The 144,179-nt window shown below is 35.3% G+C and overlaps 5 protein-coding genes and 1 long non-coding RNA gene across 7 annotated transcripts; 4 read left to right on the forward strand and 2 right to left on the reverse strand.

Moving 5' to 3' along the window:
• Positions 1–11,060: 11,060 nt before the first annotated feature.
• LOC117329984 (ribosome-binding protein 1-like) lies at positions 11,061–20,072 on the forward strand. The gene is made up of 5 exons (XM_033888216.1): positions 11,061–11,073; positions 11,598–11,894; positions 12,906–13,202; positions 13,542–13,571; positions 17,084–20,072. Exons 1-5 carry the CDS (start codon positions 11,061–11,063, stop codon positions 18,736–18,738), a joined length of 2,292 nt encoding a protein of 763 aa, XP_033744107.1. The 3' UTR covers positions 18,739–20,072.
• A 3,432-nt stretch (positions 20,073–23,504) lies between these two features.
• Positions 23,505–59,357, reverse strand: LOC117328869 (tumor suppressor candidate 3-like). Of its 2 annotated transcripts, none has more exons than XM_033886459.1 (11): positions 59,230–59,357; positions 46,674–46,846; positions 46,206–46,323; positions 42,471–42,553; positions 41,190–41,247; positions 40,052–40,192; positions 39,419–39,508; positions 33,610–33,667; positions 32,133–32,207; positions 30,963–31,053; positions 23,505–25,582 (listed from the first exon to the last, which is right to left on the reverse strand). In XM_033886459.1, exons 1-11 carry the CDS (start codon positions 59,314–59,316, stop codon positions 25,567–25,569), a joined length of 990 nt encoding a protein of 329 aa, XP_033742350.1. In that variant the 5' UTR covers positions 59,317–59,357; the 3' UTR covers positions 23,505–25,566. The 2 variants fall into 2 exon arrangements, with proteins under 2 accessions (XP_033742350.1, XP_033742349.1); XM_033886458.1 differs by lacking the exon at positions 33,610–33,667 and adding an exon at positions 36,686–36,749.
• A 121-nt stretch (positions 59,358–59,478) lies between these two features.
• On the forward strand, positions 59,479–89,739 carry LOC117329985 (zeta-sarcoglycan-like). The gene is made up of 9 exons (XM_033888218.1): positions 59,479–59,584; positions 60,109–60,295; positions 64,772–64,876; positions 65,669–65,724; positions 66,205–66,266; positions 66,412–66,531; positions 68,167–68,239; positions 71,786–71,909; positions 76,557–89,739. Exons 2-9 carry the CDS (start codon positions 60,116–60,118, stop codon positions 76,725–76,727), a joined length of 891 nt encoding a protein of 296 aa, XP_033744109.1. The 5' UTR covers positions 59,479–59,584; positions 60,109–60,115; the 3' UTR covers positions 76,728–89,739.
• LOC117328870 lies at positions 73,795–75,345 on the forward strand. Its single transcript, XR_004533072.1, has 2 exons — positions 73,795–74,525; positions 74,886–75,345. It is a non-coding gene; the product is annotated as an uncharacterized LOC117328870 (long non-coding RNA).
• A 10,198-nt stretch (positions 89,740–99,937) lies between the features above and the next one.
• On the forward strand, positions 99,938–122,383 carry LOC117328872 (brain tumor protein-like). Its single transcript, XM_033886460.1, has 12 exons — positions 99,938–100,051; positions 102,104–102,590; positions 103,240–103,350; positions 103,780–104,040; positions 104,486–104,797; positions 105,092–105,503; positions 105,838–106,080; positions 106,718–106,826; positions 107,098–107,258; positions 108,479–108,667; positions 112,345–112,496; positions 114,226–122,383. The coding sequence occupies exons 2-12, from the start codon at positions 102,132–102,134 to the stop codon at positions 114,532–114,534; spliced, it is 2,718 nt and encodes a 905-aa protein (XP_033742351.1). The 5' UTR covers positions 99,938–100,051; positions 102,104–102,131; the 3' UTR covers positions 114,535–122,383.
• A 2,815-nt stretch (positions 122,384–125,198) lies between these two features.
• LOC117328873 lies at positions 125,199–128,478 on the reverse strand. Its single transcript, XM_033886461.1, has 3 exons — positions 128,187–128,478; positions 127,822–127,968; positions 125,199–127,034 (listed from the first exon to the last, which is right to left on the reverse strand). Exons 1-3 carry the CDS (start codon positions 128,328–128,330, stop codon positions 126,906–126,908), a joined length of 420 nt encoding a protein of 139 aa, XP_033742352.1. The 5' UTR covers positions 128,331–128,478; the 3' UTR covers positions 125,199–126,905.
• Positions 128,479–144,179: the final 15,701 nt, after the last annotated feature.

The raw sequence follows: 144,179 nt of genomic DNA on the forward strand, positions 1-144,179 counted from the left end.
CAGTGTGTTGTGTAGTTATATGTTACAATGTGTTGTGTAGTTATATGTTACAATGTGTTGTGTAGTTATATGTTACAATGTGTTGTGTAGTTATATGTTACAATGTGTTGTGTGGTTATATGTTACAATGTGTTGTGTAGTTATATGTTACAATGTGTTGTGTAGTTATATGTTACAATGTGTTGTGTAGTTATATGTTACGGTGTGTTGTGTAGTTATATGTTACAATGTGTTGTGTGGTTATATGTTACAGTGTGTTGTGTAGTTATATGTTACAGTGTGTTGTGTAGTTATATGTTACAATGTGTTGTGTGGTTATATGTTACAGTTTGTTGTGTAGTTATATGTTACAGTTTGTTGTGTAGTTATATGTTACAATGTGTTGTGTAGTTATATGTTACAATGTGTTGTGTAGTTATATGTTACAGTTTGTTGTGTAGTTATATGTTACAGTTTGTTGTGTAGTTATATGTTACAGTTTGTTGTGTTGTTATATGTTACAATGTGTTGTGTGGTTATATGTTACAATGTGTTGTGTAGTTATATGTTACAATGTGTTGTGTGGTTATATGTTACAATGTGTTGTGTAGTTATATGTTACAGTGTGTTGTGTGGTTATAGGTTACAATGTGTTGTGTGGTTATATGTTACGGTGTGTTGTGTAGTTATATGTTACAATGTGTTGTGTAGTTATGTGTTACAGTTTGTTGTGTAGTTATATGTTACAGTTTGTTGTGTAGTTATATGTTACAATGTGTTGTGTAGTTATATGTTACAATGTGTTGTGTGGTTATAGGTTACAATGTGTTGTGTAGTTATATGTTACAATGTGTTGTGTAGTTATATGTTACAATGTGTTGTGTAGTTATATGTTACAATGTGTTGTGTTGTTATATGTTACAATGTGTTGTGTAGTTATATGTTACAATGTGTTGTGTAGTTACATGTTACAATGTATTGTGTAGTTATATGTTACAATGTGTTGTGTGGTTATATGTTACAATGTGTTGTGTAGTTATATGTTACAGTTTGTTGTGTAGTTATATGTTACAATGTGTTGTGTAGTTATATGTTACAGTTTGTTGTGTAGTTATATGTTACAGTTTGTTGTGTAGTTATATGTTACAATGTATTGTGTGGTTATATGTTACAGTGTGTTGTGTAGTTATATGTTACAGTGTGTTGTGTAGTTATATGTTACAATGTGTTGTGTAGTTATATGTTACAGTTTGTTGTGTAGTTATATGTTACAATGTGTTGTGTGGTTATATGTTACAATGTGTTGTGTAGTTATATGTTACAGTTTGTTGTGTAGTTATATGTTACAATGTGTTGTGTAGTTATATGTTACAATGTGTTGTGTAGTTATATGTTACAATGTGTTGTGTAGTTATATGTTACAATGTGTTGTGTAGTTATATGTTACAATGTGTTGTGTAGTTATATGTTACAATGTGTTGTGTAGTTATATGTTACAGTTTGTTGTGTAGTTATATGTTACAATGTGTTGTGTAGTTATATGTTACAATATCTTGTGTAGTTATATGTTACAATGTGTTGTGTAGTTATATGTTACAATGTGTTGTGTAGTTATATGTTACAATGTGTTGTGTAGTTATATGTTACAGTGTGTTGTGTAGTTATATGTTACAATGTGTTGTGTGGTTATATGTTACAATGTGTTGTGTAGTTATATGTTACAGTGTGTTGTGTAGTTATATGTTACAATGTGTTGTGTAGTTATATGTTACAGTTTGTTGTGTGATTATATGTTACAGTGTGTTGTGTGGTTATATGTTACAATGTGTTGTGTGGTTATATGTTACAATGTGTTGTGTGGTTATATGTTACAATGTGTTGTGTGGTTATATGTTACAATTTGTTGTGTGGTTATATGTTACAATGTGTTGTGTGGTTATATGTTACAGTTTGTTGTGTGGTTATATGTTACAATGTGTTGTGTGGTTATATGTTACAATGTGTTGTGTGGTTATATGTTACAATGTGTTGTGTGGTTATATGTTACAATGTGTTGTGTGGTTATATGTTACAATGTGTTGTGTGGTTATATGTTACAGTGTGTTGTGTGGTTATATGTTACAGTGTGTTGTGTAGTTATATGTTACAATTTGTTGTGTGGTTATATGTTACAATGTGTTGTGTGGTTATATGTTACAGTTTGTTGTGTGGTTATATGTTACAATGTGTTGTGTGGTTATATGTTACAATGTGTTGTGTAGTTATATGTTACAGTTTGTTGTGTAGTTATATGTTACAGTGTGTTGTGTAGTTATATGTTACAATTTGTTGTGTGGTTATATGTTACAATGTGTTGTGTGGTTATATGTTACAGTTTGTTGTGTAGTTATATGTTACAGTTTGTTGTGTAGTTATATGTTACAATGTGTTGTGTAGTTATATATTACAATGTGTTGTGTAGTTATATGTTACAATGTGTTGTGTAGTTATATGTTACAGTTTGTTGTGTAGTTATATGTTACAATGTGTTGTGTGGTTATATGTTACAGTTTGTTGTGTAGTTATATGTTACAATGTGTTGTATTGTTCAATGTTACAATGTGTTGTGTAGTTATATGTTACAGTTTGTTGTGTAGTTATATGTTACAGTGTGTTGTGTGGTTATATGTTACAATGTGTTGTGTAGTTATATGTTACAATGTGTTGTGTAGTTATATGTTACAGTGTGTTGTGTAGTTATATGTTACAATGTGTTGTGTAGTTATATGTTACAATGTGTTGTGTAGTTATATGTTACAGTTTGTTGTGTAGTTATATGTTACAGTGTGTTGTGTAGTTATATGTTACAATTTGTTGTGTGGTTATATGTTACAATGTGTTGTGTGGTTATATGTTACAGTTTGTTGTGTGGTTATATGTTACAATGTGTTGTGTAGTTATATGTTACAATGTGTTGTGTAGTCATATGTTACAATTTGTTGTGTGGTTATATGTTACAATGTGTTGTGTGGTTATATGTTACAGTTTGTTGTGTAGTTATATGTTACAATGTGTTGTGTGGTTATATGTTACAATGTGTTGTGTGGTTATATGTTACAGTTTGTTGTGTAGTTATATGTTACAATGTGTTGTATTGTTCAATGTTACAATGTGTTGTGTAGTTATATGTTACAGTTTGTTGTGTAGTTATATGTTACAGTGTGTTGTGTGGTTATATGTTACAATGTGTTGTGTAGTTATATGTTACAATGTGTTGTGTAGTTATATGTTACAATGTGTTGTGTAGTTATATGTTACAGTTTGTTGTGTAGTTATATGTTACAATGTGTTGTGTAGTTATATGTTACAGTTTGTTGTGTAGTTATATGTTACAGTTTGTTGTGTAGTTATATGTTACAGTGTGTTGTGTAGTTATATGTTACAGTGTGTTGTGTAGTTATATGTTACAATGTGTTGTGTAGTTATATGTTACAATGTGTTGTGTAGTTATATGTTACAGTGTGTTGTGTAGTTATATGTTACAATGTGTTGTGTAGTTATATGTTACAGTTTGTTGTGTAGTTACATGTTACAATGTGTTGTGTAGTTATATGTTACAGTTTGTTGTGTAGTTATATGTTACAATGTGTTGTGTAGTTATATGTTACAATGTGTTGTGTAGTTATATGTTACAGTGTGTTGTGTAGTTATATGTTACAATGTGTTGTGTAGTTATATGTTACAATGTGTTGTGTGGTTATATGTTACAATGTGTTGTGTAGTTATATGTTACAATGTGTTGTGTAGTTATATGTTACAATGTGTTGTGTAGTTATATGTTACAATGTGTTGTGTAGTTATATGTTACAGTTTGTTGTGTAGTTATATGTTACAATGTGTTGTGTAGTTATATGTTACAATGTGTTGTGTAGTTATATGTTACAATGTATTGTGTAGTTATATGTTACAATGTGTTGTGTAGTTATATGTTACAATGTGTTGTGTGGTTATATGTTACAGTTTGTTGTGTAGTTATATGTTACAATGTGTTGTGTGGTTATATGTTACAATGTGTTGTGTAGTTATATGTTACAATGTGTTGTGTAGTTATATGTTACAGTTTGTTGTGTAGTTATATATTACAATGTGTTGTGTGGTTATATGTTACAATGTGTTGTGTAGTTATATGTTACAATGTGTTGTGTAGTTATATGTTACAATGTGTTGTGTAGTTATATGTTACAATGTGTTGTGTAGTTATATGTTACAATGTGTTGTGTAGTTATAGGTTACAATGTGTTGTGTAGTTATATGTTACAATGTGTTGTGTAGTTATATGTTACAATGTGTTGTGTAGTTATATGTTACAATGTGTTGTGTAGTTATATGTTACAATGTGTTGTGTAGTTATATGTTACAATGTGTTGTGTAGTTATATGTTACGGTGTGTTGTGTAGTTATATGTTACAGTTTGTTGTGTAGTTATATGTTACAATGTGTTGTGTGGTTATATGTTACAATGTGTTGTGTAGTTATATGTTACAATGTGTTGTGTAGTTATATGTTACAATGTGTTGTGTAGTTATATGTTACAATGTGTTGTGTAGTTATATGTTACAATGTGTTGTGTAGTTATATGTTACAATGTGTTGTGTAGTTATATGTTACAGTTTGTTGTGTAGTTATATGTTATAATGTGTTGTGTAGTTATATGTTACAATGTGTTGTGTAGTTATATGTTACAATGTGTTGTGTGGTTATATGTTACAATGTGTTGTGTAGTTATATGTTACAGTTTGTTGTGTAGTTATATGTTACAATGTGTTGTGTAGTTATATGTTACAATATGTTGTGTAGTTATATGTTACGGTGTGTTGTGTAGTTATATATTATAATGTGTTGTGTAGTTATATGTTACAATCTGTAGTGTGGTTATATGTTACAGTGTGTTGTGTAGTTATATGTTACAGTTTGTTGTGTAGTTATATGTTACAATGTGTTGTGTAGTTATATGTTACAATATCTTGTGTAGTTATATGTTACAATGTGTTGTGTAGTTATATGTTACAATGTGTTGTGTAGTTATATGTTACAATGTGTTGTGTAGTTATATGTTACAATGTGTTGTGTAGTTATAGGTTACAATGTGTTGTGTAGTTATATGTTACAATGTGTTGTGTAGTTATATGTTACAATGTGTTGTGTAGTTATATGTTACAATGTGTTGTGTAGTTATATGTTACAATGTGTTGTGTAGTTATATGTTACAATGTGTTGTGTAGTTATATGTTACAATGTGTTGTGTGGTTATATGTTACAATGTGTTGTGTAGTTATATGTTACAATGTGTTGTGTAGTTATATGTTATAATGTGTTGTGTAGTTATATGTTACAGTGTGTTGTGTAGTTATATGTTACAATGTGTTGTGTGGTTATATGTTACAGTTTGTTGTATGGTTATATGTTACAATGTGTTGTGTAGTTATATGTTACAATGTGTTGTGTGGTTATATGTTACAATGTGTTGTGTAGTTATATGTTACAATGTGTTGTATGGTTATATGTTACAATGTGTTGTGTAGTTATATGTTACAATGTGTTGTGTGGTTATATGTTACAATGTGTTGTGTAGTTATATGTTACAATGTGTTGTGTAGTTATATGTTACAATGTGTTGTGTGGTTATATGTTACAATGTGTTGTGTAGTTATATGTTACAATGTGTTGTGTGGTTATATGTTACAATGTGTTGTGTAGTTATATGTTACAGTTTGTTGTGTGGTTATATGTTGCAATGTGTTGTGTGGTTATACGTTACAATGTGTTGTGTAGTTATATGTTTAAATGTGTTGTGTAGTTATATGTTACAATATGTTGTGTGGTTATATGTTACAATGTGTTGTGTAGTTATATGTTACAATGTGTTGTGTAGTTATATGTTACAATGTGTTGTGTAGTTATATGTTACAGTGTGTTGTGTAGTTATATGTTACAATGTGTTGTGTGGTTATAGGTTACAATGTGTTGTGTGGTTATATGTTACAATGTGTTGTGTAGTTATATGTTACAATGTGTTGTGTAGTTATATGTTACAATGTGTTGTGTAGTTATATGTTACAATGTGTTGTGTAGTTATAGGTTACAATGTGTTGTGTAGTTATATGTTACAATGTGTTGTGTAGTTATATGTTACAATGTGTTGTGTAGTTATATGTTACAATGTGTTGTGTAGTTATATGTTACAATGTGTTGTGTAGCTATATGTTACAATGTGTTGTGTAGTTATATGTTACGGTGTGTTGTGTAGTTATATGTTACAGTTTGTTGTGTAGTTATATGTTACAATGTGTTGTGTGGTTATATGTTACAATGTGTTGTGTAGTTATATGTTACAATGTGTTGTGTAGTTATATGTTACAATGTGTTGTGTAGTTATATGTTACAATGTGTTGTGTAGTTATATGTTACAATGTGTTGTGTAGTTATATGTTACAATGTGTTGTGTAGTTATATGTTACAGTTTGTTGTGTAGTTATATGTTATAATGTGTTGTGTAGTTATATGTTACAATGTGTTGTGTAGTTATATGTTACAATGTGTTGTGTGGTTATATGTTACAATGTGTTGTGTAGTTATATGTTACAGTTTGTTGTGTAGTTATATGTTACAATGTGTTGTGTAGTTATATGTTACAATATGTTGTGTAGTTATATGTTACGGTGTGTTGTGTAGTTATATATTATAATGTGTTGTGTAGTTATATGTTACAATCTGTAGTGTGGTTATATGTTACAGTGTGTTGTGTAGTTATATGTTACAGTTTGTTGTGTAGTTATATGTTACAATGTGTTGTGTAGTTATATGTTACAATATCTTGTGTAGTTATATGTTACAATGTGTTGTGTAGTTATATGTTACAATGTGTTGTGTAGTTATATGTTACAATGTGTTGTGTAGTTATATGTTACAATGTGTTGTGTAGTTATAGGTTACAATGTGTTGTGTAGTTATATGTTACAATGTGTTGTGTAGTTATATGTTACAATGTGTTGTGTAGTTATATGTTACAATGTGTTGTGTAGTTATATGTTACAATGTGTTGTGTAGTTATATGTTACAATGTGTTGTGTAGTTATATGTTACAATGTGTTGTGTGGTTATATGTTACAATGTGTTGTGTAGTTATATGTTACAATGTGTTGTGTAGTTATATGTTATAATGTGTTGTGTAGTTATATGTTACAGTGTGTTGTGTAGTTATATGTTACAATGTGTTGTGTGGTTATATGTTACAGTTTGTTGTATGGTTATATGTTACAATGTGTTGTGTAGTTATATGTTACAATGTGTTGTGTGGTTATATGTTACAATGTGTTGTGTAGTTATATGTTACAATGTGTTGTATGGTTATATGTTACAATGTGTTGTGTAGTTATATGTTACAATGTGTTGTGTGGTTATATGTTACAATGTGTTGTGTAGTTATATATGTTACAATGTGTTGTGTAGTTATAAGTTACAATGTGTTGTGTGGTTATATGTTACAATGTGTTGTGTAGTTATATGTTACAATGTGTTGTGTGGTTATATGTTACAATGTGTTGTGTAGTTATATGTTACAGTTTGTTGTGTGGTTATATGTTGCAATGTGTTGTGTGGTTATACGTTACAATGTGTTGTGTAGTTATATGTTTAAATGTGTTGTGTAGTTATATGTTACAATATGTTGTGTGGTTATATGTTACAATGTGTTGTGTAGTTATATGTTACAATGTGTTGTGTAGTTATATGTTACAATGTGTTGTGTAGTTATATGTTACAGTGTGTTGTGTAGTTATATGTTACAATGTGTTGTGTGGTTATAGGTTACAATGTGTTGTGTGGTTATATGTTACAATGTGTTGTGTAGTTATATGTTACAATGTGTTGTGTGGTTATATGTTACAATGTGTTGTGTAGTTATACGTTACAATGTGTTGTGTAGTTATACGTTACAATGTGTTGTGTGGTTATATGTTACAATGTGTTGTGTAGTTATATGTTACAATGTGTTGTGTAGTTATATGTTATAATGTGTTGTGTAGTTATATGTTACAATGTGTTGTGTGGTTATATGTTACAATGTGTTGTATTGTTACGTATTGCAAGGTGTTGTATCTTTATACGTTACAATGTGTTTAATTATTATTTTTCAAATGTTATATTTGTTAGATATAAATGTGTTTTATTGTTTATGTTGTTATATATTGACGTAAAAATCATTTACTTTGATATTACCTATATTTTAGTAACCATAAACATGTTTTGACGTATAAGTCTTAATTAAAGGTACTAGCCATACTTCATATCTGTGTTGTTTTCACTGGCTACTCTAAGTTTGGTTAACAATGTTTTCCCATCCTCATTCTGGGAACGTATTACTACTTAAATGTTACAAAGCTTACCCTTTAGATCTTTTTCTCTTCGCAGTTTTTCAATTATTTCAATGTAACTTTTTCATACTTATTATTAATATTTCCAAAGTTTTTTCTTATGAAACTAAGATCGCTGACAACACTGGGTTATCCTGGTTGTATCTTAGGGGCAATGCACTTTACCACCAGTTGCCCTGGACAATGACAAGGTTATGATATGTTGTTCATTAATGTAGCCACCAGTTACTACCAGAAAGTCCTAATCAAAATGACCCTGGCTGAACGCTGGACCATAGACACAGCAAACAAACTGTAAATTGAAAATGGTAGGTATTACAATATGTCTGAATAAACATATAGTTGTATTTTATATTCAGGTGTTCGGCTATCTAATTCCATTTCCTTACTTGAGGGTAACTTACAAGTCCATTGTAAAGACGCCTGGTACACAGTATGCAAAACGAACTTGGATCACCCTAGAACATATCCACAAGAAAAAAGTTTGTCAACGCTACTACAACTTTCTCTACGCACACTTTGAGTAAGTAATATACCCACGCCATACATTTTCTGTGGGTTAGCCTTTTGTTGGTGTGACGTCACAGAGGGTGTTGTCATGTTATCATTTCCGAAGATGATATTTCAGTATGATGACACAATAAAATTGCCCTTGTGTGGTATATAATCCAATACAGACAGTTTTATTGAGATATGATACAGAAATCTTTGAAAACAAAACATGTGACGACATACTGATATACATTTGCGTTGCAATCTGCATATCTTCTGTTTCAGAAATAATGTCTACAATATTTCCCAAGTAAGGGAAGTTAATGTTTACGTGACCGTAAGATATGGTTGGAAGTGCTGGACTGAACCAACAACTTGTACACCAGTGAATGTAGAATGTCCAGGTAACATTATCTACCCAGATATCGAATACTGTCCGTCGGTGTAGCAATAATAATCTTCTAATATAGCAAAGACTACCGGTTAAGATAAAAAATATTACATGTTCATGTAACAAATATTATATGTTCATGTAACAAATACATGTTCATGTAACAAATATCATATGTTCATGTAACAAATATTATATGTTCATGTAACAAATATTATATGTTCATGTAACAAATATTACATGTTCGTAACAAATATTACATGTTCATGTAACAAATATTACATGTTCATGTAACAAATATTATATGTTCATGTAACAAATATTATATGTTCATGTAACAAATATTACATGTTCATGTAACAAATATTATATGTTCATGTACCAAATATTACATGTTCGTAACAAATATTACATGTTCATGTAACAAATATTATATGTTCATGTACCAAATATTACATGTTCGTAACAAATATTATATGTTCATGTAACAAATATTACATGTTCATGTAACAAATATTATATGTTCATGTAACACGATTGATCATGTCTATAGTCGATTAGATCATAGTCCGTATCCAATCAAAGCACGCGTTGCAAACGAATCGTCTCGGTTTTGGTTTATATAAGAATTTCTTAGGATCACACACATGATAAGAGTAAGAATATGGTATATCTACCAATACAATACAGACATGCCATTAGAACACATTTCTTTTAGAAAAATAAAGCAGATTATGTTAGTGGTCTTTAAGACTCGGATATTTGAGACATGGGACTTATTCAATACACAAGAAATATCTTAGTATTATGACGGATTTTTAAAATAGTGTATTTGGAATCGCTTGAAAAAAGTCCTACAAAAACTGACGGAAATTAGTGTTTATACGGTTTATGAATTATAAAGTATTTTTTATCGTTGCAAAGGTGAACAATCAAGTACTCCAACCATTATCTTTGGCCAGTTCGGCGACACTTCATCCATTGCTACAGAACTATTTGAAGGAGACATCTTATATATGACATGCACGGTAACTGGCGGAATACCGGAGCCCACGATAACCTTGAGTACAAACATACCAACAGAAATAGGTAACACAAACATACCAACAGAAATAGGTGACACTGAAGGCTCCAAGCAAAGAACAACTGAAGACAAATGGGATGTTATATTCTACCAAACTATCACAGTTCACGTACCAAGTGACCGTAACGGGGCAAATTTCACGTGCATTGTACACCAGAATAACGTCACTAAGAAGGTACATCAGCACCTGGTAATTAAATGTAAGTATTTTTCATTGAATAACAGAAATGACCACGTGTCCTTAATGACAGTAGTAACGCCGATGAGACAGCCTGATAAAGTGCGTAGTTTTAACAGAAACCAATCATAATTACTGACAACTGGCATTAGCCTGAAATCCAGTAAACTCGCAGCAAAACAAAAAGAACAAGAAATAACATAAAAACTGAGCTCCTGTTCCACGTTTACCATGACGACTGTAATATAGTTACGGTTCCGATTATTTTGGTTTGGTAATAAACACAACTAACGGCGCTGTATATGTGCCTTTATGATAAAAATATATTTAACTTATCAGTTTATACGAACAGAATAATTAACCAGTTGGCCGTTATTTAGATATCTGTTTAAAATTCATGTTGGAGTAACAACACAGAATATCTTTATTCTGAAAAAAAACATGATTCAAACTCAAAATATCAAAATGAAAGCAATCGAAAATACCAAGAAAAAAACAACACATTTGCACGGAGTTCCCTTGAAAATGTTCCTGGAGGGTAAGCAGCCTCTATGCAAATCGAGTTCAAATCTGGATTAAGTCACATTTATATTTATACGGATAATGTGAGAACTAGGGTTAGCCAACATAATTACAAGCATATCAACAACCATGTCATTGATTTTCTATCGAAAAAAGAATATACGATTCTCAATTTCCAATGGTCTACATCAAACGTATCTCGAAATATTGTTAGCTTTTCCGATTTGCTGTCTGCATCTGTCTCAGAAATAGAGACAATGGGTAAAGTAAGAATATGTTACTATCTAGAAATGAAAAATTAAATTGTAAGTCGTCCGTTCAGGTTATGTTGAAAGTAAATATCCCGGTAAGTGGTTAATGGTATCAATTCTGAAGTGGGCAAGTAATACTGCTAATTGAATATCATTTTGTCATAGGTCACTGTTTGAAATTATGTTCCAACATCCTTCAGGACATTTCTATGGCATGCCAATACGTCGAGAAATAAGAAATGCTGAAGATCTATCTTAACATGAATGAATGTACTTCTATTGTTCCTAGTTGCACCAGAAATCAGCGTCCTTGTTAGTCAAACAGTTCCAGAATTTTCCTCCGTCACTATCCAATGTACCGTCCGATCCAACCCGGAGTCGCACACTAAACTACAGAAACCCACCGGTGAAGAGATGGAGCTCCGAGTCCAAGAGACAGATGACACAGACCGCTATAAGATCACTTATACGTTTGATATTGACGAAGTGACTGTCTCTGACTGGGGTAACTATACATGTCGTGCAGAGAACGGTCTGGGAGATGATGTTAGAGAACGAAAAAAAGTTACTACATTGTTTGTTGAATGTAAGTACAATGTATATTTATATGTGTTATAGGTAGATATTTATATACCATTTTGGTTAACTATCAATGATAATTCAGAGCCTGAAATGGGATCTTTACTATTTTGTTAAAGATTAAAATGATAGCGGGACTCCCAAGGCAACTATCTAAAATTTTGATTTGATAACGCTGTTTCTTCTTAACGCCCGAGTGGATCACAACCATATATTTATATGCTCCGCATTTCCCCATTAACACAATGCTAAGATGCAGTTGCCACCATACGCCCAAAACACCCAGTGGGTCATGTGACATTAAAAAAGGCGGGATTTTTTGTGTTGGTTTAGTTTTTTTCAAAGTTGACAAAAATGATAAGACCATGTAAATATAAGTATTGAACAGTGGATTGTATGTTGTTATAGTCGATATGGCAGCAAGATGTGTGGTGGGCAAATGGATATGTCATATCTATATTAACATTAAAACCACTGTTCATTGCTTAAATATCGTCTAAAAATATTAATTCATATAAATGAAGCTGATTCGACTAATTGTGACAGAAAGACAGGGTCCTAAAATGGTAACTAAGCTGAAATTTTGCTTTAAATGATTTTGATGAGAAGACTAACAAGTAGTTATCCAGTGCTGATCCAGAATACCATAACGGATATCAAATTCTTAGTGTAATTTTACTGAGAGCTTTGCTAAGATCGGTTAACCTCTCCAAGCTGTATGTCTGAAGTTTTAGTCAAATAACTGATAAGGCCCGGGGTCTTAATTTTTAATAAAAGGATTTCTTTCGATAACTCATCGAGAGTCAATGTCCATTTCCTTCCTAACAGAACGGAGGATGTTGTTATACTTCTCGAACATCTCTCTTGTCTTTCACAGAAAAAGGGAGACTTGTTAAAATAAGCATTTCTCTCGTTTGCCCTACAGAACGAAGGGTGCTGGTTATATTTGTCAAATTCATCATTTCTCTACTCTTTCCCTACAGAACTAATCAAAATAATTATTTTCTACTGCTCAAAGTTGCACCAGAAATCAGCGACCTTGTTAGTCAAACAGTCCCAGAATCGTCCTCGGTCACTATCCAATGTACCGTCCGATCCAACCCGGAGTCGGACACTAAACTACTGAAACCAACCGGTGAAGAGATGGAGCTCCGAGTCCAAGAGACAGATGATACAGACCGCTATAAGATCACGTATACGTTTGGTATTGACGAAGTGACTGTCTCTGACTGGGGTAACTATACATGTCGTGCAGAGAACGGTCTGGGAGATGATGTTAGAGAACTAGAAAAAGTTACTACGTTGTTTGTTGAGTGTAAGTATATTGAAAGATATTATATTGTAGATATTTATATAACATTTTGATTAACTATCAGTGATTATGTGGGTTTGAATTTTTAGCCCATAGCCACTACAATGAGTTGGTGATATAATCGTTCAATGCTATCACTAAAATCGCCCAAAGTTGACGTTTGCACATATTTGAGGATAATAATTGTTATAACAAAAGTTTGTAACAGGATCACGGGATTTGCAGTTTATTTAGCAAATATTAATTTTGATTACTTGTTTCCATACTGTTTGTAAATAAATATTTGTAATAATTCTGAAACTTCATTGCATCTTTCTTATATTATTTTATTTTACAATTCAGCTAGCCCGAGGGTATGCACAGCAATAGCCCGTGAGTGTTTTTTATTTCCTTCCACACTAGCAACACATTGTATATCTTTACAACGTTTTTTTTCATAATTATTTCCTATCTTCCGTTTAACTTACTAGACTTCTAAATTTATTGGATACTGAAGCTATTTTGCCTCTCTGTACATAATATAATGAGTATAAATCAGGAGTGAGTATAGATCAAAAGTGAGTATAGATCAGGATTGAGTATAGATCAGGAGCGAGTATAGATCAGGAGTGAGTATAGATAAGGAGTGAGTATAGATCAGGAGTGAGTATAGATCAGGGGTGAGTATAGATCAGGAGTGAGTATAGATCAGGGGTGAGTATAGATCAGGGGTGAGTATAGATCAGGAGTGAGTATAGATCAGGAGTGAGTATAGATCAGGAGTGAGTATAAATCAGGAGTGAGTATAGATCAGGAGTGAGTATAAATCAGGAGCGAGTATCAATCAGGAGTGAGTATCAATCAGGAGCGAGTATAAATCAGGAGTGAGTATAGATCATGAGTGAGTATAGATCAGGGGTGAGTATAAATCAGGGGTGAGTATAGATCAGGAGTGAGTATAGATCAGGAGCGAGTATAGATCAGGAGTGAGTATAGATCAGGAGCGAGTATAGATCAGGGGTGAGTATAGATCAGGAGTGAGTTTAGATCAGGGGTGAGTATAAATCAGGAGTGAGTATAAATCAGGAGTGAGTATAGATCAGGAGCGAGTATAGATCAGGAGTGAGTATAAATCAGGAGTGAGTATAGATCAGGAGCGAGTATAAATCAGGAGTAAGTATAGATCAGGAGCGAGTATAAATCAGGAGTAAGTATAGATCAGGAGAGAGTATCAATCAGGAGTGAGTATAGATCAGGAGTGAGTATAGATCAGGAGTGAGTATCGATCAGGAGTGAGTATAAATCAGGAGTGAGTATAGATCAGGAGTGAGTATAGATCAGGAGTGAGTATAGATCAGGAGCGAGTATAGATCAGGAGTGAGTATAGATCAGGAGTGAGTATAAATCAGGAGTGAGTATAGATCAGGAGCGAGTATAGATCAGGAGTGAGTATAGATCAGGAGTGAGTATAGATCAGGAGCGAGTATCAATCAGGAGTGAGTATCAATCAGGAGTGAGTATAGATCAGGAGTGAGTATAGATCAGGAGTGAGTATAGATCAGGAGTGAGTATAAATCAGGAGTGAGTATAAATCAGGAGTGAGTATAGAATCAGGAGTAAGCATATATCAGGAGTGAGTATAGATCAGGAGTCAGTATAGATCAGGGGTGAGTATAGATCAGGAGTGAGTATAAATCAGGAGTGAGTATAGATCAGGAGTGAGTATAGATCAGGAGTGAGTATAAATCAGGGGTGAGTATAGATCAGGGGTGAGTATAGATCAGGAGCGAGTATAGATCAGGAGCGAGTATCAATCAGGAGTGAGTATAGATCAGGAGTGAGTATACATCAGGGGTGAGTATAGATCAGGAGCGAGTATAGATCAGGAGTGAGTATAGATCAGGGGTGAGTATAGATCAGGAGCGAGTATAGATCAGGAGCGAGTATAGATCAGGGGTGAGTATAGATCAGGAGTGAGTATAGATCAGGAGTGAGTATAAATCAGGAGTGAGTATAGATCATGAGTTAGTATCAATCAGGAGTGAGTATAGATCAGGAGTGAGTATCAATCAGGAGTGAGTATAGATCAGGAGTGAGTATAGATCAGGAGAGAGTATCAATCAGGAGTGAGTATAGATCAGGAGTGAGTATAGATCAGGAGTGAGTATAGATCAGGAGTGAGTATAGATCAGGAGTGAGTATAAATCAGGAGTGAGTATAGATCAGGAGTGAGTATAAATCAGGAATGAGTATAGATCAGGAGTGAGTATAGATCAGTAGTGAGTATAGATCAGGAGTGAGTATAGATCAGGAGCGAGTATAGATCATGAGTGAGTATAGATCAGTAGTGAGTATAGATCAGGAGTGAGTATAGATCAGGAGCGAGTATAAATCAGGGGTGAGTATAGATCAGGAGTGAGTATCAATCAGGAGTGAGTATAAATCAGGAGTGAGTATAGATCAGGAGTGAGTATAGATCAGAAGTGAGTATAGATCAGGGGTGAGTATAAATCAGGAGTGAGTATAAATCAGGGGTGAGTATAGATCAGGAGTGAGTATAGATCAGGAGTGCGTATCAATCAGGAGTGAGTATAGATCAGGAGTGAGTATAGATCAGGAGCGAGTATAGATCAGGAGTGAGTATAGATCAGGAGCGAGTATCAATCAGGAGTGAGTATAAATCAGGAGCGAGTATCAATCAGGAGTAGGTATAAATTAGAAGTGTCAGATTTGTTTTACATTTGACGAGGCAGCTTGAATCCTTGTATTTGTACTTACTTATAGGTATATCCAATACACTAAAGAGGACCCTAGATTTGCTATTTATTTATTTATTACTTTGATATTTGATATAAACGAAAAACTTTGTCATGTTATCTGATATCCACAAATCAATATACTGGGGTGAACCTTAACCCTGTGGAGGCTGGTGGTCCGTCAGTCCCCGAGGTGAACCTCAACCCTGTGGACTATCAGTGACCGAGGCTGGTGGTCTGTCAGTCCCCGAGGTGAACCTTAACCCCGTGGACTATCAGTGACCGAGGCTGGTGGTCTGTCAGTCCCCGAGGTGAACCTTAACCCCGTGGACTATCAGTGACCGAGGCTGGTGGTCTGTCAGTTCCCGAGGTGAACCTTAACCCCGTGGACTATCAGTGCCCGAGGCTGGTGGTCTGTCAGTTCCCGAGGTGAACCTTAACCCCGTGGACTATCAGTGACCGAGGCTGGTGGTCTGTCTGTCCCCGAGATGAACCTTAACCCCGTGGACTATCAGTGACCGAGGCTGGTGGTCTGTCTGTCCCCGAGGTGAACCTTAACCCCGTGGACTATCAGTGACCGAGGCTGGTGGTCTGGCATTCCCCGAGGTGAACCTTAACCCTGTGGACTATCAGTGCCCGAGGCTGGTGGTCTGTCAGTCCCCGAGGTGAACCTTAACCCCGTGGACTATCAGTGCCCGAGGCTGGTGGTCTGTCAGTCCCCGAGGTGAACCTTAACCCCGTAGACTATCAGTGCCCGAGGCTGGTGGTCTGTTAGTCCCCGAGGTTAACCTTAACCTTGTGGACTATCAGTACCCGAAGCTGTCTGTCAGTCCCCGAGGTGAACCTCAACCCCGTGGACTATCAGTGTTTCAGGCAGGGACTCTCTCAATCCCAAAGATAAACCGGAGCCTTGTGGACTATCAGTGCCCGAGGCTGGTGGTTGGTCAGTCCCGGGGATAAATATTTACCTTGTGGACTATCAGTGTCCAAGGCTGGTTATCTGTCAGTCTCCGAAGTTAATCTCAACCGAATTAGCATTAACTTTGTACCATATCTGCTCAAGATTTAATAATAAAGAATCATCGTATTTTTGAAAATCATCAAAATGTAAACCGTTTTCAATGATAGTATGGATTTTGTCCTTGATAGGTGGGAACCCGCGATGCAGATGCAATAAAAGAAGGACCCATATCAAAACCAAACAGAACATCACAGCCGAAGTTTTGAAGGAGAAGATGGAAGAAACAAAGAAACAGTTGACCCGGGACAGGGCAGCACTATCTAGCTATATCTCTACCAAGATTTCTGCCACCGATAACCGTCCGTCCTGCATCAGTTTGGGTTTCTTGGGCATTGTCATAATTATTATTGCTGTGGCGTTCGTTGTATCAGGAGATGTCATTGCCCTTGTCATCAAATTCAAACTGACATATTTTCAAGATAAGACTGCTGAAATGGAAAGTGGGCATGCAGGTGTTGACGTTTTAGGCACTGGCGATAGTGATAAAACGGTTATTGATGATGAGAAACCTTCAACGTCCAATAATTACACCAATGAGTTCAAACCTGATAAAACATCTAAAACTGACGGCCACAGTGGTATCCCAGTGCAATACTATTCTGACACAAATCAAAATAAAGAGAATACTTCAACTAACACAAAAACCATAAACCCGTCCAAATCATATGAAACGAAATCATGCGGTAAAAGAAAGGCGAAAAAAAACGTAGAAAATACGAGAATGTCAGTTGGCACAGAAAATGTCAAACAAACCGAGGAAACAAGAAAATCAACAGACACAAAAATAAATCCAAACAAAGAAACAGCATTAAGATTAAACGACAAAAGTAAAATATCCGATCAACCACTACCCAGAAGCCATATCATAGATCAAATGAACGTGGTGCAAATATCACACTTTAATAACGAGACGGAGAACACAGATGCTTCTTTCGCAAATGACTCAAATAAGGAAAAGACAAAACGTTTACCAGTAGCTGCTGGCTCTTCTCCTGCACTGCCCATGGAGGTAAAGCAAGCAGCTACTGCCTCAAGCGTTAAAAAAGCAACGGGAAAGTCTGGAGTCCAAAAGAGTAAAGCTATGGCTAAAAGGAAACGCGACGGTAAACCTTTTATATCGACAAGTATGGCTATAAGGAAAAGTGACATTAAACCTTCAACATCAACAGGTATGGCTAAAACGAAAAGTGCCGGTATACCTTCATCAATTACAGATATGGCTAAAAGCAAACATGAGGGTAAACCTGCGACATCAAGTATGGCTAAAAAGAAAAGTGAAGGTAAACCTCTGACATCAACAGATATGGCTAAAAAGAAAGGTGAAGGTAAACCTTCGACATCAACAGATATGGCTAAAAAGAAAGGTGAAGGTATACCTTCGACATCAACAGATATGGCTAAAAAGAAAGGTGAAGGTAAACCTCCGACATCAACAGATATGGCTAAAAAGAAAGGTGAAGGTAAACCTTCGACATCAACAGATATGGCTAAAAAGAAAAGTGAAGGTAAACCTTCGACATCAACAGATATGGTTAAAAAGAAAAGTGAAGGTAAACCTCCGACATCAACAGATATGGCTAAAAAGAAAAGTGAAGGTACACCTTCGACATCAACAGATATGGCTAAAAAGAAAAATGAAGGTAAACCTTCGACATCAACAGATATGGCTAAAAGCAAACATGAGGGTAAACCTTCGACATCAGGTATGGCTAGAAAGAAAAATGACGGTATATCTTCAACATCAACAGGTACTGCTACAAGGAAAAGTGATGGTAAACCTTAGACATCATAGGTATATGGCGAGAAGAAACGAGAAGAAACATGGAAATAGGAAGGCAAACCTTCAACACTAATAGAATCAGTTTAGTAATGACAATGTATCTTTTAATAAAAATAAAAAGTAAGGAAACTCCTGGTTTCAGCTCTATTGGCTAAGAATATCAAAGAGAAGCCGGTATCGACACTATCAACTCTCTGAGGTCGGATTGTCCTCGTAAATAGTAGGAAGTGCGATCAGCCAAATGTGTCCAACAAATAGTACGGTCCTAGACCTATTGACATTGATACTGGAACAATTAACATTCAGCGAAACAATCAGTTTGCAACAGACAATATGTTCCCGTTAAACAAGTGTAAAACGGAATGAGTCAGTGTGGCTCGTACATATTAAATACGGTCTCGGTCCCTCAACTGATGGAGCGGGTCGGCAATGGCTGTACATAATGTTAAATACAGTCTTTGTCACACAACTGATGGAGTGTGCCAATGTGGCTTGTACATAATGTTAAATACGGTATTTGTCACTCAACTGATGGAGTGTGTCAATGTGGCTTGTACATAGTGTCGAATACGGTCTTTGTCACTCAACTGATGGAGTGTGTCAATGTGGCTTGTACATAATGTTAGATACGGTCTCTGTCACTCAACTGATGGAGTGTGTCAATGTGGCTTGTACATAGTGTCGAATACGGTCTTTGTCACTCAACTGATGGAGTGTGTCAATGTGGCTTGTACATAGTGTTAAATACAGTCTTTGTCACTCAACTGATGGAGTGTGTCAATGTTGCTTGTACATAGTGTCGAATACGGTCGTTATCACTCAGCTGACGGAGCATGCTTCTTTGGCTCTGTAACAGGGAGGAATGTAGCGGCCAGACCAGGGTTCGAACCCGGGACCTCCGAACACTAGCCGGATGTTCTATCAAGTGAGCTACCTGGTCACCTATGATCGACCCAGTCCAGTCCCGCTACAGGTTCAATTGGTAGAGCCGAAGATTATCACGCCGGGTTTCTGTAGGGATACTCGGTATGAAAATGTTTTCCAACGTTGGTGGTATTGAGAGTCCTTTTGAATTATGGGTCATTTCAAGAAAAAAACCAGGGGAGTAGTGTAAAAGGATCAGCGATTACAAAACAGTGCATTCAAAATGCATTTTTGTCGTCCAATGAAAACAGCAAAGTGTTGTGTAATCATTTAGCGGATCACAAAATAAACATGGGAAAAAAGTTATAAAAACAGAAAATCTCTCAACAGACTCAACAAACCTCTCATATTGATCCATGAGAAATATTTTGTAGTTTGGAAATCATATTTTGGATTAAAACTTAGAGATTTGTGATTATCTTTCGATTTTGAATTCACGACCTGTCAATGTTCCGATGTTTTGGCAGGATTCATGACCTGACAATGTTCCATTTCTGTGACAATAATTCATGACCTGACAATGTTCCATTTCTGTGACAATAATTCATGACCTGACAATGTTCCATTTCTGTGACAATAATCCATGACCAGTAAATGTTCCATTTCTGTGACAATAATTCACGACCCGTCAATGTTCCGTTTCTATGACATAATCCATGACCAGTAAATGTTCCATTTCTTTGACAATAGTTCACGACCCGTCAATGTTCCATTTCTCTGTCATAATCCATGACCAGTTAATGTTCCATTTCTTTGACAATAATTCACGACCCGTCAATGTTCCGTTTCTATGACATAATTCATGACCAGTAAATGTTCCATTTCTTTGACAATAATTCACGACCCGTCAATGTTCCGTTTCTATGACATAATCCATGACCAGTAAATGTTCCATTTCTGTGACAATAATTCACGACCCGTCAATGTTCCGTTTCTATGACATAATCCATGACCAGTAAATGTTCCATTTCTGTGACAATAATTCACGACCCGTCAATGTTCCATTTCTGTGTCATAATCCATGACCAGTAAATGTTCCATTTCTTTGACAATAATTCACGACCCGTCAATGTTCCGTTTCTATGACAATAATTCACAACTACACTGTATTTACATATTTTGTTTTATAAATTACTTCATTAAGGTACAGACGATCTGATTTTTTTGATATTCCATAATAAAAAAACTTTTTATTTTTGTATCCATTTGTCAGTTCTTAGCATCGGTTCAATAAAACACGATATCCCAAGTACTAAAATAGGTTCAAATTAATGGAAAGGTGTATTTTCAAACACGTTTACAATTTTTTTAGAGATACAAATTTTTTTACAAATTGTCAATCAGGCTTCACACCTGGGGATTCTGCAACAAATCAATTGCTAGACATTACAAACGATATTGGGAGGGCTTTAGACGCGGGTAAAGAAATTATTGCTGTATTTTGTGATATAAGTAAAGCCTTTGATCGTGTTTGGCACAGGGGTCTTATCCTTAAATTGAAAGAATCAGGCATATCTGGGAAATTACTAGCTTGGTGTGAAAATTATTTATCTGGCAGAAGTCAAAGGGTTGTAATAAATGGTATTTCTTCGGAAACTCAAAATATCAAAGCAGATGTACCTCAAGGTTCAATCTTAGGGCCTCTTTTCTTCCTCGTATACATAAATGATATTGTGAATGACATCAATTGTAAAATAAAATTATTTGCTGATGATACAGCCTTGTATAGCTATAATAGTTGAAAATCGCACTCTCGCTATCAATACTATCAATAATGATCTTTCGAAAATACATATATGGGCAAATAAGTGGTTAGTAAAATTCAATCCCGATAAGACAGAATCGTTATTAATTAGCAGGAAAACTATACCAGGGATATATGATCCTATTACTATGAACAATATAAATGTAACTAGTGTAAAATCTCATAAACACTTAGGAGTATTGATAACTGACGATGGTACATGGCATAAACATGTTGACTAAATATTGAAAAAAGTATCACCAAGACTAGCAGTATTAAGAAATTTAAAAAAAACACCCTTGATAGGAATTCTCTCCAAACAATATACATTGTATTTTGCTTTTATTAGACCTATTTTGGAATATTCTGATATTGTCTGGGATAATTTACAAAATTACTTGTATCAAAATTTAGAAAACATTCAAATAGAAGCAGCAAGAATAGTTACAGGTGCTACAAAATTGTCTAGTGTAAATCTATTGTATAAAGATGTGGGCTTGGAAAAATTATCTAAAATACGGGAAAATCAAAAAATTGTACAGTTTCATAAAATGTATCACAAGAAAAGATAGTCATAGGCATAATACACGAAATTTAAATAATTTACTCTCAATTAATTGCAGAACTCAGTTTTACAAACCTCATTCTTAAATGCCTCAATACAGTTATGGAATGCATTACCAGTTGATATTCGAGAAAATCCGTCTGTCAGTATAATCAAAGGCTTTTTACAAAAGGACAAACCAATAATCCCCAGTTATTTTAACATTGGAAATAGAAATCTTCAAATCTTACATACAAGATTAAGGCTCAAATGTAGAAATCTTAAACAACATTTATACATAAGAAATTTAGAGGAAAGTCCATTATGTTCTTGTGGATTAGCAGAAAGTACTTACCATTTTTTACTATCGTGTGACAAGTATAACATTATCAGACAAAATACCTTATTTCAGTTAGATATAATGTTAACTGAAAAAAAACTTTGCAATGGGGAAATGATACTTATTCAATACAGGAAAATAATCAAATATTCTTGACAGTACAAAATTATATTAAGCTAAGTAAACGTTTTAGCTGATATTTTTGAACCCATTACTAGTATGTCATCTATCGAATGTATAATGACATACATTTATACGTAGCTATATAAGGTAATTTTATTTACAGGTGTCAGTTGTTTATTTCTACTATTAATTCTAGTCACCACATGTATATATGTCTATTGGTTTTACTTGTAACCAATAAATATCATTATTTCATTTCATATTGATGTAAGGCGTTCCAGTTCGAAGATTTATATTTGCCTTTGTATGTAAATGGGAAAGGAATTAATATAAGCTCTAAGCTCGTTTTCCCATTCCATAAAAAATATTTGTATATGTATTGATTATTTTGATTAATGAATAAAATATTGTTTAAACTAAATAGGTTCAATTACAGTTTGTATATAAGTCACATGACTATGAAAGGTTTTAGCAAAGTTCATTGAAATTAGTTTAGGAATTTTTGAGGAAAAAAAATGAAAAAGTAAATTGCTTCAGACGCACGACGACGGACAAAAGACGATTAGAATAGGTCACATGAGACTTTGTGTCCGGTAAAAATCCTTCTTCTGTAGGAATGAAATAATTTTGTCCATATTTCGTCTGACACATCCTTCGGTTAAGAGAAAATCAATATTGAGGGGTGAGGTCCAATAGGGGAAATATAGCAAATTCTTTAAAGCCCTTCTTCTGTAGGAATAAAAGGATTTCGTGTGTATTTCTTCTGAAGCATCCATGTATGAAGGGGAAGTAATATTGTATTAATGGAGGGTGGTCCACAATATTTTGAAGTAGGGTCAGTTATAGTTTGTAAGATTCTAGAACATTATTTGTTCATGGGTGACCTAATTTTTCAATGTAGATTAAAGTTCTAAAATAAACAAAAGAACAATAATTTTTCAATATTGTCAAATCGAAATGCTGCTCAGAAAAACACTACTTTATAACATGCTACCAAGTTTCAAAGGGATGGTCGAAAACTGACAGAGGAGACCTCTGGACAAACAAAGAAACAACAAACCTGACTGAGTGACAAATGAACAAAAAGACAAATATGTCAAATGATTAATTTATTTTCAATTTCAATACCTATCAGGAAATACATATCAAAAGATTTACATTATATCTACTAAAATCAACAAAATATAAAATAATATACTTTTAATTAACACATTCAACATCAACACAAAACGTTACTAACAAACATCCAGTTAAACACTGTCCTGATAGTTTCGATTTTAGTTCTAACACTGCCATATCTATCAGGGCTCATGAAGATGTAAACTGTTATATATATACCATTAATCTTACCAAATAGTTATGAAGGATACCTGCTACTTGATATATTTCAACTCTAAAAGAGTTCTACTTTTTGTAAAAATAAGATAGCTTTGATGTTTTAATAGAAATTGTATTGAGAACTCACAGTAAAAGAAATAGCAATCTTCTTATCACATCGTTTTCTCCTTACAACTTTTAATGTTTTATGATTTCATCATTCATTTTGTAAAAGCGAAACCCAGGAAGTATGCAATATGATAAATATCAAAAATTTGTTTCTGTGGATGTAGTGAAAACATTATGAAGACATACAAAAATACATAACAATAACACCATCAATATAAACACTGTCACTTTTGACAATCTGTATATGATGTTAATTACTGAGAAATATAATCAACGATAAAGATCTGTTGGTAGACAGTGATTAACCAATTAACAACAAGAACTTTACTGATTTATCATTCTGTAGTTATTCTGAAGTTAGGAAATCTGAGCCAACTGTATAAAGAATAAAACAGAGCTCGGAGTGCTCTAGTTAGAAGGCAGTGTTTTAGCCTACATACATTGCACAAATGACCTATGTAGTCATTCCGAACCTTTGCCATTAAGATTTTATAAACTTTTAATATTATCTCCTTTGCTGAAACTCTTCACTCCTGGATATTTATATAAATAGTTTTTATGTAACACAAACATTACATTGTATGTACACAATGTGTGTTAATTAACTCTGTGTGTCCTGTTCTCACATCTGTTGTAAACCTTACAGGTCTATAAATTATTAACATCATGTTTCCATCCAAGTGATATCAGCATTCATCAATGCTACAAAGGCACAATGAAACACTTTAAAGTCTTGATAATCCTTAAGGTTCTGCATGTTTATACTGAGGAGATGAAACCCTTACCTCATGTGATATACCCAAAAAGCCACAAAATAATCCATAACAAAATAATCCATTCACAAAACAATATGCTCAATGTGATCCCACTATTTTCATATTTAATGCAAAAATCCTGTTAAAAAGATATATACGAAAAGCAGTCATTCCTTCTATGTCAATTTAACTCGGTACAAATACTCTCAACATCCAACTTCCTTGTATAGAGATGACCAACACCTCATGTGTACACAATATAAATCACACACTCTCGACTACCATTAAAAAACTTGCTCACAGTATCAGGATACATTTTCATAAATATTCTCTCCAACAAATTCTGAATCAATTAATTGCTAATCTCTTCAAAAAAAATTTTGTAACAATTTTTAGTGCCATCAAAATATTTTCAAATAGACTTATTTAGGTTATTGTAATCTATCGGGAATTCTAAACATTTTCCATGTTTCACATTCAATTTGAAACAATACAATAAATTGTTTGTTTCTGTTCATATTTTAGCATATAACAAAAACACTTACTGTATACCAGGGGAAATGTATGTGTTTACAGTAACAAGTAGTGAAACTATTGCTACTTTGTTAAATTTGCCTTCATTTTATTGGATGAAAATGGTGAAATTTACATAGCGATGACCATTGACCATTATACATTATTATACAAAGATTTTATTTTTTATTATCTGGACAATGTTTTTGGGGCAAACTTTATAGTGTAACAAAACAGTTGATGACATGAATTTCCAATAACAGACATTTTTTTGAATCCCAAGTCCAAAGTGTCGCCTAATAGCACAGGCTGGGGGCAGCAATTTAGCTAAGGTTCAGAAAACATCTGTTGACCTCACCCCTAGTCAGTAACAGTATATTCTCGCTGCTCCATACTTTCACACCACAGTTTGATTTTCTCCTTTTACACAAAAGCACTCTTCTTACTTGAACAGGAAGCTGGAAAAAAAATATATCTCAATTATAAAAGAGTCCTTAGATAAAAATTCAATCACATGTATAGCATAAAATCCTTACCATATTTAAAATCTCAGCAATATCATACCTGTCATACATTATAATACACAAATCAAATATAAAACAATCAAATTTAATTTCTTGTAACAATGTATACTGATAGCTATTTTTTTTCTTTTTCACTTGTTCTAAACAGAAGAACATGTCAATTTTTTCCAGTAGCATTTGAATCAACATAAAAGGACAAAGAACACCTTACCAGTAGGGGTATCCCTGGTACTTAGATCTAAACACAGATCGCAGTAAACATAGAACACTTTACCTGTAGGGGTATCCCTGGTACTTAGATCTAAACACAGACAGCAGTAAACATAGAACACCTTACCTGTATGGGTATCCCTGGTACTTAGGTCTAAACACAGACAGCAGTAAACATAGAACACTTTACCTGTATGGGTATCCCTGGTACTTAGATCTAAACACAGACCGCAGTAAACATAGAACACTTTACCTGTATGGGTATCCCTGGTACTTAGATCTAAACACAGACCGCAGTAAACATAGAACACTTTACCTGTATGGGTAACCCTGGTACTTAGATCTAAACACAGACCGCAGTAAACATAGAACACTTTACCTGTATGGGTATCCCTGGTACTTACATCTAAACACAGACCGCAGTAAACATAGAACACTTTACCTGTATGGGTATCCCTGGTACTTACATCTAAACACAGACCGCAGTAAACAAAGAACACTTTACCTGTATGGGTATACCTGGTACTTAGATCTAAACACAGACCGCAGTAAACATAGAACACCTTACCTGTAGGGGTATCCCTGGTACTTAGATCTAAACACAGACCGCAGTAAACATAGAACACTTTACCTGTATGGGTAACCCTGGTACTTAGATCTAAACACAGACCGCAGTAAACATAGAACACTTTACCTGTAGGGGTATCCCTGGTACTTAGATCTAAACACAGACAACAGTAAACATAGAACACTTTACCTGTATGGGTATCCCTGGTACTTAGATCTAAACACAGACAGCAGTAAACATAGAACACTTTACCTGTATGGGTATCCCTGGTACTTAGATCTAAACACAGACCGCAGTAAACATAGAACACCTTACCTGTAGGGGTATCCCTGGTACTTAGATCTAAACACAGACCGCAGTAAACATAGAACACTTTACCTGTATGGGTATCCCTGGTACTTAGATCTAAACACAGACCGCAGTAAACATAGAACACTTTACCTGTATGGGTATCCCTGGTACTTAGATCTAAACACAGACAGCAGTAAACATAGAACACTTTACCTGTATGGGTAACCCTGGTACTTAGATCTAAACACAGACCGCAGTAAACATAGAACACTTTACCTGTATGGGTATCCCTGGTACTTAGATCTAAACACAGACAGCAGTAAACATAGAACACTTTACCTGTATGGGTATCCCTGGTACTTAGATCTAAACACAGACAGCAGTAAACATAGAACACTTTACCTGTATGGGTATCCCTGGTACTTACATCTAAACACAGACCGCAGTAAACAAAGAACACTTTACCTGTATGGGTATACCTGGTACTTAGATCTAAACACAGACCGCAGTAAACATAGAACACCTTACCTGTAGGGGTATCCCTGGTACTTAGATCTAAACACAGACCGCAGTAAACATAGAACACTTTACCTGTATGGGTAACCCTGGTACTTAGATCTAAACACAGACCGCAGTAAACATAGAACACTTTACCTGTAGGGGTATCCCTGGTACTTAGATCTAAACACAGACAACAGTAAACATAGAACACTTTACCTGTATGGGTATCCCTGGTACTTAGATCTAAACACAGACAGCAGTAAACATAGAACACTTTACCTGTATGGGTATCCCTGGTACTTAGATCTAAACACAGACCGCAGTAAACATAGAACACCTTACCTGTAGGGGTATCCCTGGTACTTAGATCTAAACACAGACCGCAGTAAACATAGAACACTTTACCTGTATGGGTATCCCTGGTACTTAGATCTAAACACAGACCGCAGTAAACATAGAACACTTTACCTGTATGGGTATCCCTGGTACTTAGATCTAAACACAGACAGCAGTAAACATAGAACACTTTACCTGTATGGGTAACCCTGGTACTTAGATCTAAACACAGACCGCAGTAAACATAGAACACTTTACCTGTATGGGTATCCCTGGTACTTAGATCTAAACACAGACAGCAGTAAACATAGAACACTTTACCTGTATGGGTATCCCTGGTACTTAGATCTAAACACAGACAGCAGTAAACATAGAACACTTTACCTGTATGGGTATCCCTGGTACTTAGATCTAAACACAGACAGCAGTAAACAAAGAACACCTTACCTGTAGGGGTATCCCTGGTACTTAGATCTAAACACAGACAGCAGTAAACATAGAACACTTTACCTGTATGGGTATCCCTGGTACTTAGATCTAAACACAGACAGCAGTAAACATAGAACACTTTACCTGTATGGGTATCCCTGGTACTTAGATCTAAACACAGACAGCAGTAAACATGGAACACTTTACCTGTATGGGTATCCCTGGTACTTAGATCTAAACACAGACAGCAGTAAACATGGAACACTTTACCTGTATGGGTATCCCTGGTACTTAGATCTAAACACAGACAGCAGTAAACATAGAACACTTTACCTGTATGGGTATCCCTGGTACTTAGATCTAAACACAGACCGCAGTAAACATAGAACACTTTACCTGTATGGGTATCCCTGGTACTTAGATCTAAACACAGACAGCAGTAAACATAGAACACTTTACCTGTATGGGTATCCCTGGTACTTAGATCTAAACACAGACAGCAGTAAACATAGAACACTTTACCTGTATGGGTATCCCTGGTACTTAGATCTAAACACAGACCGCAGTAAACATAGAACACTTTACCTGTATGGGTATCCCTGGTACTTAGATCTAAACACAGACCGCAGTAAACATAGAACACTTTACCTGTAGGGGTATCCCTGGTACTTAGATCTAAACACAGACAGCAGTAAACATAGAACACTTTACCTGTATGGGTATCCCTGGTACTTAGATCTAAACACAGACCGCAGTAAACATAGAACACTTTACCTGTATGGGTATCCCTGGTACTTAGATCTAAACACAGACAGCAGTAAACATAGAACACTTTACCTGTATGGGTATCCCTGGTACTTAGATCTAAACACAGACCGCAGTAAACATAGAACACTTTACCTGTATGGGTATCCCTGGTACTTAGATCTAAACACAGACCGCAGTAAACATAGAACACTTTACCTGTATGGGTATCCCTGGTACTTAGATCTAAACACAGACCGCAGTAAACATAGAACACTTTACCTGTAGGGGTATCCCTGGTACTTAGATCTAAACACAGACAACAGTAAACATAGAACACTTTACCTGTATGGGTATCCCTGGTACTTAGATCTAAACACAGACAGCAGTAAACATAGAACACTTTACCTGTATGGGTATCCCTGGTACTTAGATCTAAACACAGACCGCAGTAAACATAGAACACCTTACCTGTAGGGGTATCCCTGGTACTTAGATCTAAACACAGACCGCAGTAAACATAGAACACTTTACCTGTATGGGTATCCCTGGTACTTAGATCTAAACACAGACCGCAGTAAACATAGAACACTTTACCTGTATGGGTATCCCTGGTACTTAGATCTAAACACAGACAGCAGTAAACATAGAACACTTTACCTGTATGGGTAACCCTGGTACTTAGATCTAAACACAGACCGCAGTAAACATAGAACACTTTACCTGTATGGGTATCCCTGGTACTTAGATCTAAACACAGACAGCAGTAAACATAGAACACTTTACCTGTATGGGTATCCCTGGTACTTAGATCTAAACACAGACAGCAGTAAACATAGAACACTTTACCTGTATGGGTATCCCTGGTACTTAGATCTAAACACAGACAGCAGTAAACAAAGAACACCTTACCTGTAGGGGTATCCCTGGTACTTAGATCTAAACACAGACAGCAGTAAACATAGAACACTTTACCTGTATGGGTATCCCTGGTACTTAGATCTAAACACAGACAGCAGTAAACATAGAACACTTTACCTGTATGGGTATCCCTGGTACTTAGATCTAAACACAGACAGCAGTAAACATAGAACACTTTACCTGTATGGGTATCCCTGGTACTTAGATCTAAACACAGACAGCAGTAAACATGGAACACTTTACCTGTATGGGTATCCCTGGTACTTAGATCTAAACACAGACAGCAGTAAACATAGAACACTTTACCTGTATGGGTATCCCTGGTACTTAGATCTAAACACAGACCGCAGTAAACATAGAACACTTTACCTGTATGGGTATCCCTGGTACTTAGATCTAAACACAGACAGCAGTAAACATAGAACACTTTACCTGTATGGGTATCCCTGGTACTTAGATCTAAACACAGACAGCAGTAAACATAGAACACTTTACCTGTATGGGTATCCCTGGTACTTAGATCTAAACACAGACCGCAGTAAACATAGAACACTTTACCTGTATGGGTATCCCTGGTACTTAGATCTAAACACAGACCGCAGTAAACATAGAACAGTTTACCTGTAGGGGTATCCCTGGTACTTAGATCTAAACACAGACAGCAGTAAACATAGAACACTTTACCTGTATGGGTATCCCTGGTACTTAGATCTAAACACAGACCGCAGTAAACATAGAACACTTTACCTGTATGGGTATCCCTGGTACTTAGATCTAAACACAGACAGCAGTAAACATAGAACACTTTACCTGTATGGGTATCCCTGGTACTTAGATCTAAACACAGACCGCAGTAAACATAGAACACTTTACCTGTATGGGTATCCCTGGTACTTAGATCTAAACACAGACCGCAGTAAACATAGAACACCTTACCTGTATGGGTATCCCTGGTACTTAGATCTAAACACAGACCGCAGTAAACATAGAACACTTTACCTGTATGGGTATCCCTGGTACTTAGATCTAAACACAGACCGCAGTAAACATAGAACACTTTACCTGTATGGGTATCCCTGGTACTTAGATCTAAACACAGACCGCAGTAAACATAGAACACTTTACCTGTATGGGTATCCCTGGTACTTAGATCTAAACACAGACCGCAGTAAACATAGAACACTTTACCTGTATGGGTATCCCTGGTACTTAGATCTAAACACAGACAGCAGTAAACATAGAACACTTTACCTGTATGGGTATCCCTGGTACTTAGATCTAAACACAGACCGCAGTAAACATAGAACACTTTACCTGTAGGGGTATCCCTGGTACTTAGATCTAAACACAGACAGCAGTAAACTGAAGAAGAATACTACACAGCCTAGTCCCACCACAGCCAGAACTGAAACAACAGGACAAACATGTGAAAACTTCATTTTATTATCGATCAACCTGGTAAAATATCATTATGTTATATTTGTATCAAGTTCAGATTATTTTAACTAGTTATTATGTAGATTTACTTAATAATGTTAGAGGCACCAGGGGGGGCAGGAGTCCTGGTACTTAACAGAGGTACAGGTATCAGGGAGGGAGAGTGGAGGGAGTCCTGGTCACTCAATAGTGGTACAGGTATCAGGGGTGGAGAGTGGAGGGAGTCCTGGTAACTCAATAGTGGTACAGGTATCAGGGAGGGAGAGTGGAGGGAGTCCTGGTAACTCAATAGTGGTACAGGTATCGGGGAGGGAGAGTGGAAGGAGTCCTGGTTACTCAATAGTGGTACAGGTATCAGGGTGGGAGAGTGGAGGGAGTCCTGGTAACTCAATAGTGGTACAGGTATCGGGGAGAGAGAGTGGAGGAAGTCCTGGTAACTCAATAGTGGTACAGGTATCAGGGATGGAGAGTGGAGGGAGTCCTGGTCACTCAATAGTGGTACAGGTATCGGGGAGGGAGAGTGGAGGGAGTCCTGGTAACTCAATAGTGGTACAGGTATCAGGGAGGGAGAGTGGAGGGAGTCCTGGTCATTCAATAGTAGTACAGGTATCGGGGAGGGATAGTGGAGGGAGTCCTGGTAACTCAATAGTGGTACAGGTATCAGGGAGGGAGAGTGGAGGGAGTCCTGGTAACTCAATAGTGGTACAGGTATCAGGGAGGGAGAGTGGAGGGAGTCCTGGTAACTCAATAGTGGTCAGGTATCAGGGATGGAGAGTGGAGGGAGTCCTGGTAACTCAATAGTGGTACAGGTATCAGGGAGGGAGAGTGGAGGGAGTCCTGGTAACTCAATAGTGGTACAGGTATCAGGGAGGGAGAGTGGAGGGAGTCCTGGTCACTCAATAGTGGTACAGGTATCAGGGAGGGAGAGTGGAGGGAGTCCTGGTCACTCAATAGTGGTACAGGTATCAGGGATGGAGAGTGGAGGGAGTCCTGGTAACTAAGCAGTAGTACAGGTATCAATATTTGGCTGTATATCAGTTTACTCACTTCGTTTCTTTCCTGAGTCGCCCTTGACCATGTTAGCCTCGTTTAGCATCACAAAACCTCCAACCACAGCTGCATCTGATTTTATGAGTTAAGGCCACCCCTAGGTCTCACCAAGGTCATGCCAAGGTCACACCAGAGGATGTATATCTTTCAGACATATTCATTTTTTGATAATCGTAGTCTCATGCACATGCAATTTCTTTCACCAAAAAGAAAGATTTTTTGATAAATGACATCTGGGCCCATTTGTTCCAAGGGTGGTTAGGCTAATCGCAGTTTAACAACAATTATTTTAAAATCCTGGTATAATCAGTCTGGTAAAACTAACTTGAAAAATTTTCATGAAACTATGACACTATTTTACCTATTTTAAGCAATGTACACTCAGAGGATTTGAATCAAAGGAGAAATAAGAATTACACTAACCAAGTGATTAAGCTTATCACCACTTGAACAACTGGGCCCTGTTTGGATTCAATATGTAAAATGGTCTAGTTCTTTAGTTTTTAAAAAGGAAATACAGATGTATTACAAAGTAAATTAACTCTCTGAAATGTACACAACTATAAATATTAATGTAGCAATTATTGGTATTCATTTGTTCATCCTTCGTTCACTATTCGTATCAATTTCCCATTAAAATGCAAATATATAGTCTGACATAAATATTTTAACTGACAATCAATCCCACAGGATAAATGACACTGCACTCAAAACAAAACTGTTATCATATAATGCACCAGATAATGTCAAGTTCTGATTCATGTGGTAAACATGTAAACCAATAGTGTATCACTCCATACATCATACATGAAATATTTAATACTTCACAAATTAACAAATCCAAAAGCCTGACTCATATAAACATGCTTTCCAATTTAGATGTCACATAAATTCCAGGGAAACTCAACCTGAAACCAATAAGAATTAATAAGTATTCAGCTATTGCTGTCACTGGGTGGAAAATATTAAATTGTTAGTATAGCATTGAATGTGGAGAGGCTGACACCAAAGTTATTAACACGCTGTAGTGTGATGATCAGGGGAAGTTGGATCACCATACAGGAATTGTTAGGTTACACAAGCGCTGAATGTGGATCTAGACTAACACCAGAGTAATTAATAGGCTGTAGTGTGAAGACAGTGGTAACTATCTTGTCACTTCAGTCAAAGGAAAATCTTTTAAAAACAGGAAGTAGCAAACATTATGTTGGATCTCTCAAAGGAAAATAGAAGTTTCAGAAAAACATTCACTGACCTGCTGAAAAATTACTTTTGAATATTTTGAGATTTTGTATGACATATCCTGCTATTAATATGAAGTGACAAGGTGACCCTGGCTGTTAATAGGACGTTAAACAAACCAAATGAAAAGTTTCCTATATCATTATTACAAAGTACAAGAGTATAAAAAAAGAAATAAAAGAACAAAAAAAAAAAAAGTGAAATAAAATAAAATGAGTAATATCAAAGATACTAATTCCTAAGAGTATAAGGGACTCCAGTATTGTTTGTTTTAATAGGTCAGGATGGAACTGAAATGGATAAGCAGATTAGGGTGAAATGAAGCAACACAAACATATAACGAATAATATAAACAAATTAGCAACATAAATAGAGGCCCTTACAGGTAAAGGAGTTTTCATTTCATGAGATTTTATGAGACAATTTATGTCTAAGTTTTTATTTTTGTGAGTCTTAGAGAGCAATTCATATTAAAACTTATAGACGAGTTTCATAAAATTTCATATGCAATAAAAACTTTTTATCACATTTTATCACATAACTCAGAAAGCATACACTTTGACAGGTTTTACATCAAAATGTGAATGATAAGATCAAACAGAGGCAGCCATTTTGCTGCGTCATTTTCAATTCATGATGTCATGTTATTTTCCAAATTATGACATCACAATCATTTCTGATTGGCACAGCCAATGAAAAACACTCCAGGTTTAATACACTAGTAACAAAAAATGATAAAATATTGCAGAGGAAATTCATTTAATAACAGGCTGATTATGTGGTAAAACTGTGTATCAACATTAAAGAAAATGCTGTGAAACAAAGCAACATAAAACAACATATCAAAGAAATGCTGTGAAACAAAGCAACATAAAACAGCATATCAAAGAAATGCTGTGAAACAAAGCAACATAAAACAGCATATCAAAGAAATGCTGTGAAACAAAGCAACATAAAACAACATATCAAAGAAATGCTGTGAAACAAAGCAACATAAAACAGTGTTAGAAGCCAATGTAAGAAGCCAGTGTGCCCAGAACTGTATGATCTTAATTCGTTCAGTGTTTATGTTAGTTTGATATTTTATGTACTTTTGTAACATATAATGGAAAGCAATTGAATCTAAAGTGAGTTTCCAAGATGGCGGCCGTCTCTATAAAGTATAATTCAAACATAAAAAGTCATCATCTGATGGTGGGCAAAAAAAAGGCAAAATAATGAAAGACGTAAAGAAAGGAAGCATGCAATATAAGATACATATGAAGATATTCAGATTTATACAAATGAAATCTCTTTGGCATTGTAAAATATTGTATATGTATGTCATTAAGAGACATATATTCCCTCTAAGAGTTATCAATATCCAGGTATAAACAGATTACAAAAAATTTGGTTATCTCCCTTAGACTACAAAAATCAAGTGTATTGGTAGGCCTAGCACTGTCCTATAAAGCGTTAGAAGTACCTCAGGTTTTGATACGAAAATCTTTCTGACAATTAAAGATATTCTTGTACAAAATGTCCTCGACATGCATATGTCAGTATTTGATGTTTATGAATCATGCAAACTGTCACAGGATGAACTAGGCAATACAAATTTTAATTCATAATTCATACAATGATGCATTATCAGATGTTCATGTCAATCAATATATGTTCTATTATCTTTGATATGTGTGACATGTCTAAATAGTTTTAAATCCTGTAGCATGGTCCTTATTTACATAGATATTCCTTTAACAGTGAAAATGTAAAACAAAAATTAGGATCTACTCAAAATGCAGTAATTTTGCTGTACTATCCTGGAAAAAAGATACAATTGCAGATATGAGCAGAAAAGATAACAGATAATCTAGTTAGGTTTACTCAGTGTTCTATACAATGATTGTATTAATTGACTGTAAGGTTACACACTCTACACTAACACTACATTGGCTGTAAGGTTACACACTCTACACTAACACTACATCGGCTGTAAGGTTACACACTCTACACTAACACTACATCGGCTGTAAGGTTACACACTCTACACTAACACTACATCGGCTGTAAGGTTACACACTCTACACTAACACTACATTGGCTGTAAGGTTACACACTCTACACTAACACTACATCAGCTGTAAGGTTACACACTCTACACTAACACTACATCGGCTGTAAGGTTACATACTCTACACAAACACTACATCGGCTGTAAGGTTACACACTCTACACTAACACTACATTGGCTGTAAGGTTACACACTCTACACTAACACTACATTGGCTGTAAGGTTACACACTCTACACTAACACTACATCAGCTGTAAGGTTACACACTCTACACTAACACTACATCGGCTGTAAGGTTACATACTCTACACAAACACTACATCGGCTGTAAGGTTACACACTCTACACAAACACTACATCGGCTGTAAGGTTACACACTCTACACTAACACTACATTGGCTGTAAGGTTACACACTCTACACTAACACTACATTGGCTGTAAGGTTACACACTCTACACTAACACTACATTGGCTGTAAGGTTACACACTCTACACTAACACTACATTGACTGTAAGGTTACACACTCTACACTAACACTACATTGGCTGTAAGGTTACACACTCTACACTAACACTACATTGACTGTAAGGTTACACACTCTACACTAACACTACATCGGCTGTAAGGTTACACACTCTACACTAACACTACATTGGCTGTAAGGTTACACACTCTACACTAACACTACATTGGCTGTAAGGTTACATACTCTACACAAACACTACATCGGCTGTAAGGTTACACACTCTACACTAACACTACATTGGCTGTAAGGTTACACACTCTACACTAACACTACATTGGCTGTAAGGTTACACACTCTACACTAACACTACATTGGCTGTAAGGTTACACACTCTACACTAACACTACATTGGCTGTAAGGTTACACACTCTACACAAACACTACATCGGCTGTAAGGTTACACACTCTACACAAACACTACATCGGCTGTAAGGTTACACACTCTACACTAACACTACATTGGCTGTAAGGTTACACACTCTACACAAACACTACATTGGCTGTAAGGTTACACACTCTACACTAACACTACATTGGCTGTAAGGTTACACACTCTACACTAACACTACATTGGCTGTAAGGTTACACACAGTAACACTCTACACTAACACTACATTGGCTGTAAGGTTACATACTCTACACTAACACTACATTGGCTGTAAGGTTACATACTCTACATATACAACTACACCTTCACTACACCTGTGTATTTGGCTGTAAGGATACTTAATAAAAATATGATGTAGGTCTCGGCAACAAACTGTCCTTGGCTACTGCCATGAATGTAGTTCTGAAAATAATAACAGACAAAGCATACACAATCACCACCAAATCACCAGTTTATCAATCACCTCTTTGTTAGTTCATTTTTTTGTTTTCTATTAAGAAAAAACAAATGACTATTCAAGAAATTTACCAGATTTATATGTAATAACATTGAGAAAATTTGGGGGGAAATTTCTCACAAGGTCAATCAAGCATAAAAATCTGAGTCGGATACAGTTATATTTTGTGTTAAACATCCTAAGAATCATCAGTCATGTATATTTGGTTGTAGCACTTTTCAATTCAAAACTAACCATAACAAGAGATCCCAGAGGGATCTTGGCGCCCACCATTGAATGATCTTTATAGGTTCCATGTCAGATTGATCTTTTCTCTACTTTTCCCTTCCTCTAAGTCTTACTAATCTGTGTAAATTCAGAAACAGCCCTCTAGTACTTTTCAAACAAGGGGAACCTATATATAAAATTTAAGATTTAGCGAAAATGGCTGTCTGTTGTTTTTGGATTGGTCCCAAAATACATATGAAATTTGAGAAAGATCCCTTCAGTACCTTCTGTAAAATAGCGATAACAAACTTCAATTGTCAAAATACAAGATGGCTGCCTGTCGGGCAGGTTGTTTTCTGACTGGTCTCAAAATCCAATATGCATAACTAGGCACAGAGGGCAACCTACAAATGAAATTTCAGAAAGATCCCTTCAGCAATTTCTGATAAATAGCGATAACAAACTTCAATTATCAAAATCCAAGATGGCTGCCTGTCGGCCATGTTGTTTTCCTATTGGTCCCAAGATGCAATATGCAGAACTACAGACCAAGGGGAACTTACAAAAACGTTTGAGAATGATCCCTTCAGTACTTTCTCAGAAATAGCGATAACAAACTTCAATTGTCAAAATCCAAGATGGCTGCCTGTCGGCCATGTTCTTTTCCGATTGGTCTCAAAATGCAATATACAGAACTAGGCACCGAGGGGAACCTACATATGAAATTTGAGAAAGATCCCTTCAGCATTTTCTTAGAAATAGCGATAACAAGTTTCAATTGTCAAAATCTAAGATAGCTGCCTGTCAGTCATGTTGTTTTACGATTAGTCTCAAAATGCAATATGCATAACTAGGCACCGAGGGGAACCTACATATGAAAATTTGAGAAAGATCCCTTCATTACTTTCTGAGAAATAGCGATAACAAACTTCAATTATCAAAATCCAAGATGGCTGCCTGTCGGCCATGTTGTTTTCCGATTGGTCTCAAAATGCAATATGCATAACTAGGCACCAAGGGGAACCTACATATGAAATTTGAGAAAGATCCCTTCAGTACTTTCTGAGGATTAGCGATAACAAGAATTGTTTACGGACAGACGGACGGAGGGACGGACGGACGGACCACGGACGCAGGGCGATTTGAATAGTCCACCATCTGATGATGGTGGGCTAAAAATTCTTAACCACAGTCTCTGGAAGTGGCAAGGTGTTAACCATCTCAGATGTACCACTTGTATTATCTGATCATTGTTGCCATGGCAACAGAATACACTCCCACCCCATACTCCTCTACTTTGTTAAGGTAAGTTAAACTTTAACTGAAAGATTTCTACTTAATCATACATAATGACACTCATATCTTTAATTCCTCCAAAAGACAAATGTTTTGGGACCGTTCAAGTTCCACAGAGATAATACATGTCGTTATTGAAAAGGGACACAACTCATAAGTATCAAAATCAAACATGCTATATATCAAGTACACACGGTACTGACATTCTGTACCAAATAAAATAATTCAAGATGAAACTTATTAAAGAAGGTAAGCAGCACTGCATAAGATAAACTTCCATTCCCAGAACCACCCTCTTAGCCTCCCTGTTTGGGGTAAGAACTCTGACATGATAGAAATATTACTTTTTTTTGCAAAAGAATTAAATTCAGGTATTATCTAACAAACTGTGTTTTCATCTTAAAATATTAAATATATCTTAAGTACGGGTGCATTGTATATTTTGCTAACAACATTGTACATATATACATTACTTTATTTCTTATCACATCATAAAACTATAATAATATCTAAATACACTTCAAGTAAAAAAGTTAAACTCTTGTTCATCCTCAACCATTCGATTAGTTTCCAACACCATAAAAATATTGTAACTGGTGACCCTTGCTGTTCTTACAATCTTTTTTTTGCTTTTGTTGACCGCTACTTATTGACACAGAGCAAGACAACTCCTAAAGCTGACTAAATGAGTGTATTTTAAGTTTACTGAAGACCTTGAATTGCTGTCCCATTATAAAATTACCACCCTGCTGTAGTTTGTAATGAAACTGATCACTGGCAATTTGATTTATCACGAAAAATCTTGTGGTAAAGGACTCTAAATACGATCAATTGATATTGAGTGTTATGTAACTGTTATAATAAATAAAAGCACTTTATCCAATTGTAAATCAGAAATAAAAAGCTACCAATTATTGTTTATGTACTACAGATCAAAGAAATTAAGTAACTATCTCCTAAAATGCCTACATTTAATGTATATGTAGCATACAATTCCGGCTCCTATTACAATCAAATCCTGTATTGGTAAAGATATACTACAGCAACATCAAGAATGACCAGTATGAATGAATCAACTGAAGAAAGAAGAGATAATTAAACTGGTACATACGATTTGTCCTGTATGTGGATTTTTGTGCATGACAGGTGGACCCCTGATGTGGTTCCACATCTGTCCGGACGTCATCGCAAAGATGATACACTGGAGTGGAAAAGGTCTTTGTTTTAATACACATACATTGTACCTTCAAGGTCATATCAAATTGTATAAATATCTTTGTTTTAACACACATACATTGTACCTTCAAGGTCATATCAAATTGTATAAATAAATTTGTTTTAATACACATACATTGTACCTTCAAGGTCATATCAAATTGTATAAATATCTTTGTTTTAACACACATACATTGTACCTTCAAGGTCATATCAAATTGTATAGATATTCAAAATTCATACAAATATGATATAGATTAAAACTAGGTACTATTGATCAAGGAAACAAATTCTAGTGAATTATCTCCCTTGGATTGCCACTGCAAATCACCAAATATCCAGATCCACAATGTAACATTTTATTTCCTTTCAGCTGATTTATCTTCATATTTATAACAAACAGAACTTACTTTACAATTCCTTTATACTGTTAATTAAAGATATTTTTCTAATCATAAGAACAGAAGTATTACTCTATGTAGAAAACTATTTTTAGGAATTCATATTTCACCTGACATTCAATACTTACTAGGGCCCCAATCCCCCAAAAGGTTCTGTTGTATAGGAACTCCAGGTTGTTTCTTTTAAGGTACAGGAGACCACCAATCAGAGACAGCAGCAAGGCCAAGGCGAGGGTGCCTGAATAGTTGGGGGGACGGAACACTCGGATCTGTCAGTTAAGATCATAAATAATATAAACGGCAACAATTTACAACATCACAGTTTGATTAAACAAACTGTGGAAGGAGACAATGTTTCACAATTAGATTATCAAAAAAAACTGCACCTTAAGATCACATTATAATAAGTTACATACATGAAACAACAATCCAATAATTAACATCAATCCTATATAAGAGTATGTTAGAGATGTGAGATAATTAGTCTGATTTTAATTCGATTGAAAACAAGTACTTTTATCAGTGGACAGTATTGATAGTATTTTGGTACATATCAAGTTACATACAGGAATAAGGCCGCATGATTTTATAGAGAAATGTTAGTAATGTACCAGGTATGTATTCATTAAATATTAACATACATTACCATGACATATCTACCTCTCACACCTTTCTCTTCGTCATCTTCCTCCACATTCATTCCACTTTCATGCATCATAAGTTTATATTCCTTATATCATTGATATTGTTATTATTATAATACAATGGTATTGTTATTATTATAACACAACGGTATTCATTTCAATGTTCTATACTCTCATCCGTTTTCTTTCAATCTTTCACACTCTTAGTTATACATAATATTTGTACAAAATGTCAATCGTTAATCGTTAAACATGAATAGACAGATAATACAGTAAATAAATAATAAATAAATAAATTTAAATAATAAGTTAGACAAATGAATATCAATATAAATAAATAGTTAACAGTATTTCAATACATAAATAGTTAACAGTATTTCAATACATAAATAGGTAGGAGTAGTTGTAAAATGTTTTAACAAACAGGGAATGCTGTATTATGCTGATTTGGGTTCTAAAGAAACAAGAGAAAAGTACTTTTTTATGTCAAGATGAGTAAAACAGTCTAATCACACCTTCAATTTGAAAACCCCTAAAGCAGAACGGTCTTATCCTGTACTATGAAATGTATTGGTAATATCAACTTCTTTGTCATACTGTTAAGATGAGGAGTCTACCGTACCTGGATGTCTGTTCTTTCTCCAACCCACTTCGCTATCTGCTCAGCGGCAAATCCAACCCTGGAAGAGAAGAATATACAAACATAAATAATGAATATTGATTACAGACCACATAGCCTGCGACACTGTTGTACATATCATAAGGGCATGGCTGATAACTGGAATTTGTTCTTTATTTAGTAAAAACTTTCAATACTTGTGGAATACAAACAATCACCCATATGTATCAATTGAGACAGATGACTTAGTCTTTATATAAAAATACCAACATACATATTCATCATTGTTATCTAGTTAAGATGGTAACTTGCTCTCATCAACCAAGACATGAGCTTCACATGCATTCTTGTAGCTATGATAATCAACAGACAAGAGCTTCCAAAATGAGAAAAAGTTGGTATGAAGTAAATGAGTTTCAACTGATGACCAGGAAGTAGGAATCAATGCATATACATAAAACTCACAAGAAGTTGGTACTTTACCAGTAATGAGCTGTCCCAACACAATACACTTAAATTCCTTGTATTGTTTACCGATATCACTCTAATCAGATATTGGTGTGAGGTTCCTTGAGACAAGATCTAAACCATATGTGTAAGATATTTCAATGACCAACATCAGTATACTGAACTATACAGTCAAGTGTCCAGTGTCAGGGTAGTTTGTCCACCCTAGGCAGTGGTCAAGCAGTCCAGTTCTAACCCAGTGATTGATGGCCCTGTCAAGTTGTTTCTATGCTCTAACACTGACAGGAGGATGGTAAGCACACTTTTATATTGCCATTTAACAATTTATTCATTTTACAATATTTTTTTCACAAAAGAAATCAATAACCGCTGCGATTGTTTTATTGAATTTCCTTTACTTTTTTAACACTTGAAGAGATGTGCAAGATGATTGTGTACTCTGAAGTACATAAACATGTTCTAATTTCAAATACAATTAAGTACGATCTTATTACCATACTTAAATCACATATCACATTTTTGAAAGTATTTTTTATCAATAGCATTATCATCAGTTAATACTGAGCGCATCATTTCACTTCTTTGGGGTAGGGGCTAGGGGGAGCGGGGCAGGGAGAGGGGCAGGGAGAGGGAGGGAGGCAGTCATCTCACCTGTAAATATTACTTGATTCAAGATAACCAAAAGCTTTTGTAATGTACTGAGGTCAACATCCCACCCCCTGGTAAGAATAAATAATGTTGGCATTTTTTAAATAGTACAGCATTGGATAACATGTCTGCTAAGGGTTTTATTGTCCACCAATACAGCTGTAGTACCTGTGGATATCCATAGTATCACTCTTCTTGGGTTTACCCTTGGCTGGGAAATGCATGAAGACTGGAGCGGTGTTCAGCTTCAGCTACAAGTTAAAATTCCAAACTTAGTAACATATGTAATAGTTTTTTTCTTACATTTTCACCTAACTTTCAGTTCTGCCACAGACAATATAATCTACGGTATGTTCTACACTGTTGGAATGTCATGTTTTAATCTGTATCACTTGATCCTACATATACCTCTATCTGCGATCCATCTCCTGGACACAAGATCAGAAGTTGTGTGGCCTTGTAATGGTAAAATTGACAAGCTTTGATTTGGGTAAAGATCCTCTAATATTATAGAGATATTTAAGTCTAGGAATCAGTCAGTCACTTTTTCTGGGACCAGTAAATGTCTAGTATCTGTCTTTGATTTTGACATGAAACATTTGATGTACAATGTATACAGATAAAATATTTATACATATTGATAGTAAAACCCTAGCATTTTGAAGACTCTAGATCTCCAACCAAAATATCAGAACCAGGTTCATTAACCAAAATCCATCTCTGACTTCCTGTGTGCCAAGTACATTTTTTGCTTACAAACCAATGAGAAATTATTAGAAAAAAAACATTGTTAATTGTTTGGTTTTATAAAAAATATCTGCTTGCCACATAATAATATATCAATCATCAGGATAGGTAAGTGGTTTTACTAGATAAAGATGTGTGTGAAATGTGCCCGGGGTCATCACACCAGGAAGTGGTGTGACCACACAGGGACCATAAGTACCCTTAGGTACACACAGTGATCATTCTATAGGTATTCACGAGGTTACACAGGGACCAACAGTACCCTTAGGTACATACAGTGATCATTCTATAGGTACACAAGGCTACACAGGGACCAACAGTATCCTTAGGTACACACAGTGATCATTCTATAGGTATTCACGAGGTTACACAGGGACCAACAGTACCCTTAGGTACATACAGTGATCATTCTATAGGTACACAAGGCTACACAGGGACCAACAGTACCCTTAGGTAGATACAGTAAACATTCTATAGGTACACAAGGCTACACAGGGACCAACAGTACCCTTAGGTACATACAGTAAACATTCTATAGGTACACGAGGCTGCACAGGGACCAACGGTATCCTTAGGTACATACAGTAAACATTCTATAGGTACAAAGGCTACACAGGGACCAACGGTATCCTTAGGTACATACAGTAAACATTCTATAGGTACAAAGGCTACACAGGGACCAACGGTACCCTTAGGTACATACAGTCAACATTATATAGGTACACGAGGCTACACAGGGACCAACGGTATCCTTAGGTAGACACAGTAAACATTCTATAGGTACACGAGGCTACACAGGGACCAACAGTACCCTTAGGTACATACAGTAAACATTCTATAGGTACACAAGGCTACACAGGGACCAACAGTACCCTTAGGTACATACAGTAAACATTCTATAGGTACACGAGGCTGCACAGGGACCAACGGTATCCTTAGGTACATACAGTAAACATTCTATAGGTACAAAGGCTACACAGGGACCAACGGTATCCTTAGGTACATACAGTAAACATTCTATAGGTACAAAGGCTACACAGGGACCAACGGTATCCTTAGGTACATACAGTAAACATTCTATAGGTACACGAGGCTACACAGGGACCAACAGTACCCTTAGGTACATACAGTAAACATTCTATAGGTACACGAGGCTACACAGGGACCAACAGTACCCTTAGGTACATACAGTAAACATTCTATAGGTACACGAGGCTACACAGGGACCAACAGTACCCTTAGGTACATACAGTAAACATTCTATAGGTACACGAGGCTACACAGGGACCAACAGTATCCTTAGGTACATACAGTGGACATTCTATAGGTACACGAGGCTACACAGGGACCAACAGTACCCTTAGGTACATACAGTAAACATTCTATAGGTACACAAGGCTACACAGGGACCAACGGTACCCTTAGGTACATACAGTGAACATTCTATAGGTACACGAGGCTACACAGGGACCACCAGTATCCTTAGGTACATACAGTAAACATTCTATAGGTACACAAGGCTACACAGGGACCAACAGTATCCTTAGGTACATACAGTGGACATTCTATAGGTACACGAGGCTACACAGGGACCAACGGCACCCTTAGGTACATACAGTAAACATTCTATAGGTACACAAGGCTACACAGGGACCAACGGCACCCTTAGGTACATACAGTAAACATTCTATAGGTACACAAGGCTACACAGGGACCAACAGTACCCTTAGGTACATACAGTAAACATTCTATAGGTACACGAGGCTACACAGGGACCAACGGTACCCTTAGGTACATACAGTGAACATTCTATAGGTACACGAGGCTACACAGGGACCACCAGTACCCTTAGGTACATACAGTGAACATTCTATAGGTACACGAGGCTACACAGGGACCAACAGTATCCTTAGGTACATACAGTAAACATTCTATAGGTACACGAGGCTACACAGGGACCAACAGTACCCTTAGGTACATACAGTGAACATTCTATAGGTACACAAGGCTACACAGGGACCACCAGTACCCTTAGGTACATACAGTCAACATTCTATAGGTACACGAGGCTACACAGGGACCAACGGTACCCTTAGGCACATACAGTGAACATTCTATAGGTACACAAGGCTACACAGGGACCAACAGTATCCTTAGGTACATACAGTAAACATTCTATAGGTACACGAGGCTACACAGGGACCAACAGTATCCTTAGGTACATACAGTAAACATTCTATAGGTACACAAGGCTACACAGGGACCAACAGTATCCTTAGGTACATACAGTGGACATTCTATAGGTACACGAGGCTACACAGGGACCAACAGTATCCTTAGGTACATACAGTGGACATTCTATAGGTACACAAGGCTACACAGGGACCAACAGTATCCTTAGGCACATACAGTGAACATTCTATAGGTACACGAGGCTACACAGGGACCAACAGTATCCTTAGGTACATACAGTGGACATTCTATAGGTACACAAGGCTACACAGGGACCAACAGTATCCTTAGGCACATACAGTGAACATTCTATAGGTACACAAGGCTACACAGGGACCAACAGTAACCCTTAGGTACATACAGTGAACATTCTATAGGTACACAAGGCTACACAGGGACCAACAGTACCGTCAGGTAGACATAGTAAACATTCTATAGGTACACGAGGCTACACAGGGACCAACAGTACCCTTAGGTACATACAGTGAACATTCTATAGGTACACAAGGCTACACAGGGACCACCAGTACCCTTAGGTACATACAGTCAACATTCTATAGGTACACGAGGCTACACAGGGACCAACGGTACCCTTAGGTACATACAGTAAGCATTCTATAGGTACACAAGGCTACACAGGGACCAACAGTACCCTTAGGTACATACACTGAATGTAATTTATAGGTGTACATGATGCACATATTTAGGTAAAGTTTGTGCTGAACAAATATAGTCTGGTTTTTGTGACAGAATTCACTGATATATTCCGAAACCTTACATTTCTATCTATATATATCCAGTGCTGGTACTTATAAATCTGAAGAAATCAGTATTTATATACAGCCAACAGTTGGAATATCACCAGTTATTTTTATGTGTTGAACACAATAAAGAAAATCTCGTTTATAAAGGGAGATAACTTACACTGGCAAAAACATCAGCTCCTTCGTCGTAGTCGACCATGGTGAAGAAGAGACGGTTGGAGTACTGTTGTGAGTAACGCCAGGAGTTAGCCAAAATAGTAAACTCATCATTGGCTTGTCTGTAAGGTAATGAGGAAAGAAGAAATAAAACAAATAGCTTTATACATGTGTCAAGGTTAGTCCAGAGGTCCTCAAACACATGGAATTCTAATACAACTTCTAGGCTAGAAATTCATTACAAGCTTTACTCTTACAGTTATGGGTATTTAACATCTAATTCCAGCAAGTCCATGAAACACAAAATGACATTTATTTGAACAAATTATAGTCCTATATGGCCTAAATAGCCTTTTATAAAAGGTAATTGTATGTCTGAAATTGAACCTCCTTAAATAAGGTTAACTAATTAAATTGGAAGTAAATATGAATTTCTATCTAGTTCTTGGATACTTGAGGCTGTGTAACTCACCTGCACACTGAGCACTGCCGCTGAGCCTGTAAAGCTGTCAGCATCACCACTACTGAGTAGTTCTTAGGAGCAGCTTTCACATATTGCTTGAACTTATCGCCATTGAGACGAATGATGGACTTCTTATTGTTCCAGTCACTTAGCTGTTGTACTTTCTCACCCACTGTGTCAACCTGAGAATCGGAAGAGTTCAGAAGGTCAGAGGCTACGGAGTCAGAGTTTACATAAACAGAGTTCACAATGTCGGAAGAGGTCACACACAATATTACAGAGTTAACATTCATCAGTAGGTGGTAGAGGACAGTAAGGTACACAAGTGTATCTACGGCCATATTGGAATACAAAATCGTACTCATTACACTATGGCCATATTGGAACACAAAGTCATACTCATTACACTACGGCCATATTGGAACACAAAATCGTACTCATTACACTACGGCCATATTGGAACACAATGTCACACTCAATGTTCTAACACACTAGGAATTTGATTCACTGGATTGTTCCAAAAAGTAGAATAATGAATTCCAAAGATCCAAAAATGACCAACTGATTAAATGAATCTTTGATAAACACATTCAGGAAAATGTTCCTGAATCATCTTCCGTTTCTGCTTGTCTATACTACATTTTACAAGTAATAGTATACATAATCCCATGAACTGGATAATAGTTCTGTTTCCAATACTATTTTGTAAAGGTGACAGTAAATTTACTCTCCGTGTCTCTCCACCTTACAATCGGATGGCACTACATGAGAGTGTTGCAGCACCATCTGATATTACCGGAGAAGTTTTTGAGTTTACATGCAGTACATCAGTGTCAGTGTTAATGTCTGTCTGACGCGAGTATCAATATCTCCAAAAAACCGACCACATCCAACACCACAATCTCTACATACACGACCAAGGATAATGGATTTCTGGCCACATACAGTTTTCAAAGATTTTCCAATAAAAACATTGCTGCCTGAAAATAAAAGCCAATACATAAAGTCTTGTTCAATCTATAAACAGTAAAACTAATGTTTAGAAGAACACCCATTCTTCTACGAAGCCAAATATTTGTCTTAAACTGTACTTCTATTTCTCCACATAATCGTAATCATTTGGATTTCATTATGTATAATATTACACTTAACTGATATTTAACTTTTTAAATTTCTGTAAGATAACAATACTTAAAACAAAATCCCAGTAAAGGTTATTGATGAAATGTAGCTACACCAGTGTATCTCTTCCTGCCAAACTTCAGGAAATACACACAATAACATGCTATTATATCCATCCTACAAATTATGCTGTCTATGTAATGGAACCCCCAGTCCTCCAGAGGGAGACACCAGCTATAAATACATTAAGATGTCTATGTAATGGAACCCCGAGTCCTCCAGAGGGAGACACCAGCTATAACTACATTAAGATGTCTATGTAATGGAACCCCCAGTCCTCCAGAGGGAGACACCAGCTATAACTACATTAAGATGTCTATGTAATGGAACCCCCAGTCCTCCAGAGGGAGACACCAGCTATAACTACATTAAGATGTCTATGTAAGGAACCCCCCGTCCTCCAGAGGGAGACACCAGCTATAACTACATTAAGATGTCTATGTAAGGAGCCCCCAGTCCTCCAGAGGGAGACACCAGCTATAAATACATTAAGATGTCTATGTAAGGAACCCCCCGTCCTCCAGAGGGAGACACCAGCTATAACTACATTAAGATGTCTATGTAATGGAATCCCCAGTCCTCCAGAGGGAGACACCAGCTATAACTACATTAAGATGTCTATGTAAGGAACCCCCAGTCCTCCAGAGGGAGACACCAGCTATAACTACATTAAGATGTCTATGTAAGGAACCCCCAGTCCTCCAGAGGGAGACACCAGCTATAACTACATTAAGATGTCTATGTATGCAATGGAACCCCCAGTCCTCCAGAGGGAGACACCAGCTATAACTACATTAAGATGTCTATTTAATGGAACCCCCAGTCCTCCAGAGGGAGACACCAGCTATAACTACATTAAAATGTCTATGTAAGGAACCCCCAGTCCTCCAGAGGGAGACACCAGCTATAACTACATTAAGATGTCTATGTATGCAATGGAACCCCCAGTCCTCCAGAGGGAGACACCAGCTATAACTACATTAAGATGTCTATTTAATGGAACCCCCAGTCCTCCAGAGGGAGACACCAGCTATAACTACATTAAAATGTCTCTTTAATCGAATCCCCAGTCCTCCAGAGGGAGACACCAGCTATAACTACATTAAGATGTCTATGTAAGGAACCCCCAGTCCTCCAGAGGGAGACACCAGCTATAACTACATTAAGATGTCTATGTAATGGAATCCCCAGTCCTCCAGAGGGAGACACCAGCTATAACTACATTAAGATGTCTATTTAATGGAACCCCCAGTCCTCCAGAGGGAGACACCAGCTATAACTACATTAAGATGTCTATGTAAGGAACCCCCAGTCCTCCAGAGGGAGACACCAGCTATAACTACATTAAGATGTCTATGTAATGGAATCCCCCGTCCTCCAGAGGGAGACACCAGCTATAACTACATTAAGATGTCTATGTAATGGAACCCCCAGTCCTCCAGAGGGAGACACCAGCTACAACTACATTAAGATGTCTATGTAATGGAATCCCCCGTCCTCCAGAGGGAGACAGCTACATACTTTATCAGGACTGACAACAGTCTAACCAACAGACACCAATAAAATCACATTCATTTATCTTTTGCCAAGCACATGCAAATGAATTATTGGAACATATGAAAAGCTTTAGAAAAATCAATTATAGCTGACTGCAACAAACTGGGTAGACAGAACAACAAATATCAATGTCAACTGTTTAACTTCAAGGCATGTAACTAAACAAGAAGTCCATGGGGCCTGTATTGCTGACAAGGACATTTCAGTAATCATGAGCATTGGCAAAGCCTTCTTACATTATATTACAAATAATTTCCCAAATTTTGAGATCTGTCGTCTGTCAACAGGTGAACTTTTTCCTTTAACTAAATCTAGCATTCTGGTTCGAAAGCAAACTGGGATACTGACAAGTCATTAAGGGCTCTTGTGGCTATATATCCCCACAATTATCGAGAAGCCATCTGCTCATATCGCTGAGGTTCAGTTTGATATTTGACATTTATTTGGACTTCAAAGCAATCCCAAGTACTGTAGGAAGCAAAATAAACACATGTACTACGATGTGACTTTTGTTCCCTTCCACATCTATATAGCTCATTTATAAACTTTGATTTGTTTTACCTTATCCAGGGTCATTGCTAGAGTCAATAATCTTATAATTATAATTAGGAGCCAAATGACCTTGAAATTTGACCCAGTTACCTTGATCTTTGGTCAGTTGACATCATGTTTAATCCCAACCAGCTTTTCTTAAAGCTGTCATGACAAAATGTTCATCAGTGAAAAATTAAAACCTTTAGACCTAGTGACCTTGACTTTCAACCTGGACATTTAGTCAGTTGACTCATTGAGAAATTTCAAGCAATTTTTTCTTTGTAATATCATAATGAAATGCTTTTTAGTGAAAAGATACAAAATTTGCCTTTGAACTTAATACCCTATAACCTTGACCTATGGTCAGTTGAAATGTTTAATTTCAACCAACTTAATATCATCATCTCAAAATGTTCTTAAGTGAAAAAATACAAAATTTGACCTTGACCTTTGACAATGACCTTTGTTTCAGTGACCTTTACCTTTGTTCAGCTGACTCTTTCTTTGATTCTGACCAGCTTTGATTCATAATGTAATAACAAAATGTTCACTGGAGAAAAGATGCAAAATTTTACCCTGACCATGACCTTTAACCTTGACTTCTGGTCAGTTGACTTGTTTAATTCCATCCCAAGATGTATACAAAATTGATTCCTCTTCACCCCGGGATGATTCAGGCCAAATATGACCAAATCTTTTTGGGCAGGTGAGCTAAAACGATAATTTCAATCCTTCCTGATTTCAATGAAATCAGTTGATATTATTTGTATAATTCTTTTAAGATTCTTTATGAAAAACATATGTGTATTAAATATGTGCATTTATAATTAACAAACTTTGAGGTGCATTGAAGATGAATTGGTAGTTCACAAATTTATTGGAAGATAACTTTTATTGAGTGTATAAGTATTCTTTTTTATATACTATTAAACGTCTAAAAGAGGTAGGTAACAATATAATTTGTTATCAATGTTTATTGTAATAATGATGGATGGACAATTTCAAACAATTGTATACAACCCATCAAAAAAAGTAAAAAACAAACAGCAATATTCTTAATTACAAGTTTTGAAACTGTATTGATTCTCATAATAAAAAAATGTTACAACTAGAACAAGTTTTCATGATTTTCTCTTTATGAATGGATAGTGCAGGCTTTCGGCATGGAAATACATATCAAAGATGTATAATAATCACAAGCAGGCTGTTGGATTGTGGTAGTAACAACATGGCTATGCCTAACATACCTTTCCAATTAAATCTATACCCTTACACACTACATCTTTTGTCTTATAGCCCTAGACTCGTTATAATTAGCATGGCCATTTCCACACTCACAGGTAAACAATATAGTTGCGCTATAATAATCAGTTGGGTCCTCATCTGTAACAGGAGAGATCATTAAATAATCCTCAGTATACCTAATTTCCTACATACCAAGGAACTGTGTAGAGATAGGGATAAAACACAGACTGGGTGCTCTGTATTGCCTGTAGACGCAGGAGACAGGATATAAACACCACCTCAAACCACATCCCCAACATTCTCAATTGGAAATCAGAACCTCAACAGATTTCTAATTATATTTTAATTGATTTAATTAACAGTAAGATTTTACATATGTACATGTAAAACTGAGACTGAATTCCTCGGACAACTACAGGAAATTTTACCTTAACTTTATTTACATCTCTCTACATGCCATTTACATAATTTGTAACCAATAGTGTTGGAGTGTGGTTTGTACAATAACATATCTTAGGCAGCCACCATTTGGGTCCAAGTCAGATACACAGAAGAAAGCTATACCAAGGTATGTACAACCTGATGTTTCAGTGTTATTAATACAAATTACATGTATGTACATAAATGTTTAAATTAACATCAAATTCCAGATACAGTCACTCTGCATATTTATGCATAGATTTGTAAATGGAATAGAATATATTGCCAATGTTTTTAGATGACTGTATCCTTATCATAACACCTCCATGTACACCTGAATGTAGTTTGGTTTTTTATTTTTAGCAAGCTACTTTCAAACATTATAGAACCCTGCAAAATAACAAACATATTGTACATGCGCATATATGTGTTTGATCTGCCCTCCCAGTCCTACACAGAGGAGGTAATGTGAACCGTGAACATTTATAACATCTGATAAGGTAGGATTTGTTGATTTGAGTATATGCCTAGTAAACTATACAACAACAGAATCTAGCAAGTCGGAACAACATAGAGACAGAGAAAACCGTCTGGATACCAATTTGTTGTTGTGGAGAGTTCCGATTATCTATGATGACTTGTACATGTGTGCATGACTAGTGGATTAAGTACAGGATTCTCCAGTAAACTACGGCCAATGTGTTTGTTCCTTTTATAGTCTACAGAGAAATTCTCCTGGAACCAGTAGTCATGGTACACAAATTAACACATGATACATAAGTCATTCTTTTTGTAAGTTTTTACCAAGAGACATTAAATTGGTGCAAACCAGTAAAATCAAGCATGGATTTACATTCCACTTTTTCTTATAAACCTTCATCTGACCTCAAACTTTCAAACAGAGAATACTTGAAATACTGACCAAAAATCTATTACAAACAAAATTTGGACGGGAAGATCGAACAAGGAAGCAGTCTCCAAAATTTCCTATTGATAAAGTGGCTTCACTATATTGATTACTGGGAATATGGAAAACGATTTAACACAAAGGCTGGTTCCTGGTATAGGAAATGATCAGAGGAGTGTGTAAGGATCATGTTGGTTGTTTGTAGAGATAAGAGGCGCACTGGGTTGTGTGTGACCAGACATTTCATGTCTGGGCCAGTCACAAACCTATTATCATTATAGGGCCTAATTATTCCTGTAGCATTATCTGGTAATATCTCCTATAGTAATATAGTCGAATCAACGTTTAATGATTACACCAGACATGTACTGCTTACAAGGGAATGTTTCCCCTTGAAAATTACCATAGTTATTCTAATTATATGTCAGCTGAAATAAAATAATACAAACAGTCCTAGTAATTACTGATTAACAATAACAATCAAACGTACAATGTTACATATTTTTATACAATATGTAGTGGAGATGTAAAAACAGACGAACTCAAAAGAAAAACCAAATTCAATAATTCAATAACTCAATAACTATCTAACATTTGGCCAGTGGGACTAGGTTCGCAATTTGTATTTCACAATTAAGCTACATTCACATCAAAACATTGCTGTGTGGCCATTTTTGTTCATGCTTTATTTCAAATATATCGAGGATGAGTATTATTTAGTTGATAGAACAAGGATATTAATAAATGTGTGTATTATGTGTTAGGACAAGGGGACTTCCTGTATGGATCATCATACAAAATAACACACCTACAACCATATATCAACACAAACTCAGGCAAAAAGAATGCAAATAACAAAATATGTTTTTTAAAAGGTATTACAATCTCACACATTTTAGAATATAATCAATTTTCCATTTTGGCATTGAATCTGATGGAGGCTGACATGTCAAACGAACAACAAGCGGTAAAACACTACCTTAAGAAATTGCAATCATAGAGCTATGAAAGCTCTCCTACCTCAAATAAGATCATGTTAGGCTGGGTCACAAATGCTTCAACTGCCAGCAGGGACAGAAAGATTTTTTTTTCAGAATTTTACATGCCTGTATATATTTCTTTTATTTAAGGGGTAAAAGACTACCAGGTATGTGTGCATAGCTTGGTATTAGTAGGACTAAACATTTTTTGTATAAAAATGTATTAAATCACAAAGCAAAAAAAGATGAGCACCTTACAGTAAAATACTGTAATTGAACAAACTACCAGACATTGTTTAAAACTTGATAACAAAGCTCACACATGGCAATGTAGAAATGTACTTGGAGTCTGAATTCTGTCTACTCCATTGACCTTACAGCTAAGGTCAAGCAAATACACGGTCCAGCTGTAGCTACATGGTCATCAAGGCAATACACAACAAGTAATAATAAGTTAATAACATGGGCTGTTTTATCTAACTTTTTACAGCTGTAATAAGGTCCTCAACCTCATACTCAATATTTTCTCAAAGAAATGGGGGTGTCCTCAACCTACAGGTGTACATATAACTTTGATTGTTGTACTTCTGTACTTATTTTTATTAATAGACTAATTGTAAAGGAAAACAATAAGTTTATATATCATTCTTCTGCAACAAATATATTTTTGTGCAGGAGAATAGAAAGTATCCGGGGGGGTACATTTTATGCAAGAGAATAAAAAGTATCCGGGGGCTGGGGAAGTTGCGAGATGTCTTTTATATGCATATGAAAGTTTTCTATGTTGATCCTATAGATATTTGAAGATTGGATCCAAAAACAAACAAAAATCTGATTGATTAAGTCAAAATTAAAGATTTTTGATAGGGGGGTACTTTTTATGCAAGGGGGGTACATTTTGGTAGGTGTATAAAAAGTATCCGGGTACTTTTTATGCAGAATAAAAAGTATACGGATACTTATTATGCAGGAGGTACATATTATGCATGACACCGGTATTAAAACCTGTAAACTATATGAAAAATAGAAATTGTATTTTTCTTTTTTCACTCCATGATGCTCTGATAATTTAATTATAAGGTGATTACTGATTAGACACACTAGTGACTACAACCTACATAGATTGAAATATTATATGGCATCAAATCAAGTGTGAAAATTTGACCAGCATAAAGCAAGGTTCTATAAAGGCAGCATAGAACATCAATATGGGACTAAATCAGTGTTACCGATACCCATTTCATAAAATACTGGTACCTACTCATTTTGAAAATTCCAGTACCCATATCAATAATTGCAAGAATAAAAACATTTCAATCTGACATAAAACAAGAGATCCCAGAGGGATCTTGGCGCCCACCATTGAATGATCTTTATAGGTTCCATGTCAAATTGATCTTTTCTGTACTTTTCCCTTCCTCTAAGTCTTATTTATCTGTGTAAATTCAGAAACAGCCCTCTAGTACTTTTCAAACAAGGGGAACCTATATATAGAATTTAAGATTTAGCTATAATGACTGTCTGTCAGCCATGTTGTTTTCGTATTGGTCCCAATATGCAAAACTAGGCACTGAGGGGAACCTACATATGAAATTTGAAAAAGATCCCTTCAGTTCTTTCACAGAAATAGCGATAACAAACTTCAATTGTCAAAATCCAAGATGGCTGCCTGTCGGCCATGTTGTTTTCTGATTGGTCTCAAAACACAACATGCATAACTAGGCACCAAGGGGAACCTACATATGAAATTTGAAAAAGATCCCTTCATTACTTTCTGAGAAATAGCGATAACAAACTTCAATTGTCAAAATCCAAGATGAATGCCTGTCGGCCATGTTGTTTTCTGATTAGTCTCAAAATGCAATATGCATAACTAGACAATTAAGGGAAACCTGCAAATGAAATTTCAGAAAGATCCCTTCAGTACTCTCACAGAAATAGCGATAACAAACTTCAATTGTCAAAATCCAAGATGGCTGCCTGTCGGCCATGTTGTTTTCTGATTAGTCTCAAAATGCAATATGCATAACCAGGCACCAAGAGGAACCTGCATATGAAATATCAGAAAGATCCCTTCAGTACTTTCTCAGAAATAGCGATAACAAACTTCAATTGTCAAAATCTAAGATGGCTGCCTGTCGGCCATGTTGTTTTCCGATCGTTCCCAAAATGCAGTATGCATAACTAGGCACCAAAGGGAACCTACATATGAAATTTGAGAAAGATCCTTTAAGTACTTTCTCAGAAATAGAGATAACAAACTTCAATTGTCAAAATCCAAGATGGCTGCCTGTCGGCCATGTTGTTTTCTGATTGGTCTCAAAATGCAATATGCATAACTAGGCACCAAGGGGAACCTACATATGAAATTTGAAAAAGATCCCTTCATTGCTTTCTGAGAAAAAGCGATAACAAACTTCAATTGTCAAAATCCAAGATGAATGCCTGTCGGCCATGTTGTTTTCCGATCGGTCCCAAAATGCAATATGCATAACTAGGCACCAAGGGGAACCTACATATGAAATTTGAGAAAGATTCCTTCAGTACATTCTCAGAAATAGAGATAACAAACTTCAATTGTCAAAATCCAAGATGGCTGACTGTCGGCCATGTTGTTTTTCGATTGGTCTCAAAACGCAATATGCATAACTAGGCACCAAGGGGAACCTTCATATGAAATTTGAGAAAGATCCCTTCAGCACTTTCTCAGAAATAGCGATAACAAACTTCAATTGTCAAAATCCAAGATGGCTGCCTGTCGGCCATGTTGTTTTCCGATTGGTCTCAAAATGCAATATGCATAACTAGGCACCAAGGGTAACCTACATCTGAAATTTCAGAAAGATCCATTCCGTACTTTCTGAGAAATAGCGATAACAAGAATTGTTTACGGACGGAGGGACGAAGGGACGGAGGGACGGACGGACGGACGGACGGAGGGACGGACGGACCACGGACCACGGACGCAGGGCGATTTGAATAGCCCACCATCTGATGATGGTGGGCTAATAAATGTTTCAAACGCTTCTCAAAATGGTGAAGCAACTCTATATTGCCATTTCAATTTAAACATCAATCCTAGCTTTACTTTCAGTTTTATATCCAAATGTTTCATGTTAGTTGTGCATGTTGAAATGTCAAAATCTTAAATGAATAACTGACTGAAGATTTTACATTACAACTATTACATTACAACTATTACACAGCTCGACATTCTACTGCTTTCTTATGATATGGACTAGCTGTTTTGGACTCTATCAAATTATCATGAGTGACTGACATTGATTATTAAGTAAATAAGTGGAAAGACACTATATATGATCTAGATAATTAATGAAAATAGTGATTTCACATGTAAAGAATAATTTTTAACTTAGTTTTTATTTTATTTTTGCTCTTGTTTTTTCTAGTCTCTGAGTGAGACAATGTTTTCATGTTATTATTTCAAAACAGTTCTAGTCATTACATGTAAAATCTCTACAATATTATTCGTAATCTATTGGTGTGTAGTGAGGGATGTTTGTAATTATTGTACATTTGTGTTCTATATATGTTAACGTGTTAGGCAAGAGTCAGTTATATACGTCTGGTTACGTGTGGTATCCAGGTCCTGTGCTAGTTAGGTAAGAGTGCCCGTTGTGTGTTTTGTCCATGTGTACCAGTCATGCATTGTGCATTGTGTCGAGTCCCTATGTCAGTGTACTGTGTTTGATTGGTCAGTCTATTGTGCATTGTCACCATGGTGTATATATATGGTGCTACATTCATTTACGGTGGGCATTTTGGAAGGATTGAGTTCCTGATTGAGCCACACTTAGAAGTAGGTCTTGTTATTGGTAGCAGGGTGCATTAGGCGGGTTGGGGGTCGAGATAGCTTAAAGGATGTAGAGGTAATTAGGGAGTTAATTTAGGAATGTCAGGGTAGGGTAGGGTATTATGTATGTTGTAAATGTTGGGCCCATTATGTTATCGTATAGCCCACTTGTTATTGTAATGCAAATAAATATTGTTAACTGTTACTTGAAGTCGAGTCTCCTTCACCAACACTGACAAGCAAACCCAATGAACCTGGGTTGACCTACGATATAAGATAGTGAGCCGAGTGCAGTTTGTACGTACACTACAAACTGGGCCCGTCTGGCTCCTGTTACAAGTACATTACCATTATCATGGCAATGCTGAAATCAATAATGAAAGTGAAATTCATACTTGCATAGGTTATTTTAAAAAAGAAGCATGTAAATCCAAACATTACAGGTATGATTCATCACTCCAAAAAATATAGATATTGGTAACGAGTTAAGTATCAGTATTGTTTCGTTGGATATGGTATCGTATTATTTCATTCGAGGAAAATCGGGCTAGTTGTAAGGTAGCTGCGATAACGTAGCTTTGGACGATGGACAGACAATTTCTGATAGATGGTCATCGTCAGAGCTACGATTCCCTTCCATTGACGATAGTATTTCAAAGCAATGAACCTCGAAAATGCTACAAATAGCGGATGTTGTGTGACTTTGGAGTAATATTTAGTATAAGCAAATATTTCTAATGCAATTTTAGCAATGTATTAGCCTACCATCACATCTGGAAATCTTTAATTCGCACATTCCAATATTATACTATTATACTCGGATTTGTCTCTGTAATCCGCCATGATACTTCTCGGAGAACTCTCGTGAGGATGCTAATCCGAATATGGTATGTGTGATCATTTATGGATGAAGCTACTACGATTAAAAATAAACATAATCAGAGATATTTAACCAGTTTTTTGTAAGGGTTGTGAAGAAAGTGCATTTTTCTTGGTGTAATTATTCAATTTCAGAATGTTTGACCTTGCTCACAGGGGTATATAACTCCAAATCTGTTGATCTGTGGAAATCTCGCGGGAAATCCCATTAGCATCAATTTATTTTGATTTCCTTATTAGGAAATTTACCTTTACTGATATCTCCATGTGTCTCGATCGTTTTGGATTTGATCATTTATTGTTAAAGAAATGAGGAAATGTGCAGATTTGTGAATTGAATATTGATAATAGATACCAGAATCATCAATTTACATTTGTTTTTTTATCCGAGAAAATTATAACCATAGCTAAATACTGCCCGATGTGAATCACATCGTGGCTTAATTGCTACACTATCGGCAGTTGGAGGGACTTCATACCCTGCCAGAGAGCAGTGTAGGCATGATATGAATATATACGGATGGAATCAAACACCTAGATGGGACTAAATGGGTGTTCTGGGGTAAATAAATATCTCATTTACCCATATATGTAAGGTAGGTGTTATGTCACACCCGATTTTATTGTATTTGCACCAAATTCTTAGCGACACCAAACGGTGTCGGATAATTCCACATTTTCATATAGTAGTGCGCTCTGGCCCTACACCAGACATGGTGACAGGGCCAGAGAAAACTCGGGCTACCAGAGGACAGACCAGTACCCGAGTTCTAGCCAGACCCTTGTCTTATAACATTCGGTATTAAGAGTTTTTTTTTAACTATGCAAGTGCCTGTGGGCTGTGTCAATTAGCTTTAAAACGAAATAATAAAAAGATCGGACACCGAGAAGCAGGAAATCATTTTACCGACCGCGGCCCGGTGATATTGCCACATTTACATTTCACCGGCAAGTTGATCATCGATGCACAGCGTGCAATTACATTATCGCAGGGACGTGCATGTATATTCGGTTCTCATGGTGCACGTGTTGGTTAAAATAATTTACCTCCTTTTTCTTTACGGCTGACGAACAAATGCAGAACAGAGCAAATATGGAAACAGCAATCAGCAGATGCTTCATGTTGGCAGCCATTATTTTAGACGTGTATATAACAATTCCTTTGATTGGTTAATTTTGACAAGGACCAATGAGCGATTCGGTAACAAAAAGGTTACGCTGATAGGAGTTTCGTTCGGCATCACTTTGGAATCTTCTTTCCTGTCGTGGTTAATATTGGAAATCAAATAAGGTTCCGAATGAGAGAAAAAGTGAAATGAAAAGTTTTAGATTTCTTGTGATGTTGAGGATATCATAGCTTTGATCACCCGGCAACTTTGATAAGCTAACTTACACAAACAAGGTAATTTATATACAACTTTAATATAATAAGAAACATTTGACTTGAAGAGTAGCTTTACGGGATCAAACGCAGCCATTGATGATTTCAGAAGTTTCTGAAGTTTTGATCCCCACTTTCGGCCGCCACTTTCACCGAATTCGCGTTGGTACATTATATATTTCCATATTGACATTTGTGGTTTACGTGTATGTTGCACTGACTACATCTATATCACTGTCTTCTGTACGTACTGTTTTTGCGTTAGGTTCATGCATAAGTGAACGCTACAGTTACCATAGTAAACGCGATGAGCACCCTGCCATCCCCTTACTAATGATGAGGGGATAATTCAGTGGTAAGGCAAATGGTCTCTATGAAGCGTCATTAGACTCCTTTCAAGGAAATCGTTTCTTAGTTGGGTTTTAAGATACCAAGTTTCACTCCCAATATTAGTTATCTACAACTACTAATCAACAGTGTCATAGAAGAGGTAATCACTAATCAGTATATAGTAACAGTTTATGTCAACCTTTCTAATGTTGTAGGATAGCCATGGGGCGTGGAAAGCTAGGAAATGGAGAAGTTGTGTCTGAGCCGGAGTACCAACAGCCTGTGGGGATCTATGGATGGAGGAAACGATGCCTTTACAGTTTTATTCTCTTTCTTATGATCATAACAGTCATCAACCTAGCACTCCTTATATGGATTCTACGAGTGCTGAACTTCTCAGTGGTAGGAAAAACTGTCATAGTTTGTCTTCCAAATCTATTACACTCTTATAGGCCAAAGGTCTTCTTCAATATGAGTTATATATATATATTGTTTTGTTTTTTTAGATGTACGGCTACATGTAAATGAATGGTCTAACCATCTCTTTTACCAGAGACCTATATACTAGGGATTCGCAGCAACCGCTTTTCTCGCAGAGTCACGACCTCACCTATTGTTCTCATAACCGGAGGTATATTTAGCACGAGATCTAGCGAGACCAAGCGCTGCGGCTGCGCAATAAGTGGATATCGGAGTTGTTTATATTAGTGACATGTGCCGTGCCAAGAGATGGCGACGACTGTCTGTGCACATGTGTCACCGCGTTTGGCCGAGATAACTTCACACTGGCGATAGTTATACCTATGCACTGTAATGTATATCGGCAGATGTGAACAACGATATTTAAGTAGTGTCTAACCGAAAAAAGCACCATTTTTCCGTTAAAGATTCATATAGAAACATATGGAAAATGTCGTCCGATTTTCTGCCATTAGACGATGATCTAAATTTAGATGTATAGAGAAATTTACTGACGACGATTCTTATATTTTCGATAGTGATACTGACTTCAGTCAGTGCTTCCCTAATTATACCGGACTCTTACAAGGGGAAATATAATCACCTGTGTTATTTTCTTTGTATCTAAATACACTTTATTAATGACAACTGTCCAAGTATTGAATTACAGATGCTTGATCTTTTCTTGCTAATGTATACCGACGACATGGCTTTATTTGTTAACTGCCCAGAAGATTTACAAATTATGTTGGATTCTTTATATGCATATACCATAAAATGGAATCTGGAGGTCAATGTTGATATAACTAAAATCATGGTGTTTAGAAATTGTGGACAAATAAGAAATAATGAGCCATGGAAATATAATAATGAATAATAATGACAATATAGAAATTGTTGACAATACTTGGTTATGCTGTTCAACTACAATGGGAAGTTTTACAAAACACAAAAACTCTCTTAGAAATCATTGCTTGAATGTAGAAACTTATTGTTCTATTTTTGATTCGTATGTAAATAGTATTTTACGTTATGCATCGGAAATATGGGGATTTCATAAAGCACCGGATGTCGAAAGCGTACATTAGAAATTCTGTAAAAAAAAAGTACTTAACTTAATAAGGTGCCTAAATCAACTTGCAATGACTTCGTTTACTGTGAATTGGGTAGATTACCATTAACTATTATGAGAAAATTAAGAGTGTTCAAATATTGGTGAAACAGTCGGATAATCTGGTATTGAAAACATGTCTTGATGAAATGGTAAATGAGAATGACATGTGGATATGTGACATTAAGAATGAATTAACCACTTTAGGTATTGAGTACATGTTTTATTCTAATTCACCAGTAGACTATGCTTTTAAAAGCATTGACTAGAGATTGACTGATGTTACAAAACAAAACATGTTAACAGATATCTAGTTCGTCGAAAGGTAGATTATATATCGATATCTGATAGATAGCCACTGTGTACAGTTTTAAACCTATAGAAACTAAATATAAATGTATGTGGAGCATCCTCACACAAATTAAATATAGAAATAGGTAGACATAATAATATTACCCAAAGAAATAGAACCTGTAACAATTGTGATTTGTGTGACATCGAGGATGAGTTTCATTTTATTTTGATATGTCCATTATATACAGGTCTGAGGGTAAAATGTATAAAACAATATTACTACAAAAGACATTCTGTTTTTAAATTAATCCAACTATTATCTGTTAATAATGTTAAGAGAGTTGTCAAATTTAGGTTAATATCTATACTTGGCTTGCAAAAGACAAAATTTATTAGTGTAGATAATTTTATATTGAACAGTTTTCATGTACATGTATGTAACACTCTCCTGTACACATCTGTAGTTGTTTAATGTTATATATCTTATATACCTATAGGCCTTAGAGCTCATCTGCACCCACCACTAGACCAGTGATTCGTTGATTTATTTCACCAGCAGTTTTACAGTATAAAAACCAGCATTAAAACTATGCCTTTATGTTTTTTTGGAGATATTTCTTGTTTATTAGACAAATGCTATAGCAAAAGTCTTAAGTAAAATGAACAAAAAAAAAAAAAAAAAAAACACTGTCATGTTTGATGATTGATAATATTTATTATTTAGTATTGAAAACTTTGATAGTGCTTAGGTCATGTACCAATGGTAGATCTTTTCTTCTTTGGCTTTCTGAAAAAAAAATCAAGTTTAATAAGTATTGATACATTATGGTATAGAATAGGCAGAGAAGCTTCTATAAGATTTAAATTTGAAACATTCAAATTTCAAATACCCTGCAGTAAATTCATATACCCCAAATGTTGATTAAACAGATTCGTAAATTCAAAATTAACCTAAAAACATATATATCTAAATATGAATGGATCCATTTAAGTTTAATTAGGGAATGAGGACACACCTGAGGGATTTTTGTCTTCCAGAGTACAGGTAAATATTTAGATTGTATACTGCACAGCATGCCTTTAGTGAACTCTAGTATTTTGGGGAGATGGACATGGCCAGCCTCAGGACAGGTGTTGACAATGAGACACACCTGTTGATTCATGTATATCTCAAAGGTAATAAAGGTGTGGTCAATGTCCCTATGGTTTGGATGGAGTGGGGGAGCCCAGGTGATTACCATGACAATATTTTTTTTTCTGTAGACCCAGAAGTACAGGTACATACAGGTATATACTCTACATATATTCTGAATGGACCCCCCTTTGAGTTTATTAGGAGATGCCCCATGACCAGGTGTTAATGTTTTTATCAAAGGTGAGGTGTGACCAATGCCCCAAAGGGGGGGGGGGGGGGGGGGGGGGGGGGGGGGTGTATATATATCGGTCATAATGGGGAAAAAATATATATACAACCTTTTGATTTTATTAATTTCCCACACAATACAATAAAATATATACCGCAGTATTTAATGTTTTGCTATGTGCAAAAGATATCATAGCTATTATATTCCAACACACTCATTCCTCGATCAATCCCTGCAATTCTGTATCAAATATCTGTTTTGAAACACTAAATAATTTACAAAAAGTATAATATTTAATTTAATTTACATTAGACTGATTAATGCTTTTTTCAATTAGTTTCAATTAATGCATTTCTTTCAATAATGGCTTTATTATTCATGAGATCAATGTTAACAGAAGTCATGCTTATACTATATAAAATTCTACAGATTATAGCTATCAAATCACTAATCTAATTATAAATATGATATTAAAGACAATGAATTACACAACAAATTTGACTAAACGCGATACGGTAACTATCGAGCAACAATTATTTGAAAACCATTTTGAAATTGGTCAATAAATAAAAAAGGAGTTAATAATATAAACTGAAACCATGTAGCACTGTCCTTAACACCAGCCATTCACAGTATAACCATAATTTGTTTTGTTTACTTATTTTCACTGGGCAATAACTAAATATTCACAATGAATTACACAACAAATTTGACTAAACGCGATAGAGTAACTACCGAGCAGCAATTATTTGAAAACCATTTTGAAATTGGTCAATAAATAAAAACGGAGTTAATAATATAAACTGAAACCATGTAGCACTGTCCTTAACACCAGCCATTCACAGTATAACCATAATTTGTTTTGTTTACTTATTTTCACTTGGCAATAACTAAATATTCACAATGAATTACACAACAAATTTGACTAAACGCGATACAGTAACTATCGAGCAACAATTATTTGAAAACCATTTTGAAATTGGTCAATAAATAAAAAAGGAGTTAATTATATAAACTGAAACCATGTAGCACTGTCCTTAACACCAGCCATTCTCAGTATAACCATAATTTGTTTTGTTTACTTATTTTCACTTGGCAATAACTAAATATTCACAATGAATTACACAACAAATTTGACTAAACGCGATAGATTAACTACTGAGCAACAATTATTTGAAAACCATTTTGAAATTGGTCAATAAATAAAAAAGGAGTTAATAATATAAACTGAAACCATGTAGCACTGCCCTTAACACCAGACATAAGCTAACCAGCGTGGTAATCGCCGTGAAAAGAACGGTCACATGTGCAGTCTTCCGAACATAAAGTACGACGGAATACGTTTGAAACACCAGTTTACATAAAAATAATTGCACTTACGTTTGATTCCCGTGATTTGTTATCGGACAATAGTCTTCTATGAGCTGTCATAAAGCTGACCGTGTTTCAGGCGTACCTTCAATATGGCGTCTAAACAGTAGGAGCAGCAATGCACTGTGGGATAAATTACCCGAACTTCCGCTCGGCGGTGACGTTTGGTAAGCCAAAGAGCTTGTTGCGAATCCCTAGTATATAGGTCTCTGCTTTTACTATTCATGCATATGGTTAGGTTTAATTTAGTTTAAGCTTATTTTGTTATTGATGATTCAGGATGGCATGGGTAAGATGAGGATTACAGAAGATGGCATCTTAATGGAAGGTGAAGCTGAGTTTATAAAGCCTCTGTATACATCAAACATACAGGCACAACTTCAGGTAACACAGTGTTGTATCTGTCAGAAAAATAAAACATAGGAACAGAGAATTTACATAGACCTGACAGAAACTGCTACTTGTTTATAACTAAGCAGTTATGCTACATATTTATTAATTTTGCTAAAAATAATTAAACATATATATATTTTTTTGATTTTATTTTTTTTTAATTATTACTTATGATTTTTCCTGCTATGACTTCAAACTTATTTGAATTTAAAATGTATCAGATCAATTTACGACATGTAGAATGCATTTCCATTTTTCTGCTACTTATGAGATTTTGAAAAAAAACATCTTTTCATTTGCACCAATCCCCATGTCAAGTTTCAATAAAAAAATTGTGACAATGTATTGTATTGTACTGTATTGTTTAAAGGCCCACCAGCAATTTTGTGAGAAGTTCTATAACTTCTGTATGAGATTGATAAGATTATCATATCCTGTTTATCGTGTTGCAAAAACAGCATTTACAACCAATCACAGAGCTTCTTAATTGGCTACTAATATATGTGTGTAATGGATGTCTTTAGAGACAGCTTAGTACATTTGTGATAAATGTAGTTGATAAATACCAACTGTAAATAATTTGTGAAGTCAAAATTAGATGAAGATAGGTCTGAACTAATTTTTACTGGTTTTTAATTCATTAATTTTCTGTTTTGAAATATAAAATTGAAGAAATGGTTGTAAACAAGGATATGTTTATTATAAATGATAAATTGCAGTCTTGGAATAATTGAATATTATTTGTTTATTTTAAAGATTTTACCTGTTTTATTTCATTTACAGGACAAACCATTGTTTGTTGAATCCAGCAGAGACATTATCATGCATGCAAGGGAATGGCAATGATAATGTAGTGAGCACCATTGCATTAGGTAAATACCTTAAGATAGCATTGCTCTTGAAGCTAGATATTATCTCCCTTTCATGAAAGGAGGGACCAATAAATCACTGCTTGGTTTTGCCTTAGCATCTTCAGAAATGAGCAGCTTTTATTTGTCAGATTCAGCAGTTATAGCTATAAGCTGTTGTGATATACATTTAAAAAAAAAATCATGCTAAATGCTGTATTCAGTAGAATGCTCCATGAAACTGATAAGACAAAAGTTATAAACACTTTATGCTACTTGCTAATTAATGTGAATATGAATATATTTCTAATGTATTAGAAAGAGAGAGTGGTTTCCCTTGAATGACTCTAACATCGAAGGTAAAAGTTGGAGAGTAAGAGTGGAGCAAATATTAAAAGCAAAATATTGTTGTCCTTACCCATGTTTTGTTTCTTAAATCATAAAAAAATGTTGAAATGCATATTTTGAAAGGCTTTATACTTATCCTGAATGCAAAATTCATTTTGCTTTCTTTGAAACATTTTATGTCTGGTGTAAAATTAAATGATTCAAGAGAAATGCCTTATCCTAAACACTAAATCGCAAAATGCTCTCCATTGAACCAAAACGACTGTTACCTCCCTTGTATGGTATGTTTTGATTTTCTTCAGGACCAGTAATACTTTGTTAATTTTACAGGTAATAGAACTTTGGAGGCGCAATGTGACAGTTTTGAGGTCAAGGATCAGAACGGAAACACAAGATTCAAGGTCAACAATAGAGAAGTCAGCATGGAGGTGGATGAAGTTAAATATACAGGTAAATTAGATGTAATATACATACAGTTTTTCGTTCTGAAGTTTCAGTTTAAATGATATGTTGTAATTTTAGGTATTAAAGGAATAAAAAGATAGTTTTAAGTTTGTTTTTATGTGCAGGTCAGCGACAAATTTGAATTATTTTGGGGGACTCTTGGGGGAAAAATATTGAAAAACAATTTCAAAATAGTAATGTATCTGCAATGGAACTAATCAAAACCAATCATAATTAGGACATGAATATTTGGCCTGTTTATAGAGGGTTCATTTTGGAGAAGTGATCCAATTTGACTGGTCAGTATCTGTAGATAATATTGATTGCTCTGTATCAAGAGGTGATTACTTTTGAGAAGGATCGGTTTTGGAAAGTTACTTAAGCATTGAACTGCTTTCAGTTGGAAGTTATAGGCTGATGAATGCCAACTGGACAAAGACAAATTCAACATGAAGCGCTGCTAGTGCGCTTCATGTTGAATTTGCCTTTGTCCAGTTGGCATTCATCAGCCCATAACTTCCAACTGAAAGCAGTTCAATGCTTATATTTACATTTGACAACGATTTTTAAAGACTATATCCAGGAATTTTGCTCCGACGATGAATGAACAAATTATTATCGTCAAAGACAGAACAGCCTTTTCAACAGCCATCTTTCGTTATCGCCGACGTGACAATTATGACGTCACTATATTAATAACGTCATAATAAAGATTTGGAAGTTATGAGTGAGCTTGGTAAAGTTATATAGTGGGGCTGCAGTGTAAATGTCAATATATACTGTATTATTGCATTTTTGCCCAGTGAAATATAAAAATTTATAAAACTTATATTTTCACTGCAGCGATGGAGCAGTGAAAATATAAGAATTTGCAGTGAAAATATAAGATTTTGCAGTGAAAATATAAGTTTTGCAGTGAAAATACAAGTTTTCCGTTTTTGACCAATTAGAGCGGACCTTTGTATTCACCTCGTTGAAACTTGCCAATTTTTCCAATCGAAGCGGAGATAGATAAATTGGTTATTTTGCTGTATTTCTGAAATTTTCAGACTAGTTTTTGACAAAATACTCACTTGATGTTAGCTCTATATGCACAGATTCTCCTATAACAGCAGAAAATGCTTAAACTGCGTTGATCAGGCCTTTCAAAATGGCTGCGTCAAGTTGACGTGGAGTAACGTCACAAAGAGATGACGTCATTACTGATTCCCGCACTTTTTGACACTATTAATTTTCGATGTTTTTAATTTTGTTTTTAAGTTGATGAAATGCAATAAAAAGAAAATTGAATGGTTTCCCGTTTAATATAACATATATTTCACGAGTATGACAGATATTTCGATATTTTTCCCTCGTGCTTCGCACTCGTGAATATATCGATATTCTGTCATACTCGTGAAATATATGTTATATTAAACGGGAAACCATTCAATATCCTCTATGTATTGTACTGACCCCAACACATGATGAGATATATGTGAAATGTGCCAGTGATCTGTAGGTATTGGGAGATTGTGAATTGCTGATCTTAGTAGTTTACACTTTTTGATTTCATAACTATTATAAAAATTTTGTACTTAGGAGACTTAGCAATAATTCTTCAGTTTTTATTAGCGTTATTTTTCCTTTGTTATGCTCCAGGATCATCTAAGCTTGTATTTGAAGGGTCTGTAGCCACACCCACATTGAGAAGTCCTCCCTCAGATCCACTCAAGTAAGTTCCTACAGATGTTTCATAATTTTCCATTTGCTTTAGTAAGTGACCTTTACATAACTCAGTAATTAAAATACCTTATTTTGTGACATTCTTTGAGCAAAAAAAATTGGCTGGCTTTATTATCTAATTATACAGTGGACCCACAATAATGCGGATGCTGATAGTCCGGAAAACTCACTATCCAGACGGAAATTACAAGGAACGGATTTCCGTAACGTTATTTGTACTCACCAGTCCGTAAATTCGGATTCCGAATCGGAAACTCTATTTGGGGACAGAATGTAATTTCATTAGTAAAATTTCCGCAGTAATCCGGATGATGTTTAGGTCACCTGAGACAAAGTCTCAAGTGACCTATTCTAATCCCCTTTTGTCCGTCGTCGTGCGTCGTTCGTCATCCGTCGTCCGTCGTGCGTCCGTAAACAATTTACATTTTCAACTTTTTCTCCAAAACCCACAAACCAAATTCTATGAAATTTGGCAGGAAGCTTCTATGGCTAAAGGTCAACCAAAATTGTAAATTATATGGTCCCCACCCCCCAGGGGCCTGAGGGGCGGGGCCAAAAAGGGTCAAATTGACTAAAACTTCAAAAATCTTCTTCTCTACTCTCAGATATGCTGGAATCAAACACTCTTCAAAGATGGAAGGGTCTTAAGTTGTTTTTTAAGGTGTTTTACCAAAATTGTAAATTTCATGACCCAGGGGTTTCACGTTTGCCCCTGGGGAGGGGCTAAACTTTACTATAGTTTATATAGGGAAATCACATTTTTGACTTTAATTTGTTTTATTTCTATTGGAATTCATTCTAATTTTGTAAACATTGTCAGCATGGGATGACAATTTGATGGCATGCACATGTTGGCCCTGACTGACCCCCAGGGGCTGATGGGCGGGGCTAAAAAGGGCCAAATTGACTGAAATTTCACAAATCTTCTTCTTTACTCTCAGATATGATAGAATCATATACACTTCATAGATGGCTGGGTTTGAAAGTTCTTTACCAAAATTGTGAATTTCATGACCCTGGGGTCTCAAGTTTGCCCCTGGGGCGGGGCTAAACTTTACTATAGTTTATATAGGGAAATCACATTTTTGACTTTAATTTGTTTTATTTCTATTGGAATTCATTCTAATTTTGTAAACATTGTCAGCATGGGATGACAGTTTGATGGCATGCACATGTTGGCCCTGACTGACCCCCAGGGGCTGATGGGCGGGGCTAAAAAGGACCAAATTGACTTAAATTTCACAAATCTTCTTCTCTACTCTCAGATATGATAGAATCAAATACACTTCATAGATGGCTGGGTTTGAAGGTTCTTTACCAAAATTGTGAATTTCATGACCCTGGGGTCTCAAATTTGCCCCTGGGGCGGGGCTAAACTTTACTATAGTTTATATCGGGAAATAACATTTTTAACTTTTATTGGTTTTGGAATTCATTCTAATTTTGTAAACATTGTCAGCGTGGGATGACAGTTTGATGGCATGCACATGCTGGCCCTGACTGACCCCCCTGATGGACGGGGCTAAAAAGGTTCAAATTGACTGAAATTTCAAAAATCTTCTTCTCAATACTGAAATAAGGTGGAATCAAATACTCTTTATAGTTTGCAGGGTCTTCTGGTTCTTTATTGAAATTTTAAATTTCATGACCCTGGGGTCACAAGTTTGCCCCTGGGGAGGGGGTAAATTTTACTATAGTTTATATAGGGAAATCACATTTTTGACTGATTTGTTTTGATTTCTATTGGAATTCATTCTGGTTAACATTTTCAGCATGGAATGAAATTTTGATAATATGCACATATGTTGGCCCTGACTGACCCCTAGGGGCTGATGGGAGGGGGGGGGGGGGGGCAAAAAGGGTCAATTAAATAAACTGAAATATTTCAAATCTCAGGTGACCGTTAAGGCCCATGGGCCTCTTGTTTTTCACCACGCCATGTGGAGAGAAAAAAGTCTGGGATAGCCACCCTTGTCGACAGGTAAACAGCTTGCTAGCTTGACACACTGAGTAACCATAGCAACCGCTGCGAGGTCTTAGCCCCAGGCATTTATCTGTGCAGCTCAGTTTTTGTAACGGTACTCTGCTTTTCTATACAGCGTATTAAATAAAGGATTATAGCCTGGTCTTGTTTTTGTTTCAAACGTAAAGCAGGTGATAACTATGATATCAACAAATGTTATTCTGTAGTTTGTACGTACGAATCCATAAACTAACTTAACAAAAATTTAGACATTGTTTATATAGAAGGTATTTCACAAAGACATTGGCTTGTTATGAAGACACATTGAAAGATTTTATTACAATATCAACTGGTCTTGTTTATGTCAAACTTAAGACACATCATAGCTCTTTCTTTCGCAGCAACTTTTATCTAAACACATCATTTCATTTTGTAGTTATCACTTATTTATACACATATATTCAAGATATATTTAATCTGTTATGTGAACACGCTTTCTAATTATCGGAGAGCTTGGTATGTTCTCGCTGGTGTCAACGCGTACAGGTTTAAGGAATAGCTTGGGATTTCAAGTATTGCACAGTTAGTTGGGATTCACAACATTAATCAATGTCTTTAACCTACGTAAAACTCATTGCAGTTGTACTGTATTAACATTCTGCAGGGTCTTTCAGATCGTATGTACAGTAGCAGTACATAGCACAGGTGTGTTGTTTGTAGGTCACCATGACTGACTGAACTGATTCACTAAATAACAGTTCAGTGAGAAAAAGTCCCCCCTAATGGTCACTCTATAAAACACACAACAAAATTCTGCACTGTATTATTCACAAACGTCGGTTTAAAGTTTAAACAGATATATCTTCATCGTCGTCGATATACAGAAGTCGCTACATAATACATGATATAACAAATTTCACTTAAGATGTTCCTCTTAAAATATTATTTAGTTCAAATTTTAGAAGGAAAGAAACATAAACCAAAACAGGAATAATATGATAAACATATGTAAATATCTATATTCACAAAGATATCCCAAATTAATTATAAAGTGTGATTTAAAAATTTCCAAGTGTATATCATCAAGGGAAATAACTCTTTCGTGACAGATATGTTTACAACTTCGACGAAATTCGGTAGACTGGAAAACTTGTAATCTGGACAGTTAGGACGTCCAGACGAAATTCGGTAGTCTGGAAAACTTGTAATCTGGACAGTTAGGACGTCCAGATTATCGAGGGTGTAATCTGGACAGTTAGGACGTCCAGATTATCGAGGGTTCACTATATATCCTTTCGGAGGAAAATAAAGTGATGGTTTTCTTAACCACAGATACTTTGGGTCTCATCCTTTCGGATTGTAAATTAACATCAACCAAATTACACCACTATGTTTACTTTTCAATTCATCAGAAAAAATATATATATGCTAAGTAGAATCAGTGTGCAAAGTCAACAATATGTTATTCAACAAAGTGGAAAAGCCATTTAGATAAGATTTTATTGAATTTTTTCTCATAACTTAAAAGATAATTTGATATCAAATTTGTTTTTGTATCCATTTGTATAATAGGATTGAGTCGTTGGGAACATCTATACGAGTACATGGAGAGACCGGTGTTAATCTCAAGGCACCTGCTGGCAGCATGCTGATCAAAAGTTCAGATGATATTCTGTTAGAATCAACAGATAATTCGGTAAGTCTTTGAAAAGTCAAGCCATCATGAATACAGTAACTGTTAAAAGGTTTTGTCATTGATGAGTCTGAAATTCACAAATAATTTGGTAAATGGGCCACATGAAGGAACGGTACACAGTTCATTGACTTAGTGATGGGTTAACACTTGATATCACTGACAGGTGACAAAGTATACAAGATCATAATACAGATAATAATAATTAAAGATCTGTATACAGTCCCGTTATGTGTACCTGACATTGTAATTACAGATCTATATACAGTCCTGTGATGTGTACCTGACATTGTAATTTCAGATCTATATACAGTCCCGTGATGTGTACCTGACATTGTAATTACAGATCTATATAAAGTCCTGTGATGTGTACCTGACATTATAATTACAGATCTATATACAGTCCCGTGATGTGTACCTGACATTGTAATTACAGATCTATATACAGTCCCGTGATGTGTACCTAATGTTGTAATTTCAGATCTATGTACAGTCCCGTGATGTGTACCTGATGTTGTAATTACAGATCTGTGTACAGTCCCGTGATGTGTACCTGACATTGTAATTACAGATCTATATACAGTCCCGTGATGTGTACCCGACATTGTAATTTCAGATCTATATACAGTCCCGTGATGTGTACCTGACATTGTAATTACAGATCTATATAAAGTCCTGTGATGTGTACCTGACATTATAATTACAGATCTATATACAGTCCCGTGATGTGTACCTGACATTGTAATTACAGATCTATATACAGTCCCGTGATGTGTACCTAACGTTGTAATTTCAGATCTATGTACAGTCCCGTGATGTGTACCTGATGTTGTAATTACAGATCTGTGTACAGTCCCGTGATGTGTACCTGACATTGTAATTACAGATCTATATAAAGTCCCGTGATGTGTACCTGACATTGTAATTACAGATCTATATACAGTCCTGTGATGTGTACCTGACATTGTAATTACAGATCTATGTACAGTCCCGTGATGTGTACCTGACATTGTAATTACAGATCTATATACAGTCCCGTGATGTGTACCTGACATTGTAATTACATATCTATATAAAGTCCCGTGGTGTGTACCTGACATTGTAATTACAGATCTATATAAAGTCCCCTGATGTGTACCTGACATTGTAATTACAGATCTATATACAGTCCCGTGATGTGTACCTGACATTGTAATTACAGATCTATATACAGTCCCGTGATGTGTACCTGACATTGTAATTACAGATCTATATACAGTCCCGTGATGTGTACCTGACATTGTAATTACAGATCTATATACAGTCCCGTGATGTGTACCTGACATTGTAATTACAGATCTATATAAAGTCCCCTGATGTGTACCTGACATTGTAATTACAGATCTGTATACAGTCCCGTGATGTGTACCTGACATTGTAATTACAGATCTATATAAAGTCCCCTGATGTGTACCTGACATTGTAATTACAGATCTATATACAGTCCCGTGATGTGTACCTGATGTTGTAATAACAGATCTGTGTACAGTCCTGTGATGTGTACCTGACATTGTAATTACAGATCTATATACAGTCCCGTGATGTGTACCTGACATAGTAATTACAGATCTGTATACAGTCCCGTAATGTGTACCTGACATTGTAATTACAGATCTATATACAGTCCCGTGATGTGTACCTGACATTGTAATTACAGATCTATATACAGTCCCGTGATGTGTACCTGACATTGTAATTACATATCTATATACAGTCCTGTGATGTGTACCTGACATTGTAATTTCAGATCTATGTACAGTCCCGTGATGTGTACCTGACATTGTAATTACAGATCTGTATACAGTCCCGTGATGTGTACCTGACATTGTAATTACAGATCTATGTACAGTCCCGCAGTGATCACCACGGGCTGTTTTACTATGGAGCAGCGCCATAGTAAAATGTCTACCCGCCATAGTAAAATCGTGTAGCGCCATAGTAAAAAAAAAATCTGCCCCGCCGATCTTCGTATTCAAAACTCTGTTAACCCGTGGTGAGCCCCAGATACCGCCAACTGTGTAGTGTTTTACTGACTGCACAGGTAAGAGCTCGAGGCCAGTTAATTACCTGTTCACACGCCAGGGCGACTTTTGACACTTCATTCAATGACCTGGACGTCCAATACCCCGACGAATTAACCGATATAATTATATCAATCATACCAATATTAATTGATGGCTTAATTGATCATAGGGCCACGAACCGCGTGTTTGTGTTTTGACAGCGGTCGATCTGTGTCGAATAAAGGCTTAAATGGCTTCGACAATTAAAGTAAAACGCATATATGACCCCGATTACTTTATAACACACGTGACATGGATGTTGCGTTTGTGAAGAAATGAGGAGTTTGCAAAACGAAAGTAACATGAACTATAGAACAAAAAGACCGATGATTATAATTTCATTCTGTAATCATGAAGCTACAACTAAAGCAGCATTCTATTGAATCATTTTTCGAGAATTCGCCGAAATGACAGAAGGCTTAGCCCGGTCTGTTCACCGACAAAGTCAAAACACAGATCGTCATTTTTACCGACTGAATGAAGAAATATTTATGGCTAAAGTACCACGAAGATGAAGGTAAGTTATTTAGGTGTCAAATGGTTACTAAAATGTATTTTGTATAATATAAATAACTTACATGTCATAATAAAAAATATAATTTTTAAATTATTTTTTTAAATGTTATTGGCTAGTTTGTATATTTAATGTAAACAAACTTAATAGTTGATATTTGATAAAAAATGTATTATTTCCAAATTTCACATTAGTGACTAATATATACTGACTTTGTTTAATCATAAAACCAAAAATTAAAATTAATTCTTTTTCAATATTTTCAGTGATTAGGTCCAAGTATTTACCTAGAGTGAAAGTTTCATGTTTAAACATTTCATTAATTTATTTTTATTAACTTTGAATGTTTCATTTGATTTGTAGGCATGTTTTAAAAACAGGACAGCAGACCTATATATGGACACAGATCAGAAAAAGAAATATCACCATCACCACATTGTTTGATCCTGAGGACAATGAAGTGTGAAGTTGGGCTGTAAGAAAATGGACAATTTGTGTGTGAAAATGACTGACAATTGTGACATTGGAAATCATATTATATTAGTGCTGTGACATTACATATTGTTATTGTGTTTAGTGTGATATCATAGTGCTTATTATTTTAAGAAACTTCAGCTTTGGAAGTGTATCAGTAACATTTAATTGGTAATCTTAAAGAGAGATAGAGAGATACCATGAGTTTGAGAAAGTCTGAGTTGGTAAAGAGAATGAAGAACGAGCAATGTATTTATTTAAGGATGTACAAATATGGATGAGTCAGAGATTGGTAAATACTGTATTTATTTTTCTTACATATTGAATAAATAAATTCATATTACCAGGATTAAAATAGTTTATCATTATTTCTGAAAACAATTTCTAAGGGGATATAACTACTGTACAATAAATCATCTCCCTAAAAATGAAAAGGGACATAACTCATGTAAACAAATTATCTCCCTTTAATTAATTAATATTGGTCTTGGCGGCGCGCTGGGAAAATGTCCCCGCAGGTTCCTCCATAGTAAAATCTGAAGCCATGGTGATCCCTGGTCCCGTGATGTGTACCTGACACTGTAATTACATATCTATATACAGTCCCGTGATGTGTACCTGACATTGTAATTTCAGATCTATGTACAGTCCCGTGATGTGTACCTGACATTGTAATTACATATCTGTACAGTCCCGTGATGTGTACCTGACATTGTAATTACATATCTATATACAGTCCTGTGATGTGTACCTGACATTGTAATTTCAGATCTATGTACAGTCCCGTGATGTGTACCTGACATTGTAATTACATATCTGTACAGTCCCGTGATGTGTACCTGACATTATAATTACAGATCTATATACAGTCCCATGATGTGTACCTGACATTGTAATTACAGATCTGTATACAGTCCCGTGATGTGTACCTGACATTGTAATTACAGATCTATATACAGTCCCATGATGTGTACCCGACATTAATATTGTAATTACAGATCTATGTACCTGACATTGTAATTACAGATCTATGTACCTGACATTGTAATTACATATCTATATACAGTCCCGTGATGTGTACCTGACATTGTAATTACAGATCTATATACAGTCCCATGATGTGTACCCGACATTAATATTGTAATTACAGATCTATGTACCTGACATTGTAATTACAGATCTATGTACCTGACATTGTAATTACAGATCTATGTACCTGACATTGTAATTACAGATCTATATACAGTCCCCTGATGTGTACCTGACATTGTAATTACAGATCTATATACAGTCCCGTGATGTGTACCTGACGTTGTAATTACAGATCTATATACAGTCCCCTGATGTGTACCTGACATTGTAATTACAGATCTATGTACCTGACATTGTAATTACATATCTATGTACCTGACATTGTAATTTCAGATCTATGTACAGTCCTGTGATGTGTACCTGATGTTGTAATTACAGATCTATATACAGTCCTGTGATGTGTACCTGACATTGTAATTACAGATCTATATACAGTCCCATGATGTGTACCTGACGTTTTAATTTCAGATCTATGTACAGTCTCGTGATGTGTACCTGAAAAGTACCAAAGTGAGTATACCTTCTGTGGGACGACCGTACACTGGAAGTGTTTATCAGCTGTGTATGTGTATGAGTGGACGTCTGTATCTGTCTGACCCCAGTGACGACTGCCAGGCCACAGACTCCATTTGTCAGTAGTGACCACCACTAAGCAGTGACCATTACAGTGGATTTACATGATAGTAGTCTTATCAGGTAGCAAAAGTACAAAAATATCAAACAATCTAAAATAAAAAAAAAAAATTTTGGTCAGATATGTTTCTGTAAATAACAACAGAAAAATGTTCATTACCAGTTACATATCCTATGATGGTTAGTGATAGGTAGGAACAAGGATGAGATATCCTGTGATGGTTAGTGATACGTAGGAACAAGGATGAGATATCCTGTGATGGTTAGTGATACGGAGGAACAAGGATGAGATATCCTGTGATGGTTAGTGATAGGGAGGAACAAGGATGAGATATCCTGTGATGGTTAGTGATACGTAGGAACAAGGATGAGATATCCTGTGATGGTTAGTGATACGTAGGAACAAGGATGAGATATCCTGTGATGGTTAGTGATACGTAGGAACAAGGATGAGATATCCTGTGATGGTTAGTGATACGTAGGAACAAGGATGAGATATCCTGTGATGGTTAGTGATACGTAGGAACAAGGATGAGATATCCTGTGATGGTTAGTGATACGTAGGAACAAGGATGAGAATATTTCCCTAGCATTATGATTACTTGGGAGTTAATGACTGTGTGTAGTAACTGCATCAAAGTTTTTAATAATACACAGGATTATGGATAAAGATCAATCTATACAATACCATTAACATTGACCTCTTTTGAAAATGTAAATTTGACAGTTTAAAGGGTAATTTAGGGCAAATGTTTACCGTTATTTGACATGACAAACAATACTTCAGTAAATCAAGGCTATGTGCAATTTTATTAATGTCTCAACTAAATTAATTCTGTTTCAATGCAATAAAAACATTTGTAGATTACGTTACTATGATGTGGTTGTTTGACAAACTGTTTATTAGTTTAGATGCAGGGTTTACAGATTAACACTATCATTCAAAAGCCATTGATTTTGTTGCATAACTGATTTATCATTACTCTGCCGTCTTAGAGGCAAATTATTATAAAACTTCCAAAAAACATTTTTAACCATTTAGAGAAGATTTTATTAGCAGTTTTAGTTCACTCAGCACTTACACTGACTCATACTCACCACGGCCAGTACAGAGGATCAGACTCACCACGGCCAGTACAGAGGATCATACTCACCACGGCCAGTACAGAGGATCAGACTCACCACGGCCAGTACAGAGGATCAGAAATCACAAAGTGGGTGATATTGATGGAGTTCAAGTATAGGTAGTAGAAACTGTATGTTTACTTTAACATGAATTTTAAGAATAGCATCTTATAATCATAGGATAGTAGAATTATAACATACAAAATTGTAATACTCTTTAGTATTTTTTTCAGAATCATTCCATGAGGGTTACTTCTATAGTTAATGAATGGTGACTATATGTTTGTACAATTCTTGTAGGAATTTTCTGAACAAGAAGACCTCGGTAGACATACCATGCTAGAATGTTTCACTTTTAATGAATTTTTTTAAGATATCATCAGAACATTACCCCTAGAAAATATATGTAACCCTGGTAAAAACTATCCGTAGTATACTGCTCAGCTAGAGAGAACTTCTGTTTAGCTTGATCCGTTGAGTGCAAGACTAGTAAGCCGGAGGTCACAGAGTCAGATTGCAGAGGCAACAAAATACATTTAATTTACATATATTAGAACTCCTTTCTTTGAGCATATTTTAGTTATAAAGAATTTGTCGAAAATAGTTAAAAGATCTACTTCCATACATATATATACAGGAAATCGTTTGCCATATTTATTACTATGAAGAGACGTACATATAATTATATACATATATTCACATTTATGAATATTTTCACACCTGAAATTTTATTTGCAGTTGATATGACAAATGAATCTTAGATGATTACCATCTTGATATTATTGTTAGTTTATATTTTACCATAGTGATATACAGTGTAGTGATAAATGGGGAAAATGTTTCTACGGATGTATTATACTCTGGAAAAAGAAATACATTGAGAATGTACAATATTACTGTATATATATTTTCCAATAGAAAGGAGGTTGCGAAAAACATATACACTGTATTGGTATACTAAGTACTTAGCCAATTACACTTGTAAACTTGTTTTGACAGATACTTTTGTTAGTACAAATTACAGTCGATAAACATGATAAACAAGCTTTCATAGTCTAGTCCTTTAGATTTTTCACTTGAACAAGTTTGGTTAAGTATCTAAGTATATACTGAAATGTGTTTTAAGTATACAGTTACTACCCAGAGGTATTTGTTAAAGAAGAATTGTCTGTAATGCCATGTATATATTTAGATCTAGTCCTTGCTTTGAATGTGAGTGTTATTTGTATATATTGTCTGTATTTATATGACTGTGACCAAAGATTTATATGTTTACTACCATATCATATAGAGATAGAATTGCCATCATGTCTGTTCTACTTTTGTCAATCTTCACCTTGTTAGAATGTGCTATGTTGAACAATTGCTTTTTTTTTGCTCTTTTTTTGTTCTTTTTTTTTTTCTGCGTTTTGAACAAATATACATACTTTGAAAATATCATACTTCAATTTATAATGAATTATGGATATTTATTTTGATGAGGCAACCATTTTCTACTGGTTAAATCATGTTATATATAAATTATTTGTGATCTACAGTTGTCAATTCCTTTCAAACATAAATTTTGGTGATGACTTTTTTATGAAATCAGTCCTGACACCAATATCCATTATGATAGATTTGATATTTGATGTACAAGTTTAGTGCTAAGTCTGATTCCTGTGCTCAGAAAAACAGATACCTACTCCTATACCTGTTCACACAGACTTAAACTCTCTAAGTCTGACCTACTCCTATACCTGTTCACACAGACTTAAACTCTCCAAGTCTGTCAAACAAAAACATATACCTACTCCTATACCTGTTCACACAGACTTAAACTCTCCAAGTCTGTCAAACAAAAACATATACCTACTCCTATACCTGTTCACACAGACTTAAACTCTCTAAGTCTGTCCTACTCCTATACCTGTTCACACAGACTTAAACTCTCTAAGTCTGTCCTACTCCTATACCTGTTCACACAGACTTAAACTCTCTAAGTCTGACCTACTCCTATACCTGTTCACACAGACTTAAACTCTCTAAGTCTGTCCTACTCCTATACCTGTTCACACAGACTTAAACTCTCTAAGTCTGTCCTACTCCTATACCTGTTCACACAGACTTAAACTCTCTAAGTCTGTCCTACTCCTATACCTGTTCACACAGACTTTTAACTCTCCAAGTCTGTCAAACAAAAACATATACATATTCTTCATGTGTGTTTAAAGGAAATATTTCAGATCAAAATTTCCGGTAATTGACATTTTTAGTGTATTTGCTGTTATAATACTAGATACAAATGAAGGCCATATTAAAGAAGACTGCGTAATAAGTCTGTCACCCTATAGGTAAGTTACAGGGATCTGTACCTGTTCAGTTGTAAAACTTTTCAGTTGTACATGTGTTACATGTTATTCATAACTTTTTCTCTTCAAATCAAAGTTCAACAAAGACCATAATCTGATTTTAGTAGTGTATACCACCGTAGATCAGCAATTATCATTTTATGTTAAAGTTCTACTCATGAACATTTCCTGCTTGCAAAGTATTTTTTAAAATTTTACGTGTTTTTTCAACATTGAACTTTCAAATATTAGAAAACATGTACATAAAAAAACTGTATTATAAATTGTCATACACACTTCTCAACAAAATACTGCATAATTTATTTTTCATTATACTGGATTAGCATATTGGGGTCAAATCTACTACAGTACCTGTAAGTAAATCAGCTGTGGTATAGAAAGATGGGAAATGTTTATAAAGGGAGATAAACAATGTTGTTTTGACTCTACTAAGGTGATGTAGTGCATGTATGATGAACTATGTAAAGAAGGTATTCTGTAAGCAGCTAATATTGACACTCTGATTCAGGAATACATACACTCATTGGGGAAATTAAAATGTTGAACATCAGACAGATAGGGAAATGTGTCATTGTGAATTATTAATAGCAGAATATTAAATGAAAGTCAGGAATCATTTTGATTATATATATGTACATCCTACATAGGTGTCATATGTCGACTGAATTATGGATTTAATTGATGGTCATGTATGATATTGGAAGGATTGATCATGTGAAATCTTGCCATTTCTGATCAGGGGAGGTAATTGAGCCTAGAAAAATATCCTGTTTCTGCTTTCTTACAAAGAATTTAGTTGTGTTGTTTGATCCAATCCATACAAGAACTAACTAGATTTGAAGTGTGTTTGATAACATCTATCTGGTTTTTTTCCGGTCTTTGTTGAACAGTATAGGGCAATATATTGTGCAATCTGCCATAACATTAAAAGATGTCTTCATAAAACATTGAAAGCTAGGAAACATGATCGTTATATCTCAAAATTCAGTCATCAGGGAATACGTCGGTCAGGGTACAGGGTAATACTAGCTATTCAGGACTATTCATGGAAATTCATTTTTGTTTCATGTTTTAGTTATGTTATTGGTAGTGGGGAAGATACAAATGTCTTCCAGGATAAACTGGATATGGATTTGATGCCGGATATATTAGGCATCAGTGCTCTTCACTTGTATATATATATATATATATAAATCTATAGCATGGTCACTAGAATCAGAAGACAAGTGCCTTGTATTACATTATAACTGTGCCAAAATTGTTTTGTCCCAAGGGGACAATGAAGTTATGTACCTGTAAATCCTTACAACAATATGATGTTTGTCCGCAATGTTTGTCATTTATAATTGTTTTAGCTTTCATATGAGGATAGTTTGATACATAAAGATGTTACATCGCCGACAGAGTATGATATCAATGTTTTAGAAATGTGTCTAAACAACAAAAACAAACAGAAAAAAAAGTAACACTTACCTAAATATGAAACAGAAACTGAAATAAAAAAATTTGAGGCAGAGCAGGATAGAATTTCTAAGAATGCAATTTTTTATTCATTAGATAAAAAAAGAAAGTTAGAAATTTTGGAGAAGGATGATAGCATGAAGTATGTAACTTTTGATATTGTAAAAAAAAGTACAAACAACCTATCCTTGCTAGCAATCGATCACAATTACTCTCTGTTGAGATGTAACATGTTTAATTAATTATAAGCTGGCTGAACTCTGTTGAGATGTAACCTGTTTAATTAATTACAAGCTGTCTTTCAGCCAGTTTTCTGTTCCCTATTTAGCCTAATCTATTATTGGTATACAAGTAAAATCATGGAAATGAATCATTGAGATAGGTTTGTTTGTGTGTTGATGCGTGTTCAGTCAAGTACCTGTAATTCTGAGTAAAGTTAGGAGAATTGTTTACAATGTTATACAGGATATAAACACTCAAACTGATACCGGTAGACCATTATTGATAGGCATTGTTCAGGAAGTAGAAACCATGATATTCCATTTGATGCTTAAGTAATATCTCAAATATAATACAGAGACCTGGTATACATCACAGGAACCTAGTAAAATTTAACAAAGAGAGCATTTCAGACAGCACGGGGGCCTGGTAAAACTGATAATAAAGGGGACATTTCAGACAGCACTGGGGCCTGGCTTATAACTGACAACAGAGGGGACATCTTAAACAGCACAGATGACTGGTATAACTGATAACAAGGAGCAAATCTCAAACAGCATAAACTGGTATAACTGATAATAGATGATGCATCTCAGCACAGGGGCGAAATATAACTGATAAGAAAGGGGGCACCACATGGGCCTGGTATAACTGAACACAAAGGGGACGTCTTGGACAGCACAGGGGCTTAATATAACTGTTAACAAAGGAGACAGCACAGGGACCTGGTATAACTGAACACAAAGGGGACGTCTTGGACAGCACAGGGGCTTGATATAACAAAGGGGACAGCACAGGGACCTGACAATTGATAACAAATGATACATCTCAGCCAGCGCAAGGACCTGACATAACTGATAACAAGGAGCACATCTTAAACAACACGGATGACTGGTATAACTGATAACAAGGAGCAAATCTCAAACAGCACAGGGGTCTGACGTTACATATAACAATTAGGACATCTCAGACATCACAAGGTAACAAATCACAGATCTCAGAGACAAAAATACGTCACAGACAGCTGAGAGATGTATTTAAACAGCACAGGGACCCAACATAACTGATTACAAAGGGGATATCTCAAATTGCACAGGGACCTGACATCACTGACAGAGGGGCATGCAAATTTGGTTTGGTATAAAAAAAATGTGTCAATAAACAAAGGATCTGTGTTTTGGATTTTTAAAAATGTGCGTAAAGTCTATCAGGTCAGTGTAGCACAAGAGGAATCTTATTACTGAGGAAATCTTCAAGAGATATGCAACACAAGCTGAACCTATAGGACAGTTTCTGATAACACTGTCTATAACAAGTGTCACTACACTAAAGTACATGTAATGTCCTTACCATATGGCATCAAGTCTTCACACTAACCTGGAGGGAGTATTGATTTTTAATTAGTAGTAACATTGTGTGACTTGGTTCCAGAACAAAGATTTATGTACATGTTTGTTAGGTTGCAGTACTGATAATGCAATTTAATCCTCTTTATCAACATGAAAGGTGATTATACAGCAAATAAAAGCTAAACTGTACAGACATGCATTGGTCTTACAGGAGAACAGTGCACATCAATCTTCATTACCTTGAGTCACATATATACCAAATGTACATAACTATAGATACAAAAGAAGCAAACGATGAAATAAAAATAAAAATATTTTAGTAATATCTTGTATGCATTGTTATAATATCTAACTTAAAGACATGGAAAAAGATATCTGCGACCTGGTGGCACATACCTTCAGGCTTATAGACATAAAAAGAGATATTTGTCTCGTGTCAAATTGCCAAGCTTAAGCTAGTTTCCATGGCTAGTTTCTATGACTCTCCCAATGTAGCAACAATACTTTTATTGCTTGATGGACTGGGACAATCCTTGTATGTAAATGTCCTGCTCAGGAACACAGCTGATTTCAGATTCTACATGTATTAGGCCATTTAAATCTATGGCTTGCCAGCAATTTCTCATTGAAATAAGTCAGAAATACTTCATGAACATCAAACTACCCACTGATTCCCCATCTCTCCAAAATATTGTATTTATAAAGAAGAAACTACTTCATTATTTTTAATCTCCAAAGAAGTGTTTGTTCTGTGTGATGTAATTGTATGTAGAAACTATTTAGACGATGCAGAATAAATATGTTTATGGGTATGTTGGTTCTAATTAGACAATGCAGAATAAATATGTTTATGGGTATGTAAGTTTTAATTAGATGATGAAGTATAAATATGTTTACCATGTTGGTTCTAATTAGTCGATACAGTATAAATATGTTTATCATGTGTTAAAGCACTGTAGAATTCAGTAACTATACATTTAATGCTTTGAAGATTATGCCATTGGATGCCTTACTATATCTTGTTTAATCAACATGTACACCCAGACACTTTATCACTCACTCCCTAGAAGAAGATTTTATTTTTTATATTGTGTATCTACCTCGGTTGGAATTTAATCGGTGCTATGAGATATGCTAACAGATATTAGTATTAATAAATATAACTAGTGTAATTTTAATGCAGTTAGCTTTATCAGTTTATATGACACTGTATTTCTTTGTCTGTATCTCGGTTACCTGACACTGTATTTCTTTGTCTGTATCTCGGTTACCTGACACTGTATTTCTTTGTCTGTATCTCGGTTACCTGACACTGTATTTCTTTGTCTGTTGCTTGGTTACCTGACACTCTATTTCTTTGTCTGTTGCTTGGTTACCTGACACTCTATTTCTTTGTCTGTATCTCGGTTACCTGACACTCTATTTCTTTGTCTGTATCTCGGTTACCTGACACTGTATTTCTTTGTCTGTATCTCAGTTACCTGACACTGTATTTCTTTGTCTGTATCTCGGTTACCTGACACTGTATTTCTTTGTCTGTATCTCAGTTACCTGACACTGTATTTCTTTGTCTGTATCTCGGTTACCTGACACTGTATTTCTTTGTCTGTATCTCCGTTACCGGACACTGTATTTCTTTGTCTGTATCTCCGTTACCTGTATTTCTTTGTCTGTAGCTCGGTTACCTGTACCATAATTCTTTGGAATAATAATGCATTATGATGAGTTATAGAACTATATTATATGCAGCCATATAATTACATTATGAAGATATTTTATGTACAATGATGGTGCTTTTTTAATTTGTTTATCATTTGAAATTTTAATAATTTAGATTAATTTTTAAAACAAAAATTGTTTTCTACAATAAAACTCAAAAGTTGATATTTCCTTGACTGTTGGATATCTTTTTCTATGATAACAAAATCTTTAAGGAAAAATGTTTTATTTTTTGTCACTAAAGCCTCTGTATCATCAAGTTTTCAACTATTTTTTAATTAGAAAATAATATAAAGCAACCAATAAACATACTGTATCACCAGTTATTTTTCATGGGATGATATTTCTGCTATATCACAGGCCTGTTGACGTAAAAATTTGATCCTTGATATGATACAGCACAGGTAAATATTATCAGCAAAATAAATTGAGGTAAGACTGTTGATATGGTATATGGTCATTAGCCGACTCGGCTGCCCTCAATCATCCGAGGTTGTTTTGACAAACATAAATGTTCAGAACAGATTATGTGCTACATGATAGATAGATGTTACATGGTATAACAAACATAACATGGTTATAGAGAAGATTTACGCATAAATAAACTTTGTATTAAACAGTTTGAAATTTGACATCCGGAGCGATATTCATGAAAATTAGAAATGCTTTTGTGGCCAGATAATGTTTGCTAAAATTGGATTCTGTCATGTTAATGAAAATTGCATTTATTTTTTTTACCTGCGAAAATGAATTTGCCATGGTTAATGAGAAGCAGAAACTCACTAACATCCAATCCATTCTCTCCGTGGTTTAAATTAGAACAAAATAAATAGAAACTCTACGACACTAACATACAATTCTTTCTCTTCATTGTTAATTGGAAAACAAAGAGAAACTCGTTAACATACAATTCTTTCCCTCCATTGTTAATGGGAAAACAAAGGAACTCGTTAACATACAACTCTTTCTCTCCATTGTTAATGAGAAAACAAAGGAACTCATTAACATACAACTCTTTCCCTCCATTGTTAATGAGAAAACAAAGGAACTCATTAACATACAATTCTTTCCCTCCATTGTTAATGAGAAAACAAAGGAACTCATTAACTTACAACTCTTTCCCTCCATTGTTAATGAGAAAACAAAGGAACTCATTAACATACAAATCTTTCTCTCCATTGTTAATTAGAAAACAAAGGAACTCATTAACATACAACTCTTTCCCTCCATTGTTAATGAGAAAACAAAGGAACTCATTAACATACAGCTCTTTCTCTCCATTGTTAATGAGAAAACAAAGAGAAACTCATTAACATACAACTCTTTCCCTCCTTTGTTAATGAGAAAACAAAGGAACTCATTAACATACAGCTCTTTCTCTCCATTGTTAATGAGAAAACAAAGAGAAACTCATTAACATACAACTCTTTCCCTCCATTGTTAAGGAGAAAACAAAGGAACTCATTAACATACAACTCTTTCCCTCCATTGTTAATGAGAAATAAAAACAGAGCAGCCTATCAACCTTCTATGTGTAGGAAACTTCACTAACCACTTAGTGTAGGGGTTTTTGTGTCAGTGTGACAATATGTTTCCTTCAGCTGGTAACTAAGTATGCCAATCAATATCTCTTAGTAACAGCTTCTATATGCCAGATGTTACAGCCACATGTGCTAGTGTTTTCCTGTGAAATTCAAGTTTTACTTTGCGTAATGTCACTCAGTCAATATTCAGTAGTTGGTACATTTAAATGTAGCTTTCATATAATTTACAAAACGGTACGTCTCATTAGACAATAGACAACCTGTATATGTTTTGTAAATTAGTTTAAATTTTTTCTTGTTTAAAAAAAAAAGGTTTATCTTTGATCCAACGGTGGGAGATGAAGAGACAAGAATTCCTGGATCAATATTTACATATCACCTGTTCTAATTGAAGCCTTGAGGAAGGTGTTAATTGATGTCAGCGCAGTAGGGGTTATTAATGTACAGTGTTGTGTAAAACCATTGATTTATCACAGGTTTCACAGAACCTGACTTATCAACTGAGAAACAGACCAGTATTTTGTAGGTTACTCGGATTTAAAGGTTACGAAATAAAATGAAAACTCTCATCTCTGGAAAGTTTGGTTGTGAAATACTATATTTTTATCCCCCACTATTAAGTTGCTGTAGGCATTTATCATTTAACCTGTTCATCTCTTATTTGGTCTGTCCATCACACTTTGTGTGTATGTGATTCTGTCCGTCCGTGATAACCTTTTGTACACAATATAATTATATCTCTTATAAGTGATTTTGTGCATTGTGGCCTCCATTGTCTGTCTGGCATCAACTTGTCCTATAAATAAGTCTTCAAAAGCAAGAGGACTAGAGTGATGCTGTTTAGTTAGTAGACTAATGGGAAGAGGGACTATCAAGAACTTCTTATTGTAACAAATATCTAATGCTTTAACACTTTAATGGAATTACCATTGTTACCAACCTCTTCTGAACTATGGTCATATTTGACTTGTAATATTCTGGTATGACGGGATTGATATAATCTTCCTTAGTTAGGGAATCTCAAACCCAAGGGATGATATTCTTGCCTTAAAATCATTGAATTGTTGCCTTATGTCATTGTATTGTTGCAAGAATGTGTGATCTGTCATACTCTAGGGTTTGACATATCACACCCTATGGGGCGACAGAGAAATCCTAACAAACGAAACCGGAGACAAATCTGTGAAAAATGGGAGAAAATAGGATCAAAATGAAGGATCAATAAATGATTTAACTCCCAAAAAATATTATAAAGTTTTAGAATAATTACTGATACTTCAAAAGAATAATAAGAAGATAATTAATAATGCAAGCTGCTGACAAAGATCTGGATTGATTTGAGTTTACCGACATTGAAGTCCACAAGAGTTAGATGAATGATACAAGCCCAAGGGGCCTTTTGTTGAATTTAACTCTAAACATGCCGTCAGTATATGTTATTATGGGTAATTAGTTCAAGCATTATGATTGGCTAGGAGAAGATTTGTATCCTGTTTTAGGTCAAAGTTTCTTTTGTTACTGATTTGGTTGTATCTCCAGGCTTGTTTTCCCGACATATCTTAATTGACATCTTCCATTAGACATTTGTGTCTCAGTATGTTGCTCTCGCCGTTGTTTTACACAGAGATCCACCTGTGGTAGTGCTGGTTGTGACATTCACTCTTAATGAATTTTATATCTTACATCTCTGTAACATAAATGGCATCATCAGGTGTTCTGTGGCCTGAGGTTTAAGAGTTGTATTTATACCGATCCACAGTACTAGTTCATAACCATATAGTATGATATACCACAATCATCCTGATAGCTGTACAGTAAAGTGTTACTTATTTTATGGTACAAAATTTGAGCCTCTTACAAATTTTAAATGCTTGTTCTAGTCAATATATGATCTGCCTCCAGTTACAGTTTGAAAAGTAGCAATTTTCCATTAACATACTGTACATGGTAACGCTACTGTACATGGTAACGCTACTGTACTTGGTAACGCTACTGTACATGGTAACGCTACTGTACATGGTAACGCTACTGTACATGGTAACGCTACAGTACATGGTAACGCTACAGTACATGGTAATGCTACTGTACATGGTAACGCTATTGGCTAATTAACATCATTTATTGACTGGTGTTCTATTGTGACAACACTAAGGCTTCAGACTTTAAATTATATTGTGATATCACAAAAGGGAATGGCTTAGATTTTAAATTATCACCATGTATGTTAGGTTGCCCTTAGAAAGTGTTCTTTTCACAAATACTTACAACAATATCAGGGTAGAATTTAAGCTTACTTCATTTTACAACAATTACGAACAATTTATACCAACTTATTAACGTATTAATCCCTCTTTTTGGCCCTGATGGACGTGTACGAGAGGTGTTAGTGTGGTAGGAGTATCTGGAGAAAACCAATGTGGTCAGGCAGGTGACCCCATACCTTTTCATGTGTGATTGGGGAATTGAGCCCCTACATGAAAGGTGAGCATGTTACCACTGTCCCAGGCGGCCACTCTAAAAATATCAGGGTAATGGTAATGTGATGAATGGATTATTAAATTTATTACCAGTCTCAATGAGATGAATGAAGTTTGATATGAAAACTTTTGTTGTTCCTCTATGCTCATATTTTAAGTGAAAAGAAAAACAAATTACACGCATTAAATAGCAAGACAGCAGATATATAAGCATCCTAACATCAAACAACCTCCTTTTTTCAGGATTGTGAATATATTTTTGATTCACCAGAATGATTGAATGGGATATATGCTTAGGACTTGTATATATCCAATGATCCATTGAAAGATGTCTCATAAGATTTTTCAATTTATTATACGTGTACTTGCAAAATATACATTTTTGTTAATTTTAATCTCCATAAATTTACAAAGGGAAAATATATAAAAAAAAAAATTAAACATTAGGGAATATTTGTATTATCATTTATTTGAATTGATGATGAAATTTCATTGAACTGTATGCAAATATCTTTTTTTTAAATGATGAAGTACAAAAGACATTTTTTTTTTTAACATTGAAATGCAAACAGGAGAAAACATTGTTTTAATTTGTAGCTATTCTCTGTGTTTTGTATCTCTTGTAACCTTAAATACATTTACTCAGTTTACCCAACTTTGTAGGAATTTTTACATGTCATATACATCATCTTGTTGATTTTCTAGTTATTGTATGTTTTATTGTAATAGCATGTATCAATTTTAATTAGAAATAAATGTATGTGAACCCAGAATTTAGTGTCGCACTTGTCTCTTTACTTGTAGCACAATTTTGAGATTTATTTGACAAATCATCTGAGCATCTGTCAGATAATCAAGTGAATTCTATTTCTTCAGCAACAACAAGAGGCCCAGAGGACCTGCATTGTTCACTTCAATGTTTCTGTGATTAAAAGGCTCCCATATATATTATAAATACTGTCCATGTTTAGAATCTACCATTCACTATCATGCATTTCAGTCAACACTTTCCTTCAACAACATTTAGCTTTCTGGGCCCAGTTGTTCAAAAGGTGATCAGGCTAATCACATTTTAACAACATTTTTCAAATCCTGATATGATAATTTCTGGTTGAACTAACTTGACAAAACTTAAGAAAATTCTGAAATTCTTAATTCTCTTCAAACTGGCATAATTTAAAGACGCGATATACTCACAGGTTTTGCAACAAATGAGAAATGAAATTTTCACTAATCAAGTGATTAAGCTAATCACCTTTTGAACAACTGGGCCCTGGTCCCAAACATTTTACATAACGACTTCAAAAACAATTGCAATTATACTTGTGACTTCCTTCCACTTCTGTATCAGCTGGGCTAACAGAAATGTAAATACCAGTATAATACTCATATATAAGCTATGAGTTTATGTATTTAAGCCTTAAGTGTTTACCCCACTAACAACCTGGATCATTGTCAGATATTTACCTTGTCCTTGACCTTTGGACCCAAACGACCTTAACCCATTGACCTTGATCCAAATTTCATGTAAATTGGTCAATAAATACTAAAGTTCAAAGCAGGGAACTAAATTTGTGGATGGACAGACTAACGGACAGCTGGACAGAGTATTTACATTAGGGCACACTATCACTGAAATTCGCCCTAATTAAGACAAAATCCTGTCATTCCTATGAAGCAAAGATTTTAAAAAATTAGCTAAATTTCCTCTATTGGGCCTCTCCCCTCAGGTCCCATGGTTTGTTTAATTGCTCTGTTTATCGCCCGGTAAACAGCTAGGGTCATTTTGATGCGAGGATCCCTTGTAGTAGTTGGTGACTACCTCACTGAACAACATACAGAAGGCCTATCGCATGCCATCAAGAGCATTTAGGATAAAGTCTCTTGCCCAAGGACACAACTGTGACAGCACAGACAGGTCTGCTTCTTAGCTACCCAAGAAACCCAAACGGACACTGAGTAGGGAGTGACAAACCACGCACCTCGGATCACCCAGGGGTCCCAGATCCAAATCATATGACATGTTGATTTCCTGTTACCCAAGGATAGTTCACACAAAATTTTAGACAGAATCCTGCCGTTTAAACAGAAGAACTTGCAATGCTTCCCCTTCTGGGCACCATCCCTCGGACCCCTAGGGGCCAGTCTCAAAGTTTATACAAAATGAGGACCACTTCACCAAAGGATGCTTCAGACTACTATGGACCAAAATGATCTTAATACTCTCATTCCTACAGAAGAAGAAGACTTTTAGGATTTGCCATATCTCCCCTATTGAATCCTGCTCCTCACCCCCATAACTGGGCCTACCTAAAAACATATATTTTACACATCTTGGCCTTACTCAAACAACATATAACTTACACATCTTGGCCTTACTCAAACAACATATATGTTACACATATTGGCCTTATTTAAAAAACGTAAATAATTCACATCTTGGCCTTACTCAAACAACATATATCTTACACATCTGGGCCTTACTCAAACAACATTAATCTTACACAACTGGGCCCTACTCAAACAACATGTCTCTTACACAACTGGGCCTTACTCAAACAACATTAATCTTACACAACTGGGCCTTACTCAAACAACATTAATCTTACACAACTGGGCCCTACTCAAACAACATGTCTCTTACACAACTGGGCCTTACTCAAACAACATGTCTCTTACACAACTGGGCCCTACTCAAACAACATGTATCTTACACTTGGCCTTACTCAAACAACATTTGTTACACATATTGGCCTTACTCAAACAACATATATCTTACACATCTGGGCCCTACTCAAACAACATTAATCTTACACAACTGGGCCTTACTCAAATAACATATATCTTACACATTTGGGCCTTACTCAAATAACATATATCTTACACATTTGGGCCTTACTCAAACAACATGTCTCTTACACAACTGGGCCCTACTCAAACAACATGTATCTTACACTTGGCCTTACTCAAACAACATTTGTTACATATCTTGGCCTTACTCAAACAACATAAATCTTACACATCTGGGCCCTACTCAAACAACATGTCTCTTACACATCTGGGCCCTACTCAAACAACATTAATCTTACACAACTGGGCCTTACTCAAACAACATGTCTCTTACACATCTGGGCCTTACTCAAACAACATGTCTCTTACACATCTGGGCCCTACTCAAACAACATTAATCTTACACAACTGGGCCTTACTCAAACAACATGTCTCTTACACAACTGGGCCTTACTCAAACAACATGTCTCTTACACATCTGGGCCCTACTCAAACAACATTAATCTTACACAACTGGGCCTTACTCAAACAACATGTCTCTTACACATCTGGGCCTTACTCAAACAACATGTCTCTTACACATCTGGGCCCTACTCAAACAACATTAATCTTACACAACTGGGCCCTACTCAAACAACATGTCTCTTACACAACTGGGCCCTACTCAAACAACATGTATCTTACACATCTTGGCCTTACTCAAACAACATTTGTTACACATATTGGCCTTATTTAAACAACATAAATCTTACACATCTTGGCCTTATTCAAACAACATGTCTCTTACACAACTGGGCCTTACTCAAACAACATAAATCTTACACAACTGGGCCTTACTCAAACAACATAAATCTTACACATCTTGGCCTTATTCAAACAACATGTCTCTTACACAACTGGGCCTTACTCAAACAACATAAATCTTACACATCTGGGCCTTACTCAGACATCAATCTTTCACATCTGGGCCTTAATCAAACAAGGTATATTATCTTACTCAAACAACCTATATCTTACACATATGTTGGCCTTATTTAAACAACATATATCTTACACAAACAAAGTCACTTTCATTTTAAACATCTGGGCCAATTGGCTTGCATGTACACCTCTGGATGAACTTAAGTAAAATATTGTTTATGACACAAACAAAACCTAGCTTCATTTTGCACTGAAAAATAACAAAGGAGTTCAATAGAATATTTGAACAAGATTTGTTCTTTTAGATGGGGATGCTAACTGGAGTGTATTGGAGACGTTTTAGATATATCCCCTTACATAACTGGGAGGCGTGTTTGTATGGAGTTTGTTTATGATTATGACCTTAGTTATATTGCCATTACAAAACTTCCTGGTTTAATGGTCACAGTCAACAACAGACTTTGTTGACACACTGGTTGTATATCGTTACACATGTATCATAACCTGGTCTAGATATCATGTGAATATAATATTTTCCTGTAGATCTTACAGCTAGATAACAAAACCCAACACACATATGTGTAACAAATATTTCTATAAATAATTATCTGGTTAAACCTTTTTTGTATTCTGGTACATTACATCAAAATATGGTTACACCTGATACAAGGCAATACAGAGAGTGTAGATAATCTTATCACACTGGTAGTGCAGCGTATTTCTGTCTGTACTTCAGACAGAGATCCATATTGAGGCACCTTACCTTTGAGGGTAAGTATAAGGTATTTGTAGTTCACCTGTATGTATGCTCAGTATGACCCCTGGTTCTAAACAGAGGTCACATTACAGGTAAGAATTTGTTTAGTACTAATCAGTGTAGGGGAAAATCTCCTAAAGGCCATGAAAAAATATCCACACACTGTTAACTTTCATTTTGATTTAAGTTAATAACATGTTGTGTGTGCATACGTTTTGCTAGTTTCATTTTCTGCAGAACTAAGTTTACTGTATTCACAATAACCATAGGAACACTGTTAACAAACATACTGGCTAGAGTGCTATTCACAGCCTCTGTATAAGACCTACATTGAGAAGGCCTTATTTCAGGATAACCCTAATAGTGTTAGTGTTGTAGAACTGTATGGTGTTGGACACAACACCAACATCTGGAGGGTATCAATGTTACGTAACAATTCATACCAAGAAATTAATACGAAAAGCACTGTTGTTGCATTTATGGCCCGTGTCAGAAAATTAATTATTAATTTACAATTATTATCTCACAAATGGTGGTACTATTAACAACATAAGGTATTCACAGGCACTTGTAATTTTAATTGAATAATAATAAAATACCTAATACCTAGTATAGGCCATTATATGTACAGTAATAATGATATACAATATCTTTTTTTAATAATTAGACAAATTCAAACTACAAATGGCTGTGAAGTCTGCTAACAATATCAATAACTAATTCTTTTATCACTTCCATACACCTGTGCATGCCTATGTAGGAATACAGAGGACTATATCAACAATGGCAATGAGAACCTGTCTGTATCGATCTTTACTGATAACACCTAGTGTCCCTGTCTATAACGTTTACTAATAACACCTAGTGTCCCTGTCTATAACGTTTACTAATAACACCTAGTGTCCCTGTCTGTAACGTTTACTAATAACACCTAGTGTCCCTGTCTGTATCTGTAACGTTTACTAATAACACCTAGTGTCCCTGTCTGTAACGTTTACTAATAACACCTAGTGTCCCTGTCTGTATCTGTAACGTTTACTGATAACACCTAGTGTCCCTGTCTGTAACGTTTACTGATAACACCTAGTGTCCCTGTCTGTAACGTTTACTGATAACACCTAGTGTCCCTGTCTGTAACGTTAACTGATAACACCTAGTGTCCCTGTCTGTAACGTTTACTGATAACACCTAGTGTCCCTGTCTGTAACGTTTACTAATAACACCTAGTGTCCCTGTCTGTATCTGTAACGTTTACTAATAACACCTAGTGTCCCTGTCTGTAACGTTTACTAATAACACCTAGTGTCCCTGTCTGTAACGTTTACTAATAACACCTAGTGTCCCTGTCTGTAACGTTAACTAATAACACCTAGTGTCCCTGTCTGTAACGTTAACTAATAACACCTAGTGTCCCTGTCTGTATCTGTAACGTTTACTAATAACACCTAGTGTCCCTGTCTGTATCTGTAACGTTTACTAATAACACCTAGTGTCCCTGTCTGTAACGTTTACTAATAACACCTAGTGTCCCTGTCTGTGTCTGTAACGTTTACTAATAACACCTAGTGTCCCTGTCTGTAACGTTTACTAATAACACCTAGTGTCCCTGTCTGTAACGTTTACTAATAACACCTAGTGTCCCTGTCTGTAACGTTTACTAATAACACCTAGTGTCCCTGTCTGTAACGTTTACTAATAACACCTAGTGTCCCTGTCTGTAACGTTTACTGATAACACCTAGTGTCCCTGTCTGTAACGTTTACTAATAACTCCTAGTGTCCCTGTCTGTAACGTTTACTAATAACACCTAGTGTCCCTGTCTGTATCTGTAACGTTTACTAATAACACCTAGTGTCCCTGTCTGTAACGTTTACTAATAACACCTAGTGTCCCTGTCTGTATTTGTAACGTTTACTAATAACACCTAGTGTCCCTGTCTGTATTTGTAACGTTTACTAATAACACCTAGTGTCCCTGTCTGTAACGTTTACTAATAACACCTAGTGTCCCTGTCTGTATTTGTAACGTTTACTAATAACACCTAGTGTCCCTGTCTGTAACGTTTACTAATAACACCTAGTGTCCCTGTCTGTATTTGTAACGTTTACTAATAACACCTAGTGTCCCTGTCTGTAACGTTTACTAATAACACCTAGTGTCCCTGTCTGTAACGTTTACTAATAACACCTAGTGTCCCTGTCTGTAACGTTTACTAATAACACCTAGTGTCCCTATCTGTGTCTGTAACGTTTACTAATAACACCTAGTGTCCTTGTCTGTAACGTTTACTAATAACACCTAGTGTCCCTGTCTGTAACGTTTACTAATAACACCTAGTGTCCCTATCTGTGTCTGTAACGTTCACTGATAGCATCAATTCAAGTGTCTGTGTCACACCAAGTGTCTGTGTCACACCAAGTGTTTGTTTGTTTGGGTTTTTTTTTTTATTGATGACGGATTAGTTTTCATTATTAAAGGTGACGTGATTTCTTACTATAAACACGCCGAAAGAACTGGGTTAGTTGGTGAGATGAAACCTAACAATTAATAGGCGAAATCATGTAGTTGGTGAACTAGTTGTAACGCCGACAGAACACTGGGTTTAGTTTGTGAGACGAAACCTGGCAATTGATAGGCGAAGTCATGTAGGTGGTGAACCAGTAGTAAACTTGTGCCGACAGAACACTGGCTATAGTTGGTGAGACGAAACCTAGCAATTAAAAGGCGAAGTCATGTAGGCGGCAAACTAGTAGTAACGCCGACAGAACACTTAAATTGTAATAGTGGTGAGACCTAACCTAACGATTAATAGGCGAAATCGTGTAGGCGGCAAACTAGTAGTAACGCCGACAGAACACTTAAATTGTAATAGTGGTGAGACGTAACCTAACGATTAATAGGCGAAATCGTGTAGGCGGCAAACTAGTAGTAACGCCGACAGAACACTTAAATTGTAATAGTGGTGAGACGTAACCTAACGATTAATAGGCGAAATCGTGTAGGCGGCAAACTAGTAGTAACGCCGACAGAACACTTAAATTGTAATAGTGGTGAGATGTAACCTAACGATTAATAGGCGAAATCGTGTAGGCGGCAAACTAGTAGTAACGCCGACAGAACACTGACTGTAGTTGGTGATACGAAACCTAGTAAATAATATAGGCGAAATAATACAGGTGGTAAACCAGTAGTAACGCCGACAGAACACTTAAATTGTAACAGTGGTGAGACGTAACCTAGCAATTAATAGGCGAAGTCGTGTAGGTGGTAAACCTATAACTGACGAACTAACTCCCAATATACAATTATAATTGACAAGTTCAGCAGTTTCTATACTGATTCCTACAGATAGATTCTAACTACCCAAGTTACACCTTGTATGACCTAAATATCACGATCGCTGTATGCTATAAATACATTATTTATATCTGTATAGTATAGAACCAGTGAAGCAGAAGGATTTAGAACTGGCTGACACACTAGTCAGTGCTTTGATCTACAAAACTCCGCTAGTTTTTTTTATAATAATGGTCTAACATGGTCGTACCCCTTACAAGTACACACCGTGTAATTCTCGTAGATTCTAATATGGGACCTTACGTAACGCTAACTTTAGAAACTGATGACACTGTAATGTGTGGTATTTCTTATTATAAGTCTTACCATGGACTTGGATATGTATTACATGTACTCCTATTATAAGTCTTACGATGGACTTAAATATGGAATTACATGTACTCTTATTATATATAGGTCTTACCACGGACTTCAATGTGGTATCACGTGCACGTCTGCCCGTTTCTAATTGTGTAGTTAACGCAAGACACACACATTGTATCTATAAATATCATTACTGAGGTAGGCAGTCTTCTATAAGAAATAATTTGATTGATAATTACTACACATACTCACAATTATACTACATAGGTACTACCAAGATCTAAAATCATTATTGCGTTGTACAGTCTTCGATAACAAACTTCGATTGATAATTACTATCATACCGAAATATTTACTAGACAGTTTAAGTATTAATGTGATGGATTGACGACAGATTGATATTTTACCATACAGATTAATACTTTGTTCGATAGTTGATACACAGTTCAATCGTTCTTTACGAAAACATTATTTGAAAACATAAAATTTAACGCGTGAATTATAACGCATTTAATCTTGTAGCTATACATTAACGTGTTAAACGATGAATAAATAGACCAACTTCAAATGTGTTACTGTGCTTTTACATTTCACTAATTGCAATGGCTGACGATGCCCGGTTTCTCGTGTGATCAATGCTTTAATTACTACAATGTTTTTGTTTAGATTTTCGCTGTTGAGGGAAAAGATAATTGATCAAGATTTCAAGATTTTCAAGATTTTATTGGCACTCGGGCGCACTATTGTGTGCAACAAGAGGTCAACAAAAATACAACAGCATAATACAATAAATAAGGTTGTACAGAAAAGTGAAAAACATACTCAAACATCTAGACATACCACATATACTACACAAAAGTTGGTTAAGTACAGGATAATATATACAACAGTACTTATAATAAAACAAACTATAGGTTAAGTATATTGTTTAACTCTTCACACGTGTATGTTTTGGAACATATTATTTAAGTAATTTGACATCAATATATTTCACAAATTAATGTTTGAAATTCACCTTTCATTTTTTAAATATCTTTCCAGTAATTGGATGAACATAATAGATTTGATAATACTCTAATATTGCATAATGATACTAATCCTTTCATTTTATGAATAGATGTGTTACATGTATAATGACTAGGTATATACTTTTTTCACGAATTTGACTTACATATATATAACATATATACAGAAATAAATAATGATACTCGCATCCAACTCCAGTAAAACATAGTGGACAAATGTTTGCTTCACGTGACATCCAGTCCATCGCCCTGTCTCTATCGGAAGAGCTATATTACTGCGTCCGAATTTACATATAGCTAATTATTCTATCTTTTTTTAGTTAAATATATTTCAATCTGAAACAGATGTTTAAATCCTGCATATTTTTGACCACGGGAAGGATGGTCGATATCGGACGGCCGCGTTGGGTGACCGAGTGACACAGCGGTTACACTTTCACCTATATAGGCGGCCGGGGTTCGATTCTCCGATCGGACTTGAAAAGGTATGGAGCCCGACTACGACGGATTTCTACGGGTGCTCCGGTTTCCTCCCACAGTATAAGACCCCTCGCGCGTTATCAACCGGGCCAATCAGAGTGATTACTGTTATAAAGTTAATATATAACTTGTCTTGGAATTGTTGTAAAACAGATAAAGTTTACATTTATATACATCGTGTGTCGCAGATCGTTCGACGTGTTTAATTCACATACAATCGGTTTGATATTCCACTGGCGCCTGCTTCTGGTTAGTATTAATAGGTAGTAGGAGTAGGGGGCTATATTTTTTATTATCATTATTTTCTATAATACCAGAGACTTATATATGATATATACGTCTTTGATAATACTGACCAAAAGCAGACGCCTGTGGATATTTTCAAACTACATCCGATTGGTTTACCGTCGTGATATTCGGCTGAATAACTGGTATGTAAGGATAAAAATGATTGGTTGATCGAGAGATGTCTATATCACATGCGATATATATATGTCTCTGGTTCACCTGATGAAGTTTAACGTGATAGCATTTAACACACACGTATAATTATATTTGTGTGTGTCTTAACAGGTAGGTTTGATCATCAGTAAATCATATTGATAAGTGAAAAAGAAAACCGACTAATAAGTAACACCAACAACACACGTTCAATCAAACTAGGAAGGTGAGGAATTTCCCTATTTGGAATGCGCGATGGAAAATATGGAATTTATAGATACTAGTAATCAAACAGGTGGTCAAGAAGCAAACTAGCACGAACGTTCGTTCGTTCTGTTATAAGTTATATATCTTTATTTATTTCATCTCTGTATCTAACCTAATAAATGAGTTATATACCCAGAGACATAATTTACGTTTATATGTGATATATGTATGTTTATACGTTAAAACTAAACGAAAATATGATAATTGACGTGTGTTTTTTTAATTAACCTCATCACTTCAGAAACGAAACAGATCCAGACGTTATGGAATTCTATATTGGTGTCATCACGGATTTCTATCTATCTATCTATCTATCTATCTATCTATCTATCTATTTATCTATTTGAATCAAATAAAGATATCATTTTAACATAAAGTCAAAACTCCAATGATTAACAGCATTAATCAATCATTGGCCTACACATCTTATTGTTGTAGTTTTGAAACCTGCAGTATGCAAGATGTATGTTGGTAATCCAGTAATTATATTTTTATTCTCATACATCTTTTGTTATATTTTATTTGTTGCGTTTTCAGTACAGTTGCTCGTCTAGACTTCTACAATATATGCTAATTTCCCGCCAACTTCGTGCGCATGTGTAGTTCGACCATATTCTATATTGGCAAAGTAGGCGAAGATGGCGGGAAGTCTGTTGAGTGCGTGGCAGATTTTAACTAATTTAACCTGATTTATGCCATGAACACATATTGTTTCGCTGATGACTTAATACTTCAACATTCCATGTAAGTAGCATACACAAAATTGATCTATTTTAATGTCGCAATCGTCGAAAAAATCATTTTCCATATCGTGAAGTCACTGCGGAATTTTGATCCCACATGTTACACATCTTGACCCTGTTCTAGAGAGATTACTGCTTGAAATATGCTTAATTTTTTCACACAGTTAACAAATGTTTATCATGTAAATTGATTGATGGGTCAATAAGTTCGTGACTCCGTAGAAAATGTAATTATCTTATCGCGAAGTGTACTTGTGCGGCTTGGTTTTCATATCGAGTGTGGAATTTTTGCACGCGCTGACGAGAACGGACGGCGCATTTCCGTTTTACTAAGCCTGTTCAAAACACAACTGCGTTGATTTCCTGGTACAGTATGTAAATAATGAAATGATTAGTAAGTTTGTTTGGTAATATTGTGCATTTTCATGTAAATAACATAGTGTTGCAATATGTAAAGAAAGATGTAGCCATGGCAGACAATTTTTCATCGCGCATGTCCACCTGTCTGGAAATGTGCTATGGTATGACCTTACATACGGAAACGAATTAGGATAATGTAAATATTAGTCAAATCTAACATTATCTGCATGTACTCTTAGTAGTTGGATAGTTTCTTGCATGTTTTCGACTGTCTGTTGTTCGAGAATCTTTGTTTATGTTGATGTAAAGACAGTTTTAGTAATGTAGGCATAAAAAGAGGGGAGGATTAAAGGTCAAGGTTAAATCAGGACATAATCGTCTACAAAAATAGATCAGAAATGGCGGTGTTTTATTGACGTGGTGGTGGAATAAACTGCTAAATATGCCTCATCGGGAATTATTATTAATGTTCAAAGGTACTTCACATTATCTTATAGTCTTTGTCTGAAAGTCGTTTGTTAAGATATAAATAATAAATGTGGTATCGAGGAAGGCATTTAAATGAATACACACGGTGGTTGATCAGACAGTAGTTAAGTTTTGTATTCCCCATATTGCCGACACTTTGATGGCTATAAATAGGAGTGTCATTTCTCTTATTGATTTGCTTTTGAGACAAAGCATCAAATAATAATGAATTGATTAACATAAGTAATGGGTGCAGTGCATACCCCATACACAAAACCCTCTATATTTAACATAACAAATGTAGATCTGTTGCAAGCCAAATAAGTGATTATACTTGCAATGGTGTGCAAAAATCATTCATTATTAATGTATATTTCATTCATTTTGACAAGTTTTCAATGATTTTTATGACTGGAATTTATTGAAATATGTAACTGAATTATTTGTGCCATGTAATCGCATCTATTTCAGGCCTATCTCAGGAAATTGATGTGAAAATATCTGGTGGAAGAGCTAATAATTGTCTGCTAATATGTGGAATTTTTAGAAAAACTATTGAAAAAATGCACACATAAGGAACATGAAATGAATTGGGTAGATAATAACATTAAAAAAATCTTGTTTTTATCTGCTTATAATTTTTTTCTTGTGATATACTGATTAACAAAACACTACAATAGCCACAAACTATAACAACTAGGGTCTGTTTACAGCAACACAGCTTACAATGAATCACGATTTATTGACGTTAATTTGATTCTCGATTCCTCATGTCTGGATTTCGATTCAATTTGTTTCTTCATGTTAGAATAAATTTCCAGTTTCTGCGAAAGCAGCTATACAGACAATGCATTTGATTGGCTGACAGCTTGTACTATGAGCTGTCTCTACTGATCTAAGCAACTGTGACATGAATGTGACAATATCACGTTATAATGAATGACAGACCAGATTTAGTTAATCCATGACTTCTTTTAAACCAACGTTATGGAAGCATTTCGGCTTTCCGTCAGTTAGAGGGAAAGCACATAAAAACAACAGTCTACTGAATTATTATTACCTTTTGTTTGTGCATTTGTGAAAAAACATTAATTCTAGGCTTAATAAATAATCAAATCTTTAGGTAAAAATAGAAAATCAAATTGAATTGTGGGATACTTGAATTGTTGCACTTCTACTTGTTTGCATAGTGCATTGTAGTAATAGTCTTGTTTTTTGGTTTCAGTTGACAAATACACTGATACGGAAAGATAATGGCTGCTACTTTGTTGGCATCAGAGGAAAGTTCACCTACAGACTCACCGATAGCTTCACCACTTCCAAGCTTAGAATCTGAAGAACATGCTTGTCCCATTTGTGAAGAGAAACTGAACCAGCCAAAGGTTCTTGATTGTCTTCATGTATTTTGCCAGGCATGCTTAGAAAAAGCACTAGAAGAGCCAACAGATGGAGGAGATGCTTCGTCTGGGTACATAAAGTGTCAGACATGCAAACAAGAGACAAAAGTCCCCACCAAGGGACTGGAGGACTTGCAAGCAGATTATGTGACTGTAGATCTGCTGGAGATGTCCTCAATTGAGGACATGCAGATCGTCTGCACCAGTTGTAAGGCCAAAGAAAAGGCAGTTGCCAGGTGCAGTGATTGTGCTAACTTCCTGTGCACTAATTGTGTGACAGCTCACCAGTTTATGAGATGCTTTGATAATCACAAGGTACTATATTATATATTTTAGTTACAGGGGTTAATCTAGGATTTGGGGAATACTACCCATTATGAAATTTAGGGGAAATGAATGGCTGCAGTGTCTTGAATTATTCTTTAAATTTTAACATTTTACAGCTATTCTTTGCTATAATTCTTACACATTTCATCAAAATTTGGTGAATTTTCCCTGTTTTATGTGATTTTTTTCTTGAGTGGGAATTTGTTTTTGTTCAAAGGGGCAAACACCATCAGTGGGGAATACTACCTAATTTCGGTAGTAAAATCGGTCTATAGTAGGAAATCCTTTGTTATAGATATTTTCATATGCTGTATTCTTGTATTGCCAAAACTGCTGCCAGTATTATGTATTATTTTTCTGAAATGGACCAAGCATGTTACCCAAGATTTCTTAAAATCTTTGTGCATTATATAAAATAGGACAGCTCTGTATGTATACAAAACACAATATATGGTTTGGGAAGTATTTCTATCAGTGATCAGTTGAAGTAAGATCATTCTCTTTCCTGTCTAGCCAAAATTGTAAAGATTTTTTATCATACTTATTAAGATTTTATCAAACTGCCAGCATCAGTCTTTTATGAAATTATGCTATATGTATGTAATAAATTTATTTTTTGTTAATTTATTATTTGTAGGTGGTTTCTTTTGAGGAAATACAAAAAGGAGATGGACTACCAATCCACAAGCCGATATATTGTCCGTCGCACTCCTCAGAAACCATGAGGCATTTTTGCAGTACATGCAAGGTTCCTATTCTTTCACTTCTATTTTTTTTTTTTTTACACTTTTTAAGTTCATTAAAATTTTCAAGTTGAAAATATATATAATTCTTTTATTGCATTAGATAAGTACAAATTCCAATGACCTGTTAAAAAAATGGTAACATTTTACAATTAATCTCTGTGACTTGATGTAGAAAAGTTATTTAGATTATGCAGCAAAAAGGTGAATTTATATATGTTTGAGATAGTTATCCATAGATTGTGTTTATGAAATGTAAATTAAAAACATCTAGTTAATTTCATGAATGATTTGGGGATAGTAATTTATTGTGTTGTACAATAGCCAATTAAGGTTGGTGCAGTCATTTTGCTAGAATGACATAATCAAAACAATTGTTTCAAAGTTACAAAGCAAATGATTTCATTGTAATAAATGCATTTGAATATTTTCAGATCCCAATATGTAATGAATGTTTACTTGCTGATCACAAAGCTCCAGAGCATTTCTCAGAGAGAATTACTGATATTGAGGGCAAGTTCTTTGATGAAATCCAGAACCTGATTACAGAGAGCAAGAGTAAAATTAAGTTCTGTGATGAGGCCACAAGTACCCTGGAAAATGGTCTCAGTGAGCTACAGATGCAGCGAGACAATGCGAAGGGTCTGATACATGAAACATTCCAAAGCTATAAAGCAATGCTTGAGAAGAGAAGGGTAAGAATTGTTTGTGATTTTAAACATAGATAATTATACGATCAACAAAAAATTGTATCGCTAATGAGGATCTAAGTTGCCTATGGCATTGCTATCACGTTTCGTCAGTCGTTATATATGCTGTTATTAACCCATAAATTCAAATCGCCCTACATCCTTGTTAGATTTCTTATGAAAGCTTGAAAAGTAGAGAAAATATTGGTCTTACATAGAACAAATAGACCATTCAACAGCGAGTGCCAAAATCCCTCGGGGATCTCTATTTAACTTGTCAAAAACATTCCTGCGAATTTTGATCAAATTTTACAGGAACCTTCCATGGACAAAGATGAACTAAACATTTATGAAAATTAGTAAACTTTCAGACTGGAGTACTTTAAGGTGTTTTTTTAAGTATCCAGACATAATTCAGAAGTGGTAAATTACTGTATTTGATTTTACACAGGATGAAATATTTCAAGAAATGGAAGAATTGCATTCAAAGCAAGAACTTGGTATCATGGACATGTTTCACAACCTTGAACAGACTGTGGATAAAATTGAAGATGGTAGCAAATTTGCTGAAATGGTTACAAAGCATGGCAATGGGTTGCAAGTGATCTTGTTGAAGAAGATGATAACATCACAGCTCCTTTCTTTAATCAACAACACCCCAATACCAGATGTTTCTATTGCCATTGAGTTTCATACAAATACGGATGTCTTCCAAGAAGCTGTAAAGAACTGTTTTGGTTCTTTCTCCCAACCACAGGCAAAGGTTAGTGTACAATAGAATACCAAATTGCTATTTTTGTTGCTTTGAATACAGTTTTCTCTTGCAAGACATAGTAATATTATCGGTGACCATGTCATTGTAGAGAGAAGATCAGTTTGACATAGAACCAATAAAGATCATTCAGTGGTGGGCACCAAGATCCCTCTGGGATCTCTTGTTAATGACTGATAAACATCTGATCATGTTTCTTAGATCAAGAATTGAACATTATATCAAGGTTATTTATAGCTCCTGGAGGAATGTCAACCTATTAGTAATCTTTATCTTTTCCTTCAGGTCGAGGAACAACAGTCCCCATCACTGACATCTTCTTTTGAAAATGAAACATTCATGAATCCAAGCAATTTGTTGGGCCTTAACAAATTTGACCGTACATTGATCCCTGCCTCCTCCGAATTCATGCCAAGTCCTATGATGACCCCAGCATCCATGAGCGAGACCAGTCTGCCATGTATGCCTCCCATGCACAACATGACAGGTGGGCATAGTGTCATGGCAACAGCCATTACTGGAGGATCACAGTCTTGTCAAGAACCTGTCAGTCTGTCCCGTAACTCCCACAGCCCAGCCATGTCTGATAGCGGTATATCGGTTGATACTGCCAGCAACAACAGTGGCTCCAGTGCACCAATGTTGAACAACATCCAGGCATTGGCCAAACTTCATCCTATTGGGTTCAGTAATCAAGGTAGAGATCTTGTTTATGGTGCTTCAGGCTTTCTTAATAACTGATGTTCTGTGTTGGTAGTCACCTGTTTATATGTCTTTACTAAGTAACGTAATGGTTTGAATGGCATAAAAATGCAGTCGCTAGTAGCTGATCTGTCGATACCAACTGCTGTAGGGATATTCCAGAAGACTAGACTAAGAAGGGAGGCACATTTCATTCTTTTCAGTAGGATGTTATCCAAATGTTAAATTAATTTTTGACCTGAGGACTTGTACATCATGGCAAGTGCTTTGTTACGGTCACTTGAAAAATAACAGGTCTTGAAATTCAAATGAATTAACCTTATTTTCAGGAATGCCTCCAAGTTCCAGTGGAGGAACTCCAACACCTATCAGTCATACTGACCCAGGCATGATGATGCAACAACCTCCCACCCCTCGCTCACAGACCCCCACACTTGACTCCATTGTGGATATGCTGCACCAGTCCCATAACCCCAGCAGAGGACTTAGCAGTATGTGTGCTAGTGGCAGTATGGGAAGCATGGGTAGTGTCAACAGCATTGGTACCATTGGCAGCATGATGAATCCTCCAGGTACAGGTCCTCCTACATTTATCGGTCACAATACTAGTATTTTCTAGAGGAGTGTACACTAGGGCATTTACAAAAATATGTGTTCATTGATATGCTAGCAAATAATTGTCAGTATTTGGTACTTTTTCTGTCACCGTCGCCTGCAAAAAGCAAGCGACATATAATATATGCATCACTAACTTAAGTGTCGTCAGCAGGATAATTCAAATTCCCTTGTGCGAATAAAGTTCAAACTTCAGCCTTAGTCATACGATGTAACTAAAGAAAGCATATAATTGGACATATTAGGTGTTTCTGAAACCAATGCAATCCTGGCTTCTGATTGGTCAAAATTTAGAAATTGGCAGATTTTGACCATAATTGTTATACAGAGGTATACGGGGATGTTGAACATCACTGTATAGGTTTTGTTACCATGACAACCAAGCTCAAGCACTAAGTGGCTTTGATTGTTTGAATTTAATCATTTACCAATTCTGACTAAATTTAGTGTACAGGATTAGGGAATTCCAAACGTCACTGTAAAGGCTTAGTTGTCATGTCAACCATGCTGATGCAAATAGAGGCCTATTATTGGTTGTCATTTTTGTGAATACTACATGTAAATGAATTTTTAAGTTGACTTGTTTGTTTGTAGCTCCGATAGGAACCGAAAGAAGTGTGAGCAGTGTCAGTCCTACTGGAACCTCTATCAACTATCCACCACCTGTACGTAGGGGAAGTAAAATGAGTGCTATGCAGATAAGGTGAGTTTGTCAGCTTGAAATGTAAAATGATTTCTTCATATTTATGTCTTTTTTTTTATATCCAAATTATAAGTGAATTAATAAGGTATTACTCCAAACATAAGTGGTCTGTCGTCTCATATTTGAATATATATATTATATGAATGCATACTTCATGGATGATTAATCTTCATTTATGGAAGAAAAAACGTGTTAATAGAGCCATTTAAATGTTTTAACATGAATGAATTAGATGAAAAAATTGACTGTTTTGAAAACCATTTCTTTGCAGGTGCAAATTTGGACAGTTAGGCCCAGGAAAAGGTCAGTTCAACTCTCCACATGGATTCTGTTTGGGAATGGAGGAAGACATCATTGTGGCAGATACCAACAATCATAGAGTTCAGGTTTTCGAGAAAACTGGTGAATTCAAGTATCAGTTTGGTATCCCAGGTGAGTTGTCCGTTATAAGGTCACCCGAGACAAAATCTACCAAATCAGACACTGTGTGAAAGAATTAAGATGGAACATAACTACGCTAAATTTGGCTGGGTTCTGTGAAGTCTTGTCTTTCTCACCTTATGTTAGCTTGTTTCTGTAAGTGATTCCAATAGCAATAAAGAGGCTGCATGTTTTAAATCGGTCAATGGTGAATTGACTCCCAGACATTGCAACCTGATCTGTATTTTAATAACCTAGTTATCAACAGTGTTGCTCATCATAAGCACTCAGGTTTGTTCTTCAACACAATGGCAAACTGGTCAACCCACATAAATTATATCTATGAAAAAGTCTAAAAATGAATCAATATACTTAAAATGTTAAAATTCAGACTTGATAGAAAATCCCTCTCAATGTGACCCTGATCGGAGCACCTTCAGATGTTCAGGTGTAGTATATAGTAAACGTAGCCATGTGAACAACTGATTTTTGTCAGATTGTTCTGACGAAAGTTGTTAAATATCAAGTAATGATATAGATAAATTAATACACAGGGAAAAAAAGCAGAAAATTGAGTACAATTTAAAAAATTAGACACCATAATATACTGGGAGAGTAATACACAGGAATCTTATTCACAGGGAATCGTGATGTGGTTCATCGAGAAACATGAAAGACATCACAGAGTAATTGATCAAAGAATTAATTAATAAATCATAGTATGCCAATTTAAGTGAGGTTTGAAAAAGTAATTCGTCACTGTTCATCACAACTTAAATGCAACCATAGTCTAATAAAATTCCTTAAAATGACGGGATAATCATCAGTGAAACATCCAAGAATGCGTTTAAAAAACAACAAAAATGTCTTATGCAGGAGGGTCATCAAAATTTCAAATCACTTCTATAGGTGGGTCCACTAATTTCAAAGTGCCCTCTCCCATCCCATATGTGTTTTCCTGGAAGTGCCCTTAGAAAATATAGTGATAATTGGAAATTATTTGAAGTTGTTAGTAGTTCTTAAAGTTTTATGTTTGTCTCGCCCTGCGACAAATTTGCAAAGTGAGACTATTATGGTACTGGCCATTGCGGTGGTGGCACCAACATTTCTCTTTTAAGTTCTTTTTTTTTAGAAAAATATGAATTTTGGAGTTTGTTAAAACTTATTGTACTGAAAATCAGGACAGGCTAGACATATGATTACGTGTAATTCTTGTTTTTCTCTGTGTTAAGGAAGGGAGGAAGGTCAGCTTTGGTACCCACGCAAGATCGCAGTCATGAGAAGCAGCGGTAAATATGTGGTTTGTGACCGTGGAAATGAACGCTCCCGTATGCAGATGTTCACACGCAATGGACATTTCGTTAAGAAGATAGCGATCCGTTACATTGACATTGTCGCTGGACTGGCTATCACTTCACAAGGTAAAGTTTCTTTGGTACAAATTTAAACCATTTGATACAAACCCAGGGAATATGAATTGAAAATGAAATAATTGCTGGCTCCAAGCCAAATTTATATAATACAGTTCAATTTTCTTGTTGACAATTCTATTTTTGATATTTTGAATGTGTTTTATTTTACTGTAAAATCAGAAGTTCTTTTAGCTCGTTACCGATTTTAAACAAATTAAAAAAATGATCAATAAGTCCATCATCAGATGGTGGGCTATTCAAATTGCCCTGCCTCCTTTGTCCATCTGTAAACAATCCTTGTTATCACTATTTCTTGAAAAGTACTGGAGGGATATTTCTCAAACTTCATTTCAAGGTTCCTCTTTGTCAGAAAACGAAAATGGTCGATAGGCAGCCAATTTGGATTTTGAGAATTGAAGTTTGTTATCGCTCTTACTTGAAAAGTACTGGAGAGATATTTCTCAAATGTGAGCGGGGCCAAGTGGTTAAGGTGTCGCGACACTATCACTAGCCCTCCACTTCTGGGCTGCGAGTTTGTATCCCACGTGGGGCAGTTGCCTAGTACTGACCATAGGCTGGTGATTTTTCTAAGGGTACCCTGGCTTTCCTCCACCTCCAGAACCTTTCACGTACTTAATGAGTCAGGCTGTTAATAGGACGTTAAACAATATAAACCATAACTCTGTGATGAGTAGGTTCCCCTTGGTCCCTAGTTGTACCAATTCAATTAAGATTTTTGATCATAAAAACAGAATGGCTGGCAGTTGGCTATCTTGGCTTTTGAGAATTGAAGTTTGTTATCGCTTATTCTTGAAAAGTACTGGAGGGATATTTCTCAATGTGACCAGTAGGTTCCCCATGGTCCCTAGTTGTGTCTTATTTGATTTAGGTTTTCAATCGGGGAAAGCAAAATGGCCGACATCCAGCCATCTCCAACTTTGAGAATTGAAGGTTGTTCTGGCTATTTCTTAAAAGTACTAGAGGGATATTTCTCAACCTTCATGTGAAGGTTCCCCTTGGTCCCTGGTTGTTTCATTTCAATTTAGATTTTTAGGTCACCTGAGACGAAGTCTCAAGTGACCTATTCTAATCGCCTTTTGTCCGTCGTCGTGCGTCCGTAAACTTTTTACATTTTCGACTTCTTCTCCAAAACCACTTAACAAAATTCAATGAAATTTGGCAGAAAGTTCTATGGCTGAAGGTCAACCAAAATTGTGAATTATATGGTCCCCATGGCCGACAGGCAGCCATCTTGGATTTTGACAATTGAAGTTTGTTATCGCTATTTCTGAGAAAGTACTGAAGGAATCTTTCTCAAATTTCATATGAAGGGGCCCCTTGGTGCCTAGTAATGCATATTGCGTTTTGAGACCAATCAGGGAAAAAAATGGCCGACAGGCAGCCATCTTGGATTTTGACAATTGAAGTTTGTTATCGCTATTTCTCAGAAAGTACTGAAGGGATCTTTCTCAAATTTCATATGTAGGTTCCCCTCGGTGCCTGGTTATGCATATTGCATTTTGAGACCAATCTGAAAATAACATGGCCGACAGGCAGCCATCTTGGATTTTGACAATTGAAGTTTGTTATCGCTATTTCTCAGAAAGTACTGAAGGGATCTTTCTCAAATTTCATATGTAGGTTCCCCTTGGTGCCTCTTTATGCATATTGCGTTTTGAGACCAATCGGAAAACAACATGGCCGACAGGCAGCCATCTTGGATTTGACAATTGAAGTTTGTTATCACTATTTCTGAGAAAGTATTTAAGGGATCTTTCTCAAATTTCATATGTAAGTTTCCCTTGGTGCCTAGTTATGCATATTGCGTTTTGAGACCAATCTGAAAACAACATGGCCGACAGGCAGCCATCTTGGATTTTGACAACTGAAGTTTGTTATCGCTATTTCTGAGAAAGTACTGAAGGGATCTTTCTCAAATTTCATATGGAGGTTCCCCTTGGTGCCTCATTATGCTTATTGCATTTTGAGATCAATTGGAAAACAATATGGCAGACAGACCGCCATCTTGGATTTTGACAATTTAAGTTTGTTATCTCTATTTCTCAAAGTACTGAAGGGATCTTTCTCAAATTTCATATGTAGGTTCCCCTTGGTCCCTTGTATTGCATTTTTGGACCAGTCTGTCCTGAAAACAACCTGGCAAACAAACAGCCATTATCGTTAAATCTCAAATTTCTTATATAGCTAGGATTCCCTTGTTTGAAAAGTACTGGAGGGATATCTCAATTTGCACAGATTAGTAAAAGGAAGGGAAAAATAGAGAGAAGATCAATCTGACATAGAACCTATAAAGATCATTCAATGGTGGGCGCCAAGATCCCTCTGGGATCTCTTGTTGATATTTTGAATGTGTTTTATTTTACTGTAAAATCAGAAGTTCTTTTAGCTCGTTAGGGTTTTAAACAAATTAAAAAAATGATCAATAAGTCCACCATCATCAGATGGTGGGCTATTCAAATTGCCCTGCCTCCTTTGTCCATCTGTAAACAATCCTTGTTATCACTATTTCTTGAAAAGTACTGGAGGGATATTTCTCAAACTTCATTTCAAGGTTCCTCTTGGTCAGAAAACGAAAATGGTCGATAGGCAGCCACTTTGGATTTTGAGAATTGAAGTTTGTTATTGCTCTTACTTGAAAAGTACTGGAGAGATATTTCTCAAATGTGAGCGGGGCCAAGTGGTTAAGGTGTTGCGACACTATCACTAGCCCTCCACTTCTGGGCTGCGAGTTTGTATCCAACGTGGGGCAGTTGCCTAGTACTGACCATAGGCTGGTGATTTTTCTAAGGGTACCCTGGCTTTCCTCCACCTCCAGAACCTTTCACGTACTTAATGAGTCAGGCTGTTAATAGGACGTTAAACAATATAAACCATAACTCTGTGATGAGTAGGTTCCCCTTGGTCCCTAGTTGTACCAATTCAATTAAGATTTTTGATCATAAAAACAGAATGGCTGGCAGTTGGCTATCTTGGCTTTTGAGAATTGAGGTTTGTTATCGCTTATTCTTGAAAAGTACTGGAGGGATATTTCTCAATGTGACCAGTAGGTTCCCCATGGTCCCTAGTTGTGTCTATTTGATTTAGGTTTTCAATCGGGGAAAGCAAAATGGCCGACATCCAGCCATCTCCAACTTTGACAACTCTGGCTATTTCTTAAAAGTACTAGAGGGATATTTCTCAACCTTCATGTGAAGGTTCCCCTTGGTCCCTGGTTGTTCCATTTCAATTTAGAATTTTGGTTACACATTAAAATGGCATGCCGATAGATGGCCACCATGGATTTTGAGAATTGAAAGTTGTTATTGCTATTTCTTGAAAAGTACTGGAGGGTTTACAAGTAACTGATTATTCAAAGGAAAAGAAGAAAAAATGGAACAATAGAGATCAGTCTGACATAGAATCAAGATCATTCAATGGTGGGTGCCAAGATCCCTGTGGGATATCTTGCAAATAGTACAAAGAAAGTATAGAGATCAATCATGATTTTAGCACAATGCTTCCAGTGCAAAACGCACCAAATTAAGATGACGGCTAGAATATGTACCTTTACAGTATTATACATGGGTTTGCCGTTTTCTTTGCAGTCTGAACATGTGAAATGAGAGCACCTGCTCATACTTGGGTCTACTATGACAATATTCATGTGTGGTTTAATCTGTTTTCAGGGCACATTGTGGCAGTGGACAGTGTTTCTCCAACAGTTTTCTGCATTGCGGAGACTGGAGATCTTGTCAAATGGTTTGACTGCAGCGACTACATGAGAGAACCTTCTGATATAGCAATAAGTGGCAAGGAGTATTTTGTCTGCGACTTCAAGGTCAGTTTCTAAATAAGTTTATGGCAATTTTAGTATTGTTCGACTCTGAAAGACTTAACAGCAGGTCAAATAACACATTTCCTGAAACTTGCCCAATTCATTGCAGCTGATGCCCGATCGAAATTTAGCATGTCTATGCCCAGGCATTGTGTTGCACTGTTGGTTCAACATCATTGTTACAGTTATTTGAACCCTTCAGTACATGTAGTGTCTAATACCACTTTCACGTCAAATGGGTCAAGGTCAATTGTTAGGGCAAATAGAAAATTTTGCAAAACAATTTATCTTGTGCTGACAATTTGATCATCTTTATTGTTGCAAATGCCTGATTGAAATGCACTTATATTATTTCAGACTAATTTCAAAATACTTTATTACCTGTAGCAGTGTACTTAACATTTAATGAAGATTTAGATTTCTTAGACATTCCCAGACCTGTGTACTCTCACGGATTGTCCGTAATCTGTACGGATTTTAAGAGAAAAATATGCTTGTACGCTTGACTTGCTCAAAATACAGATTGTGCAATTCCGTATATATATAATGTCCATTTCTTATATATCTTCCTAAGGAGTCTTAGTCTCTTGGGCGCTTTCATTATGTATACTCTATATGTAAGCGTCAATGAGACTCGGAGTAGAATTACCGCTATCGGAAATCCTCGTGATTTTTTGTGAAATGTAGCATAGATAGACGAAAGACGAGTTCTGAATGTAACTTTGCAGCAGTTGTAACCATGGCCGTCAAATCGCCGCCAAGAAAGCCAGATATTTGCAAAAGTTTAAAGCATCATATCATGAGTTGTGGCTACAGCTGGGCCAGTCTATATATATGTACATTGCAATGTCTGTAAAGTGGATTTTTCCTGTGCCAACACATGTAAAAACGACTGTAAAAAGTCACATCGAATCGAAAGCACATGGTAAAAAATGAACTGCAATATAGTCAATAAAGTATCACAAGGAACTTTTTAAGATGTATCCTTTTGTGAAATGTAACTTTGCATTACAGTGACTTTGTCATATATGATAACTGTTTGGAGTTCTGTTGTCGTCAAATGGTTTATCTGTTTACTAGGAGATAATTTGTAGTTCTGCTTCTTTTGCGTTTTTTCAATTAAATAGTAAAGAACATTTAATATATATCATAATGAAGTGTAAATTTGTAGTTCTACTTCTTTTGTGGTTTTTTTTTTCAATTAAATAGTAAAGAACATTTAATATATATCATAGTGAAGTTTGAAACTTGAAAGTTTTGTTGTCATCAAATGACCTTGGCTTAAGTTATATTGAGACTGGTTACAATGAATCCTTTAGTAAAGGGAGGTGCAAGTTTGCATTTTTTGGTGATGTTTCAATAATGAATATATTAGCAACACAAACAGATATAGAATAATATATAACCAATATATAAGTTTAAATGAACAGACCATATTATTAAGGAATTTTTTATAACGATTATGAATGGGAGATGATTCTTAATAATACTACAAAATGATACGGTATAAAATCTTACTGACAACAGTTGAAAATACTGAAATTCCCTCTCCATCTTACTGATAATATCAAGTGAGGGTACACGGGTCTGCATTCCATTCTGTGCAATGAGAATTACACTACTGTACAAAAATAAATAAAGCCACCTTCACAGTGCAGATATTTTTCATTCAAGTGATGTTAGAATCTGTTTCCAGTTCATTTTGAGTAGATTTTGTGTCCATATTTTTCAGGGTCACTGTGTAGTTGTCTTCAATGATGATGGTGCATTTGTTCGCCGAATTGGCTGCGAGAATATTACGAATTATCCAAATGGGATAGATATCAGTGATGCTGGGGATGTCCTTATTGGCGACAGTCATGGCAACAGATTCCATGTAGGTGTTTTCCAGCGTGATGGCTCTCTGATTGGTGAATTTGAGTGTCCCTATGTGAAAGTCAGTCGTTGCTGTGGACTGAAGATCACTTCGGAGGGTTATGTGGTGACCCTAGCTAAGAATAACCATCATGTTTTGGTACTGAACACTTTGTATATTACTTAAGTACTGAGGTGAACACCGATATCCTGTAGTTGACAGCTATTGCTGTATTTCACTGGGGTGTTGTTGACACATTACACCCATGATAAGTAGTTGTAGCCACATGTTAATGATTTTTTTTCCCTTTTTTGTTTTTGTTTATTTTTCAAGTTTACATTTACTCCCCTTTTTTTCATTTTAACAAGTATAATTTATATTCCAGATGAATTACAGTAACATGTTTATTTTGACAACCCGGTCTTGTTTTGAATCAGAAAAATTCAAATAATTACTTAAATCTTCCCACATATTTGCAGGTTGGGTTTGATAAATAGAAGCATATTTTGTTTTTTGACTAACAATAAAAAGCATTCTCCAGTGTGCTGTAATATCACTAGCTATGTAATCAGATTCATTGAGCAATGAAAAGTGCACATTTACACTAATTCTGTAAGTTTAAAAAAAAATTAGTAGAAAAAGAGAAGTAAAAAAAAAAAAAGAAAAAAAAAAGCTCGAAGCTATTTATAAATGGCTTTAGAATATAGAGCATTATGTATACAACACATGCTTATCTCTAGTCACATACTCGACCCTTTATTAATGATATAACATGACCAGTTTTTTGCTGTGCCTTAAAGGGATTATGATTTTTTTTCTTTGTTATATTTTATCTGTGTTCATTCTAAAATAATGATGGCTTTACAATGAGATCACATATTTTGAATGGTGATGTTTAAAAGATATATGTATATGTCTTAGTTGTATACTTTTTAACTGGTTATATTACATTTATATATAGATTACAGATTGCTCATGTTTTCATACATGGTTATTATTATGTATATTAACAATTTGGTATGTACCCACCATTATGCATACTGTAGTATATGGTATCATAATCAAAATATTGTTGATTTGTTTACTGAATTATTCCTATATGGGTTCATGCCGTAAGTAACCCAAGGGCCATTATTACATGGTGATAATTAAATATATTAAGTTCTGTTTCTTTTTTTTTTTCTTTTTTTTTTCCTTTTTTTCCTCCAAAGGTATTCCGGATGTATATTTTATCCAACTAATTTTTGACTGCAGTTTAAATTTAATTAGAAAAAGGAAATGTGTCTCCCTTTTGAGCACATTTTTACAATCTACTTATTTAGTCTCACATTGTTTCAAACTTTTCATTATATGACAATCTAGTTTTAGTGGTTACAACGAGCTTTTCATGTTTTGAAGAGACATTTGTCTTAATGTTCATATTCTCCAATGTTTGAAGAATTGTATTAGAATGTTACAAAATGTACAAAAAAAAACAAGTTTTGAGAAATTATTTTATTTGAATGCTTTCAAATTTTGACAGTTTGCATTTAAAGATGTTTGATTGTTCCTATTCCTGTACTTTTCAGGTGTTTGATGTGAATAACGGTTTGCATATTTCTTTGCCAAGAATCTTTCACATTATTGTAAATAAGGGTAATTTACAACAAAAAGTTATAATTATTGTTGATTTATTTGCTGTTGTTATTGGGACAGGTTTTTCGAATTGCTCACAAACCTGTGGCAATTATCAGCAGCATTTGTGTCCTGTGTAGATATTTTTTTTTTTTGACCCGGAAAGTGCCATCTAGTGATTACAAGATTTGTCGGTATTGCATATGATGAAACGGAAATCATCCTTGCAAGCATTAACAGCAATGTGATTGCAAGTTACTTGCAATTATACATATTTTTTTATTTGTTCTCTATTCCTGTCGTTTCATTTATAGATTTGATTGAGAATCCTATTTACATACATGTAATAATAAATGTTGATATTATATGTTCGGTCTTGGTCTAAATAGTGATTGTTATTCATACATAATTTGATAAATCCCAATTTTCTCATGCAGGGTCTAAGGTATTTGAAGCACTTTCGACATTCAGGCATGTTTAATGAAAACAATTTTACTTGTTAATATTTTTGTGATGAAAAATACACAGCAGTTAGAGAAGTGGACTTAATGATATTCAGGAGAAAAGCCTATAAGCTTAATTTATATTTTTGATCTTGAAATTTCTTTTACATATACAGCTGTCAAATCAAAATATTGAGGGGGAAAAAATGAGGCAATTGCAATAAACTAGTAATAATTGACCCTGCTGATTTTTTTTCACATATGAAGTGATTTTATCGCAAAATATATGTGTTTGAGGGACCAGTATCAAGCAGATTCTATATTGTTTTGTGCTAGTGAGCCTGTGTATAGCTGATAGTGTGAATGAGGGAGTGAAATATATATATATACATATTATTACAGTACAGTATACTTTGGTATATATATATATCTATATATATATAAAAGAATAACTAACCTTTGTCTTGTATTCGGAGATATTTTCAGACACAATATATATATGGACAACTTTTGAAATTTGTTTTATTTGTGCTCAATTTCTGAATAATGCCTAAACATTAAAGGCAAGTTTAATATTTATAACATACCTCTAATACTGTATAATGAATATTATACCTCGCTCCAAAACAATAGTTTATCAAGGGATGCTTTTTGGAAGCATACACTGGAAAATGCATTGTTGTAACTTAAAGAAAAAGATCAATAATTTAATTATCACTATACTATGCAGAAGAAAAAAATTATATTTGAAATTTGAACCTTTTTCACAATTTCACATGGACTGAAAAGAAATAGTATCTGGTATTGAAGAATGATTGTTATTATAATACACCTGTTTTTCACTGGAGATTGCAGCCTTTTTTTTGTAAAGAATGTCTTAAACAGAATGCTGTCCTAGTTTGAAAAAATTCATTGAAAAGAATGATATCAATGGCATGTAAACTAAACAAGGTAAAAGGTTTTGTCATACATGTTCAAATGAAGTTTGGTCATCTTCAAGTTCTTTAAGGTAATGAATATTTCTGGGTATATATGCTATGAATAAAAACAAACTAACAGGTCCTTTGCTGCAATCTTCAGTGGTATATTGTTGGCCAAGTTATGCCCCAAGGAGATTTTTTTAATTATTTGTTAACTTTGAATCAAGTGGTTTATAAATATTACACATATATATATATTTTTTATTTGAATGGTGTGTTGTATGGAGCGGGGCACATGAAGAGGGTTATTTACAATGAGTATTGTTTATATGTTAAAATGTTACATTCACTTTATAAGAAAATGAGGTAAATCTTGCGGAGAAAAATACTAGTGCAGTGTACTACAAAAGAGTATGAAAAACTTTGACACCCTCTCTAGTTTCTCATTTTACATTCATTTTTAAGGATCTCAAAAGTGAATCAAAGTAATAACATTAACTGCAATATTCTTGCCATTGTGATTGTTAGTAATTAAACTAATGCGACAAATTAGCATAATACTCCTGGGTATGCATTTTTGATCCTGTCTGCATTGCACAAATCTGTTATACTGGAATCCAGAAATGCCACCACTGGTACAGATGGAAGTGCAAACTTCAAACTTAAAAGACGGTATTAAGAGAAAAAAAAACTGTCAAAGGACAGTTGACTTTTGGATAAGAACTGTGTATTGCAAACAAATATGTTGCCAAATATTTTCCTAATTTTTATTATATTTTTCTTTATATACACAATATACATGAAATGTTTACATGTTGGATTTTTAAACTGTCTCTCTGATATATTTTTTGTGAGTATTGTTTTTGATTCCTGTCAGCAAAACAAATTGGCACCTTGATGCTGAGTTGATCAGTGCTAAGCTCACCAGAGGCTGATATGAAGAAGAAAATTGATTTGGAATTCTTACAACAGTACATATTAGAATTGATAGTAAAGTTTAATTGTTGAGCTTTGACAAACGAAATAAGAGCAGAAAAGGCTGTGTTCAAAACAGAGTATTCCAATTCATCCATAGAAACAAATTACTCAAATTCAAGTTTTAAGACTACTCATTCAAGTTTGAGCTAAAATAACATCTGTTAGAGCTGCCATATGTTTATCAGAGGAATCTTGGAGAGTAAGCATTGCATATCACCCTAGTAAACTTAATATATGTTCAGATATTAATTTTTGAATTGTAGCAAGTTATGCACCATTGTTATAAATAATTACAAATTTAGTGCTTTCCCCCATATTTTGTAATGATGAAGATTAACATGTTTTTTTTAATATACAATGGGTATATATAATAGGCATAAAATGTCATCTTTAGTTTGTATGTCCCAGTGTTATTCTTGTTGATAAATTTTCCATTTCATCATAATGCAAGCTGACAATTTTACTTAGTGTTTACTGTAAATGTTGATATTGAGGACAGTTTAAAGAGATAATCATTGAAACCCTCCATGGATATGACTCGGGTCCACAGGGAATATCAAAACTTTTTTTTACAATACAAAGTTTATTGAATAGAAGTGGTGCTCTGCCTTTGAAATATTGTATACTGTTTGCATATTTTGGCAAATTTTCCCATACCCAGATTTATAATTTTAATTCTTTGTATTTAGTAAACATTTTGTTTTATTATATATCCCTGTCACTCTTTCTCTCTTGCTTTAGTTATGTAATATTAATGTGTTTACATTTAATCCATGTTTAGTCTGACTTTGGTTTAATCATTTATTTACTTCTCTATAACAAAACAAGCTATTTGTTGATTGAGTAGGTTAGACCACTAATTTGGTTGATTTTTTTTCCCCAGTATTTAGTGTGATGTCGATCAGTCATCCATGTTGCTAGGTCAGATATTGTGAACAATGTTAGGTGTTTCTTTTATTTGGTAATTTTCATCCTCTTTATTATTATTTTTGAAATACTTTATTAATTATAATTACACTTTTCATATACAATTATATATAAATAATATTTTGCAATGTTATTTTTTTCTAGTATTCAACCAATATCGATTCCGAGTGGAATAACCGCCATATACATACATAGATATACAAATGTACAGCAATTATTGTATTAAACAAGCCTGATTTTAATTTACAATAGTGGCTAACAAAGGAATCTATTAACATGTAGCAAAAGTTGGTGTATTATTGGTGTCGCCACACTCTAGGCCTGCACATACCTTATATAGGCATGATGTAACTAGTGTTAATGTGTAAAGAAAACAGGAAGAGATTTCCACTTTGGAATATTTTTGAATGTTTATTGCCAAATGAGGCTGCTTTGTTCTGTTTAACACAATATATAATGCATTCAGGAATTAATGATGTGTTTTATTGTAGGGGAATGGTTTATCATTTTCAAATCATCCATTATTAATATTTAAAAAAAAATGTTTAAAAAAATTACATGTGCTTTTATGTTTTTGCCATTCCTAGTTTTTTGTTCAATTTTGTAAATGACTTTGCAATGATATACAAATTAATTCACAAGTCTGGTTATTATTATACATTGATTTTTTTGTCAGTTGCACATAATTCCTGGATGGTTGGAGCATATTTTTTAGATTGATATATATGCAACTAATACAAGGCTGATTCGGATGTTGCATACTTTAATTTTAACTTGTGCAGGGAGTACCATGTGTTTTTATTGATTTTAACCCGCTATAATCTGCATTCCTTGATCAGTTAAAAAAATTCAGATTTTTGTTTGATTTTAAAGTAATCACATTAACATTAATTTCCATGGTTTGCTTTGTTGTTTGTGAACTTGCCTGAAGATGTGAAACGTTGTGGCTCCTTTACAATAGCTGCATTGAGAAACAAGTGACATGACGAATACATGCAATAAGTTTTCAGTAGGTTTTTCCAGATTAATATTGTTATTTTTGATACTGCATATTTATGAAGTCTTAATGTCACTAAGTCAGCTGTATATAAATGCTTTGAAAGATTGTAATTGATATTTGCAGCTTTAGTACCGAGTAGATGTTTATTTTGTTCCTGGTCTTGATAAATTGTTTTGAACTACATATATGTTATGCAAATAATTTTGTCAATTGGCCTGAACCAAGTCAGCTTAATACCTAGGTATAGTCTACTACATCTGTTATTCAACTGTTACTCCAGAATGGCAAAAAAAAAAGATTTTCAGTAAAGTTGTATGCTTCCACCTTCCCAAACAGAAAAGCTGGGCCAAATGGGAATTTTTTTTACTAGATCTTCAATTGGTTTAGACACCTTCAATACATTCTTGGTTCTACCCATCAAGTTGGTACAGTAAATAGATCTTGTACACTAGTCTTTCGGGCGAGTATGTTTTGGTTGAGTGGAAATTGAAGACAGATGCACCTTGATTGAGATTTCCATGTTCTGTCTGTACCCTTTTACTCTGGTAACCGAAAAAGGTAAATACTGTGCAGATCAAGTTTAATTGTAATTGCTTTGCTCGGGAAATCTACACTACCATCTCCAGTTGTCGGAAACATTCACTTTTCTAGTTACAGATAACTAACAAATATTAAAGATCCTCTTGTCTGCAGTGTCTGAAATGACGACAAAAATAATGGCAGCAAGTTTTGGTACTTCGGAAGTAAATGAATGGGAGCAAATTCTAGTAACTTTGGCTCTTTGTCTTTCCCTAAATAATGATATTCCTGTGAGTCCACACCTTATTCAACAAGTCCATCTTGTGCTGACAGTCATTGGGGAAGAAAAGCCAGAGTTCCATTCCTCATTTATAAGATTTGAAATGGTAGTTAACTGCGAAATTTTCTTTTAAAAGTTTATTGATCATGGAATGCAGATAAAAGTATCGAGGATTTGTGTATTATATTGTAATGTTTTGAAATTTGTACAAGAAGGGGTATAAAACTTGCTACAGTTGGTGAATGTAATTTTAATCAAGTTAAAGGGGCAACTATAAGGTGTGGTATTAACAACGAATTTTGTGATTTATTTTCTTCTCCAATTCCATGACAGGAATGTTTGAGGAATCTGACATACATGTGATCCTTGCTTGTCACTTCTTTACATTTTTCTGAAAATTTCTTGTTCATATATGTCGATCGAAGAAACTTGTGTAAAGATTTTTCTTCTTGTTAATTGCTAGTTCTCAAAATCTTCAATCTGTTATTAGATATTTTTTAAAGTCCCGTGTAGGTTGGTACTGTGTTTTGTTGTCTGTGATCCAGTTTGGGATGTGTTTTTGTTCTATTTTGTCACCGATTGAAATCACATATCGTCGGTAATATTTTAAATAACTTTTGTACATTTATCCTTCTGACACCTGGAGGTGGGTTTAAGTATTAACTTTTACATAACATTTACATGACAATGTGATGATAATACTATTATTGCTTCAAGCCCACCTACTCATCAAGGACTGGTGTATGAACATGCTGGAAAAATTCTTTGAAATATTGATTTCTGATAAAGAAGCTTTTATATGGTACTTTTTGGTAGAAATAAGTTTGCCAATAGAAAATTTAATTAGAAAAGGAAAACCGAGTAATTGGAAGTACATGTATTTCATATTAAGCCCCATGTTCAATGATACAGTCCTTGAGGAAAGGTTTGGCTGTGAACAAAAACCCTTCCTCAGCCAGTATATACAATGTATACATAGTTATAGGAGTTGTGTACTTACCGACATTGTTTATAGAAACGTATCTTTTATTATTGATTACATATCTACATTTGTACAAAAAGTGGGAAACAAAACACTGGATAAGTTATGACATATACAAACAGTCAGAACTGAGCATCTTTGGTTTGGTGATGTATACAAAGGATGCATGAATCAGCCTTTTCTTTATACATATACTCAGCATTATATTAGTTGTTCTTTTCTGCTTTCCAACCAGAAGGGAATTTGTGATAGTTTACACAAGTATTGATATATATTATTACTATTTTTGAAAAGAAAAAAAAATTAACTATAATTTCCTATTGTTTATGTCCAGGAAATTGTATGCAAGTGGAATAAAGGTGTTTCATTCAAGAAAGTTGTTGGGTCTTTTTATTCCGACTAGTAAAGTAACTAGATTACTGATATGTCAGTATCTATACCTTAACTTTACCCAAATGATACACTGACCTTGACCTTAACATCAGCAACTTTTTAGGTTACCCGAGACTTAGTCTCAGTTGACCTATTGCGATCGCCTTTTGTCCTCCGTCGTGCTTCGTAAACAATTTACATTTTCAACTTCTCAAAAACCAACAGGCCCAGAGACCTGATATTGGGTGTGTAGCATGCTGGGATGAAGGGCTACAAAGTTTGTTCAAGTGGATGACCTTGACTTTCATTCAAGGTCACAGGGATCAAATTTGCTAAAATCTTTTAAACAACTTCTTGTTAACCAAAAGGCCCCGAGACTAAATATTAGGTCTGTAGCATGTTGGGATGAAGGGCTACCAAGTTTGTTCAAATGGATAACCTCGACCTTCATTTAAGCTCGCAGGGGTCAAATATGCTTAAATCTTTAAACAACTCGATAACCAAGAGGCCCAGAGATATGATATAAGGTCTGTAGCAAGCTGGGATGAAGGGCTACCAAGTTTGTTCAAATGGATGACCTTGACTTTCATTCAAAGTCACAGGGGTCAAATATGCTAAAATCTTTAAACAACTTCCTGTTAACCAAAAGGGCCGGGACTCAATATTAGGTCTGTAGCATGTATGGATGAAGGGCTACGAAGTTTGTTCAAATTGATGACCTTAACCTTCATTCAAGGTCACGGGGGTCAAATATGCTAAAATCTTTAAACGTCTTCTTGTTAACCAAAAGGCCCAGAGACCCAATATTAGGTCTGTGGCATGCTGGGATGAAGGGCTACAAAGACGCACTTTAAGTTGTATTTGCCAAAGCAAACTAAGATTTTGCATGGCAGATGATTTGTTTATTTATATTTAGTAACAGTGACATTGACCTTTTAATTTTTATGCTGAAAAGCAATTCTTAGCAAGTTTGTTTCATTAAGGAAGCACTGTGTGAAGTTTAAGCTGCATCAGCCAAAGGAAAGTTATTGCTTGAAAACTGATTTTCTATTTATAGTAACAGCTTCCTTGACCCTTGATGCTGAAAAGCAATCCTAAGGAAGCACTTAATGAAGTTTGTTTTGCAGTATTTGATTGGCAAGCATCCGTCAACAATTAACATTTTCAACTTCTCCAAAACTGCTGAACCAAATTCACTTAAATTTTGCAGGAAGCTTCTATGTCCAAAAGTCAAAAAATTGTAAATAATTTGTTCCCCATCACCAGAGGCCTAAAGGGCGGGCCAAAATGGGCCAAATTTATTGAAATTTCAAAAGTCTTCTTCTCGACTACCAGATAATTATGGTAGAATCAAACACTCTTCACAAATAGAAATGTCTTAAGGTCCTTTACCAAAATGGTGAATTTCATGACCCTGGGGTCTCGCATATGCCCATGGAGAGGGGGTAAACCTTACTATAGTCTTTATAAGGAAATCACGTTTTTGACTATCATTTGTTTGATTTCTATTGGAATTAATTCTAATTTCGTAAACATGAGCATGGGATGACAGTATGCACTTGTTGGCTTGACTGATGCCCAGGGGCATATGGGCGGGGCCAAAAGAGTAAAATTAACTGAAATTCCAAAAATCTTCTCAAAACCCAAATAACATAGAATCCAATACTCTTCATAGATGGGAGGATCTTAAGATTTTGTACCATTCAAATTGTGAATTTCATGACCCTGGGGTCTCGTGTTTGCCCCAGGGGAGGAAGTACACTTTACTATAGTTTATATAAAGAAATAAAAAAAAAAGGACACTGAACTGATCGACAAGTGATTGGTATCATTTAATGGTACCTTATTTGAAATATAGTACAGTTTTTGATGACCTTCGATACAGTGAACAAATTGGGCCAACCAAGATAGTTACGTTCACCTGAAAGGCTTTTGCAAGGGTGTTTAACTTCCAACTCTTTTACTAACGGTAATGCCTTTGGTAGTATGTTAGAAGCTAAAGATTTTGGTTCCATGTATGATTCTGGGAACTAATTTTTTATGGTTGCATGAATCCTTACTGAAATTTGAATTTTAGTTATTTGAGATGGTGTCAAAATGTTGAAAATCATATTACTACCTGGTGCGTTTGAATTGATGATTATTTAAAGGGGCATCTAAACAGCAAATCCAGTCAAAACAGTGATATTTTACAGGCCTATCAATTCCTACTATGGAGAAATTTAACAGAAAAAACATGATGAACTTTTAGTATGTATCATGGCAAACCGTGGGATTTGCTGTTGACATGTAATTTGTTAAGCTGTTTGTAAATTTTAACAAAGCATGCGAAAAATGCATGTTTCAGGGGGACATAATTAGCTCATTTGTATCGCATATATTGCATAAAGTAGCCATGCCGTTTTGCTCACAAGAGTCTAAAGCACAAAATAGGAGCCTCCCTTTATGCCATATTTGTGTATTATCATTTAAAGCAGCTATTTGCATTTCAAGGTAAAAACAAAATAAGTGCTTTAATATAGTACGTACACAGAGTCTTTGGTCAATCAAATGCTCCATGTGCTGTAGACACTTGTGAGCATAACAGCTTGACTATTTGTGTGACTTAGAAATATTCCATGCTACATCTTACTCCAAAGTAACTCTATAGAAAAAAAACTGAGCACCTACAGCAAATTATTGGCGATTTAAAGAAAGTACATGTCCAAACAAATATTTTGGTATATTAAATGACTATTTTTGTGCATTTGGTATGAAGCATCTTTGGGCCATGGATGTTTAATTAAACAGAATAAAGATACATAAATAATCGCAATTATAATATGAAGCATCAATTTATTTATTTTTTTTTAATTATACACACATTTTAAGAAATAACTGGAATAATAGCATTCCAATATTTAAAATTCCAGTGCATATCTTGATTACATCACGACCCGTTGGTTGTTAATTAGGGGACAAATTATAACATATACAATGGTACCGGTTGATCAAATAACTGGCCTGTTCTACTACATTTTTTTTTACATGTATATAAAACAGCTTTATTGTAAATATTATATAGCTGGGTAATAACAATATTGTGACATCACTATAATATAAAACGTCATAACACGATTGTTTCTGTAGATAAAAATGTACTCTCCACCTCAGGTGAATGTTTCTGTAGATAAAAAAGTACTCTCCACCTCAAAATTCACCTGTCTAATTTAGAAATTAATTTGAGAGTTTTCGCTTTTATTTTTATAAATACATAATGTATAAGTTTAGTGATAAACATAATCCTTCACTTGTAGCTATGTCCTGTGGAATTTATTGAACTGGTTCAATAGTTTTATATGTACATGTCTATAAGGCAAGTGACAGATCAAACTAGAATACTGACAGGTCAGCATGGGCCCAGTCATGTGGCTATATACTGTATCCCCCATATTCATCACAAAGCCATCTACCCATATAACTGTGGTTGACAATGGACATTTGGACTTCAATAATGATCACAAGAAAGAAATATATACATTATAAATGTACTAAGAGGTGACTTTTGTTTCATTCCACCTTCATATTTGCGGGGATCACGGAAGTTTAAATATCAATAATTATATTACTCATTTGTTAGTTTTGATTTGTTTTATTTAACGTTAAATCTTCCCCACTAGCACAGTCATTGTCAGAGATCCACTATTAACTTGACCTTTGGATCCAAATGACCTTAACCTTTGTTCAGTTAACCAACTTCACTAATTAATGTCATAAAATTTTATCAGTAAAAATACAAAAAATTAGCTTGACCCTAATGACCTTGACCTTTGACCTCAGCATGTATTTACCGTATGTGAACTGAACATCTTTACCTATTTTATGAAATTTGGTCAACAAAATTATTAATACTGAAGTAATCACAACGAAAATAAATTTGTGGACGACACTGCAGTGATCCAGATAATATCTTTAAAGACAGTTATTTGTACTTACACTTAAGAAACATGAGGGGTAAAGTAATTTTTTTTTTTAAATCATGCTTACCTAAAAGGTACACTCATAAAATGTGGTTAAGTAATTCCAATGTTATAAGCATTATAAGTATGGGGTCATACAAATTTCAAGGGGTAATTGATAAATTTCATTGGCATGTATGCAGCTTAACTGGGGCATTGCAGACAGAGTTATCATTATAGGGCACTCCTACTTAGACTGGTGTCCCTAATTAAAACATAGTAATCAGCATTCATGTGAAAGTTGCCATTTATTACAAAGTAATATTGCTAGATGTATGGGGTACACCACTTTTGACAGACAGATGGATGCTGACCTCAAGTCATCTCCAGTAATAAGGTTTGTGGATTTATGAAGAGGGCCAGTGATTTTTCATCAAATATATCGCAGATGATGTGTCATAGAAATGTCCCTGGCCATGCAGTTCAGCGTATCCAACTTCATTGTTAAGTATCCAGTGCTAACCATCTGAAAACACAGACAACTCACAGGAAGAATTGCTAGGCTATATTATCATCATATTCTGTCAGGATTTGTCTCCCCTGTTTGTATCATTAGTCTCTTCACATGCCTGTGACGATAGGCTCTTCTGTGCTGCAATTTTTGCTTGTTGTGTCTGCAGAAAATGTATAACCTCTGGAGATCTCATCAAAGCCTACAATGAATACAGGTAACTTAGAACATAATGAAATACATGTACACATTTATACCTTAAACATTTATGATAATGTAAGTCCGTAGAAAAAGGAAACAGGATGCAATCCTGATATAGATCTTCTAAAATTATATGGATATTGTGTGTATTTCTTGTACATGTAATTTAAAGTTCATGTATGACTATTAATATTGAATAAATTATTTTTGATGCTTGAAAGGATTTATTCATTAAATGAATAAGATACATTGCTTCAGTATTGTGCGAAAAAGGAAAAACTGATGTCACTTAACTTACACAATTATATGGTAACTTGCCTCAATCTTATTTTACCTAAAGTGACCTAGTGTGTTTATACTTTATAATTTAATAGGAACATCTTTGATGGTCAAAGATGATTGACAGGTGAACACATTAATAGGATATACTTCATGTTTCAGCCAACACAACATCTTATAAAGGAAAGAACAAGAAGAACGAAGAAGTACAATTTAAGGGAGACAAATATGCTGCTGTGCCATATAGTTACAGCTTTTTAGTATTGGTGTGTTATCATACACCATTAAACCTATCCAATAATGTCATTTTTCAGGTAGCAAAAGCTTTGGATTTCACATCATTTGAACTTCAAATAAGTGATCAAGGGGATGGTGTCACTAGTAATAGCATATAGTAAAATGATTAGTTTTGCAAGACCGAGTATGTTTACATGAGAAAATAAAGGAAAATTCATTAATTGATCATATTAGTATCTCGGTATACCATACTGTGTTTTTGAATGTCTTACCATCTTTTTGTCAGACAGAACATCATCAAGAAGACTAGGCCGTAGACCTAACTCCCCGCCTACATTAAAACACTCAGCTGACCCTGAGGAACTTTCCACTTTCCCTGGTGACATGGACGGCAACACCACGCCCTCTGATCTGCCAGGCTGTAAATGTATTTTGTGTTAAATTTTCATATTTCATCATTTTATCATATTTGCATGTGAATTACGTTATCAAACATATACCGGTATATATATGTAATAAAAGTGAAAAAATAATAAAAGGAATGGCATCATTATAACCCCACAGATGGACAGAAGACACCTGATGATATACTGATATTTGACTAGTACAACAAAAAGTTGAATTTCATTAAAATAACCTTTGTCTTTGACAACTCTTTTCCAGAATTATCTCTTCTGAAATCCACTGTGAATCCACCACTAGCTCCGAAATCAATATGGCCAGTATCCATGGTTACACTCTGGGAATCTTCCTGAGCAGATTGATCCATGTCCATTTCCATAACAACAATAAATATATAAAACTTGCAACAGTAAACAGTAGGATCCAAAGTAACAGGTACTCCAGGCAAAACAAAGTCAAATGAGGACAACTCTCGTAGTAGATATATTAGCTACTCAAGGACTCTTCCACAAATAATGGCTAGAAATCTGAAAAAAAAAGGATAAATATGATTAACTATTTACACAATACAGTAAAACTTTCTTTATATGAACAGGCTTGATATGAATTTCGTCTTATACTCCTATTACAAAGTAAAATGAATTACCCAATTTAGTTCATTCTTATATATTTTGAAACCCTATAATGAATTTCCGATATAGCAAACTATCTCCTCTAGTCCTGTGGGATTCCTTATAAACAAGTTTTACTGTAGCAACACAAAAACAGTTAACATAAGCAAAGCAATGTGCAAAGACCATAACTCAAGCAAATAAGAGGCCCAGAGGACCTGCATCACTCTCCTGGATATTTCAGTAATTATGTCAAAATACTCTAATTCAAGATGTATTTAAAGTATTTTACTACTTTTGAACTGCTTTATCCAATAATAGTTCAAACTACAGGTGGATTAAATCCTCTCATTCTTAAAAAAGAAGGGACTTTTAAAGTTTTAGTTTTTTTGCTATATTTCCCATATTGGACCATCTTTCTCCCGCCCAAGAGATCACCTTTGACCAATAATGCTCCAGACCAAATTTCATCAAGATCAATTCAGGCATTTAGGACTAGTAGGGATTTAAAGGATTTACCTCAAATCATCTTATTAGGTCCCACCTCTCTGGACCCAGAGGAGCTACACCCTCCGTTTATACAATGTTAAATCCCCTTTCCCAAATAATGCTCCATACCAAAATTTAATCAAAATCCATTCAGGCATTCAGGACTAGTAGGGATTTGAAGGATTTACCTCAATTTCCCCTATTTGGTCCCTACCCTCCAGCCCCTGGCAAGCCACACACCCCATTTATACAACATTAGATCTTCTTTGCCTGTTAATGTTCCAGACCTTTCACCAAAATCTATTCAAGTGTTCAGCACCAGTAAGGATTTTTAAAGGACTTACCTCAATTTTTCCTATTGGGCCCCACCCCTCCTGATCCAGGAAAGCCACACCCTCTGTTTATACCTAAGATCTCCTTTGCCCAATAATACTCCATACCAAATTTCATCAAAATCCATTCAGGCATTCAGGACTAGTAGGGATTTAAAGGAATTGTTGGCGGACGGACACTCCGCCGTTGCATAAGCTCACCAGCCCTTTGGTCCAGGTGAGATAAAAATTGAAACTTGACAATTGGTTCAATTTGATCTGTAGTCTAACATAATCTAGTCACTTACCAAGTAACAAACTGATGTACTAGTAGCAAGCAATAGCGAAAATAAAATTAAAACATCAGGGTCTGTCAGGTCTACAAAAGAGTGACCTTTTCCAGTTCTATTTTAGGGACTGTTACCTCCTCTCCATCATTACTTGTTAGCTCACCTGGTCCGAAGGACTTCTTCTCTGAAACCAAGCAATGGATATCACTCATATTTGCCTGGTATCATCACTACAGGGTGGGGATTCAAAATTGTACAAATGATGGTGCTGGCCCCCCAGGGACCTGAGGGGCGGGGCCAAAAGGGGTCAATTGGGCTATATTGATATAAACGACTTCTTCTCTGATACTGACCAATGTATATCGCTCATATTTGCCTGGTAGCATCACTATGGGGTGAGGATTCAACATTGTACAAATGATGGGGCTGGCCCCCCAGGGGCCTGAGGGGCGGGGCCAAATGTGGTCAATTTAGCTATATTGATATAAACGACTTCTTCTCTGAAACCAAGCAATGGATATCACTCATATTTGCCTGGTATCATCACTACGGGGTGGGGATTCAAAATTGTACAAGTGATGGTGCTGGCCCCCCAGGGGCCTGAGGGGCGGGGCCAAAAGGGGTCAATTTGCTATATTGATATAAACGACTTCTTCTCTGAAACCAAGCAATGGATATCACTCATATTTGCCTGGTAGCATCACTATGGGGTGAGGATTCAAAATGTACAAATGATGGTGCTGGCCCCCCAGGGACCTGAGGGGTGGGGCCAAAACGGGTCAATTGGGCTATATTGATATAAACGACTTCATCTCTGATACTGACCGATGGATATCACTCATATTTGCCTGGTAGCATCACTATGGGGTGGGGATTCAAAATTGTACAAATGATGGGGTTGGCCCCCCAGGGGCCTGAGGGGCAGGGCCAAAATGGGTAAATTGGGCTATATTGATACAAACGACTTCTTTTCTGAAACCGAGCAATGGATATCACTCATATTTGCCTGGTATCATCACTACGGGGTGGGGATTCAAAATTGTTTAAAGGAAGGAGCTGACCCCCAGGGGCTAGAGGGCCGGGTCAAAAGGGGTCAATTAGTCTTAACAAGATCTTCTCTGAAACTAAGTAATATGGATATCACTCACATTTGTGTGGTAGCATCCCTATGGGGTCGCGCCAAAAGTCAATTTCATTTCATGGATTAATGCACTTTTTGGCATTTTTAGCATTAAAATAAAACCAATGTACATGTACCCATATAAAATGCTTATGATATATATTGACATAGCAATACCAGCGACAAATATACTGAAGCATCATTCTTGTTTCATATCTCATGAAACCAGGTGAGCGATACAGGCCCTCTGGGCCTCTTGTTTTAATTAGTATCAGGTCTACTGACGAGTGACCTTTTCCAGTTCTATTTTAGGGACTGTTACCTCCTCTCCATCATTAATTGTTTTAATTAGTATCAGGGTCTACAGACGAGTGACCTTTTCCAGTTCTATTTTAGGGACTGTTACCTCCTCTCCATCATTAATTGTTTTAATTAGTATCAGGTCTACAGACGAGTGACCTTCTCTAGTTCTATTTTAGGGACTGTTACCTCCTCTCCAATCATCATTACCTACTTGTGTCAGTATGTCCAGATTATAAGGGGATCTATGCCTTCTGCAGCTCTACTTTTGGAGCTGGTACCACCTCCTCCGCAACCAGGAAATCCTCCTGTTAACATAATAATATGTGTATGTTATCCAGACAAGCCAGGATGGCATAACATATATTAATATATCTATGTGTGTGTGCATTTGGGTGTATTTCCAACTAGTATGGTTAAAAGATTGCGTGCACCCATTATTCAATATCTAAATTTGAAAAGAGGCAGTCACTTCACTCTTGTATAAAGTATCATAAAAATATCAAAAAACATATGATTATGTATTACTGAATTTTTTTTCTCATTGTTTTCAGTGGGGGTAATGACAAAAGAAATACATGTATGGTATACTTTCTACTGACACACCTCTTTATGAGATGAATACTACTTGCTCGCATATAATTTGCAGGGATTTGGCCTCGTTGAAAGTCTTGTGAAGAAGCATCCTGGTGAATTTCATACATTCTGCTATACGTTGAAGGGGATTCTCTACACTAACTATAGATTAAATTATAAAACCTATAAACTTATTCGTAGTCTTTGATCAGACTTCTACACTAACTATATATTTAATTATAAAACTTCTAAACTTGATCAGACCTCTACACTAACTACGTGTATATATTAAATTATAAAACCTATCAAATTATTCATAATCTTTGATCAGACCTCTACACTAACTATATATTAAACAAGAGGCCGATGGGCCTTAACGGTCACCTGAGATTTGAAATATTTCAGTTAGTTTAATTGACCCTTTTTAGCCCAACCCATCAGCCCCTAGGGGTCAGTCAGGGCCAACATGTGCATGCCATCAAACTGTCATCCCATGCTGATAATGTTAACCATGTTAGAATTAATTCCAATCGAAATCAAACAAATTAAGAGTCAAAAATGTGATTTCCCTATATAAACTATAGTAAATTTTACCCCCTTCCCGGGGGCAAACGTGAGACCCAAGGGTCATGAAAGTCACAATTTTGGTAAAGTACCTTCATAAGTACCATATAATTCACAATTTTGGTTGACATTTAGCCATAGAAGCTTCCAGCCAAATTTCATTGAATTTGGTGTAGAGGTTTTGGAGAAGAAGTCGAAAATGTAAATTGTTTACGGACGGACGACGCACGACGACGGACAAAAGGGGATTAGAATAGGTCACTGGAGACTTTGTCTCAGGTGACCTAATTATAAAACCTATCAAATTATTCATAATCTTTGATCAGACCTCTACACTAACTATATACTAAATTATAAAACCTATAAACTTATTCAAAATCTTTGGTCAGACCTCTGCACTAACTATATATTAAATTATAAAACCTATAAACTTATTCAAAATCTTTGGTCAGACCTCTACACTAACTATATATTAAATTATAAAACCTATAAACTTATTCAAAATCTTTGGTCAGACCTCTACACTAACTATATATTAAATTATAAAACCTATAAACTTATTCAAAATCTTTGGTCAGACCTCTACACTAACTATATATTAAATTATAAAACCTATAAACTTATTCATAATCTTTTATCAGACCTCTACACTAACTATATATTAAATTATAAAACCTATAAACTTATTCAAAATCTTTTATCAGACCTCTACACTAACTATAGATTCAATTATAAAACCTATAAACTTATTTTTAGTCTTTTATCAAACCTCAGATTAAATATAAAACTTGTAATATCTCACCACATCGTAAATCACTTTGAGCATCAGCGAACAACTGGGACATGTAGCAACTTCTTCGCCGTTTTCTAGGTCTTCCTAAAAATGAAAATTTATAGTTTTGAGTCATGTGACTATCAACTTGATTTAATAACGCTTATAACGTGTTTCCTTATAGTTTATATGTATGTGTACATCACAAATATACTCTGCATTGTATAAAGAGAATACAAGGTTAGCGTCTTCAAATATAAGCTGTATTTTAGCGAAGGCAAAGCAAAAAAATACAGCTTATATTTCAGGCACTGACAATGTACTCTATTCATCCTGCAACTGTCATAAAAATAAGCATTTTTAAGTGAAACGATATCAATAAAGATCCAAATATAATCGCCTTTTAAACTTTGTTTCACATGGAAGTAGGTCAGTCGAATTGACACACATGCTAAGATTCTAAAATACAGCTGTCATTGCAAAAAACAGCAAAAACATATTTGGTAGATGCATTCTGACAATGGGGATGCCAGTTGCAAGATAAAGATATAGAGGATATCTAACAGTGTCTTTAGTAATGCCAAATATATTTTACAAGTGGGGCTATTATTTTGATATTTTTCATCAGTGTGCAGCATGAGTGAAAAATATCAAAATATTAGCCCCACTCATGAAATGTATTTAGTATTATTGAAGATACCGTTAGATATTCTGTTTATAACATTATTATAGCAAATTATACGAGTCAGCTTTTAATTTTCCTCATTGTCTTTTGCCTTTTGCCTTCATCCACTTCATTTAGATACCATGTAACACATTAACAGACATCCGTAAAAAGATTACAGCATACAGAGTAGTGTAAGTGTATTGTTTTTGTTGTGATGATTAGATTGTTTTACTTCAATTACTTATGCTATAGTAACATGCATAGCCAGTTAATAAGTTTAGAATATCAAAACCATTTAAACTTCAATATGATCACCACATGGCACAAGCACGTGTGCCGTGTTTACAATCAAAATGTGTAAATGAATGTAAATGAAGGATATGACAAATACACAGTATACTTGTAAAATCATTTATTTTGTGGTTTGATGAGGTGATACTTAGTTTTAATGTGTGTGATTTTGTCTGCACAGTAGCAAGTGTAACTTTGAGCATAACTTCATCACAAACCTAGCTGTCAGGTGGTCGAGTCGAGTATACCAAAGAACTTTCCAGAAGTAATATGAATTCCTCGTTTGACTCAACCGACACTGCCTCCTTTGCTCTATTTGATATGTCCATCTGATTGCCGATATTTATATGACTTATTATGTCGTTCGCCTTCTTTGTTGTGTCCTCATTTTCTGGACAAATTCCGATTTCAGTGACCCATTAGCTAGTCACTACCTCCGGAAGTCGCGTATGCCACTTTCGTTTCCGTTCGTGAACTTGTCTGCACATGCTCATATTGGTAGTCGTTGGCGGCGATTCATTTTTGCACTTCGGGTCGAAGTTACATTTTCAAAACTTTTTCAGAACTTTGGGTTATCTTTAGACTTTAAGCGTTGTATATCGGTAAAGTTTATAATTTTTACTAGTTGAGAAAAAAACAAGATTCCTGTTTACTATAGTTTTTATCGCATCAATTCATTTCAACAACGGAATGCCCCTATAAGGATTACAAACTCGAAACTATCTTGACTTCTTTACTTCCATTATGGTAAAAAGTATTGTCATGAATTGTCATATGTGTGAACGAACAGGGAAAAAACTTTCATGCAGTGATCCCAGACAGGAATATTGAACCTAGGTCTCCAGCGTGATTATCCCCGGCTCTACCACCTGAGCTAAAGAATGGATGAAGCAAACCGTCAGCTGTCATCAAGGAACAGAGACGTACCGTAGGCCCTATATGTCATCAAAATTTACAAGATAAAAAAATCATGGAAAGAAACAATAACTAGCTGGATAAAAAATCGTTGTCACATCGACTTTATAAGTTTAAACTCTTAGGTCGCACACAAAGAAATTCAGTATTGTCATTTAGATGAAATCCGTCAAAACATGTGACCTTACTGTATCATAAAACCACAATCTCGATTAAAATATACATCGATGTAGGCCTACCTTAGTTATTTCAAAGCGATCTCCGCATGGGCATGGATAATAGTATGTTTCATTTTCTTCGTCATATTCAAAGTCTTCTATTTCTATTTCATCGTGGTAAACCGACATGATCGGTAAGCCTAAACCCACATGTGTGTGATGTGTGAGTGACTATTTACATTTTGATAAGCCAGCAAATATTTGTCCAGTGGCAGTTTCGTAATTTCCACCGGAAATGCGCCTAAATGTGAAAATGAAAGTAGGCTTGGGAAATAGATCAGACCAGAGACGTATGTAGTAGAGACTTTTGTTTTCTTTAACTGCAAGCCAGATGCATATGCCTGTGTTTAGACGGACAATTTTAAATGTTATACAAAAAAAAAACAAAAAAAACTATCAGATCTAACTAGAATGTGCTTATAATCGCAGATTCAAGCAAATGAGATCACTTGTGCCTGGGTTGTGGAACCTTAGAATTTTATAGAAAAACATGTCACTAACACTAATAAATCATGATACATGTTTGATAAGTAAATTGAGATATATTTTTTTTTGTAAAATAATACATAGGTTTAAGAACCCAGCAAGGGAGGCATCTGTGCATGTGATAGAACTACAATGTAGTTGATTATAATTAGGTGTATAAATAAACCAATATATTATTACTGACATTTTGTAATGTACATTAAGATAATATATATAATTGGCTACCTTGCACATCAATTAATATGTGAAACTTAATACTGCAGTGTACGAATCACAAAACTTAAAGAGGCTTACCCGCAGACGGACCGGTAAACAGCACATCTCTGATCACTAAATTAACTTCAGTACACGTTTCTATGTGACAAAATTAGAGGCTTTCCGACTTTATTTCTTGAAAACAATTACAGAATATGTATTTAAAAGACGTTTTAAAACTCAACCTGAGAGGGAAATGTATGGAATATAACGGCAAATCTTCTTTGTAAATCGCCGCTGCCTTTGAAGTTATCACTGTGCGGCACTGTGCACGTGCTTGTTTCTTTGATGTGTCAATCAAATTAGACTCCACTTTATAGCGGGGACTTATTGCGGGTTGCGATTAAATAAATATTATTAAAAATGAGGTTTTAATATCACTTTTCAGCGTTTTATAAGAAACAAACACGGTTGGATGGTACTCTGATAACACTTGCCTTTCACCTAGGTAGCTGGTGGTTTGATTCCCTGATCTGATGTGAGAAGGTATGGGGGTCACCTGCCAAACCCATGATGGGTTCCCAGAGCTACAGTCTCCTCTCACAGTTAGACCCCTAGTGTGCTTCCATTCGGACAAACAAGCATCATTGATAGTCGATAACTTGTTTCTTGTTTCACAACTGTTGTAAAATAAATCAAACTTGCTGCAGAACACAAGCTGGTAATTAACTTCTATTAAAAATAATATTTGAATTGGGGATCAATATGGAACAGATTAATTTTGAGCATAATTATGTCTTACATATGCTCTAAATTAATCTGTTAATACTGGACTGTAGTATTAAGCCACTCTACCATCTGAGCAAAAGAAGCTAAAAATGCCCTGCAATCGGAATGACAGCATCCAAGGATCAAGATACTATGTTTGATATGGAGCAAATTATCCGATATTGCTGTGGCAGTAACAAAATGTTAAAAGTTTGCTGAGGACCATGTAAAAAGTTCTTGTAATCAATTATGTAATGTGTAATTACCACATTTTACATATTTTGATGATGTATTCTATATATGCCACATTCAAATGTCATTTTGGTTATCAATATACATGTACATGTATCTTCGAAAAAATTGATTTTTGAAATTTTACTTATCAGAAATCATGAAATCTCGAGTGATTCCAGTATTGTTCCCAATTTGACCTGACAAAACAACTGAGCTGGTAAGTGTATACAGTTCAATTGTTTTATTTACAAAGACAGAAACATACACAACAAAATCATGGGTTTCAATTCCATTTCAATTTTTATTTCAAAATGGACTCTTCTTTATCCACAGAAATTTGTGCAGCCATCTTATATAAAAAGATGTCATGAAGAATAAACAATATATTTGTATAAGTGTTTTATATTTATCATTAGGATGTGAAGACGTTGGTTTGATAATGACAACGAAGGATGATTATAATCGAGTTAATTATTTTATTCCAAACATGTTCTGTTCCCATTTTATTTACACAAATTTACCACATGTACCCTTCAATAAGACCAAGTGGTCAATGCAGAACTAAAGTAGTGGGTCGACTTATAACATTAAAAGGACAATGAAATGACAATTTTTTGGCATTTCTACTGAATTGCTATAAACATCAGTAAGCTTAATTACCAAATGTATATTTTGCCACATCAACTTCAGCAATATGTACAGTTACTCAATTTATACAGTGACCTATGAGGGCTGATTGATAAGTTGTGAGCCTCATATTGAAAGAGGTACTCAAGGATGTTCTTTTCAAGTCCTACTATTTTCTGACTATATAGGGCCGTGTACCCAAGGACTGGTCTCATTTGGTTAGTTTATATCAACGAGGTAGCACGCTAAAGTAAACCAGACAAGCAGCTTTTGCAAAATGGACAAAATCGCTTAGGGTGAAACAGTCTGTCATTGCCATGGCTGTCATTCACGATTGTGGCTTAAAATTGATTGAGCATGCGCCTTATTCACCTCATATCGCTCCATCAAACTTTCATCTATTTCCAAAACTGAAAACTGCTATTTCAGGTACCCCAGCCCTAACATGCAGTGGATGACTTTCTGAACAGCCAAGAAACGAGTTCTATAAAAGTGGCATTGAGGCCCTTAAACACCGCTGGCAAACTGAAGGGGGATTATGTTGAAAAATAATACAATATGTCTGGCAAAATTAAAATCCTTCAATATGAGGCCCACAACTTACCAATCAGCCCTCGTAAATCATAATGTTGGGGATAGAACATGATCTGGGGTGTATGTATGATCCTGTGTTCAATGCTTATGGCTGATGACCACCAATGAAAGCAATGTTACAAAGCTCACAGTAAGCAGAATATATGCAGAATATATCAAACTTCAAATTAAATATGACACTCGGAAATTCATACAATAAAAAGATCATTACAAACTGACCTTAGGTCACAAATAAACATCATACAATGTAACCTTGACAACAAATCACAATTCATTTATCACATCCCTGTCGAGATCTGAAATCTAAACAGTATAATCAACAACTTTCAATATATTGGATTACAAACTTTCTTGAGTGTAAATAACTGACCTTTGCTGATACAACTGATACAATATCACACTGAAATGATGAACACAAAGTTATAAAAGTAATAACATAGATACATGTACAAGTTTGTAAGTCACCAACCTAAACAAGAGGTCCAAAAGGCCTGACAGTTGCATGTCATCAACCTACCTAAACCAGAGGTATAGAGGACCTGACATATGTACATCACAGACCTAAACAAGGGCCTGTCACTTTACAACAAATCACAGACCTAAACAAGAGGCCCAAAGGGCGTGGCAGTTTACAACAAATTACAGACCTAAACAAGAGGTCCAGAGGGCCTGAAAGATGTGCATCACAGACCTAAACAAGAGGTCCAGAGGGCCTGATAGCTGTGCATCACAGACCTAAACAAGAGGTCCAGAGGGCCTGACAGTTGTGCATCACAGACCACGGAACAAGGGCCTGGCAGTCCACAAAAAAATCACAGACCTAAACAAGAGGTCCAGAGGGCCTGACAGTTGTGCATCACAGACCTGAACAAAGGCCTAGCAGTTACAAATCACACATATACATGCATGAGGTCCAAATAAACATACATGGTATGTATGGATACATTTTGGTACAAAATATCAAAAAGAGTATACCACACAGTACCTTAAGCCTGTGTACATGTATAACAAAGTAACTGGATCATTCTAATTAATTTCATAAACTATCTAACATCTCTTGATTAATTGTTAAACCATCCAACATATCTATTTCTTCAAACATATAGTAATATACTAATTTGTATAAAATAACATACCATACCTGTCACCCTTTTCTGCCCTAGCTGACTAATATTATGACATTGATGCACCATTTTGTTTCTTTCCTAGCTAATTAATATTATGCCATTGATACACCATTTATTTCTGCCAAAGCTAATTAACATGATGACATTTATGTACCCTTTGGTTTCTGTCCTAGATAATTGATATTATATATTATGACATTTATATACATGATTCCCATCATGGAGAATTCTGGCACAAATGTTTTGAATCACATCAAAATTAATTAAAATTAATATTTATAATTCTAACCAGCTTAGAATATATTATGAATAGCTGAGTTAAATTATAACATTTCAATTCTGACATAATTATCATCCTTTATATTACTATAGTAAAAAAAACACAGATCTAACAATATCACTTGTTAAAAGCACCTGTTTCATTCATTATTTTTAAGATTTCTTACAATTACTGTATGGCGGTTATATATTGCAGGGGTTTTAATGTCACTATCATCGCGTTGCCACTAAAATCTGCAAACTCTAAGCACCAGCGGAATATTTTGCACATTACTGACGTTAAAGAGAAGTACCATAGTGCTGTATCATTACCTCGTGGGCATGTAACTCAGTGTTATATAAATATAATGTGCATTTTGATCAACTAAAAATAAAAGCCGATAATGACCGATATACATATGTATAAACATATTTCAATAATGGATACATATATATAAGGAATATATCAATATACAAGTAATCAGCAAAATATCATAAATCTGTGTAAAGCAAAATTTAAACCCCACAAGTATGTTCTATAGGGAGAAAACGCGAAATATTTAACCCAAAATTTGAAAGCGCTATACAGTATTATGCTGTTTCTTGGAGAGACAATGTGTAGCTGATTATACAACATGTCATTGGTGTATTTCAAAAAGTTTAATAACAATTGTGTACATAATCTTACATTCAATATGTTATGCATGATATAGAAATAGATCTTTGTATATTATAGCCGGTAATGGAATTCATGTTCAATTTATAAGTGATTAGGGATCACAGACATTGATCAGGGACAACACATACCAACGCCAGGGGAATTTATAGCTGGATTTCATTGTAACAAAATCAATCAACACTTTGACCAGGATTATCTTGACAAACTCATTAACATTAACAGCAAAATATAATAACAAAATATGAAAATAAATCCAAAACAAATGACAACAATTTTCAAATAACAAAATATAAATTAAAGTTTCCCTCCATATCTGTCACAATGTTCACCAGAATACACTAAACACACATTTATCACCAGTAATATCTTTACATGGAGTCATTAATTAACCACATTGAGCATTTTAATAATCTAATTTAAATTAACAAAGTCTCGGAAATAATGTCCGACACAGATACACCACCGTATATCTAACACAGAATTAATGTCTGACACAGATACACCAACATATATCCTTGTTAACTACCAACCACAGAATTAATGTCCGACACAGATACACCACCGTATATCTAACACAGAATTAATGTCTGACACAGATACACCACCGTATATCCTTGTTAACTACCGACCACAGAATTAATGTCCGACACAGATACACCACCGTATATCTAACATAGAATTAATGTCTGACACAGATACACCACCGTATATCTAACACAGAATTAATGTCTGACACAGATACACCACCGTATATCTAACACAGAAATAATGTCTGACACAGATACACCACCGTATATCCTTGTTAACTACCAACACAGAATTAATGTCCGACACAGATACACCACCGTATATCTAACACAGAATTAATGTCCGACACAGATACACCACCGTATATCTAACACAGAATTAATGTCTGACACAGATACACCACCGTATATCCTTGTTAACTACCAACACAGAATTAATGTCCGACACAGATACACCACCTTATATCTAACACAGAATTAATGTCCGACACAGATACACCACCGTATATCTAACATAGAATTAATGTCTGACACAGATACACCACCGTATATCTAACACAGAATTAATGTCTGACACAGATACACCACCGTATATCTAACACAGAAATAATGTCTGACACAGATACACCACCGTATATCCTTGTTAACTACCAACACAGAATTAATGTCCGACACAGATACACCACCGTATATCTAACACAGAATTAATGTCCGACACAGATACACCACCGTATATCTAACACAGAATTAATGTCTGACACAGATACACCACCGTATATCCTTGTTAACTACCAACACAGAATTAATGTCTGACACAGATACACCACCGTATATCTAACACAGAATTAATGTCTGACACAGATACACCACCGTATATCCTTGTTAACTACCGACACAGAATTAATGTCTGACACAGATACACCACCGTATATCCTTGTTAACTACCGACACAGAATTAATGTCCGACACAGATACACCACCGTATATCTAACACAGAATTAATGTCCGACACAGATACACCACCGTATATCTAACACAGAATTAATGTCTGACACAGATACACCACCGTATATCCTTGTTAACTACCGACACAGAATTAATGTCTGACACAGATACACCACCGTATATCTAACACAGAATTAATGTCCGACACAGATACACCACCGTATATCCTTGTTAACTACCAACCACAGAATTAATGTCTGACACAGATACACAACCGTATATCTAACACAGAATTAATGTCCGACACAGATACACCACCGTATATCTAACACAGAATTAATGTCCGACACAGATACACCACCGTATATCCTTGTTAACTACCAACCACAGAATTAATGTCTGACACAGATACACCACCGTATATCTAACACAGAATTAATGTCTGACACAGATACACCACCGTATATCCTTGTTAACTACCAACCACAGAATTAATGTCCGACACAGATACACCACCGTATATCCTTGTTAACTACCAACCACAGAATTAATGTCTGACACAGATACACCACCGTATATCTAACACAGAATTAATGTCTGACACAGATACACCACCGTATATCTAACACAGAATTAATGTCCGACACAGATACACCACCGTATATCTAACACAGAATTAATGTCCGACACAGATACACCACCGTATATCCTTGTTAACTACCAACCACAGAATTAATGTCCGACACAGATATACCACCGTATATCTAACACAGAATTAATGTCTGACACAGATACACCACCGTATATCCTTGTTAACTACCAACCACAGAATTAATGTCTGACACAGATACACCACCGTATATCCTTGTTAACTACCGACCACAGAATTAATGTCCGACACAGATACACCACCGTATATCCTTGTTAACTACCGACCACAGAATTAATGTCCGACACAGATATACCACCGTATATCTAACACAGAATTAATGTCCGACACAGATACACCACCGTATATCTAACACAGAATTAATGTCTGACACAGATACACCAACATATATCCTTGTTAACTACCAACCACAGAATTAATGTCCGACACAGATATACCACCGTATATCTAACACAGAATTAATGTCCGACACAGATACACCACCGTATATCTAACACAGAATTTGTAACTACCGACCACAGAATTAATGTCTGACACAGATACACCACCATATATCCTTGTTAACTACCGACCACAGAATTAATGTCCGACACAGATACACCACCGTATATCTAACACAGAATTAATGTCTGACACAGATACACCACCGTATATCTAACACAGAATTAATGTCTGACACAGATACACCACCGTATATCTAACACAGAATTAATGTCCGACACAGATACACCACCGTATATCCTTGTTAACTACCAACCACAGAATTAATGTCTGACACAGAAAACTAGCCATCCGAAATCCTTGGTCCCTTTTAATGTGTACGTGTACTCTAGTTTGGAAATAATATCCCGGATTTGTTTTGTCTTCTAACAAGAGATTAACATAAAAGCATTTACAATCATACCTACAAGCCTCTTGAAAATTACAGTACAGGATCAAACTTTACTCAGTTACTTCATTTTTGAGATGATAGATATCCTTCTCACTTTCACAAAGCTATTGGAATATATATATACTCTGCCAAGCTTGAAAATGCTTTTCTCTTAACAAATAAAGATAAATTGAAATTGCTGTTTACTTTCATAAATGTTATATCATTTATTCCACTAATTACCTTTTCACTGATGTCATCATTTATTCCACTAATTACCTTTTCACTGATGTCATCATTTATTCCACTAATTACCTTATCACTGATGTCATCATTTATTCCACTAATTACCTTTTCACTGATAATATTAGTATCATTTATTCCACTAATTTCCTTCGCACTGTTTTACTCATAACAATTGTTTTAATGTAATTTGTTTGAGGTTAATAGATAACTGGTGAATGTAACAAAGTGAGGAAAGAACTAAAAAAATCTTAGAATATTTTTGATAATTTCAAAACTTAAGAAACAACAAGAGATCCCAGAGGGATCTTGGCGCCCACCATTGAATGATCTTCATAGGTTCCATGTCAGATTGATCTTTTCTCTACTTTTCCCTTCCTCTAAGTCTTACTAATCTGTGTAAATTCAGAAACAGACCTCTATAGTTAGTACTTTTCAAACAAGGGGAACCTATATATAAAATTTAAGATTAGCTATTTAGTTGTTTTTGGATTGGTTCCAATATGCAAAACTAGGCACTGAGGGGGAACCTACATATGAAAATTGAGAAAGATCCCTTCAGTACTTTCTGAGAAATAGCGATAACTAACTTCAATTGTCAAAATCCAAGATGGCTGCCTGTCGACCATGTTGTTTTCTGATTAGTCTCAAAATGCAATATGTATAACTAGGCACCGAGGGGAACCTGTGTATAAAATTTGAGAAAGATCCCTTCAGTGCTTTCTGAGAAATAGCGATAACAAACTTCAGTTGTCAAAATCCAAGATGGCTGCCTGTCGGCCATGTTGTGTTCTGATTGGTCTCAAAATGCAATATGAATAACTAGGCACCGAGGGGAACATATTCATGAAATTTGATAAAGATCCCTTCAGTGCTTTCT

Source organism: Pecten maximus, chromosome 6, assembly GCF_902652985.1.
Source record: "Pecten maximus chromosome 6, xPecMax1.1, whole genome shotgun sequence".
NCBI lineage: Eukaryota > Metazoa > Mollusca > Bivalvia > Pectinida > Pectinidae > Pecten > Pecten maximus.

Coding starts and splice junctions, on each gene's coding strand:
- LOC117329984 (XM_033888216.1), top strand. Junction 11,895..12,905: donor TACTACATTGTTTGTTGAAT/GTAAGTACAATG, acceptor TACTGCTCAAAG/TTGCACCAGAAATCAGCGAC. Junction 13,572..17,083: donor GGTATGCACAGCAATAGCCC/GTGAGTGTTTTT, acceptor TGTCCTTGATAG/GTGGGAACCCGCGATGCAGA.
- LOC117329985 (XM_033888218.1), top strand. CDS start 60,116: ATGGGGCGTGGAAAGCTAGGAAATGGAGAAGTTGTGTCTGAGCCGGAG. Junction 64,877..65,668: donor ACATACAGGCACAACTTCAG/GTAACACAGTGT, acceptor TTTCATTTACAG/GACAAACCATTGTTTGTTGA. Junction 68,240..71,785: donor CCTCCCTCAGATCCACTCAA/GTAAGTTCCTAC, acceptor TTTGTATAATAG/GATTGAGTCGTTGGGAACAT.
- LOC117328872 (XM_033886460.1), top strand. CDS start 102,132: ATGGCTGCTACTTTGTTGGCATCAGAGGAAAGTTCACCTACAGACTCA. Junction 102,591..103,239: donor GATGCTTTGATAATCACAAG/GTACTATATTAT, acceptor TATTATTTGTAG/GTGGTTTCTTTTGAGGAAAT. Junction 104,798..105,091: donor TCTCCCAACCACAGGCAAAG/GTTAGTGTACAA, acceptor CTTTTCCTTCAG/GTCGAGGAACAACAGTCCCC.
- LOC117328869 (XM_033886458.1), bottom strand. CDS start 59,316: ATGGCTGCCAACATGAAGCATCTGCTGATTGCTGTTTCCATATTTGCT. Junction 39,509..40,051: donor TTTGGGGGATTGGGGCCCTA/GTAAGTATTGAA, acceptor TTTCCACTCCAG/TGTATCATCTTTGCGATGAC. Junction 32,208..36,685: donor CTACATCATATTTTTATTAA/GTATCCTTACAG, acceptor TCATAAAATCAG/ATGCAGCTGTGGTTGGAGGT.
- LOC117328873 (XM_033886461.1), bottom strand. CDS start 128,330: ATGGAAATGGACATGGATCAATCTGCTCAGGAAGATTCCCAGAGTGTA. Junction 127,969..128,186: donor AAGAGTTGTCAAAGACAAAG/GTTATTTTAATG, acceptor ATACATTTACAG/CCTGGCAGATCAGAGGGCGT. Junction 127,035..127,821: donor TTCTGTCTGACAAAAAGATG/GTAAGACATTCA, acceptor TATTCATTGTAG/GCTTTGATGAGATCTCCAGA.